Source organism: Cupressus sempervirens, chromosome 3 (assembly GCF_028749045.1).
Source record: "Cupressus sempervirens isolate cs-2001-9-10 chromosome 3, ASM2874904v1, whole genome shotgun sequence".
Taxonomy (NCBI): domain Eukaryota; kingdom Viridiplantae; phylum Streptophyta; class Pinopsida; order Cupressales; family Cupressaceae; genus Cupressus; species Cupressus sempervirens.
The window spans coordinates 75,316,505-75,460,683 of NC_143120.1; the positions used below are offsets into that span (position 1 = coordinate 75,316,505).

At 36.0% G+C, this 144,179-nt stretch overlaps 1 protein-coding gene across 2 annotated transcripts; it reads right to left on the reverse strand.

Moving 5' to 3' along the window:
* Nucleotides 1-1,991: 1,991 nt before the first annotated feature.
* RAD54 (DNA repair/recombination protein) lies at nt 1,992-117,498 on the reverse strand. Of its 2 annotated transcripts, XM_089818419.1 has the most exons (21): nt 116,939-117,446; nt 74,386-74,766; nt 71,159-71,257; nt 70,764-71,004; nt 64,949-65,074; nt 64,738-64,794; nt 64,543-64,629; nt 48,720-48,815; nt 48,472-48,522; nt 47,786-47,860; nt 47,560-47,643; nt 38,283-38,374; nt 38,047-38,179; nt 30,518-30,637; nt 30,309-30,422; nt 30,046-30,129; nt 29,871-29,945; nt 29,726-29,784; nt 3,887-4,085; nt 3,693-3,791; nt 1,992-3,100 (listed from the first exon to the last, which is right to left on the reverse strand). In XM_089818419.1, exons 1-21 carry the CDS (start codon nt 117,169-117,171, stop codon nt 2,660-2,662), a joined length of 2,946 nt encoding a protein of 981 aa, XP_089674545.1. In that variant the 5' UTR covers nt 117,172-117,446; the 3' UTR covers nt 1,992-2,659. The 2 variants fall into 2 exon arrangements, with proteins under 2 accessions (XP_089674545.1, XP_089674546.1); XM_089818420.1 differs by lacking the exon at nt 74,386-74,766 and having other exon boundaries at nt 116,939-117,498.
* Nucleotides 117,499-144,179: the final 26,681 nt, after the last annotated feature.

Sequence of the window (144,179 nt, forward strand, 5' to 3'; positions counted from 1 at the left end):
AGTACGTACTATAGGAATTAAATAAGAAATATGATGAATGCAAATTAGGGTTTTTCTGCATCTGACAATTAAGTCAAGTAGCGAATAGCAGAATGAGAATTGCCTATTAGAATAGGACTTTGGAATTATCAAAAATAGACTAGAATTGGTATAATGGCAATGAGCCAATTTTGGGGTATTACAGAAGGTGGATCTACTAATCATTGTTTAATATGCAATATCTAAAGGGGTCGAAGGATTCAAAATTAGTAGAAGATAACTATTCTATAAAACGGTGAGTATTTACACGGCAGATAATAATCAAAGAAGGATTCCACATAGAACAAGTCTTACCACGTCATATTTTTTTGAATCATCATTGATGGAAGAAGCATGTGTCATTAGGTGTGTGTGAAGGCATAAGTAAAGGTTGTGAATGAAACATACACCCTCAATCCTTGGTTGCACATCATAAACAATGACAGTGGTGATATCTAAGATCCATGTAAGATCACAAAGCATGATTTGATATTTTTCAAGGCACTAAGTTTGCAAGGTTCAAAAGTGTTTTACCTTGTGTGGTTTCATCAAATGTTGAAGTGACTCACTCTGATGATTAAAATCTCACAACATTCTATTTTTATTTTTTTTTTTTTTTCCAATTTTTTTTTTTTTTTTCCAATAATTTTCCAATGCAAGATGCTCCTGCATCAAATGCATTTGTTTTGTGACCTTGGTCCTATGTTCAGTGCATTTCCAAGGCTTCTAGTGGATGAATGATCAATTTTTGGAGGCATTTCCAGAGAGGCTAGAGGTATTTTTTTAACACAATGCAAAAGTATCAGAAGGCAAGTTTTGATGGTGGATAGGCTTGTCTAATTAATTCCATTTATATTCAAGATCACATTTAGAACAATTAAGGACAAAATTTATTTTGGAACAGAAAAAAATTGTCAAGGCCACCATTAGGATTAACTGCAGACAGAAATAACAATTACATACAAATATAACCAATATAAGAAAATAATAAATCACACAAAAGATAACACAATACACAATTTAGCAAACCCAAGATAACTTAACACACTCAATGAAAATGTTATGCATAAATATGTTAGGAAACCAAATGTGTTGTTGGCATCATTTTTTAGCTTAGCTTTTTAGTGGTGGTTTTTCTTTTTGGAAAAATGAAGCAATTAATTATCACATACTTTTGACTTGGTCTAATGATTTTAACAAGAGGTTGCAAGTTCAAAAATTATAGAGATGTTGATGTTATTGATTAGTGAATAAACAAGTTGAGAAGAAGTGTGATTGCATGAAGGGTTGTCAAGCGAATAAAAAATAGAGATGACAATGGATGCTTATTGGTGAATCAGCTCATGAATTGAACATACAAAGTGAGTTGTACTTAACAGATCAAAACCCTTTTGTTACTTTCTAACCATTGTAAACAGTATTTGAAATCCTTTAATCAAGGTTGACCTAACAGCCATAGTGACCTAACTGTCTATGTATATCTTGTTCTTGTCCATAGTCCTAAAAAAGGTAATGGTATTTTTTCTCTGAATAACAGATTTTTGAAAAATGTATGATTTTTATGCAATTCATTTAACTCATATATCTAGCAACTTATAATTCGTTGTCTTAAGTTATAACCGAATCATTAACTTCAGGTAACATAATACTATCATAATAAATTGCTTTAATATTAACACTATTTTTAATTTGAGAACATTAATACTTGGCAACAATAAATATCACTATTTGTTGAAGAATTAGCCTCGTTCACATAAATTGGTTGACAATATAATCAATCTTGATCTGCACATAACATACATGCATACATAACAATATAACTTATCCTATATTAACACATATATTACAATACAGATCAATTATTTTGTCATCCACTAAATTTATAATTTTATCCAAGAATATCATCGATCTGTTCTTACAGATTTATTCATTGACATTTCATGTTATATATTGAACGAATCATGATCATGATATTGAATTTTGTAATTATACTTTATCACTCAGTATTTGAAAATATTGTACCTCACAGAGTTTAACAGAACACTGTTATTTTATATTATAAAAATTCTTGCAGCTGGTAGAACTAGCAAGCACCCTTTTCGTAATGAATTTAACATTTCTTAAATTCCTACGTTGCAGAACTATACGTTACACCCTGAATAGAGAAAAGTTACCAACTAAAATTTACTTATATAGTACAGCATCCAGCCAACTCAATGAATTTTGTATCTTATTATTAGAAATTACAACTCTTCTGAAAGGTGGTGTAGAAATAAAGTAGATAGAGAATAGGACAATAGTAGTAATAATCCATCTTTTGATTTGGTCAACTAATCCTTCCTTCAAATAATTTTTCAGTCAGCTTTTTTTCTTGTCAGAGCTTGCACAGGCAGATTTGTTCTTGTCACAGCTTCCAGATTTATTTAAGAGAAATGTCTCGGCTATAATACAGCTTCAGAAAAGCTGCAACGTGGATCTATGCATAGTGTAACCTCAAGTTCATCTGTTTAATGGCAGCTGCTAGGACATTGTAATCATTATTAATTTGTGACGTTTTCTTCCTCAGCTACTTGCATTGTCCAGTGCAGTGTATTCCTCTTACATTTGCTGTAGCTGTTATTCTTTGTACTCTGGCTCTGATTCAATAAAAAACAAAATCATCATCTAACGATTTTTTCTCCGGAAGCATTCTCTTCAATGGTAATCGAGTCATCTCAGTAGGATTAGTGACTGATCTACTCAATTTATGATCTTGATCTACATGAATCCGGCCTGATAAGCAAGATGCCCTAGTTGAAGATGTGTGTGAATTTGGTCTCATATCAGTGGGCTTCATAGAACCAGAATTTTCCTCAACCGATTCTTTTGAAACCATGGACACTCTTTCTGCTTTAGAATTCTCTCTCTCTTGTTGATGAGTTAGAGCTGTAAAACCTGGCGACTGGGAGGTCTTTCTAACCAAGAACTTTCTAATTGGCATTTGATTTTTTGTTCCGTTTGACATCTGACCTGAAAATTTTCTTACAGAAGACTCAATTGGAGTCAGTTTCCCGTCAACTTGATTCGTAAATACAAAAGTTACCTGCAAAAAAATATCGTTTGATCAAATTACTTTTCAAAATAACAATCCTTACAGGACATTTTTACATTAGACACAGCTTCAAAATTTTCCATTCTTTAGCACTTATGTCCCCTCAATATATTCTGCCTGTGTTAAATTAGAAGGGTACTGATTTATAGATGCTCTCAACAAATAAAAACATCACCGACAATAAATCGATTTCCAAACTCTCAATTTCTCTTAATGCTAACATAAACCAAAAATTTCAGTTTACGGTTATTGCAAGTTAAGCAACAGACCAAAAAGAAAGTGAGAAAGTGTTTTGGTCAGTTTGCAGTAAATAAGAGAAAATGCCATCCGTAGAAGCAAAACAAATAAGAGAAAAAAATTGTTTTTTAATAAGTTCATGGAGAAAATACCAAATGCTGAAACAGGAGATTTGTTCCATCTACAGAACATTTATTACAGTGCTTGAGAAGCTTATAAGTTATAAAGAACGGTGATAACAGAAAAGTCCATCTTTAAATTAGAATAAAGTGACTGCTTACTATTATCAAATTTTTTACTTCGGTCTAAATACACGCAACTATCTTTAAAATACATCAGCACTCACCTCATCACCTGCTGCAGCTTGAAAAATAAGATCTGGAACCGTGACTGGAAACTTGTGATGTCCCCAGCTCTTAAGATCTTCTTCTAATGGTGATCCTAACTAAAAAACATAAACAAGTGAGAAGAATTTCAGCGTTTAAACTTTAGAATAAAAAAGAACTATTATTTAATAGATATAAATTATATTTGTTATACCTGTTTTTCAGGTTGTCTCTGCTTATGTAAGCAGCCAGAAATCTCCGCAAACTTGCCGATATCTGATTTATCAATGTTATCATCTTCATCTGGAATCAATTTTTTCCCTGGATCTGAATCTAGGTCTTCAAACCCTGGAATTTCTACTGATTCATCTAACTTACATCGTTGACAGTCCATATTCTCGTGAATATCGGACCTATTTAAAAAGAAAAAAAAATTCAGATGATGATAAACTGATGAAACTTAATCTGTTAGAATAGGGATAGGGACAAATAACGTTGATTAATCTTTTTTTTATGACCAGAATCACTAGTTATAAATGCACCTTAGTCAATACACTAATGTCTATGCAGTGAATATGCCAAGCGCAACAATCGGTAGTAAGTCAATCCAAGGAATACAACATTTTAAAAAAGCAGGAAAATCGTCAGACGTATTGAAATCCTCATCATCAACCTAGAAGTTCATTTCTTAAAATTCTCGAACTTTATCAATTTGCTTCACAAATGAATGGCAATATACAGTTGGTTGTAAAATTGTGAATATGAAATTCAAAGGAGGTACAGAAAATTAAACAGCATTGTAACAACACCAACATGGATGAGGTTGGAGCTCATGATAACCCTGGAGATCAGTATCCAAAACAGTAAAGAAAAAGTTTCATAGCAATGAATAAATTAATTACTACTAATTGTAATGGATGACGAACTTGGCATCATACATTGCAAGGAATTATCTTGAATGTGTATAACTGGGATTTCCAAGTCTGATTCCAAGTTCGCCAAAAAAAAATTAAGGTACAACAGTCTTTACGTCTAATAATAGTATTACTAATTAGAATAGATAGCCAGGCTAGCATCATATCTTGCAAGCATTTCTCTTCAGATGTGTATAGCACAATTTGCCAAGTCTATTGATTTCAAGCTCGCCAAAAAAAACATATGCACCTAGCCTTTAAGACTAACAATGTCAAATAAGATGACAGGTCCAAAAGAAATTATTAGCTATACACAACACAGCCAATATACTGTAAAGCCATCCAAAATCAATATGTGCAGACTGACAGTGATGCAGAAATTTTCAATTTTTATAAATGTTATCAAGCCACTGCCTTAAACAAAATGTATTACATTTGAATTTCACTTTCCACTTCATCCTGATCCACCAGAACGTATTACCAAACCCTAATCAATCATTTACCAATCCATGTCGGCCTCCAAATGCAACCGCACATTGATTTGATCAAGAACAGTCAAACCTTTTTACTCTTTCCAACATGCTTCCATAGCTTCAAGAAATTAAATCAACATGATTGATGCGAGGTCATCTCACCATTACACGTCATTCTGCCATGAGCCCTGAATCACAAAAGGATTCATCAACACCAACCAAATCAACACCAGTTGAGGATCTAACATCAATTGCTCTAAATATTGTGCCACCTTTCACAGAATGATCTTCTATCCTTTGAAAACATGTCTTCCAGTACTCCAATCACTGCACGACTATAACAACAATCTGATTGCTTAGTCTAGATGATGCAGACTGAACAGCAACACCACAATTGACACAAATTTGATAAACCAATCAATCATTCACCATTTATAACTATTTGTTCTTTTGGTTCCTCTATTAACCTTCAATTGATCATAACTCTCATGACATGTTGTGAGCCTGTGCAGTCCAACATATAGCATCTCGAGACATCTCAAGTCTCCCCCTTGAGACGCACTCTTCAATTTAACTCCAACTCCTGCCACAACACTGCATTCAACTGCTTTAGCAGTTAGCAGCTCATCCAGTACACTATCATCCAACATTTAACGCAATGTTGAAATAATGACAACACAATAATTGATCTCATTTAGCATCAAACTTGTACCTCAGCACTTCTCAACACAATCTGCATCAATTATGCCAACAGGAATCCAACAAAGAAGATTTAAGACATTGTATAAAGCATAGTTCAAAATCTCGTTCTCTGCTAGTTATCGGCGAGGGGAAAAAAAATTTTGCCAAATATCAGAGATAAATCAGTAACTTCTCAAGAAAATATGAGTAATTTTTAAAATAACTTAAATTTAATTTTAAAATATTTTTCTTTGGCAAAATTCAATTAGTAAATGTGTCTAATGAATCAGTAAATAAGTAAACAAACCAAACAAGCTGATCTAGATATATATAAAATTATAAATGAAATAAGTAACAAGATCGCATCCTCGTGTGGAATGTCGATGTAATCAGAAACTCTAAACTCTAAAGCAAACTACAAATAGAAAATTGTCTTTGTAAAAAGATAAGAAACTACAAATGTCAAGTACAATATGAAACTAGTCTACATCCTCCTCTTCCCCTTCCTAGTAGTCGTAGTAAAAACTATGGGAGAGAGATAGGGTCTAGCGGCTCTAGCCCTAGCAGTCCTCTGTCATGTAGATGGTGTTGATGTTGGTGTTGGTGTTGGTGTTGGTGTTGGCATTGGCAATGACTCATCATATGAATCCTCACTATCACTGTTCTCACTATCATTGCCCACCTCTTGAATGTCATCCAATCCCTATGCAAAATCCTCCTCCATAGCCTACCTCTCCAAATCATATATGTCATCCTCTGTGAACAATGGAAGTTGCTTCTGTGTTGTCCAATCACCAAAAGGATCTATGTCATCCAAATCAACTGGTTCAACTAGTGATGACTCTACATTTCTTATGCGCAACTTAAGGTGATATTGCATAAAGACAAGGTCATTTAAGCATTTATGTGGCGACTTGTACCTCTTCTTTGCGTGAATGGATTTGAATAAGCTCCAATTACGCTCACAATTGGATGAGCTACATGGCTGACATAAGATGCAAAGGGCAAGTTGCAGATTCGGGACATTTTCACCCCAATTTTGCCACCAAGCATCTACAAGATAAATATTGAAGAGTTAGAAAGCAAGGTGAGGACAAGTTTTTGAAGTTTAGTATTTATCTACTTATCATGCATGTGAAAGACTCCAAATTCCAAATATTGTACCTGGGGTTTGAGTGTGTTTGCTTCACTTTGCCATGTTTGAGGAGAATAGCTTGCCCATTGATACACTTCCATCTCGGCCACAATGAAGTCTCTCACCTCAATGTCAGGTACCATCCTTTGCATGCAATTCACTAAAGCCCTCCATGACATCTCCATTGGGATCCCCCTACAATGGAGAGAAGCAAAAACGAGGGTTGAGGAAATACCCCATTGCATGAATGGGTTGGTGGAGTTGATTGTTCCGCCTTCTATCAATAATTTCTCATATGGACTCAAATTTTAGGTTGTTCCCCTTCTATCAATTTCTTGCAGCCTCTTTGACCCTGTCCACGGCCTCATAAAGGAAACCCATTGGGGTTTCTTCCCCATCTACCAAGCGGAGAAACTTAACCAAGGGCTTCACCACCTACAATTAAAATGTAGAAAACGATTATTATTATTAGAGAGTGGGTTTATTAATTAACAAAAAACGCAATGCATCAAAGTTCCTGCCAATTGTTAGTGAGGAAGGAAAGTAGACATATAAAGATGAAAATGGAAATAATGAAGAGAGAATTGAAAGAAATAAAATGATACATTGATATGTGATTATATATAATGAGGGGGCAGAGAGAGAATGTTAGGGGGAGAAAGAAATTTTAAAAATAGAGATAGGAAGTGTTATAGCAACAAGCAAAGATATAATGATATAGATAGTTGGAAAAGAATAAAGAAAAACTATCATGGTTTTAAAAAGTGTTGTCTTTCTTATAATATTCAATAATCATAAAGTTGTAGTAATGTTATGTAAGGTAAAATATATCTTTAAAATGTTCACCGACAAATCTAGATAATATTTAGAGACAGAAACGTGCACATAACTCTCCAAATTAGAATTAAAAAAATGGTATATGATATATATTATTAGTATATGATTGAATTTTCCAAGATAATTAATAAAAATCAACAAAATCAGTGTATATGAAACAACACATTTGGAAAAAATAGGCGTAATTTACATTAATAAAAATGTAAATATGTTACAACAAAATGTATGACTAAATTTTACTACTATCAATTTATTTAATTTTCAAAATTAAATCTTACGTAGTGAAATATTAATTATGTTAAAAATATTATTAATAAAATACGATATAACATAAGAAAGAAAATATATAAATATAAATACAAATATTTAATAATCTACAAATTAAATTATTCAACATTTATTAGTTGAATTTTAATTTTAATTCTAATATATTGTCGTATTCAAAATATGTATACAAATAATTAAATCTAATAACTAGATAAAAAATATAAGTTTAATTATGTTAAAAAAGATATTAAAAACTTATTTCATTGTAATAAATTGTAAGAGAATAGGAGATGGAGGCAAAAAAAAATATGTATTAAACTAATTCATCTCATGTCTATATCAATAAAATATTATAATTGTTGGCATGACAAAGATATGTAGTTGTCATACGAAGACAACTACATCACAAGCGCAAATCCAGACAGACCCATAGTCCCCAATAGGGACCCTGCCTGGACCTAGGCAAATCCGAGCAGACCAAAGAGGACTCGCATAGACCTACAGCTGTGGGGCCAAAAAAGTGACAATAAAAACACTAAACAATGAGTTTTTTAATTTTAATTTTTTTTCAACCCTAAAATAAGCCTAAGAAACTTTTCATTCATCTAGTTTCTTGTATGCTTTCTCGTTTTGCACTCTCATTTTGGTGTACCCATTTTGCAAGTTTGAAGAGAAGGTTGTCGAGCTTGTTTATGGAATCTCAAATCCTTCCAATAATCAATGTTGAGCGTTCTAGGTATGCAATTGATCCTTCTCTTTGCTTCTTTGATAGTTTGTTTTTAGTTTTTTTATTGTTCTAAAATTTATCAAGTTTCTGTATAAGTTTTTAAATATTTTTGTTAGGGATTGCAAGAATGAGTAGTCAAAGTTCAATGGGTGGGGAGGGATCCCAAATATTTAAAATTGATAAAAGTTATCTTTTGTGGAAGTATACAACAAGAATTGAACAATGTGTTGGAGGGGTAAGGTATATAACATATATAGAAATGCAATTTTTGTCGAACCAAATATAGAAGCTCATATTATGGAGTTAAACATCATTTCATAAGACCTGCGAGTCAAGGGATTAGCATGTGTGAGGGGCCCCCAGATGGAGGTAAGAAGGGGTTTTTGACTTCTCAAATAGTAGGCATGTTAAAAGAACAATTGTACTCATTATGTGAAAATGACATGTTCTCTAAAGATGGATCATATAGCCATCATATCTCAAGTTAGATTTCTTAATTAAGAATTAGACTTATTGCCTTGATTTAGTAAGGGAAACAAAGGTTATCACCATACGGAAATTGAAATTGGACTTTACCTAGCATTGTGAGGGCCAAAAAAATAGCTCTAAGGTGTATTTGTGATGAAAATAAACCCTACCCATGATAATACTTTAAGTTAGGAGGCTAATAGTGACCCCTAGAGAGCCTAGAAGACCTAGGAGACCCCAAAAAGAATGCATTTTATATTGAATCCGAAAATGGGAGTCATATATAGAGGCATGGCCAAACTAGAAACCCACTTGCCCACCCTCTAACTTTAGAGACATTTAGGGTTTGGAGGAAGAGGATAAGGAGCTCTACTACAATTTTTCATTTGTCATTGCTTGGAGTAAGGTTGGTATCCATGATCCGTGGTGTCTCTTCATTTCATCATAGATTTAATATGGTGTTCTTTCATTGCTTGTAGCTTTGTTATGGAGTAGATGTGGTTGTGAAGAATCTTGTTGTATGTGTGTTGAATGTGAGAAGTTTATGAAATTTCTTTCTTGAATCTCGTTTTTTTGTTCATGTTGATTGTTTGTGTAAAATGGGTGTGAAGCATCACTCACCCTTGGGAAGGAAGGGATGCTTGGGTGAAGAGGTTAGTTGGGCTCACCCATGAAGTTGAGAAAACTCTCCCATGTGAGGAGATGATTTTGAAGTGTTTCAATGGAATATGGTCTTCATGATTACTTGCATTCTTGGGAGGTATAAGGAGATGTATGAAGAAAGAAGACATTGTTAAGCCTTCAAAGGGTATGTGACTTATGAGAATATGTGAATATATGTGATTTATGGATTTGAAATTCTCCTCATGGAGAGAGCCCACCTTCACCCTATATTTTGATTCTATGGTAGAATCTATGTGCAAGCCTTGGGATGGGTTGTATTGAGTTGTGTGGAATTGTGTGGTTATAATTTGCATGATATGTGAATGTGAAAGTGTGCAACTGTTTGTGTTTTGTTTCCCCAAGCTCGGTAGGTGGCCTCCTTGAGGCTTAGCTTGGGAGGTGAGCCTTCATGGTTCTACATTTTGTCTCTTGTTGCAGGTATTTGCTTGAAGTCTTGGACATTTGTAAGTTGAGAGGTCTTACCTATACATACAAGAAGAGAACACTATTGTATTTGTATTGCAATGGTGGACAACTCCATTTTTGTTATGTGAATTTATATTGTATTGTAGGAATGATGTTATTGATTTCATACATATGCCAATAGAGAGATTGTGAATCATCTTGCTTGTAAAGATCCTTCCATTGTGTCTCTTGATATGATGATTTCACCACCCCATTGCTTGCTTGATATTGTGTTGAATGCAAATCTTGAGAGGAACATGAAGGAAAAATTTCATTGTTTTGATGTTGTCATATCATTACATAAATTAGAATGTATTGAAGAAAAGAAATTTGTATTATGATATACATTGGAAGAATAAATAGGATATTATCATTTTGTTATTCTTATCTCCTCAAATTTCATATGAATAATTTAGATGCATTGTTGTTCAATCTTGATTCACACTTAGTTGTAGAATATGCAATTGATAGCTAATGGATTCATAGATAGTTTTAATCATGAAATGGAAATCATTTTAGAATTTGAATACTTGATGTTCATGGGTTTACCAGCAAAAAAAACGGGGTTTCATTTATGTTCATAGAGGAATATCTTACGATTTAGACTTTGTTAGAATTATGTTAGTAACTTTGTGCAATACATTAGATTGCTAGATATAAAAGGTAATATAATGCGTTATACAGTGTTTAATTTTATCAACCTAAGTATGAACAAATTTAGAGAATACATGAAGAAACTAGTCAAAAAAAAATTTAACTTCATAAGTAACCTTTAGGTGCAAATTTGCTTGCTGGAAAATGTATGGCAATCAAAAAAATAACCTCTCCCAAGATACAGTCAATAAAATAATGATATCAGAATAAAATAATCATATTTATCCATTAGCAATATAAAAATATACAAGTCAATTGTCATATTAATAATGGCTACCCAAGAGGAAAACAAAAATATATATAAATATATGATTATATGGTTGCATGGACGTACCCTCTCAGTCAGTAATTAATGAGCATAGCTAAAAACATATATATATATATATATATATATAAAAACACATTTATATTAACCCCCATCCCTTAGAGGTGACTCACTATTAAATTTGTCAGAGGGCCTTTTCAAAAAAAAAAGAAAAAACAAATTGGGGGGAGAAAGGACAAACCTTCCCCCCTACTATCCTAGTGGCCTTACCTTTTTGGGAGGCATTAAATGAGAAGTAGGCGCCTTAGGAAGCACACCTTCCTCCTCCTCCCCTTTCCCACGTGGGAAGAGAGAGGATATGGGGGTGGGGGCGTTGGAAAATGGGAGGGAAGAAGGTTTAGGGGGTAGGGGTAGGTAGGTAGTTAGGAAGTTAGAATTTTTAAAAAGTAGTTTAAAAAAAGGTAAGGTTGGTAATGGTGTATTAAATTTTCTTGTGTTGATGCATGGTTATAAAATTAGGTAAAGGGGTAGCATAGGAAGTGAGGTTGGTTAGGATATTTGAATTTGAATTTTTTTTTTATGAGTTAATTAAAGTTAATGATTTTATTGGGGGTGGTCTGGCAGCATAGACTTAGGAAAAGTTTTTTTTTAAATGTTTTGAGAAAGTTGTACATTAATATTGATTTTGATAGAATGATTTAATATTATATTGTAATATAAAGTATATTTTTCTTTGTATTCATATGCAAACATGAATACAAATCAATTTTTTTTAAGAAGTTGGTATGTGAAAAAATCTTTGTTCCAAGGATCTTTAATAGTGAAGGTGATCTTAGGTCTTTAATATTATAGTGAAAATGTTTAAAGAATTGATTCATTAGTATTTCAAATAAGAAGTTTGAGTCATATTAATTGTCCACAACCCATAATAAATAAATAAATTTAAAAATTAAATAAATAAAGGGATATGTAAGACAAACTATACTTGAGATGAGTGCCCTAGTAAATAATCGACATAATATCAAGACTCTGTACTCAAAATTATAACATGAAAGGATGTAAGTCATATATGACCCTTTATGGCCTCTAAGGAAAAAAATTATGAATGTATCGTAGAGGAACAATAACAAAGACAATAAACATGAAAAGGGTTAACCTTGACACCTAAGACTATGTTGAAGTATCGATGTACCTAGAAGTCACTAGGCTTTACCTCCGACACATAATCGCATTAGTAATACCCTAGTGTACTTCAGAAAACATGAGTTATAGATTTCTATATCTATGTCGTTTGATTAGGTATATCTATTGCACAAGATACATATGTATTAATCTTTGTCGTATCTTTCAAAAAAAAAAAAAACTACTTGTGTTTTTGCCTTGTAGGATTTTCGGCATGACATTCTGGTATTAGAGCTTTTGGTTACAACACTAGGAGCCTAACCCATTACGGCTAACCTATGAACTTTGTGAAGGATGCTCGCAGTCACCTGCAATAGTTGTTGAAGGGCCAAAGGTCCTAGAGCAAACCAAGTAGGCCGAGAGGAGTTAGGGCAGGATGTGGGAGGACCCCCACTGGAGCAACCTCCAAATCTTGATCAAGTTCTGAATGTTATTAATAATTTTATTGGAGTAGTGCAGCAGAGATTACCACCTGTCATTCCACAGCCAAAACAACAAGATGCAGAGGGTCATGGGGTCAATATTAGGGAAAGGAGTAGGAGTCCCCCACCCAAACTTCCAGAGAATCAATGGGAAGAATCAGTTCATCAAATAGAGCCACCCCTTGCATTAGAGTGAGCACTAGTGAGAGCACCCAAAGATATTAGGGATGAGATTAGTGAGTTACTACGACTCAAGCCACCTATATTCACTGGTACCACAGATGGCACACGTGCGAAGGCATGGCTACAAAGTTTGCAGAAGTGCTTTGGATTACGTATCTACGGGAGCAATCTGAAAGCACAACTGGCCATACACCTGTTACAAGAGGATGCCTCCAACTAGTGGCAGCAGGAGGAGGCCGTAGGAAGGGTAGACATAGAGACATTCACATGGGAGTCCTTTGTGGACCGTTTTAGAGATAGATATTTGTCGGAGCACTTTAGACAGAGGCAAGTTGAGCAGTTCCATGACCTTCAACAGAGGGGTCTCATGGTGGCCCAGTATGAGAGCAGGTTCTTAGAGCTACTTCCTTATGTGGAGTACATGAGAGATGAGAAGCTACATATCCATTGGTTCATTAAGTGCCTTAACTTATCTCTCCAAGGATTAGTACAGTTGGCATTTCCTACCACTTTCAGAGAGACAGTTGAGACGGCATTGGTTGCCGAAGATATTCATACTAGATAGGAATCTCGGGATAGGTCCCATAACCGAAACCCCTCCCAGCAGCTAGCACAGCAGAAACCCTCTTGGAAGGGTAATCAAAGCCACTCGACAAGGTCCTCAAAGGCCCCACAGACACAACAGAGAGGGCAACAAGACACTAGACAGAGGTCATCACAGCGTTACCAGGGCTCTAAGCCCAAACAATGGTAGTCACAGGCTCCAAGCGTGACCAGAGGCCACAGACCCAATATACACAGCTACCCAAGACTCAACAGTCCTCTATGGGAGGTTTTAGTGGATCCAGCCTGATCAGGGGTCAGCAGCAGTCCAGACCACAGGGAGTGCAAATTCAAACCCGTGGGCCATGCTATGCATATAGTGGTATGGGTCATATTGCGAGAGAGTGTCCACAAGGACCCACAGCAGGTAGTCAGCGAGGAGCCACCTCAAAGCCTACAGTAGGTGATATGGGCAAATTCCATAGGGTGTTTGCAGCGATTGATAACCACCAAGCCAAAGTGATTGAGGCTGCAAGTATGATTAGACTCCGGAGCTACAGACTCTTTTATATCCTCATTTGTAGTGGAGCGATGCAGGCTAGTAGCAGCTAGACAAGATGTTAACTAGGAGGTTGAGCTAGCTTCAGGGGCGTGGGTGTCAGTTGATTCCTTGATCCATGAGTGTCCAATTCAGATTGGAGACATGTTCACCACATTAGACTTGTGTATTACTCCATTGGGTTCTTATGATGTAGTCCTTGGCATGGATTGGCTTTGTGCCCACAATAGCAAGATGGATTGCAAACAGAAGAGAGTTGAGTGTGTAGATGATCATGGTACACCTAGGGTGATTTCAAGAGTTATGAGGCCAGTATCCCTCCATATGATTTCTACCATATAGCTTAAGCGGTGCATGCGGAAGGGGTGTTAGTTGTTTTCCATCACCATTAGTGATAGGGAGGAGGATGTAGGGGAGGAACCTTCCCTCGATGACTATCCGATATTACAAAAGTTTGCAGATGTGTTTCCATCAGAGCTTCCTGGTACGCCACCACTGAGGGCAGTTGATTTTCATATTGATCTTGTGCCAGGAGCTGAATCGATATCTAGAGCCCCCTATAGGATGACCACACATGAGCTCGATGAGCTTAAGATTCAACTAGAGGAACTTTTGGAGAAGGGACATACCTGACCCAATGTGTCACCTTGGGGAGCATCGATGATCTTTGTAAAGAAGAAGGATGGATCACTCAGATTGTGCATTGATTACCGATAGCTAAATAAGGTTAACTATCAGGAACCAATACCCATTACCCAGGATTGACGACCTATTTGATCAATTACTGGGTACCTGAGTATTCTCCAAAATAGATTTGAAGTCAGAGTACCATCAGTTGCGCATCGTGGAAAGTGACATCCACAAGACTACATTTCGTACAAGATATGGTCACTACGAGTTCACAATGGTACCTTTTGGTCTCACAAATGCCCCAGCTATATTTATGAGCCTCATGAATTGGGTATTCCACACATTCCTAGACAAGTTTGTAGTAGTGTTCCTAGATGATATAATGGTCTATTCTTGCGATGAGAAAGAACACGAAGAGCACCTATAGCAGGTATTGCAGCGGTTAAGGGAGAATCAGCTTTATGGTAGCTTGTTGAAGTGTGCCTTTTTCAAACGGGAAGTGCATTATTTGGATTGTGTGATATCAGGGGATGGGATCTCAGTGGACCCATCCAAGATCTGAGCCATCATGGATTGGCTAGCACCTACCAACGTCACAGAGGTCAAATTTTTATGGGATTAGCAGGATACTATAGGTGGTTTGTGGCAAGTTTCTCTAGGGCAGCTCACCCTATTACCTCTCTTCAGAGAAAGGGAAAGAAGTTCGAGTGGCTAGAAAAGTGTGAGGAGGCCTTTCAAAAGCTTAAGAGGGCACTCACTAGTGCACCCATTTTAGCAATACCCGACCCCTCATTGGACTTTTTAGTATGCACAGATGCTTCCTTAGATGGAATTGGAGTTGTTCTTATGCAAGAGGGTCAAGCCATAGCTTGTGAGTCTAGGAAACTCAAGGCTCATGAGCTCAATTACCGTACTCGTGATCTCGAGCTTGCGGCAGTGGTCCATGCATTAGCACGATGGTGTCATTTCCTTCTAGGGTGACGATTTGAACTTCATTCAGATCACCAGAGCTTGTTGTATATTTTCACACAGCCAAATCTTAATGCTAGGCAAAGGAGATGGATGGAGTTCCTATGTGAGTACGATTTTGAGGTACATTACATTAAGGGTAAGGAGAACATAGTGGCGGATGCCTTGAGTAGACAACGTCATGAGCTCGCCTCCATGGTTACAGGCACAAATTTGAGGGAGTGTATCATGCACCATCTACCAGGGGATGAATTTTATGCAGAGTTTTGCCACATAGCCCACTCCCAGAGACCTCTTAAGTGTAAATTTGCTGATTATTCATTAGATTTTGAGGGATTATTACAACATAAAGGTCGTATCTATGTACCCTCCACAGGGGACTTGCGTAAATTCATTATTCTAGAGGCTCATCGAGCACCTTATACAGCACATCCCGGAGTTAAGAAACTCCATGCCGACTTAAGACAACTATATCATTAGTCGAGTATGAGGATGCAGATTGCTAATATTGTAGCCAGATGTCTAGAGTGTCAGAGGGTTAAGACAGAACATGGACATCCAGGTGGACTCTTGCAACCCCATGAGATACTAGAGTGGAAACGGAAAACTATTTCCATGGATTTCATTGTTGGTCTCCCAATGTCTTCTCGCCGCCACGATGCCATCATGGTGACGGTTGACACCTTGACCAAAGTTGCCCATTTTCACCTGTTCAGACTAGCTTCACCACCCCTGCAATTGCACAGGTGTTCTTGCGAAACATCATCAGACTTCATGGCATTCCTCGTAAGATCAACTCAAATAGAGATTCCTTGTTTACATCATCATTTTGGAGGGAATTACAGGCAACATTGGGCACCAGGCCTAACTTCAGCACCGTTTATCATCCTCAAACAGATGGACAAACAAAGAGGGTTAATCAAATTTTAGAGGATATGTTGTGGATGTATGTGATGGATAACCAAGTTAAGTGGGAGGAATATTTGCATCTTGCAGAGTTTTCCTACAATAATGGGCATTATTCTTCCATTGGTATGCCACCCTACCAAGCCTTGTATGGTATACCCTGCAGGACACCCTTGAATTGGGATAGGATGGAGGACAGAGTATCCGTTGGACTACAATTGGTCAAGGACATGGAAAAACAGGTGACACAGAATAGGCAACGACTCAGAAAGGCCCAGAATAGACAGAAGAAATATGCAGATGCCAAGAGAACACATAGAGAGTACATGGTAGGTGATAGAGTATTCCTGAGGGTGTGACCTCATAAGAGTCCAATCTGTTATGGAAAGGGCTCTAAGTTACCACACCGTTTTGTTGGACCCTTCGAGATTTTGGAGCAGATAGGACCAGTCGCCTACCGTCTATCCCTGCCACCTAGCCTGTCATGTATCTACGATGTATTTCATGCTTTTGTATTGCGAAAGTATATTTATGATGAGTCTGACCTCATAGATTGGGATGCCTTGCAAGTGGATTCAGACGGATAGATAGCCTTGTTGCCCATTTGAATATTGGCTCAGCAGACCCTCTCACTTTGGGGCAGAGAACTGGACCAAGTTAGAGTCCAGTGGGACTGTTATGATGAGGTTACGATGTCATGGGAGGATGCAGCATAGATGAGAGCACAGTACCCCTAACTTTTTTATGAACTCCAAGAGGAAGTTCATCCCTTGGGAGGGAGGATGTGAGGCCTCACCGCGACCCATCATAGCATAGATATTGTATTTCCATTTTGTTACTTGGGACTAGATATTTCGGCATATATATCTGATACTTGATGGACAGTAAATTTTGCTACTTAATCCGATGATATTTACCTTGTGATCTTTCATTATGGTATGTATTAGGACTTAATTGGCTCAGTCGATGAATGGATATTTATTCAGTATTTCACTATTATGATAAGAAATGGAATTATGATGTAATTCAAATGTTTAATTCGATCTTGTTAGGAAAGTTAGTAATATGCAATTTGTTTTTTAGGGTTAATGATTAAATGTTTTATATGTAAATGATGGAGAATAGGAAGTTACTTATGGAATGTGTTGTATGTGAATGGTAGACTAACGAAATTATCATGTACGTTTACTTTCATATGCATTTTATATGTGACTTTTCATTGGACTATTGATGCTCGAGTTTAGTGTGTAGGAAAGGAACCATGGAAACATAATGGGGAAACAAGGTATAAACACATGTTCATATGACAAATGCCAAAGTGAATCTTTAGAAGATTCGTAAACCTCGTTGTGATGTGTTTGCTTTGTAAACGTGAGATGTATGTGTAGTATGTACTTCATGAGTAGATTCAGAACATGTCATGTGTGATGTATAGTGAATTTTGTGCGTCACTTGACACTTGTACTCATTATGTGAAAATGACATGTTCTCTAAAGATGGATCATGTAGCCACCTTATCTCAAGTTAGATTTTTTAATTAAGAATCAGACTTATTGCCTTGATTTAGTAAGAGAAACAAAGGTTATCACCATACGGAAATTGAAATTGGACTTTACCTAGCTTTGCGAGGGCCAAAAAAATAGCTCTAAGGTGTATTTGTGATGAAAATAAACCCTAGCCATGATAATACTTTAAGTTAGAAAGCTAATAGTGACCCCTAGGGTGCCTAGAAGACCTAGGGGACCCCAAAAAGAATGCATTTTATATTGAATCCGAAAATGGGAATCATATATAGAGGCATGGCCAAACTGAAAACCCACTTGCCCACTCTCTAGCTTTAGAGACATTTAGAGTTTGGAGGAAGAGGATAAGGAGCTCTACTACAACGTTCATTTGTCATTGCTTGGAGTAAGGTTGGTATCCATGATCCATGGTGTCTCTTCATTTCATCATAAATTTAATATGGTGTTCTTTCATTGTTTGTAGCTTTGTTATGGAGTAGATGTGGTTGGGAAGAATCTTGTTGTATGTGTGTTGAATGTGAGAAGTTTATGAAATTTCTTTCTTGAATCTCGTTTTTTTGTTCATGTTGATTGTTTGTGTAAAATGGGTGTGAAGCATCACTCACCCTTGGGAGTGAAGAGATGCTTGGATGAAGGGGTTAGTTGGGCTCACCAATGAAGTTGAGAAAACTCTCCCATGTGAGGAGATGATTTTGAGGTGTTTTAATGGAATATGGTCTTCATGATTACTTGCATTCTTGGGAGGTATAAAGAGGTGTATGAAGAAAGAAGACGTTGTTAAGCCTTCAAAGGGTATGTGACTTATGAGAATATGTGAATATATGTGATTTATGGATTTGAAATTCTCATGGAGAGAGCCCACCTTCACCCTATATCTTGATTCTATGGTAGAATTTATGTGCAAGCCTTGGGATGGGTTGTATTGAGTTGTGTGGAATTGTGTGGTTATAATTTGCATGATATGTGAATGTGATAGTGTGCAACCGTTTGTGCTTTGTTTCCCCAAGCTCAGTGGGTGGCCTCCTTGAGGCTTAGGTTGGGAGGTGAGCCTCCATGGTTCTGCATTTTGTCTCTTGTTGCAGGTATTTGCTTGAAGTCTTGGACATTTGGAAGTTGAGAAGTCTTACCTTTACATAGACGAAGAGAACACTATTGTATTTGTATTGCAATGGAGGACAACTCCATTTTTGTTATGTGAATTTATATTGTATTGTAAGAATGATGTTATTGATTTCATACATATGCCAATAGAGAGATTGTGAATCATCTTGCATGTAAAGGTCCTTCCATTGTGTATCTTGATATGATGATTTCACCACCCTATTGCTTGCTTGATATTGTGTTGAATGCAAATCTTGAGAGGAACATGAAGGAAAAATTTCATTGTTTTGATGTTGTCGTATCATTACTTGGATTAGAATGTATTGAAGAAAAGAAATTTGTATTATGATATACATTGGAAGAATGAATAGGATATTATCATTTTGTTATTCTTATCTCCTCAAATTTCATATGGATAATTTAGATGCATTAGTGTTCAATCTTGATTCACACTTCGTTGTAGAATATGCAATTGATAGCTAATGGATTCATAGATAGTTTTAATCACGAAATGGAAATCATTTTAGAATTTGAATACTTGATGTTCATGGGTTTACCAGAAAAAAAAAGGGATTTCATTTATGTTCATAGAGGAATATCTTACGATTTAGACTTTGTTAGAATTATGTTAGTAACTTTGTGCAATACATTAGATTGCTAGATATAATAGGTAATATAATGCATTATACAATATTTAATTTTATCAACCTAAGTATGAACAAATTTAGAGAATGCATGAAGAAACTAGTCAAAAAAAAAAATTTAACTTCATAAGTAACCTGTAGGTGCAAATTTGCTTGCTGGAAAATGTATGGCAATCAAAAAATAACCTCTCCCAAGATACAGTCAATAAAAATAAGGATATCAGAATAAAATAATCATATTTATCCATTAGCAATATAAAAATATAAAAGTCAATTGTCATATTAATGATGGCTACCCAAAAGGAAAACAAAAATATATATATAAATATATGATTATATGGTTGCATTGACGTACCCTCTCAGTCAGTAACTAATGAGCATAGCTTAAAAAAAAAACATTTATATTAACCCCCATCCCTTGGAGGTGACTCGCTATTAAATTTGTCAGAGGGCCTTTTCAAAAAAAAAAATTAAATACAAATTGGGGGAGAAAGGACAAACCTTCCCCCTACTATCCTGGTGGCCTTACCTTTTTGGGAGGCATTAAATGAGAAGTAGGCGCCTTAGGAAGCACGCCTTCCTCCTCCTCTTCCCCACGTGGGAAGAGAGAGGATGGGGGGACGTTGGAAAATGGGAGGAAAGAAGGTTTAGGGGGTAGGGGTAGGTAGGTAGTTAGGAAGTTAGAATAAAAAAAAGTAGTTTAGAAAAAGGTAAGGTTGGTAGTGGTGTATTAAATTTTGGTAGTTAGGAAGTTAGAATTTAAAAAAGTAGTTGAGAAAAAGGTAAGGTTGGTAGTGGTGTATTAAATTGTGTTGATGCATAGTTATAAAATTAGGAAAAGGGGTAGTATAGGAAGTGGGGTTAGTTAGGATATTTTAATTTTAATTTTTTTTTTATGAGTTAATTAAAGTTAATGATTTTATTGGGGCTGATCTGGCAGCATAGACTCAGGAAAAGATTTTTTTTTTTAAATTGAGAAAGTTGTACATTAATATTGATTTTGATAGAATGATTTAATATTATATTGTAATATAAAGTATATTTTTCTCTGTATTCATATGCAAACATGAACACAAACCAATTTTTTTTAAGAAGCTGGTACATGAAGTAATTTTTGTTCTAAGGATCTTTAATAGTGAAGGTGATCTTAGGTCTTTAATATTATAGTGAAAATGTTTAAAGAATTGATTCATTAGCATTTCAAATAAGAAGTTTGAGTCATATTAATTGTCCACACCCCATAATAAATAAATAAATTTAAAAATTAAATAAATAAAGGGATATGTAAGACAACTATACTTGAGATGAGTGCCCTAGTAAATAATCGACATTATATCAAGACTTCGTACTCAAAACTATAACATTAAAGGATGTAAGTCATTTATGACCCTTTATGGCCTCTAAGGGAAAAAAATTATGAATGTATCGTAGAGGAACACTAACAAAGACAATAAACGTGAAAAGGGTTAACCTTGACACCTAAGACTATGTTGAAGTATCAATATACCTAGAAGTCACTAAGCTTTACCTCCAACACATAATCGCATTAGTAACACCCTAGTGTAGTTCAGAAAACATGAGTTATAGATTTCTATATCTATGCCATTTGATTAGGTATATCTATTGCACAAGATACATATGTATTAATCTTTGTCGTATCTTTCAAAAAAAAAAAAAATATTAGTTGTGTTTTTGCCTTGTAGAATTTTGGGCATGACACAAAATACAATGGATGTCATTAGATGGTGGTACTTATATGGGCAAGATTACATGTACCTCCAATCTCTTGCCATTAAGCTCTTGTCAAAAGTAAGTTTTAAGTTTGTTTGTTTTTCATTTTTTTATGGCCACTTAGCTTATAGAATTAGCACGCTTAAATTCTTATTGTATTATAATTTACAATTTCTAATTTTTTTTAATTTTGTTGATTGTCTCTCTAGGTTGTGAGCTCTTCTGCTACAGAGCGGGATTGGAGTACATACTCCTTTATCCACTCAGTGAAGCATCACCAGTTGGTTTTCAAAAAAGCAGAGGACTTGGTATTTATTCACAACAACTAGCGCCTCCTATCACACAAGGATCGAAAATATAAGAGGGGACCAGCAAAGTTGTGGGATGTATTACCCAAGTCTACTGACTTGATATGACCATCCAGGATCTAGCTAGAATTGCCTTGTTAGATGTTGATGAGGATGAGAAGAAGGATGTGACAACATTTGGGGCTAGTGGAACCTATTTGGGTTCCAATGATGAGGATCTAGATATAGTTGCAGCCGAAGATGAAGCCATTGATCCATCATTTTTTGATGACCCATTTGACCCTTGAAGGGCATTTCCATCTTTGATACTATGAGTCAATAATCATTGATAAACCATTAAATGTTTCAAACTTTGTTATCTATCAATCTAATGAGCTAATCTATGATTTGAAATTTCATTTTTCCATTTAGAGATTCAATGTATGATTTTCTTTACAATCATGAACATAGATTAATGAACGAGTATTTAATGTTTATCTTTGTGTTGCCTCACTTTTCATCCTGTACCCATTATGCAAAGTGGAAAATGGTCTTGTGTCTCAATTAGGTTTAGGTATGTTTGAGTCTGTTTCTTCTCCCCAAGTGAAAAGTCTCTCTATCGGATTTTCATCTTCCTCCTTCTCCCGCATTACATAACCGGGTGGGTTTCCTTTGTTGTCATGAGTTTTGTGGGTAGTCTAGGATCCTTTTCGATGGAGATTCTTGGGTCGTATGATGATCTTCACAAAGTCATTTCCAAGAATGAACTTGCTCACGACTCATTATAGTTTACACATAAAGAAAATGAAGTCTACGGAAAACCTAGCATCAACTTCTCCTACGCGGATTTTTCAACTGTGAAGGCGATTTTCCACAAAGGCCAACAAATGAGGTTTACAGGCCAAAACAAAGAAGAAACAACTTATTTTATGGATAGATTGTTCCTATGTTGCAGTATTCTACCTCAAGAATTACTTAGAAATCATTATAATGATCAGAATAGCATCTGGCAGAAAACTCTGAAGTAGCTTCTCCTCGGCAGGTTTTCAAACCCTTTGAAGCGATTTTCCGCATCCATTGAAAAATCACTTCTGCAAACGTGTTGGGCTCATAGATCAATCACAGGATGCTTAAAAAAGATAATGGAAGCCAGTTGATCACATTTGGGAAGGTATCTTGAGCAAAATTTGGCTAGGCGGATTTTTCCCCACGGAGTACTCCATTCTTAATTCTCCGCAACTTGGTGAAAAATGGGAAAGTTAGTCTGTAATAAAGGAAAGTAACCGTTGGGCCAACGGGAACAATGAAATGACATGTAAAAATCCGTTAGAAACCCCCGCATTTACTAATCTAACAGATTTATCCTTTAATTCACTCGTGTGGCACGAATCTTGAAGATTAACGGGTGGATTGGGATTTCTATATTAGAGATGAACATAATGGATTTTCAAACTACCACTTTCTTATTTGAATTGTTATGTTGTTGAATTGAATAGTGATTTCAGAATCCTCCCTGTTGCAAAACTCTACTCTCTGTACTATTTTCAATTTTAAGATTTACAGTTCATCTCTATCTCAGTTAGGATGGCAACAAGATTTGCTAGTTTCGATGGACTGAATGGGATTAAGTCGACATTGCAAAATGTTACAAATACTTCACTCCGCTTCTTCAACATGCAAGATTTCCAAAGAAGGTTGAAGACAGAGCCAATCCATCCCATAACAGAGAAACTCCAAGGAAGCGGGCTGGTGGAAGCAGCCGAGTTTCCAGTAGCAATTCAAGCCCCCGAGTTGATTGTTGAATGCATTAACCATTACAATCCAGATACTAAACAAATTGTGTTGCCAAATCATACAGTTTTGATCTCAATTGACCGGCAAACTGTAGTCAATTGCCTCTGGATTCCAGAGCGGGAAAAAATTTTCGAATTGACCATGGGAGGAGCCATGTCCGAGTTCTCCTTGAAGAAGATGGTGTGGCGGAAGGAAATCATGAGGTCTTGGTTCCAAAAGCCACAAGGACCTAAGAGTAAGGTTCCTAAGACCCTTTTTGGCACTGATCTCAAGCTTGAAATCGTGGACATCCTGGTTCTTTTGCACCAGTTGAAAGGTGAGGTAGAAGCACTCAATTTCATAGAACAATATTTCTTTTTAGTGCAAATCATTTGTTCAAACACACATTATGTTGATTGGGCGTATGAGGTGAGTGAACATTTGTCCAGAGCTCTCAGTGCTACAAAGTTCTACAATACCTTCTACATGTCTTCTTTCTTGATTTATATGTTGCCTTTTTTACAATTGTGGCCGGGCCTTCCCAGAATAGAGGATTTTCCTGATGATGTAAAAAGTTATGAATTTTATCCATGCTTGCAGTTACAAAATAGTTATGCAGAGTATGTCAAGGTTAATGACTCGTTTACAATGAGGATTTGCAAGGAGCTACAAGGATGCCCGGAGAGGAGGTTTAGCCCAGAAGCGATGGCGGCCATCAGTCAGTTTGGTAGCTACTTCATTCAATTCTCATCCTTCTCATATTTGCATCTTGCAGCTTTCGACGGATTTCCTCTGAAGCTGCCCAAATACCCAAGCGACATGATCGTGCTCGTAGAGATCATAAGACAAGCTATCCAAGTGAACGTGTTGAGCGCCAGTCTAAGGAAGAAGGGATATGAGTTCCCCATGAAGGTTGGGGCTTACAGTTGTGATTCTCGATCTGATGCTAAAAACATGCTCAAGGCATTCGAGAATAAGTACAACTTGGAGGAATATGAAGTTGTGAGGCCCATGTTCAACCCAAATGGATATGCAAGGGAGGTGCTTCAAATCGGGAGTGTGATCAAACATGTCACCATTCTAGAGGATTATTGGGCAGATTGCAGAGATGAGTTGGATTTTATTTGGGTCTAGCTCGGTTATCTCTCTACTGTTCTCGGGTTAAGAACATACCCTAAAGTAGTTTAGGAAGAAAACAGAATTCATTGTAAATCTATTTCAAGGAGCTGTACCTACCAATTCAGAGGAAAGCTAAAATATCCATAAAGAGCTTTCCAACTGTTTGTGATCAAATATTGTTCTGAATTGGGCATTAAAGAGTAATAATCTGAAAGAACAAATCTGTTAACCAACACTTTGACATTTGGCATTGATCAATGATAAAGTAATACTATGAAATCACTTAGTGAGTTAGTTTTACAATTATGCATGTTTGTCTTCTTCTTTTTTGTGTATATATATACTCACGAAGCCAAATGGGAAAAAAATTTGCCCAAAACCATGAACTCGAACTTGACCCCGAATCCATCCCCGAACCCATATTGGCAACATAGTTTTAATAGTGCGAATGAAATTCAATTCTCGTATCAATTTAATTTAACTCCTAAAGTCCATCGACCTTTTAGAAATCTTTTTATTTTGTCCTTCCATATTTCTTTCAAAAATTACATGTCCATCGACCAAGATTGTAACCTTCATACGCATGTCTTCGCCACCCTATTTTTCTTCCTACAAGGTAACTCCACCTTTTTCCACTTCTTGCCTACATTGGCCGATCATCCTTCTATTATCTTTCCATTGCAATTGATCATGCTCTTGCTCTCGCAACTTACTAATTACTATTACTAGTCAGCAATTACATGTTGCCTTGGAATATACATTATCAGCTAGCAAAAAAGTAAAACTGTAGTACCAGATAAGAGTTCTCATTTGAGTTATTGATTGGCGGCTTCATTAAGAGATTCACGTTTCAAAGCCCTTATATTAGGTCATTTCTTCTTCTTGTATTGATTTATGTTACTTGCTAATAAGACAAAAGATTATAGTCATAGTTTCATCAAATAGTCTAATCAAGCCATGTTTCATTTTGCTACGTGATATGTACAGGATTGAGAATGTTATACCAGTCATTTTCTGAGCACTTCAGGTTGATAAAGGCCTGTGTGATACAATAGTTTACTTGTGATAACTCAATTTTCAATGTCAAAGGAAATGATGGAACATACTATCTATATTCCAAATTACAATGACATTAATGCATACATCCCTAAGATTATGGAATATTGTAATCAATCTTTCCTTTCATTTCCTTCTTCACAATATGAATACAGCAAAAATTTACCTATCTAGCTGAATATTTATAAAGCAAGCTGAAAGGATTGGATAGACCAAAGATTACCAAGGATAGCCAAGAATGGTTGACATGAGTGGTGTGGCCCATGTGATATGGATAGGTTGATAAACCGCAAGAGGAAGGAGGTTTGGGGTACTCACTTGTCCTCCTTTTGTTAGGGCCTCCTAGATACCTCTCCTTACCTCCCTTAGTTTCTCCAGGGTATTTACATCCAAGTACATGAGTTTTATGGCTTGGGTCCTTGTAATGGCCAAGACTTCCCTCCTTGGTTCTGAGATATCAAGCATGTTTACACTTTTCTATCTGGGACGGCATCCTAATTCATAATGGTTGCCAATCCATATCATTTGCATAGCATCCCTCCACTTTGGCAATAATGAAAAAACAATGGCCGCATTCATTCCATCTTTTGCATTAGATAATTGGGGCATCCCCTACTATCGTACTGGATGCAACTTCAGAGTGTATTAGAATTGCTATTGCTATTACTTCCTCGTCAATTGTTACGACATCCTCCTAGCGATGCCTCCATGTTTGTGTTTCTTGGAGGTGTAGAGGGAGGTGTTTCTTTTTCACCTTGCATGAAGAATACCTAGGCGCTCCTTGCCTTCAGGTTATAAGGGCATTCCTTAATGGAATGTCCTAATATCTGGCATATATCACAGAATGCCTTCTTTGGACAATTGGCTTTTATGTGTCACTCCATCTAGCAGATTGTGCACCAAAGCTCTTTCCCTTGTTTTGTGCCTTCCTTCCAAGCCGTCATCTCCTTCATCTTTCGCATCATGTCCCTCCTTAATGCTTGGATTGTTTTGGATGCTTTTCCACTCTCTCCTTTCATACTATCATTGTCACTTACATGTTTCCTCCCTTTTGAAGTTTTATTTTCACTTTCAATGCCTATGGCACATCTACAAGCATTGGCATAGGATGACAGTGGTACCATTTTCATCTTCTGTCGTACAGATGGGGTTAGCCTTTCGAAAAATCATCTTTTATTCAATCCATTTGCTGGTTTGTTTTCTTTCTTCCATTCTCCTATTGTAGGCTCGTATGGATTCATTTTTGCCCTGTTGGTGTTATATATTTTTGTAACTATCTCATCATTATCTCGTAATAATCTAAATTCTTCTTCAAAGGTTGTTCAGAGGTCTTTCTATGTTGCTTTCTTGCCAACCTCTAACTCTATATACCACTCAATGGCAATCCCCCTCAAGGTGGTCGGGAATGCTTTTAACCATTCATCTTGGTTGTTATCACCATTTGCCTACCATATGATATACGTCTTACAATGGCATGTTAGATCGCTTGACCCGTCACCTATGAATCTAGGGAGTTTTGTTTTTTGCTATTCCAGCCATCCTATTCTCCAGCAATTTCCTTGACTGTCTGCTCCCAGCAAGGTTACTTCTCCCCCTTCTTGTGCTTTTGTGTGATTAGAGCTTTCTTTGTGATTTGGGTGATATTCTCTACATGTTGGTGTTTTCGAGTCTCTCCACTCAACCCTTATTTCTAGTTCTTTTGAGATTGCAAGTTTGTTATTCCTCTTATAATGGTTTCAATTAAGTTTTCTTCTATTTGACTTGGTACCGTTGTTTGACCAACAAGACCTTTCAAACAACAACGCCTTTTGCCCTACTCTCTAGTACGTAAGGCCCGCTATAGAGAAGCTTCCCCTCAATTTCTTCCTCTAGTAATCACCTTGGATATTTGTTTGGGAGTAGGGGCATTAATTATTTTTCTGCCTAGGCATCCTAAATCTTGAAATATCCCTATCCTAATTTTCAAATTGATTTCTTTGGCAAACTATTGGGGGTACTTGTTGCCTCCATTGTTCATGTTGTACTTTGACCCATTCTTGCTCCAATCGTACTATGTTTCTTGCCAATAGTCAAGGTGTCTATCCAAGGAGATTATACATAGTTGATGAGACTGAGAGTTCATCCTATACCATGCTCTCAGGAACTGCTCTCTCTCAAGCTTCCTTTCGCACGTACTGGTTGATTGAAACTTTCCACACCTACACCAAATCCTATGCTACTTGATCCTCTCTTGTTACTTCTTCCTCCTCTACTTCACTGTCTATGACTAGCACTTGTTGTAGTTATAGGTGACCCATTACTCCATTGCCTTTGTTGTCATAAGACCTCCAAATTTGAAAATAGGCAACGGCGCCAAAAATGTAGATGAATGAAGGGTACCAGTAAATATATTTACTTTATTAATGCTCAATACCAGCTACAACATATAGAAGAACCAATACTGTATTAATGTGAAGGAAAACAGTTTCTTATTTCTTAAAGTAGTTCATACAATTTTCATGTTCAAGAGTCCTTAAATATATCCTTGGTTGGTTAAGAGAACCAACCACACATCCCTGCCTAAACCCCTTACTAACCATCCTTAATCATAACTATATTATACTAATGTTTTATTATGACTCTACAATCAATTTTAGTACATTGTCACTTTAGATTTTACTTTTTTACTCCCAGTGATTTGTATCTCTTCCCCATTAATTTACATTAGCTAGGATAGATAAGAAAATAGCTTTCTAATCTTTGATGATGTCTTATAATTGAGGGTCCCACAATTGTAAGATAGTCAATGTCAATGTTCTTTGTAAGGTATGAATATTTTTGTACAAGCATGAGCATCAGAAAGAAAATAATACAAACATATAATGTTAAAGAAAGAAAATACCATGTGCAAAACACAAAATAATAGAGTTTTGTGTTCCAATTCTATTAGCTTTCTTGCAAAATATTTTCCAATCATTATTTTCTAATAATAGTAACATTACTTTCTCATACAACAGATTAGATTCTAATATTTGAGAATGTTGTCCCCAAAATACCCTTGAGGATTGGATCAATAAGTCCATCACTGGGAAGGATTTCCTAATATTCTATATTATGGTTGCTGACATCTTCATCTTCACAATTCACCACTTTACCATCCACAACCGGCTAAGGATCTAAGGCCTTCTTTAAAAGTGATTATGACATGCTACTACTCGTTTTCTTGTGTTAGAAGTAAAGAGTCTGAATAGTTTGATAATGAAGTTAGATATATATTAATGTGCAAAAATCTCGTATAGAGGGAGACTTACAAGCCTCCTCAATAGTGGGACAATCATGGGGTGACAGTAGCATGGTACTTCAAAGATTACTTAGTATTTAGGGATTCCATTTACTATTAAACCTTTTTGAAAGAAAGGTATGGTTGGTTGATGGAAATAATGAGTAGAAAGTAGGGTAAATGGCAGTTGCAAGTCATACATTAGGAAGGCTCTTACATCCTAACGGCTATTATTTTTTCTAAAAAGAAAAACGATCTTAATATTTTGCTTAATTTGCCACTGTAAGCTTATGGATATTGCAACAGAATAGAAACTTTCCCTGAAAAAATTAAAAGGCTAAAAAATTATGTTTGTGTAATTATTTATTTAATTTCATACAATCAATGAATTCGGTATTGAAATTTTAAAAAGGAGATTGTTTCTCTAAAAACTATGTCTCGAGAAAAATGTATTTTTTGAAAACTCAAATTTTAGTGCTGATATTATTCAGCAGGTTGTCACAAAAGTAGCTACAAATATTTTGTGCATCTCATTGTAGTGAAAACTATACCATACTCAAACCCTTATCTCTGTTAATTCCACTCATTTTGTTTCAAGGACAGCAAAATTTAATTACCTTATGTTATCTCGTAGAATAAAAAGATCGCGTAGGTCTTCAATGGAAAATGAATTCACCTGAGTTTTTAAGAAAACACAAGATCAGCTTTTCATTATATTTGTATACTATGATACTCTCTAATAAGAATTCCAAATTGTGGCACCTGAGATTTTGCATCATCTGTCTGTCCTTGTACCACCTTCTGAAGACCTTCTTTAGACATTTGACGCTGATACACCTAGCATGACGGATAAATGTTTTAGTGTTTGAAGAGTTCCAAGGCCAGAAAGTGAGACCTCAAAATATTTTAATGGCTAGGATGGAGAATAATTATTCACCTTTTCTTCAATCGTTCCTGTTGTTAAAAATCTATATATATACACTCTCTTCTTTTGCCCATCTCTCCAGACCCTTGCTGCAGCCTAATATTTTCATAGAGAAAATGGCTTAAAATTCATCATGAAATGGTGTTCCATCTTGCCACATTATAATTAATATAAAAATTTAGATCCTAAATAACTTACCCACTTATTGTTTATTTCCTATACGACCAACAATGATGATTACAAATCAGCCATTTCTCATTTTAGAAAATGCTAACCTGTTTGTCATTGGCTGGATTCCAATCAGGATCAAAGAGCACAAGCCGATTCCCACCTATGAGATTTAACCCACAGCCTCCAGCTTTGCTACTCAAAAGGAAAGCAAATTCATTCTGCAGAAGAATATGATGGTGTTGACCCTTATCAATAGCATGTATATGAATTGAGCCCAAACAACATTGGAATAGAAGTTATATGTGAAGCAAACCTGAGATGGATCATTGAATCTTTGTACCAGTTTCTGTCGTTTGCTAATTGAAGTGGTTCCATCAAGCCTCAGAAATGGATAATTTCTTTCCCGGCATATTTGAGCAAAAAGGTCTAGAGTCTGAACATTACACACGACCAATATTGTTGTAATGCAGAGAACAGATTCAAAAATAATAGCTCATATAATTAGTTCCAATTATAAGGCATCTAATCAAACATAATTGCAGCTGCAAATCAGTATGAAGTAGAAAAGACTTATTTGAAATAATACATAAAATGATACCGCAGATTAATTTTCAAGTTGTCAATGATAAAATGCAGAAGAAATTATAGTTCTAGCTTTAAGGCACGTCAATCAGCATTTTTTATTAAAGCACAATAAAAAGTTTTAATAGAAACATATCCCTTCTCAACAGAATGATAGAATAAAAATGACAGGCATTGGTGGTTGGATGCGTCGTACAAAATATGACATTAAGTAGGTTAATATTAAATTTGAAGTCCTGAAACATGAAAAAATTATAAACCAGTTTGTAAAGATCATATTTAGGCCTTGTGGTAGATAATATTAAATAATAATGCCACGTTGGTCCGGTTCATAAATACGGGAATGAATAGTTCATATCATTGTGTATAAAATAAATGTTAAACCCATCTGGATCAAGCTGCTCTCACTCACAATATACATTTACTGAAAAAATCATTGAATCAAACTGCTTTCATAAATTAAACTGTGACATCTATATTAATGATGCAGATTCCTTTGTCAATTCAAAGTACAACAGAGAATATCATACTTCAATTCCGGCAGGATAGAATGTGCAGAAATACAAACAGTGGGATAAAGTACTAAAACAAAAGATTTTATACAATTTGAAAAATGAAAATAAAATTTGTCATAGTTGGGACCCAAGACATCACTGATGGGTTAAGGAACATTTAACCATCTCCAAACATTGTTGTAAGAAAAAAATGGGGAATGGGCAAACAAGAATATGTATATGCACACTTATTTACTAAAAAGGAAGCCGCATTGATTATGACTTCCATTGCATGAGTTATTTGAATTACAAGACATGATAACTTATGTCTGAAAATCATGTATAAAAAAGGTGAGAAATGTCAATCAGTCATCCAAGGTAGCTTCTCATCCTCAAATGGCAGAAAATTCAGGGAACAATATCCCCAACCCCAAGGACAAGTGTATGTAAAACAATGATGTCAATTAAAGCAGAGTCTATGCCAGTCAAGAAGCATATCCTGAAGAAAGCTTCAAGTTACAACACACGTATCCTTCATTCATACATGTTACAAAACTATTAGCTCAGCGTTTTCTGGGATCAACTTTGACGAACCAAAAGAACAAAAAAAATCAACTTGTACAATGTCTATTAGTCAAATATATCATTGTAGCATCACTATTCCTATTAGTCTAAGAATACAGGGAAGAATCCATTAAGGATGCTTGAATTACCTAAAACATCCATTAAGGACATCTTGCTAACAGATGTTATTCTTCCTGGAACACAAGTTGTTCGGATCCCAGATTATTAATGCCTTCACAAGATAAATACCAAGAGACACCATTTTTTAATGTAATCTACCAATAACAAGACCCAAAACTCTAGTATAACCACAAATCTCTAGGTGGTGCAGGAACATCCAGGTCAACGAGCAATCTTACACCATGCAGAAACAAAATGATGACTGGCTAAGACAATTCTGATTTTCGTGTGTCAATTTCTTCATAAAAGGAATGCTTGGAAGAATCAACCATATCTCAAATCACACCAAATATCACTATTGGTATGCAATATTTTTGGTCATTCATAAAGTTTTTAGTGGCTATGTAACACTTTCCTAGTTATTCTGTAATAGCTCTCAATTGTTGTACATTTGTTCCAAGATCTTCAATTTTCTAATAAGTTTTTTTGGTGGTTGTGTATGATACTAGTAGCTATGCAACCACTCCCATATGCAAAAATATTCTTGGTCACGATCATTCATTTGACATTTCAACGAAACTTGGCACATAAATAATAATGAGTTGGCTTTGGTCACTTCAACCAAAACAACTATCAAAAGGATTTCATTATTTTAGTCTAATGTGTGATGATGGTAGTCTTGCTTCTTTTCTGGGATTTGTCTATCTTCATATTGAGAATGTGATTTTTTGCCCTCAATTTGAGCAATATTATGGTACAGTTTATTATTATTGGCAAATGATAATTATCCATACAATAATGGGCAAACTTCCTTGGTGGCATCTATTCCTATTTCCTATTCTCTTGGAAGGGTGTTTTCTAGTGATGATGTTAGTTAACATTCATGATAAATCGTACCATTTTATCAAGAAATGGAGGGCAATGGTTGGCATATATTGTTGTAAAAAGGGAGGTGTACCTAGTGAGATCATCACCTAGGTCCTAATCACACGTGATACTTCAGTTGCTTAGGGGACACATAGGATTCTTCCCACTTTAATTGGATAATAATCACTTTATGTCTCAAATCATAAGATTAAGATACATGTCAAAATCTCAAGCAATTTTATGTTCACCTTGGCCTATTTTAACCAGGGAGTATCCTTTGCAGTCATTATACTACTCCAGCTTGAGCGTGCTTAACTATGGAGTTTCCTCCATGGTTAAACCCACTTTGCTTGCAACCCCATTTGCAAAACCTTCACCAAGTGTTTTGCCTTATGAACCATTCATTAGAAAGCCCCTTAAGCTCATCAATTGATAAGTAGGAGATTATTTCCATAGTAAGTCAAATTGTGATATTGTTATCAAGATTTAACTAAGTTGTTCTTGAGTCACACTCATTGACCCATATTTCATGAATAGTGACTCTACACAAATCCGTCCCTCATGAGAATAAATGGAACACTTAGCACTCATTGGATCTAGGTGATGCTCATAGAGGTGAAGCACTGGGACTTACCAGGAGGTCACCCATCCTAGTACTACTCCAGCTTGAGCATGCTTAACTACGGAGTTTCCTCCATGGTCAAACTCACTCTGCTTGCAACCCCATTTGCAAAACCTTCACCAAGTGTTGTGCCTTATGAACCATTCATTAGAAAGCCCCTTAAGCTCATCAATTGATAAGTAGGAGATAATTTCCACAGCAAGTCAAATTGTGATATTGCTATCAGGATTTAACTATGTTGTTCTTGTGTCACACTCATTGACCCATATTTCATGAATAGTGACTCTACATGAATCCGTCTCTCATGAGAATAAATGGAACACTTAGCACTCATTGGATCTAGGTGATGCTCATAGAGGTGAAGCACTGGGACTTCCCAGGAGGTCACCCATCCTAGTACTACTTCAGCTTGAAAGCGCTTAACTACGGAGTTTCCTCCATGGTCAAACTCACTCTGCTTGCAACCCCATTTGCAAAACCTTCACCAAGTGTTGTGCCTTAAGAACCGTTCATTAGAAAGCCCCTTAAGCTCATCAATTGATAAGTAGGATATAATTTCCACATCAAGTCAAATTGTGATATTGCTATCAAGATTTAACTGTGTAGTTCTTGAGTCAAACTCATTGACCCATATTTCATGAGTAATGATTCTACACGAATCCATCTCTCATGAGAATAAATGGAACACTTAGCACTCAATGGATCTAGGTGATGCTCATAGAGGTGAAGCATTGGGACTTCCCAAGAGGTCACCCATCCCAGTACTACTCCAGCTTGAGCGCACTTAACTACGGAGTTTGCTCCATTGTTAAACCCGCTCTACTTGCAACCCCATTTACAAAACCTTTACCAAGTGTTGTACCTTTTGAACCATTCATTAGAAAGCCCCTTAAGCTCATCAATTGATAAGTAGGAGATAATTTCCATAGCAAGTCAAATTGTGATATTGCTATTAGGACTTAACTGTGTAGTTCTTGAGTCAAATTCATTGACCCATATTTCATGAGTAGTGATTCTATACAAATTCATCTCTCATTGGAGAACTTCACACTCATTGGATCTAGGTGATGCTCATAGAGGTGACACACTCGAACTTCCCAGGAGATCACCCATCCCAGTACTACTCCAGCTTGAGCGCGCTTAACTACGGAGTTTCCTCCATGGTCAAACTCACTCTGCTTGCAACCCCATTTGCAAAACCTTCACCAAGTGTTGTGCCTTATGAACCATTCATTAGAAAGGCCCTTAAGCTCACCAATTGATAAGTAGGAGATAGTTTCCACATCAAGTCAAATTGTGATATTGCTATTAGGATTTAATTGTGTAGTTCTTGAGTCAAACTCATTGACCCATATTTCATGAGTAGTGATTCTACACGAATCCATCTCTCTAAAGAATACATTTTCCTCAGCATATTAATCTTCTCATTCCATTGTCCTTTCCATTAAGCCTCTAGATATTGGGTTTACATCTCCATAGCCACATTTTAAAACAATTACTATAAAATTTGGAAGGAAAACAAAATCCATTGATCTTCCTATGTAGAATTTGTGAATTAGCAACACAATAGAAATGAGTAAGCTCGAAAATGAGGCCCCCTAGTTATTTGTTGCAAAGAGAGAAATCAAACCAAGGCCAACTATTTTGGAGAGAGAAGAGATAGAGGAAGATCTTTTGATGTAAGTTATATGACCACTTCAACATTCAAAATAGAAAACTTAGTATTCCAAATGAAATGCCAAATTTCCAACTCTCTCTTGAACAAGGATGTCCATATGCTAAGCAATGCATATGAATTGTATGTTCAAATGAGCCAACCTCAAGGTCCCTTCCTATTTTAGATTTTCACTTGATGGTTGTGATGTGATATGTTGGTATCACAAAGGAATTTTTACTAGTTCACTAATGCCTAAAAACATGACTTTGTGAATGATATGGCAATACGAGTGCAAAAGACTACTTCTAACTAACTATGAAACAAAATTCAAGTAGGAAAGAGGGTTCAAGAACCTAAACTAATCTTGTAATGCAAGAGTTTATGAATGTCTTTATGCTTCAACTAGCCTTGATCTTGTCATCAACTCTGCCAAGCTAGTATGATCTTCTAATGTAAGTCAAAGATGTCTCATGCTAGGCGTGCAAAGTAAGATCATAAAATGGCTTCAAGTTTTCTTCTTAATTGTGGACTTCGCTCAATTTTATGATCTGATATGTTGATTATCACATGGGGACTTACATATTCATTAATGGATATCAACTCTTGCACCTCTAAAGATTTGGATTCACAATGTACAATGAAAATTTAACTTCCAACTTCAACTTAAACTTTAACATATCCTACTTCTACTCCTAACTAGGAATGAAAGGAAACATGGATGGACTTGGACTCTACTAGATGCAACTTGGCAGAATCCCCTTTTTAAGGCCTCAATCATTAACTTTGATCCAACTTTGGCCCCTCTAAAGATGGCATACATTTGAGAGTTGGAGGATGACGAAAATCCTCTAATTAGAGTAATTTCGCCACCTACGGCTACAACTTAACTTGTTAACGAAAGAACTTCCCATTTCAATTCATCATTTAAAAGCAACTCTCAACATCCTTTATGTAGAATTGATCTTCAGCACACACTATCAACTCCCAGCAGCAGATTTGAATATTTTCTATGCTCAAAACTTCAACATCAATACCAAACCGGTTTAGTAATGGACTAACCAGACATGGCACAATTCATCCTTTTCAAGAATGACTCAAAGTGCAAGCAAAGACATGGCGTCCAACCATGAAATTTCTTCAAAACCCTCAAGACCAACTTCTCCATAAAATGCAAACTAAAGATATCCAAGAATGATTTCATTTGCAACAAGCTATTGCTTTTATAATAATAAAACAAATCTTCCTTATCACTCCAACAGTTAGCTTCATGAAGACCCTTTTCAATTAAATGTCCTTTTCTTTATACTTAGGCACATATTTAAATAATGTAATTTAATAACTCCATTTGGCTCCAAAAACAACCTTTTCATCAATATCATGATATTTTGACACACAAGGTCATTGTTTCGTGTGCCCAAGATTTAAAAAAATTCAACTCAGTTTAACAAGCTATGACGGTAAGGTGACCAATACAATACCAACAAAAATAGCAACCTTAGAGTATTTGATTAAATAATAATCATAATTCACCTATCTTGCAAAAATGACTGAAGAAGTATTAGAATCAAGAACTAACAACATGTGAATGATCCTGATGAAGAAAGACGATGAATGACCTTGACGGTGTGACTTACTAAAAATAGATGCTCCCTCCAAGATTCTTGGAGCCCAAACTAGAAAGCCAAAAATAAAATTTGAGAGCATCATTCAACTCCTCCAACTCATCTGAGTTAATTGGAACCATCCATTGACTTACTAGAAATAGTAAGTCCTACAAAACGAAGACATAACCTTAAACAAGATCAATCACCAGTATTAGCCTACAAGGACCCAGTAAAATGCTAAATCCATCCACTATCACAATCATGCTACAAAGGGGACTTACAGATAACTGCTCTATTGATTGGTAAATTAAGTTTTATATCTAACAAAGGCTATTGTCAATCTAAAATATATTATAATGTTTTGTTAATTATCCTTCTAAATGTTATATTACAGATTCTGATATGCTGGTACTTAAAAGTGAAAATTAGTAATTTGTGAGGTACCATTCCCAATTTTCAGTAATGCTCCTCCCAAATGTGCTTGATAAGGAAAGAAAATAAAATATGTGGTATATGGCCCAAAGGCAGTACTGGGACATGAAAAGAACAGTAAATTTGAAACTATGTTTGACTTGCTCTATCATTTATCTTAGATGCAAAAAAAATTATTATATACACCATTAACCACAAGCCTTTACTCATATTAAAGGTAGAAAAGCAATACATTTGTGAGCTCTGATAATAATTCAACATGTTTTTCTTATAAACCTATTATGTTATCACAAATTAGACAAACAATACCAACGACGATATTATGGCTATCATTGGTAACCAACACTTTTAGTTTGTTATGCCATTTTTGAAAACATAATCTTCTAATAGCATCAAGATTAAAGAAGAGAAAAATATAAGATTCAAGCAGTGTAACACCAGCAGTTGGGTACATCGGGACGAGTTTATAGGATGGGGGGACACAGCCTCAATTTCGAGACAACATGGGATAGGGAAGAAAGGGAGGGTGGAGGGTGTTGTTTATTATACATATAGAACTTGAAATGCTAGTTATGAAATGATGTTTCAGTATAACATACCAAATTATAATACTTGAACATAGAAAAATTGCAATACAAACCAGAACCATTGAACATTCAACATAGTCATGTAGTACATACACAATAGTATTATTCAAAATTCAAACAGCATGCTTGTAGAATGGTGGAAGTGAGGGTACTTTGAGTACATAGTACGGAGGCGTACAGGGGATGAGTATTTTTAGGCCTTTCTTATGCTTCTGGCTTTTTCTCTTCTTATTTTATCCCCAGGGGGGCAGGGGATGCAAGTCCCCAAGTTTCACTGGATTGAAGTGTGTGAAAACAAATTGTAAGTTCATACCTGAGTATAGTTTGAAACAAGCACAATGCGATCATCAGTCTTTTGATAAAGATGTGCTAGAAGTCTAGTCAAAACATTCATCTTTCCAGATAACTCAACCCAACTTCCATCACCACCTGTCCATGATCCTGACCTATAAAGAAACCATTAAAAAAGCCATAGACAGATGAATCAACAAAAACATATTAATACCCAAATCATCAATACTATAGGATGTCAATCATAGGCATAAATACCTTCCAGAAAACATTTCCTGTGGAAAAAAATCAATACAATTTTCGAATCCCGCTGTTTCAGTGCTACCAGATCGAATGGTATCATAGATTAGCTGAGATTATAGCAAATTTCAAGATTAAAATAGCACAAAAATTTCTCCGATTAACAAATATACTGCTCTTAATCATAACAAAACCAGCTCCATCTTGTAAACCTTATGTTTAAGAAACTAAACTGAAATACGAAACACACAAACACACATTAATAGAAACAAGACATTCTCCTTTAGTTGATACAATTACCTATAAATTTTTACCAAAAAAACAGCTCCCATGATCTTCTTACCTATTAAACTATTATTCCATTGGCTGTAATTGACTAATTTCTTCTAAACTGATAACTAATGCTATAGAGCATATTCAACAAATGAATTTGCATATTAATACGAACAATTATTTTCTAATAAACATAAGCAAAGAAAACTATAAGGGTTTGAGTTCTGTTATGAGATCAATGATTTTAGCACACATTCTCTTCACAGACATCAATTTGTAAATTAAATATGTTTCTAAATTATGAATGAAGTGTACGAATCGAACCTAGCAAAAACAGCTTAGATTTGTAGTACATATAGGAACAAATCTCAACATGTTCAAGCTAAAGATTTACTTGTCAAGCATTTTAACTTTTACTGAGGCTTGACACATCAAATAAATTTAACAAACTTTTGTTCAAACTTAATCATAGCAATAATGAGAAAGTCAAATATCACTGAAATACTCCTGTATTGATTTACAGGTCCATATTACAAGTAGACTCAAACAAGGTAAACCATTACTGTCATGACCAATCAGCACCATCACAGAAGAATTTAGAATTCTACAATATGCTAAACTATCAAAAGCTCATGATATTTGTAAATGCAACTTTCTACAATCCACACTTTTCCCAAGATGAAAACGTTAAAACGAGACTTGATTATGAAGCATCAAGGTAATAAGAAAATCCTGACAACTCTCAATTAACTTTTCAAAATAAATTTTACTAGCAGAAATAATTTACTTATCAAGTTGCTGAAATTTAAATTTGCCTCATTACAAAGTATATGATATTCCCACTAGCTTAAAACTCCATCAATAATGTTGACCTGGAACTTTCAAGTTCGATAAACAAATTAGTTTCATTGTGTTGTCAATTTGTTGTCAAATATATTTGTATCATAATTAAAACAAAACGTATTTTCCAATTTTAATTCAATGCGTTGAGGCGTCAGCCTAGGTGAAGGAAATACCAATACAGGGATCCTACAGTTTTCATTTCTAGTGAGTCTCCAAGTACGGATGGACAGGCAATCTTTGTCTAGCCTCAACACCAAAACTATAGAGTTAGATACATTAAGAGGATTAAAACACATACCTCATACTGAAGCTAAGTTGTTCAAGAACTCGTGCAATAGTCTCCACTTGCAAGGATAGACTCTTGGATTGAAAATTTTGGTTTGACTAAAAATGTTTGCCATCGCTTTTATGTTTTTGCCAATAGGCTGAAGTAATTCTCAATAACAATATTTTTATAGTGCACCAGTAGCTACTTGCAAAACCTACCTAAGTGCTATTGAGAGTTTTAGATGTAAGGAAACCAACTTAACCTTTCCTCTACTATCCAAGGAAGTTTGTCCTTGCCAATAAATTTGTGCATATGCAGCTACAGTAGCAGGTTTTGCAATGCAAAATCAATTGTAATAATGAGTTGATGTTTAAACATTTGTATTAGTATTGGATTCTCCTATACATCCACCTTAGGATTGCAAAATCAATTGTGAAACTAACAAATTACTAAAACAGTTTCAGAGATTTGTTAACTACTTTCTTATGTTATCCAAATCACCTTGTTTGGCCATTTAAGACTAGATACTATCCAGATCTCCTTTCTTGGCCATTTCAAACTTCGAAGTTTGTATATTTTCATACAACAGAAGCATCTTCTCATCCAAAGAAGACAAATAATTTCAAGTCCAACCTGATACAAACTCAAGTCCACCTTACTTTTAATAGGAATTTCCAAGCATGTATGAAGCCTTGCACCAACCTTCAATTTGTGACTTGTTGAGGTTTTATAGTGCAAAATCTCGCCTTTGACCCAATTTTGGCCAAATGATTTCAAGCTAGGATCAGCCTTGATTACAGAAATTAAAAGAAGTGACTACCAATTTGTTTTTGAGTGTTTTCCTAAAATTTCAGCCTCAACAGAAAATTTATGAAAACAACTAATGTAATGTCCTCATTTTTTCTAGCATCAGAGTTTGAGGGATTAACCTATTATTGTGATCCTTGTAGGCTAATTATTGTGGATAGAAGGTGTTCTAAGGCAGAGGCTTGGTTATGGAGGGTCTTGTCTTCTTCTCAATTCAGTATGTTCTAGTTTGGTCTTCGTTTGACTCAGATTGAACTTTGTTTGGGCTTAGTTTCATGCACCGACTATTGATGTCAAGTCTGGCGATGGTTGAGAGGGACCATTTCTATTTTAGGAAAGTCCATTTGGTCACATGGGGGAATAATAGATGTGACTCCTGTTCCAGACAGCATATTTAAGTGATAAGTATTTTGGGAGTTGTAATTATTTTTGTGGCCAAATTATCATTAAATAGCTTATTATAAAGTTATAGTTTCACTTAAGTCAAGGGTTGATCATCATTGGGAGGAGTCATTTATTTAATTAATTCATGGAAGCCTATGTCAAAGAATTAATTAAAGTTTTGGGAAGAAATGATTATCATTTTCTATTATTACAAATTCAAATATGCAACAAAAAGTAAAGTTTGCATTTAAGTGAAAAGTGTAAGCAAGAAGCTATTAGCCGTTGGTGTGTTGAAGAAGATTTTGGCTTTAATTGTTATAAAAGAAAGTCGCTAGCTTTAATTTATGGATCTCTTATCATTTACATTTTATGACTCTGAATTTTATGAGGGTTTCAACATTGGCTGAAGAAGAGATAGATTCCTCCATTTTCTTGGCACTTTGAGCTGTTGAAATACACAATGAATTGTGCTCTAAGTCTGAGAATTAATTCTTCATATTGGGTTTGACAAATTGGTGTTGAAGTATACCAATTTGATCACATTGTTTTCTTTGATTTGCTACTGGTTTGGACACCCCTTTCTAGCCTTCATTTTTGTTCAAAATATTGTTACTTCGAAGGTGTTTATGAGCTGCAATTTGGCGTTTTGATCTGCTATTGGATTCTACACTGAGTGGTGAGTTTTGAGAATTACCATGGGGTTTGTAAGGAGCAGCGATTTTTTTAATAGAGCTGCGAATGGGTTTTCTACAGCAGCAACATTGCATCTGCCAGCAATGTCTATACCATTGGCTGCCATATATTTGAATTTGGTGTGGAGATTTATTTGTTCCTGCTGCTATATATCAGACACCAACAACATTTACAGGTTCTCTATTTAATAAGTCAGATTGCCTGTCAATTGTTTGTAAAAATGTCTATTGGCTGTAGATGCATATTTAACACATAAGAAAACATATTTATGCATTCCAATGGTTAAAAAGGATTGCATTTGTATTCCAATTTTTTACCTGTATTTCCTAGTAATCATTTGCAAGTATTTAAACTTCATTTAAAATCATTCACGCAAGCAAATACAGTCTGGAAAAAAAAGACAAGATAAAGATTTTATGCAAAGTGTTTGACAAAATGTCAAACATCTAAAAGGTAAAGTAATTTGGTGTTTCTCAAGTTAGAACCAGCAAGGGTTTTTGTAGTGGTGTCAAAGAGGTTTCCTTCCATCCTATGCGATGGGGAAATGAAAATTATCATGCAAATATCGGAATTATGGCCACTAACCAAAAACAATGGGATCGTATTGTAAACAATTGAATGTCTTAGTGAATGAGTTGAATCAAAACCACAAACGGATGACGAAACTGATTTCAAATCCAGAATTTGAGCAAAATACGATATCATTTTTTCAAAGGAAGAAAGAAAATGATTTGCGTCTAAACTCTTAGTCTGATTTTTATATCAGCAGTGACCTACGTGAGATTACAATTGCACCTATTGTCATAGCAAAGTCAAAAAATGTTGTGGATAGAGTAATGGATGATAGTGCACATGTTATTGATGATATTGAGGACGATAAATCATAACATGGATATTGATAGTCACATTAGTTCTGATTTGCATGACAGAAGTGAGGATTTTTGGCATCATGATGATATTGTAGTAGCTACAGATGTGCAAGACACTCCGTTTGAGTTACCATGTGCTATTGCTTAGGTGTTGGACAAATTGGATGTGAAGTGTGATTGGAATTCATATCAAGTTGAGTCTCATGATGTAGTTGTTGGCATGTGTTCCCAGGATCATGCATTTGATGGCGATGCAATGAGAGTAGGAGTAAGAGTGTGCAATGAACGGTCATATCAGCAACTATTTTCATGTTGGATGAGCCATCTAGTGAGGTGCCTAACAGCAATACCTTAGAAGTTCAAATGTGTGATGATGATAACACGCATGACGCTACACTTAATGAGGTGAGTGATGTAGGGACGTCATATTATAGTACAAATCAACATAGTGTTGAGGTTCACTTTGTGGACAATACTTTGTTCAAGATGGATGCAACATTGTCTTATGAAAATCAACTTTTTGAGGTTGAAGTTGATCACTCGCCTAAGTGGAGCTGGGCACAGTTTAGACCATCTGCAGATACAATCCCATTTCCTATAGCAGCAGTTGGTGATGTTCCTATATCCACAAATAATGATGAGGATGTGGCTACATCCATTGCAATTACACATGTTTCCAATATAGTAGAGCAACAGAGAACAGCATGTTGCACCAGGTTCTCTTGTAGCTACATCTTCTGCAGGGGTTGTTGGTGATGAGTCAGATAACAAAGGTTCTCATACTGTGACAGTCAGTGTTTCACTGAGGTGGGATCCTTTTATCGAGACTGCATAGGGAGTACTCATCACTACTACTCTGATCCACACACAGAGGTTTTGGTGAGGCATCAGTGTGGAAAAGGTTCCGAGGTTGTACCATCCTTTGTGGGATGAGTATTTGCCATCTACAATAGATGTGATTAGTGATTGCAACATGGATTTCATGTAGAGATAGCACATCCTTGGAAGCCCTATAGAGGATAGAGATAGTGGTCGCATTATAGACACCTCCAGATGTTTTTATTTCCATAATAGGGATGGTTGTGAGTTTAGTGTGCTTTGGGTCCCTAGTGCTGACATGGTTAGTAATGATGTTTGGTTGGGTCTCATTGAGTGGCTTCACCATCTTGGGCTTGGTGAAGTTGAGTTCAGGGTTGAGCAACAAATGTTGGAGGATGTTCTTCTTGGCAGGATTTTGTTCATGTTTGGGATCCTCATAGTGCATCAAGGTTACATACAGGGCTCGCAGAGGAATTCTGGGATGTGTACTTAATGCCGAGTACATACGGTTTTACTTTAACTCTCATGTGCACGATGTTTTCAGGTGCATAGTTCAGTTGCACATGGGCCAGATAATGTGTATGGCAGATTACTTTGCGCAATTCAAAGAAGCAAGCTTTGTTAGCTTTCTAAGTTGCTTCCCTATGAGATATTCACGCCTACAACCTCTGTAGTCATATTCATCTCAGTTTAGTAGATTTTTTCAGTTAGATTGGTGATGATGATATAGGAGCTAATTCGAGATCACAGGGACATTACATGATTCTACCCTTGGGACCCAGGTGGACTAATGTGTTATTTGTTTATGAGATTGCTTGGGGGCAAACAATTTTAGGGAGGGCAGACTGTAATATCCCCATTTTTACTAGCATCAGAGTTTGAGTGATTAGCCTATTATTGTGATCCTCGTAGGCTAATTATTATGGATAAAGGATCTTTTGAGGCAGAGACTCTGTTATGGGAGGGTCTTGTCTTATTCACATTTCATTATGTTCTAGTTTGGTCTTTGTTTGGCAGTTTCATGCACCTGCTATCTATGGCAAGTCTATTGATGGTTCTGAGGGACCCTTTCTATTTTAGAAAAGTGCATTTGGTCTCATGGGAAAATAATAAGTATGATTCCTATTTCAGATGACATATTTAAGTTAAAAGTATTTTGGGAGTTATTATTATTTTAGTGGCTAGATTATTATTAAATCATTAAATGGCTTAATCTAAAGTTATAATTTAAGTTTATAATTTCACTTCAGGGTTGAGTCATGATTGGAAGAGGCCACTTATTTAATTAATTCATGGAAGCCTATGCCAAGGAATTAATTAAAGGTTTGGGAGGAAATGGTTATCATTTTATTTTATTACAAATTCAAATATGCAACCAAAAGTAAATTTTGCATTTAAGTGAAAAGAGTATGGAAGAAGCTAGTGGTCGCTGGTGTGTTGAAGAAGATTTTGGCTTTATTTGTTATTAAAACAAGTCTCTAGCTTTAATTTATGGATCTCTTATCATTTGCATTTTATGACTTTGTGAAATTCATGAGGGTTTCAATATTGGCTGAAGAAAAGGACTGATTCCTCCATTTTGTTGGCACTTGGAATTGTTGAAATGCCCAGCGAATTATGTATTGAGTTTGAGAATTAATTTTGCATATTAGGTTTGACAAATTGGTGCTACAGTATACCAATTTGATCACATTATTTGCTCCAATTTGCTATTGGTTTTGACGCCCCTTTCTGGCATTCATTTCTGTTCACAATACTGTTATTTTGAAGGTGTTTATGAGCTGCAATTTGGTGTTTTGATCTGCTATTGGATTCTACATTGAGCGGTGACTTCTGAGAAGTTTCATGAGGTTTGTGAGGAGCAGCAATTTCCTTAATAGACTTGTGTTTGGGTTTTCTACAGCAGCAACGTTGCATCTGCTAGCAACATCTATACCATTGGCTGCCATATATTGAAGTTCAGCATGGAGACTTAATTGTTCCTGCTGCTATATATTGGGCGCCAACAACATTTACTGGTTATCTATTTAATTAAGTTAGATTGCATGCCAATTGTTTGTAAAAATGTCTATTGGCTATTAATGCATATTTAACATGTAAAAAACATATTTATGCATTCAAATGATTAACAAGGATTGCATTTGTATTCCAATTCTTTACTTGGATTTCCTACTAATCATTTGGAAGCATTTATACTTCATTTAAAAATCATTGCAAGCAAGAAAATACAATCTGAAAATAAAGGACAACGAGATAAAGATTCCATGCAAAGTGCTTGACAAAATGTCAAACATCTAAAAAGGTAAAGCAATTTGGTACTTCTTGAGTTAGAACCAGCAGGGGTTCTTACAGCTAAATTTACCAACAAATCACTCAAAATTTTAATTACAAAATGCTGAAAACTGGATTGTGGCTGCTTTGAAGGAATATGCAACTTCCCTAGAAAAATGCACAAAAAATAACAACCATTGGCAACATATACACAATTCTTCAAAATCGGAATTTCATCCAATGTTGCCCAAATCAAAGCTATGAAAGCATTCTTAATGAAATTAATATATCACTGGATTAGAGGCAAAATTATGGAGATGGAGCAGAATATTGAGTATATGTTATATAATCAAGCCAGTTCAAGAAGACAACTCCACAAATTTGTAGCAAGATGATATGAGACAGCCTTGCTTATCCATATTTATGGACATAATTAGCTAGTGTCACATCCTATCATTTTATAAATGTAAAGTGTGTCATAAGTTGGCCCACATATATACCAATACACACTACAAGCGAAGGGCGTAACAAACCATAACAGATTGCATCCTGGTTCCTTATGTATATTATTGCGCTTTTCACACATATCTTGTTCAACTTGTATGTTTATTTTATATTGCAATGTGCTTGACATGAAGTTAGATAATTATCCAGTAGCATATGGAGAGCAGATATTTAGTTCAATGTTTATTATTTACACAATGAACATTATCTCGCTCCACAATTACTTGAGAAATTTTGGAGACGGAATTTTTATACTTGAGATTCATCTATAAGAACATGCAAAGTAAGTTGGCAACAACAAAACTAGAAACTGAAATATTTAATTGTTGTAGGGAATTGCTGGAGATGAGAAGAGTTTTTAACGTTATAGATAAGATGAAGTTTTCTTTGTTTGAGAAAACGAACTTACCTTCATTTACAGATTTTCATGTCATGTCGGCAAATTTAGGAAAACCGGTCAGTTTTTGGCAGAAACCAGATAATAGTATGACAAAAAGTATTTAAAATTTAAATTATTAAATTGTATGGACTATACTTAGATAAGCTGGCTGTTTCTCTCAAAAAATGCATCTAGTCAGGAAACCATTATCATTCCAATTAAGGATCTCATAGGAGGCTGTTAAACAATCTTACGAATCCTAAGGGGATATGCTGGACACTTACCAAAAGTCTCCCCCTCAACATTACCCAAGCGGATTGAGCCCTTGACCCATCTAATACCAATTATGGGGAGTTCAGCTGGTTGTTTCTCCCAAAAGATGCATCTAAGGATCTTATAGGATGTTGTTAAACCATGTCGAATCCCAAGGGGAATGTGCTGGACACTTAACAACAAAGACAATATGCAAGTCAGTCCGATCGAACCGTAGTAACAAGACTTGCCACGAGTCGGGCAAGTCGTCCGAGTCAGCGAATCAAGTTACCTCAGCCGGGTCAAAATGACCTATGACCCTAGCTCGGCAAGTCAACTCGGCTGACTCGGCTGACTCGGATGCGTGACTCGGCTGACTCGCCTAGGTGACTCGGCTGACTCGCCTAGGTGACTCGGCTGACTCATCTAACTCGGCTGATTTTTAATTTTTTTGCCTTTGTAGTTACGTAATCGATGTATGTTACATATGTGATCAAATTACCTTCTAATTTTATGATGTTATTGTGTCTTTAATCTTTATTCAAGAATTGGTGTGTGGAATTAATTTAAATCCAAAAGAATCTCTAAATTTCAAGGGTTTTATCACTTTTCCGAGTCACTGCCAAGTCCGAGCCGGGTCACGAGTCAAGTAACCCTTGCCGAGTCCAAGCCGGGTCCAAGTCTCGTTACTTTGTATCGAACATTTATAATATTAAGCCCTTTCATAATGTGGTTGACATTCTATCTCACTAACATGTTTAAAGCTCATCCCTTTTTATACCCATGCCTCTTGGCTTGCTGCATCTCAATATGATATTGCAATCTCAAAACTCAAAATTACATGATATTGCGATCTCCAGACTCGAAAAATCCATAATGTAACACTCATTTCAACATAATATTGCAATCTCATTTAAAAATAGTGTGACTTACTTTAGGATGGTTGCAAAGCTTTTTAAGGGCTGTGATTGATGCTAAGACTTTGGAATGTTTTTGGTCCTCAAGAGCTTTCTTAACCTGAAAATATTTACGAAACGTTTGTAAGATGCTAAGTTGCTGAAAAGGATCAACTAAAAGAGTTGCCCTTAAAATATGTAAGCAAAAAAATATTTAAATTTAATTTATGTAAATAAAAACAGCTGATATAAAACATACATACATTCTTAGACTGAATAAAATGCCGGTACAAATTAGCTTGAAGATCAGTCATCCTGCAACAAACCACCTCCACAATCTGAAAAATAGTTATCCACACAGAGTCAAGAAATGAGACAAACCACTCATACAAAAGAAGACCACCAAAGAAATAGAAAACAACTCTGAAGTATTGATTATAATCAAATTTATCAAGGCTTTCTGTCAGGAAGGAGCATTGGAGCAGCTTCAAGAATATAAAATTAAGAAGACCGTATACATTCAAATCCCATCGTGCCCGATGTATACAACCATTCAAGATAGAACTTCTTTGTTTCCACTTACAAATCCTACAAATGTTCACATCTTCCTACTGTAATTGAGTAAAAGATGCTAAATATGAAATAGAAAATTCATAGTTCTCAGAATTATGATGTTCCTCTCTATACAGGGGGCTTATGAGCCGATGCATCAGGTTCATTTAGCCAATATTGTAATTCAGGTGGAAAACCTTAGTAAAATTGTAAAAAATAGCCATTAGCGTATTTATTGTTGAGAGAATTGAAGTACCTTACAATATACAATCAAACGTTATGGCATATTGAATATATGAATTCTCACCTATTAGGATAAATTTGGAGTTCTTTATAAGTTACCCACAAACAAAGCCGTAAATAAATATCTACAAGAACTTCTAAAAATAGTAATTACCTTTGGTGGTAGATGATTTGATAGTAATGCATTGGTTCGGCGCAAAATAAACTGCAAAATAAAAAATGACTTTAACAAAATCTGTGGCAAGCTTGTGTATGTTTTTTAACTAAAACATTTAAAATTCTTAGTCCATTAGGCATGTTACAATCTAGATGCTGATCAATCTGTATACAAGAGACAATTTGAATGCTACATATACTATGCAAGAGAAAATCACCATCAAACACAATGAACAACACTTTTACCTGATTAACTTTTTCACTAAGCTCAGCTGACCTCTCCCCACCTAGTATCCTCTCTTTCTCACTTGCAGTAGGCTCTCGTCCACGAAGAATTGGTGTCTTAACTCATCGCCAAAGAGCCCAAAATTAAACAATATTAGATAAAAGGTAATCTTGTCCTGCACTTTTAATGTGCCCTAAATCTGTATTTGGAATAATTAATGCATATAAAACAGCTACCTGATTCCAATCTTCAGTACACAGCATGGGGCATAACTTATAAGAGTTCCCTTATAAAATAAGACTAGGACAAAGCTATTCCAACAGGTAACTCAGGTAAGAATTATAGATGAAGGATGAATACTTTGAAAAACATACAATCATTCATGAATATGAATGGGTGCATGTGTTTAATGGCATATGCATTTAATTGTTGATATACACTATCAAAGTAATTAAATAATGGCAACAATAGTTTGATGTACTTTTGTTTTGTTAGCACATTTTTGCATGTGGATTGTCTAGTTGTGAGGTTTCTCCTCAATTGTGAGTGTCGTAGTTTAATTCCTTGGACTTATATGTAACTTTAATGCCACATCCAATAAGGCTAATATGGTATCAAAGCAAGAAAGAATGATTCAAAAGAACCTCTGATGCTGTGAAGGTTAGAGTGAAGAGTTCTTGCAAATCTGCAGGTGGGCAGAAAATGTGTTTGATGGTGGAAATAAGAAGGGTACAGGAATCGTTTATTTTAGATACTTGAGGGATATGTCCAGGCCAAAGGTCACCAAGAGATGGGGGTACTTGGAGAATAGGAGACAAACAAAATCTCAACTGTTTTTGTGTCAAAGAGTCAAAGAGTTTGTAATGTCCCCTACTTAATGTGACCATTAGGGTCAATAGATTAGACTATGACAGGAGCTTCCATAGGCTAATGAAGTGATTAGGGAGCTCATTTGGCAATATTTTCAAGAGTTACTATTTTTAGTAAGTCAGTGGGAGTCAAGTGATATGAAAATTTCCAGTGTTCGGCTTGGTGGATTTGGTTGAGCTCTTTTCGACGAGCTATCATACATGGTATTTTGAGTTCGACTCTTATATGATTTTAATGCCGAAGTTAATTTACTTTATTATAAAGTGATAATTAAATAAAAGTTGTTTTAAAAAGGTGTTTCCCATTTATCCCACATATGAAGTCAACTTCTTGGATTCTTGGATGACTTTATATTCTCTTGGCTGGAATGAGTTGGCGTATGCTTAGATGATATTACTATTATGCTATTAGATTTATGGGAAATCTAATTGTTGAGGTTGGAGGACAAAATCCCTCTTTGCTAGCATTCTCTTCATTGTTGAAAGACACTATCAGGAGGATTACCGGGTGTTTTCATTCAAAAAACATCATGGGATTTATTAGTGAGTTTGCACATAGTTTAAGAGAGCTCTAAAGTTCAAGTCAGATGTTCCTTGCAGCCATGAATAGTGTTTTGCTACAATGTGCGTGAATAGTGATTTTGCTACAGTACATGTGAATAGTGCTTTTGCTAGAGTGCGCATGAATAGTGTTTTTGCTATAGTAGGCGAACAGTGTTGCATTGAGTTTCTTGTTCACTCTCGCTGGTTAAAAATTGGGAGGTTGTCATTTCATCTACAAATCACTACAGGATCTACTTCCAAGTTCTTTCCATCATACTATTCATTTTAGGCATTGTAATTGTTAAATACCAGTCTGAATATTTGTTGCAGCCTATAAGGCATTTGTATGTAACGATTTCTATTGCAAAATCAATATTTTATCAGCAAATAAGAAGGTCGAGACTTTGCTTATTTATTGTTGTATGTTTGCTAAGTGTTTGTCAAAATGTCATGTTGAAAATAGCACTCTAATTGATAATACTTAGTAGTCTGCAAGTCTCCTCAAAAACAAAAGAAGGGTGGTTATTATAGTGGTATCAGAACCTAGTTTTCTTGCCATCCTATGGAGGCATTACAAGAAATTTAGAACAGCGAGGGAGAGGAAAAAGTGTTTGATGAAATGTCAAAACACTAAAATCAGAATAAAATAGGTTAAGAAAGTATGTTTGAGCATGCGACAAGGGCCTTATAACTTATGTAATACCAGAGTAAGACAAAATAGGATTTCGGACTTGCAAAGCAAACAGTCTAGTTCATCCGTGCAAGTGGACATAGAATCCATTCATATGGATTCTTTGATCAGGACAACAATATGGGTGACCGAGATGATAGGAATACATGACTAGGCAGAGGCAGGAATACAGGTCCATATCGGGAAGGTGATATTCAAACAATTACTGGATACATTAGAATAGGGGCAACGTATGCAACAGGAGCAGAATAGACAAATGGACATGATGTTGCAGCTTAAGGCTAGACAAATGGGCCTCAACATTAATCCAAGTGATGCCAACAATGGAAACAATAACAATGGGGGCAATGATAATAATGGAGACCGAGGCAACAACAATGATCGTGAGAATAACATTAATGGTAATAACAATGGACATGGCAACAATGGGAATGAGGTTGATAACTTTAAACATGTTGCACACCCAGCTTGGATAGCAAGCTCGAAACCTCTTCTACCCACCTTCCCACCCACAGATCCGGGTCAACCAGTAAATGAACCACAGATTACCGAGTTTCAAGATCAATTCATGAGGGACCGAGAGGCTAGTGGACCAGAGTTTCAGGCGGATATTTCCCTCAAAGATTATATGGACTTGAGGATGAGGCACATGCCTAGAGTGGGAGGGAGAAAGAAGTTGGAAAACTTTCTTTACCTTATTATGATGCTTCAGGGAAGATGATTGCACGAGCTTGGGTGCAGACGGTAGATACATACTTGCAGCTGAATCCTATGCCTAAGGAGGAGACTATCAAGTTTCAGCTATTCATTTGGATGGTCCAGCGTATGAGTTGTGGCACCATGGCATGGTAACCTTGGGGCGTAATCAAATCACATTTTACGAGGAGTTCACTGAGAAACTCATAGAGAGATTTGATACCAAAGATCCCGATATACAGTTGAAAGGGATGCCACAGCTCAAGCAATGGAGATCAACTGAGACATATATCAGTGAATTTCAGAGGTTAGTTGTGTTGGTCAAATATTTCAAAGAGGAGATTAGTAGTGTTGGACAAACTCTCAGATCCCTTGGGGGGTTAGGTCAAGGGCATGACCCAGCTACATTATAGGAGGCCACTAAGAAGGCTCATGACTCAACACCTTCTTCTTTTAGGAGCAGATTTCAGCATAGGGATTCACATATGAAGAAGGATAAGGAGAAGGACAAAAAACCTTTTCACAAGGATGCTCAGCCAAAAAGAGATAATAAGTTTGACAATGACACCTTGAATGAGTTGAGGAGGAAGAAGCTATGTTTTCGTTGAAGAGAGCCTTGGAACTTATCTCATAAATGCCCTCTCAAGGCTAAGGCAAATAAAATGGAGCATTTCTCAACAAAGGAGTCATAATCAGAGAAGGAGAATCAGCACTCCGATTCGGATGAGGGTAGCACTACAAAGGAGAGCAGCATTCCTAAGGATGAGAGGTCGTTGGCATGTTTAACAAGGCTCAAAAAGCAATCACATTTAAGGTCAGGGGCACTATCCAGGGGCAGAAAGTGATCTCACTCATTGACACTAGGGCTACACATAATTTTATAGATGCACAATTGGTAGCCAAGAGATGTTTACAAACTAGGGAGCATGTTGGGTTTAGAGTCATGGTGGCTAAGAGTGACAAATTATTATGCACTCAGAAGATATCTAATCTTCACATTAGGTTTGGAGATGGCTATGAGTTGGAGGATGAGTTCTATGTAGTAAACATGGGAGATTATGATGTCATCCTTGGCATGACATGGATGGCCTCGCTAGTTGAGTTTACACTCAACCTAGCAAAATTGGAGATGGGGTTCCAACATGAGAGCAGAATTGTTGTACTTAAGGACTTTTAGATGGGGATTGTAGAGTAATCTCCTTGAGAAGAATGCAAAGACTTTTTCGGTATGATGACAAAGCGTGGGTGGCAGAATGTTTCACTATGTCGGCTTCATGAGAGCTACAGGTGAAAAGTCATCCACCAAATATCTAGGAGATACTTAACAGGCACGCTAAAGTATTTGGCGAGATTCCGCATGGGGTTCCTCCTGACAAGGGGATAAAGCATGTTATTGAGCTCGAGAAGGGAGCCAAACTAGTTATGATTACTCCTTATCGTCATCCTAAGAAACACAAGGGTGAGATAGAGAAGGCAATTAAGGAGTTGTTGGAGATGGGGCACATTAGGCCTAGCAAAAGCCCTTTTGCTTCAGCAATAGTTTTGGTAAAGAAGAAGGCTAGGACGATGCGCATGTGCATCGATTACAGGGCACTGAATAAGAAAACAATTAAAAACAAGTATCCTATTACTAGGATTGATGAGTTGATTGATGAGCTGCATGGGGCATGCTTCTTCACCATAATTGATTTACGATCTGGAAACCATTAGATTCGGATGAGAGTAGAGGAAATCGAGAAGATAGCCTTTGGATGTCACTATGGCCACTTTGAGTTTATGGTTATGCCGTTTGGGCTAATCAATGCACCCACTACATTTCAGAGTTGTATGAACTAGGTATTCAGGAGGCAATTGAGGAGACTCATCTTGATTTTCTTTGATGACATCTTGGTCTTCAGTATGACCTGGGAGGAGCACTTACAACATCTGGAGGAGGTGTTATCTATTCTGGAGAGAGAGTCATCGTGTGCCAAGGAATCTGAATGCAAGTTTGGCATGACTGAGCTCCTTTACCTTTGGCATATCATTAGTGCAGATGGTGTTCGGGTTGATCTTGAAAAGATTAGAGCTATTGTGGATTGGCCTACTCCCACAAACCTCACATAGCTCAAGGGGTTTTTTGGTTTATGTGGTTTTTACAAGAGGTTTGTTAGGGGATTCTCACAGATTGCCACACCTTTGACGAATCTCACAAAGAAGGGGGCCTTCACATGTACAGAGGCAGCACAGAGATGTTTCGACCACTTCAAACAAGTGATGTCATCTTGTCTGGTTCTAGCTATACCTGATTTTATGAAACCATTTGAGCTTCAGTGTGATGCTTCAGGAGATCGGATAGGGGCAGTATTAATGCAGGAGAGACACCCCATTGCATTCACGAGTAGGAAGCTCTGAGGAGTTGAGAGGAGCTATTCTACCTACGACAAGGAAATGTTGGCCATAATGCATGTGTTGGACAAATTTCGATCTTATTTGGTAGGTGGGCATTTTATGATCAAGACTGATCACAACAATATTAAATACTTCATGGGCCAGCATGATCTTAATGACCGGCAGCAAAAATGGGTTACCAAATTGCAAACTTATGACTTTGACATAGAGTTTGTAAAAGGTAAGAAAAATGTGGTGGCTGACGCTTTATCTCGAAGACCTCACTTGTGTGCTCTAGCAAAAATTTCAAGAGATTGGAGAGATCAGATTGCAACGAAGAATTGAGGAGATGATTGGGCTTCTGGGATAGTTGCAAGCACCATTGAAGATTACAGGTATGTGGTGTTGGATGGATTGATCAAATTTCAGGAGAGGATTTATTTGATTCCTACATCACAGTTTAGAGACGAGATCTTGAGGGCATCTCATAATGTGCCTATAGCTAGACATCCTGGGGTGTTCAAAACTTATAAGCAAATCCGTGAGAGATTCACCTAGAGGGGACTCAAGGATGACATGCATAGATATGTGAGAGAGTGTGTGGTGTGTCAGCAAAATAAGGGAGAGCACACTTTTCCCGCAAGATTGCTTCAGCCCTTGCCCATTCCCGAGAGGAAATGGGAAAGTATTTCAATGGATTTCATCACCGGGTTACCACGAGTGTAAGGGGGAGATTGCATCTATGTGGTGGTAGACCACTTGAAGAAATTCCCTCACTTCTTTGATATTCCATCCACTTACACAACAGCACAAGTGGCAGATCTTTTTTTCAAAGAGATATTCAAGTTACATGGGCTGCCTAGATTCATAGTCAGTGACCGAGATAGTAAATTTATGCGTGTTTTTTGGCAGGAATTGTTTAGGTTGTATGGTACAGATCTTACACCCAACACTAGTTACCATCCGCAAACAAATGGGCAGACGAAGATTGTGAGTAAATGGGTGGAGGGATATTTGAGAAACTATGTGAGTGCACAACAGAGAGCGCGGGTCAGATGGCTGCATATGGGAGAGCATTGTTATAATACCACTTATCATATGTCCATCAAGATGACTCCTTTCATGGCACTATATGGTTATGAAGCAACTAGCTTCATCGTTTTAGTTTTGGGGGACAGCAAAGTGCCCAAAGCCAAAGACTTTTGCAGGATAGTCAGGATATCCTGAGAGTGCTCAGGGAGAACATACAACAAGCTCAGAATCAGCAAAAGTTGTATGCTGATCAGCACAAGCTAGAGAGCAGTTTTGAGGTAGGGGATATGGTTTACTTAAGGCTACAAACATACAGACAGTCATCGCTCAAGAAGAGTGGAACCGAGAAGCTGAAGCCTAGGTTTTATGGCCCCTACAGAGTGATTTGCAGAGTGGGTGATGTCACCTATGAGATTGAGCTTTCGAAGGGCAATCGAGTACATAATGTGTTTCATGTGTCGAGACTTAAGAAAGCCATTGGTCAACGAATTGTGCCTTCTGCAGATTTGCCACCGTTGGATGAGCAGGGTAAGCTTGTGTTGGTCCCTAAAACTATTATGGATACCAAAGAGAGAACTCTTAGGAACAGGGTAGTTAAGGAGTACTTGGTTAAGTGGAGAAACATACCAGAGGAGGATGCTACTTAGGAAAAAAAAGCAAGTATTGCAGCATCTAAAACTGAGATTGCTTGAGGACAAGCAATTTCAAGGGGGGCGGACTGTAATGTCCCTTACTTAATGTGACCATCAAGGTCAATAGATTAGCCTATGATAGGAGCTTCCATAAGCTAATGAAGTGATTAGGGAGCTCATTTGGTAGTATTTTCAGTATTTTTAGTAAGTCAGTGGGAGTCAAGTGATATGGAAATTTCTAGTGTTCGGCTTAGCGGATTTGGTTGAGTTCTTTCTGACGAGCTATCATACATGTTATTCTGAGTTCGACTCTTATATGATTTTAATGCCGAAGTTAATTTACTTTATTATAAAGTGATAATTAAATAAAAGACTTATCAATTAAGAAAGGTGTTTCCCATTTATCCCACATTGCTTATGCAAATGAAGTCGACTTCTTGGAGGACTTTATATTCTCTTGGCTAGAATGAGTTGGGGTATACTTGGATGATATTACTATTATGCTATTGGATTTCTGGGAAATCTAATTGCTGAGCTTGGAGGATGAAATCCCTCTTTACTAGCATTCTCTTCGTTGTTGAATGACACAGTCAGGAGGATTATCGAGTGTTTTCATTCAGGAAACACGATGGGATTTATTGGTGAGTTCGCACATAGTTTAAGAGAGCTCTAAAGTTCAAGTCAGAAGTTCCTTGCAGCCATGAATAGTGTTTTGCTACAATGCGCATGAATAGTGATTTTGCTACAGTGTGCATAAATAGTGTTTTGCTACAATGCGCATGAATAATGATTTTGCTACAGTGTGCGTAAATAGTGTTTTGCTACAGTATGCGAACAGTGTTGCATTGATTTTCTTATTCACTCTCACTAGTTAAAGATTGGGAGGTTGCCATTTCATTTGCAGATCACTACGGCATCTATTTCCAAGTTCCTTCTATCATACTGTTCATTTTAGGCATTGTAATTGTTAAATGCCAATCTGAATATTTGCTGCAGCCTATAAGGCATTTGTATGTAAACATTTCTATTGTAAAATCAATATTTTATCAGCAAATAAGGAGGTCAAAACTTTGCTTATTTATTGTTGTATGTTTGCTAAGTGTTTGTCAAAATGCCATGTTGAAAATAGCACTCTAATTGATAATACTTAGTAGGCTGCAAGTCTCCTCAACAAGAAAAGAAGGGCGGTTATTACAGAGTTCAAAACAAACACTACATATTTCATATTAGATATCATTACAGATTGAAACTCTAAAACATTGATGGTTTGGGGCTGATTTGCAAAAAAAACAAAAATCAGAAATCTATCTACTCTTCAACATTTTGATCATGCATCAAGGTCCTTAGCTATGATGTTCTCTAGACAGCTATCACTCTCAAACTCAAAGTCCTCTAGTGGCAGTAGAGCTAAGGGTGATTCATTAAAGACGTCTGGTTCAATCGCTTCATCAAACACGGCTGCTGAATGAGGGAAAACAATGTTTTTTATTTTGATTTTCACCTTTTCACATACCTTTCGTCAAAGGAGAGGCATGGGAAATGGCCAAAAACCTAGCAGAAGAAGAGGAAATGGCATAAGATGGGATGTGAAGTCTCCAAACGAAAATGAAGTCTCAAGGAGCACAAAAAGTCTCTAAGACGTGTCTTGAGATGGGGCGGGGACACATCTCCAGATTACACACGACTTCAAGCATAAGCCACCATGATATTGTAGCAAAGCAAGAAGTAAAATATCCACTCGAAGGCATAGAAGGGAAAGGGTAAAGAAATAAATCATTGTATGATAAGTGCACCAGCAAAAATTTCACAGAAAAGCACAACCCAAGGAATAAACATATAAACAAATACACAACCTAATCATGAGCTTGAACAACGAAACAAACCTAATGATAAGAGAAGGCATAACGTGTCTGAGAAAGTTGCACACATAGGAATCCAAATATTGCTTTTGCCTAACCCCTAAAAGTTGAATGAAAAGAATTATTATATTATAGCCTATGAAATCCAAAGACACTCATCATTTCTAAGTATCATATCCATGATAAAATTGAGTTGGAGGGAAGATGTAATGAAATCTAAAGAACTCTGATAAAGGCATAATGAAGCTTTATTGTGTCTAAGATTGTTTGTCATACATCAACTGATTTTAGACCTTTCAAGTTCTAGTAAACACTAAAGGAAAATCTAAAAACTAAATATTAGGTAGCAAGAGTCAGGCAAGCTTTGTATTTGACAAATATTTAGTTTTCCTCTAAGCTTGTGAAGGAGGATATGTGTTTACCTTTTGTGTTTGAAGGATCTACATGACAAATTAGCGGCAAATGAAAAGAAGATAAGTGATTAAGATTTGATTGTTTTAGGAATGTACTAATTTCCATCAACAGTTGACTTCATTCTTGAGTCCTGTTGTGAAGTTTTCACACCATCGCCCCATTGCAAATGGGGACCCCTCTTTTTGCTTCGCCAATAGGTTTAGATGGTTTTAGGAGTCATGGGCAGCAGCAATTTCCAAGTCATATTGAGGGTGTGAGATCAAAATTCAGTCAAGTCCTTGACTTTGAGTTTAGTCTTGACAATCACAACAAGGCAAAATATCCCAAGTTCAGGGCGTGCAAGTAAATGGGTGTTAAGCAAAGTCTTGAGAGGGCATTTTGGAGTTGGCGGAAAATCCAAGAAGTTGACTAGAGGAACCCTTTTGTCCCCTCAATCATGAAAATTCTGCTCCTTAGGCAAGACCAATTGGAAATTTATCTTAGGAAAGACTAAGGTTAAGTGAAAGTAAATGAGGTTGTTCCCCTCTCAGCTTGGTATAAAATACAGATTTTAAGTATAGGATGATGATGATTGCATGATGTTGAATGTCATACAAGGGAAAATCCTCCCTCTAACTTGAATTTCACCTTGATGATTAGTCAGGTTGAGAGCAGCACTTAGTTGTCTTAGTTTGGAGAAGTCTATGGCCAGCTGAAACCTGTTGAATTTATGAGCCAGAAATATATAATTGCAGCCAAAGAGATGCAATAATTTTGAATAAAAAGAAAAATCCTTTATTTGAATTGCGAACAAATTACAAGACTTCTGCTCCCTTTCAATGTCTCCAATACTCAATGATCACTCATGATGAGAGATAATAATGAACAACAGAGTATCGCTGCTAAGAAAACCTGATACACAGATACATAAAAATGTAGCACTACTAAACATGCACAAAACATAGGAGCATGATAGCTGCTCATACACAGAGCTGTGAAAATGTTTAAAATACACTTATTATTTTTTAGTTACAGGAAAAATTCTTAACTTTCTCCACATCACTGTATTACACATGTAGTGAACAAAGTTCACTTGCAAACATCCAATACAACCAACATCGATCACAAGTGAATAAGGAACAACGATGACACTAAAAATTAACCAAGCAAATAAAAAGGATGACTGAAGCAATCAGAGAAAAACCAGGAAAACTGATCTCTATTGCAGCTACCAAACATCAACAAAACCAACAATAATCTGAGACGAAGAAAGCAACAAAACCAACGATAATCTGAGACAAAGAAAGCAACAAACACTTAGGTGCAACCAAATTTATCATCTATGAAGAACGTAATCCACTCTGCCAAGAGGATTTTGTCCTCTTCATGTTGAGATTTCTGACCTTCAAGAGTTAGAAATTACAAACTTGCACAAGGTGAGGGCAATAGAGGATCAATCAAGTCAGTTTTAGTGAGGTAAAAGACCAGGTTTGAATTGACGTGATGATTCATCAACAAAGGGTAGAATCTACCCTCTCATGAGGATAAAATCTTCTAAAGACTTAGGATTCTGCCCAGCTGAGAGAAATATCCTCAACCATATCTAATATCCACCTGCAATGAAGTAAGAAATAGTCCTCTCCAAATGGGGTGGTGAGCAAGCAAATAAGTTAGCACCTTTCAGCGAATTTTAGAACAACAAATAGAGGGAATAAGGGAGGCGATAAAATTTGATAGAAAAATTATCCTAAAAAACAAATAGAAAAGTGAACATTAAAAACGCCAAACTTCCTTGACAAGTCGACATGTGGCAGAAAATGATTTAATCCAAACAAATTCTAATTGGCTATAGGCCAAAGATGGCACCCTTCGAATCATGTTCCCTTTTAATTGTTTTCATTTTAACACTAAGGCAGAGTGAATTTGCTTTTGCTGGAGGTCAATGATCTTCCCATCAGCTGCAAGGAAGTGAATTTGTTCATAAGTGGCAACTATGATCAAAGACTTCGAAACACAAAGACACCATTGACTTAATCAAGTTTCAAATGGGTGGGTATGAGGAAGCATCACTTGAGGGTGCCAAGGGTAGTGAATTTGTTCACAAGTGGCAACTATGATCAAAGACTTAGAAACTCAAAGATGCCATTGACTTAATCAAGTTTCAAATGGGTTGGTATGAGGAAGCATCGCCCGAGGGTGGCAAGGATTGCTTTGATCTTTCAAGTTGGCCATCAAATGAAGATGGCACTTGTCATTCAAGTTGGGAACCAAAGGATTAAGAAGGAAATAAGTTACAACAAGGTAGCATGGTCGAGCTTCATGACCAAATGGAGGATTACCTTTCATGCATTACATCACAAGGAAAAGTTGACAAGAAAATCAAGGGATCTATAGAATTCACCCAAAGGAAGGGAAAAGGTAGCAAATGGAGAGAGACATTCAGAAACACTCAAGCAACCAAATGAGAATCATTGTAAGTTTGAAGAATTAACCCTCAATGAATTTTTTGTCGTGTTACAAAGTCAAATTCTTGAAGGTGAATTGCGAGGAATTTCAAGTATTCCTAGAGACGAAGACAGCCAAGTGAATGACTTGTCTCTTGAGCCTAAGGGTTTGGTTTACCTTAAGTTGTTTGACTCAATATCTTAAGTGGCTCTGTTAGTTATTTAGTATGATTTGGGGAGTAAGTTTGTGGTTATGCCTTAAGTTGTTGTTTGTTGTTTAGTTTGAGAGATCTCAATTTGTGAGAAGGGCGAGGTGTTATATCACACTCCAATATTCTTCCCAAAGGATTTGTTTGGTTTAGTTCTTGGGTATCTCTCTGTGAGGTTTTCACGAATCGGAGATTTGATTCCTAATAGTCATATCTTTCAAAAAGAATTTGTCCTAAAATTGGATTGGATCATAGTTGTGTTTTGAGTTTTGGAGTCTTTGATTACAACATTTCACTTGCACTTAATGGTGAATAATGCCACTTGCAGTAACTTGCTCATCTCGAAATGCCTTGGGCAATGACTCAATTTGTAGCTCTTTCGTAGGATCATTCAACAACGCCCAAAGAACTTACCATCTAAACTAGGGTATTCCTCACCATCCCAATCCTCATCCATAGTGTATTATGCCTCATAATTGTTACTTTCTCCCTTATTGATGTAGAGGCTCTTGTGAATTCGAGTTTTCTCTCCTTCAATGCTTTGATCCCTCCAAGGGTATCTACTCCTAGACCTTCCCAAGGTCTCTAAAGACGAGGCTTCATCATCCCAAAATGTCTTCCAACCCAATCTAACTTGCACTTCCCCAAGTTCCTTAGGCTAGGCAAATTCATACACTCACCAATCTCAACTCACAAGGTCTCTACCATGAGGATTACACCTTCTAAGGTGTCATTGGAGTCTTTTTCCATTGCTTATCACTCCTTTGAAATGAATTAGTTTTGAGCTCGCATTAGTTTGACAAGTTTCAACTTGCTTTACTAGTTAGGCCTAAGAGACCTAATAGAACTAGGCCTCCTTTCTTGGTTTTTCAAACTTCTTTCCAAATTCAACTGAACAAGGACTTGACCTATCAACCATTTCTGACACTCATTTGGATAATCTAAACAATTTCGCAGAATTGCATCTAGGTTCTTCCAATAACCCACCCTTCCACAAAACCCTTTTTTCTAGGCTCGTAGGCTTCTTTGAGTAGGGTTAGGGGAACTTGTCTTCAAAATCAACATAGAGCATTCAACCCATCAAACTAACCACTAATCCAAGTCTCCCAGGCATCAAACAACACCAAAACATGAGTTCATCCATTTGTTCAATCCATACAACCCACTTTCTTGGGTGTTCGCTTTGTCCTCTTGGCTCACCAATAAACAATGATCAATCTAGGGCTTCTAAGTAAAAGTAGCAAATCAATCCAAACCATTCTAACTCTACCAAAAATGAGATCTATATAGTGTACCATAACATTCCACCAAGCCATGGGAGTTTTCAACTGTGGAATGTCAAGCAAATCTCCGTTATACAGTCAAAGCCCTGGTTTGTGAGGGTTTAAAACCTACTTGCATGGAAAATCCATCAATGACCATGTAGAGACCTCAAAGAAGTTGCAAAAGAAAGCTAATTCAAAACTCTAACTACCACCAAAGATTTGATCAATCACTAATCAAGTATAGTATGGAAAATGTACGGCCAAACATAGGAAAATCAATAAAACTTGTAGAATGCTTGTTTAGATTACTTGCCAACTGGCCAAATATAGTTTTCCAAGGCTCTTATAAGCTCTTGGGACAATTAGAGTGCGCACCAACTAATTTCCTGACCATAGGTGGCAAATCCTCAAAGTTATCAAAAAGTTGCACAAATTTGTCAAGTTGCAACTTTGCAACTTTTGAGCAACATTGACAATTTTGTTGCAACTCAATCAAAACCTTGCTCTAATGACTCCAACACTTCCCATTGGACATCTAGACATCAAATATGACTTTTGGCATATTCTCACGTGCTTTGACAATCCTTTGACCATGTTGACCCAAGTTGACCTCCTAGTTACACTATGCCAACTTTGGGACTTTTCACAACAAAATTGCCCTCCTTTGGTTCATTCTTACCAGACTTGTTGCCAACAGGATTTATTCCATATTAATATTCAAACACAACAAATTTGAACTTCTTCAAGGTGCTCCTGCACCACTTATCTACTGCATCCTCAAAATCCTTTTCCAAGTTTCTCTTTGACAACATTGGGATGTCCTTGTAGATAATCAAATCTTTTGAATCACACTCTCGCCTAACCATTTCTTATTGCACAGCCTCAGAGATGGAGGCATTTGTAAGATCTTCCTCCAAAGCCTTTAGAGTTTTCTAGATCTGGCTCAAGTCCACCTTATTGTTAGTATTCCAATCCAAAAAGATATCATTATGAGGTGTGGCATTCTTAGTCAACACTTGTCTGGGAAAAGCGGTTATCTTAGGAGTATCAGACTTTAAGATTTCCTCCCTATCTGTATTAAAAGGATCCAGTGAATCCAAGACATTTGCAAAAAGGGGGATCATCTCAAATTTGGTTGGACGAACCAATGAGTGAAGTTTCTGCAAAGGTTTTGTGGTGTGAATCAACCACATCGGTTGTTTCATATTGGAGGACCTCCCCGTGTGGGAGTTTGTTGACCTTTTCATTGCCCTTATAGCACCATTCCATCTATAGATCATCTAGACATCTTAAACGGTCATCCTGCTTCCACAGCATGTGACCTCTATTTTTAACATCCATTGTTTGGATAAAGTCGTGAACTTCTCTCTAGGCCTCCCCTTCCTTTTTAGCAATGAGCTTCTATAAGATTTCACTTTGTATTCCCTTACCTCTTGACTTTATTGGGAATTCTCCAACTTGATGTACACGGCCATTACAAGGCTGACAGGACTTCATCAATTCTTCAACCTCCACAAGTTGTCTCCAGATTCCATCTCTTGTAATGAGTTCGACCATCTCTAATAATGGGTGCACAAATTGCCATAGAATACAAATCCTTGTGTACTTGTTGTAATCTTTTGTTTCAATGGCCTTATCCACTTTCACAATTTTTGCTCCCCCAATGAGTGTCAAACAAATCTCTAGGTTTTTTTAAGGTTAGCCATAGCCTGCTCTATTTTATGAAAAAGACCTTAGCTCATTCACTAAGATAATCCAGTCATTATTTTCAATCAACACCTTAACTACTGTTGAGTGTATAACATTTGGGCTTACCTCACACGGTTGACCAGTAGGACGCTAAGTTTTCGGACGCTAAAACTTTTCTCCGAACTTTTGAAAAGGATGGGTTTTTGCAGTCTCATATTTGCATACCCCCATTGATTTCGTTGTTGCCCAGCATCCAAGCCATTTGCACACTATTTAGCTTCCACATCAGATTTCGCTGTGCTTTGCCATTTTTTGAAAAACAAGCCATTTTCATCTAAGTGCTTGTGGGGATCGTTAGAAACCACCCTTTGCCTTTCAGACCCAGAATGAAAGCGTTTGTTGAAAGGCCATTCCCTGGTTGCTGTCCCACTATATTTCCTACGATCATATCTGTGGAAGCCCCTCCACAAGCATCTCTAGCGCTTTGCCATTTTCTAATAATATTTTAATTTTACTATTATATTAAAATAAATTAAATATTATGTCATCATTTGCATATTTATTTATTTTTGATAGCTTAATAAAATCAATTTAATTGATTGTAACTTTAAAAGTTGGGGACTTACAATATCTACAAGCTGAGGTGGTTTTATTGCAATAAATTTGGTAGCAATCAGGGCAGCAAATTTCACATAAAAACATTCCCCCAAAAGTTACATAGACAGATGTACAGATATAATCAGTTCTTCTCATAAAATAGTGAACCTATTGTACCTAGGAAATTAGGCCACACAAAACTCTACTTGATAGTTCAATTAGTACATTTCACAAATTAGGTGAATATTGCCTGTTTGACGATATTGCTGAGGTGGTTTAATTGCAACAAATTCCCCAAAAATTACAGATACAACATAGCCGGATTTACAGATATAATCAGTTCTTCTCATAAAATAGTAAACCTTTGCACCTAGGAAATTAGGCCACACAAACTTGATAGTTCAATGATTATTTTAACTTTATGACTGTGTACATTTAGACCTCCTATGCCTTTAATTTTATATGGATTATGTGGTAAATGAAATAAATTTGCATGTGCATATGTGCTCATTCTGACTTAAAGCAAGTAGTTCAATAAAGAAGAGTATACTCACTTCATAGTGGCGACGAAATGTCCATGCATTGCCTAAAATGCCAGGGTTTGTGAAATTAACCATGGCGTAAAACTCCTCAAGGTCATTCTGCATACATAAGGATCTAGGAGGACTTAGAAGCGATAACAACAAAAATGAGCCATTATAAATATAATTATGAAACTTTAACATCGCGCTTCAAAGGTAGCAACTTTCCTGCATGGGTGTTCCTGACAGCAAAATTCTCCTACGACATTGCAGACTGGCTAAAGCCTGTTCTATAAACATTACAACACCAGATACATTAAACATTAAAATTTGTAGACAAATACAATCAACATGAAAATTTGTAGACAATATATCTAAGCATTCGTATTCAGTCAATATAGTTTGAACTGTTTCAAGACATCAACCCAAACAAACTTACCCGATTTGTAATTGTACTGTCATTCTTAAGCCTATGAGCTTCATCACAAATGAGAAGACAACAACTACCCTCTTTCTCAAACTTGGATGAATGCATTCGAAATGTCTCGTAAGAAATTATCAGAACCTATAAAAGAAATAAAATCTTAAATCAACCTCTACAGAGAAATTCAATCATCTATTATGACAAGAAAGCAACTTGTTCATATAATTGATCTGCATCAATTGAATATATATACAATGGAAAACACAAAAAACATGTCAAATGTTAGATTTTGAAATATTTAAAAAACCAGGAACATAAAAATGGAAACTAACATAGGTACTTAAATACATCTATTCTATTAAAAAAACAGAATTATGTTATTTACCGCAGAATAGCTCTGCAGTCCACTTCTTGTTGTTAGTATAGCTATGAGATTTTATACCAAGCATATACTCAGTCACAAGGCTTATTTTATTCAAGCAATTTTAATTTGTTATTTTCAATTTGTACTCACAGGCTGCTAGCAGAGTCACACATTTGTTGGATTACTCAGAATTGATTCGACTTTTCATTCCCAAACCCAGCCTGGATTGGTTTCCTATAACTACTCCACATTCTTTAGTCGTAATTGTTAAGGACACCGCAACTCCAGTTTGATATGTTTTGGTTGCTTCTTGCCTCCAATGACCAACAACATAACCTTTAGTTTTATATTTTCATTTATGTCAAATGGCACTGCTTTTAATTTAATTCTATTCAATTTAATAGGGTAAATCCTTTAATTTAAAATTTCAGTTATGAATATAGACAAGATTTGAAATTTACAAAGATATGAAGTTTGATGACAAGAATCACATTGTCACTATTTAACTGTCACATGACATTATAAACAAATTAGTTGAAATTTTATAATGTTGATTTTCATAGTATTAGATTTAAGATCCAAAACTTCTTTTTTTTTTAAAAAAAAAAGAGGGGTAAACGCTTTGACCTGGAGCTATGAACCATTGAGGTCACAAACAGGGGACCTCATCCCCATTAGATTTGAACCTTGATGGCAAGGATAACAACTCAACAACTTAACCATCACAACATGCCACTATTGGCAAGATCCAAAACTTACTTATATTTAAATAATTTCAAATTTATTATTTTGTATAGTGAAAATTGTTGAAATATAGTATCAGTCGGATCTGATTAAGGAAATATTTATATATATATATATATAGAGAGAGAGAGAGAGAGATCAAATTCTGATCAGACACGATAAACTACATAATGATTCATTGCCTTGCCCAGATCAGGCATCTATCCGTGTGCTTTGTCTGATCTAAGATCTCCAAGATTACATAACTGTGATCATACAGATGGTGATCATTATTTATGTATCAATATAGATATTACTCTGAGATCGGGTTTGCATATTATGCGCCCAGAAATGATTACTATGGAAAGTTATATTGCTCTGAGGTTATCAGGCTATTAAACCATAATCATATTGTGTTATCAAGCACCATGCCCATGTAGGGACATGACCCTACGTGGCACATGCCACGTAGAGTCATGTCTCTATGTAAACATGACTTCTCCTTTTCATATTTATATTGATTCGATTGATTGAGAGAAAGCATCAATACAATCCATGTTATTATCTCAAGCATCTGCGATCTCAATATAGGTGTATTCCATTACCATTAACCGTCTCCTGGTTATATATCTGTACTATAGACCGCAGTCTTGCACAGGCATATAATCTTGTTATTAATTATTCTCATACATCTGTTGACAGCACCATTTATTGAAAGAGCATTGATAATCTGCACAATCATCTCAGAGATATATCAGTCACTATCTTACTCAAGTAAAGTCAGATTGTCAAAACAAATATCTGAGAATAAGCAAATAAGAATACTCTACCTAAAGACCTTACATTCCTCAACAAAAATCCTAAATTTATTTTAGTCAAACTTTGAATTCAAATTTTATCTTTACCAACTCAAACACTAACATAAACTTGAGACATAATGTATACTGTAATGTTTTCAAATTTATCATAAAGTAGTTGGATACTCCTGTCTGTCCTTGGGCGCACGTATCCCAATATCCAATTTGGATACATATCTGATACGGCCCAGATACACGTCAGATAGCATACCCATGCCTGCCCAAAAAAACTATGATTTCCTAACTGTGTTGAATACTATGTGATTTTATTTTTATTTTTAAATTGACGTAAATAACCCCAAATTCAATTTTTAAAAACTTTCATTATGCAGTTTTTTTAGATTTTTGTGGGTATAAATAAAACCTACACCAAATGAGAAAGACAACTGAAATGTTTTTCTATTTCAAAGACCCATTTTTGGGGGTTATCTTTCAATACAGCTCTACTTTTTTTAATATTCTGAAGTGTTAACTTAACTTAAGATTATGTAGCATTTATGTGTCTATATTGTTTTTGAAGTAATGAAACTCTCCTCTAATAACTTAGAAAATTGTTTTAAATATAGTGTTGAATATATGTGAATATATTTTTCATTAATGTTGTATCCAACTGTATCCTTATCTGAGGTCTCAAAAAGTGGTCATATCCATATCCGTATTTGTATTTGCATTTGCATGTGTCCACGAAAATTTGTTATGCAGTATTCAAACTTAATATAATATTATTTTATTTTTATAATTTTTATTACTTTAGATTCTTAAAAGTATAACATTTTAGGGAGAAAATTTAGCTCCATGGCCTTCATAGTCACATGTAAACAAACTTGATTCAAAGTGCACATGATGAGTGTGCAAGGGTAAAAAAGAAGAAATCTGAAACAAATTGTTTCTTCCAGTTAATACTTCATTTAATGAAGAATGCAAAAAGACATGGAGAGATTGAAAGAGTCAAAGAAAAATACATCTAAACTTACAAAGAAATTTTAAGAAAGTAAAAACTTGATTTCATGGTCACAACGAAGGCAGAGTTAATCTTCCTTTTTGTCAAAATAATCCCAAGACATTTTTGGAAAAAGCTGCAACCGAGAAAAATGGAAATGGTAAATAATATTACAGCTTCTCAGTAGTTTAATTATGCAAGGCAATTTGGATTCTAAGGTTGACCATCCGATCTACTAAGAATTTCCCCTATGCAAGAGGTTGAGATGGGTATCAAGAAGTTAAGTGTTGGAAAGAGACTGAGTTCATCTTCAAGCAGAGTATCTAAAGTGGGGCATGAATACATTGGCAACTCACATTTCAAAAAATTTCAACATTATTCAGCAAGGGTTTCCTTTAGATTGGACAACTAACCTTTCCATTCCTCTTTCCAAGAGTGGTGACCTTAATAATCCCTCCAATTATAAGACCTTTGTCATAAATCCACAGTTGCATGGCGACGGGGGTACAGGGGTACTTTGTGTACGGGTATGACAATTTTTCAAAATAGGGGACAGGGGTACGGGTACGTCAATTTTTTAATTATAATTTAAATATGTTATAGCAAACCTGAAAATATGAGTCATGACATTGAGTTTTCAAGAACAGTGATATGTTTGCAGATGTGTATGTTATCACTGTTTCAGTTTCAAATTTGCAATATGTTTGAAAGAATATATATGCTTATTGAAAATCAAAAAATTGGAAATCCTATATGTTTTGAATCTCAATGCATAACAGCGAAGGAAGACTTTAAATATGAACAGGAAGATTATAAATCATTTAACAACATATTGTAAATGGTAAATATTAAATTTCTAACCAGAATAGTGATAAAGTTTAGCAGTTTACTCTTCACTGTTAATCAATTGAAAATATTGTATCATAGTTAAAACTCATTACATATTAATTTATGCTTCATAAACAGCAAGCTGTTACACAAACAAAAAACAGCAAGATGAAACTGTTTTGCCCCTGAAAAAATTATCAAGTGCTGACGTGGCATTTTCCCTTGCAGGTTACGTACCCCAGGAAGTACCTGGTACAGGAAACATCTCCCAGTATCCGGTACACGTCCAGTGGTCTGGGTAGGCGTACCCATGCAACTATGCATAAATCCTTTGTTTGCAAAGTTGTTTGGAAGTATGCTAGAAAATAGAATTAGCAAGCAGGCAGATGAAAGAGATCGCAGTATAACCTTAAGGCACATCATTGAAATGGTTTGGGAAAAAAAGAGGAATCATTTCGCTTCCTTGTAGATTTCAAAAAAGCTTTTGACACAGTGCCTAGAGATAAGTTTTGGCACTGGATAAAGAACTTAGGGTACCTACTCATCTTAGAGCGGTCATTCATAGGCTGTATGAGGAGATTAGAATTAGAATCAGAACTTCATCTGGCGTCTCCAGAAGATTTAGGAGTGAAACCGGCATCAAGCAAGACTGCCCCTTGGCCCCTCACTTTTGGTTTATAAATTTGGTAAACCTGAATAGTGGCAGAACTTACAAGGTGGCAGAACTTACAAAACTGATTATTTTCTCTAACAAAAGAAAACATAACCAACATAAGTTTTACTTTGAAGGTAGTACTCTTGAAGAAGTGACAAATTACAAATCCCTTATAATTGACTTCAACAAAAAATTAAGTTGAGAAGGTTGCAGAGAGAATCCTACTTTGGAAGGTCGGAAAGCGTTTTGTGCTTTCCAAAACAGATGTAATGAAGCAGAGCTAAAGGATTGGAAAACTACCCAAACTCTTCTCAACTTGTTAGTGCTTTCAGTTGTATTCTGGTTGTCAATTGTGGGCCAGCAATACCTCTGATTTACAGTGGAAGGAAATTGAGAATTATATTAGGTTAAGTGGGGGCTGCTCCTCTACAGACAATTGTTGTGGTGCAACTCATTAAGATACTTAAAAAGAATAAAGCAAGTGGAAGAGGGCAGACGGCCTAAGGTGGTCTTCAATAACATATTGTACAAAGGAAAGAAGACTTGGATGTGGCAAAACAAAAATTATTTTAGTAAATGGTATATTGACTTGAACATGTGCTCTATGAATGATAAAGAGATAAAGGTCTTATTTTTTGTTGAGTTCCACAAGCACTCTTGAGACAAAAAGCTAAGTAGAAAAACAAGTATTACATTGAAGAGTGTAACACCTCGTAATCATTATCAAAAATGTACATAGGGGCAAATATCTCTTTCAAAGGAAAAATTCTTATTGCTCAGTAAAGAACTAACAAAAATCAACTTTATTGCAAAACCAGAAGTTGAAAAAGACCAAAAGAAGCCTGGGAAATGATAGAGTGAATTTTTTGCATTTCCAAAAAAGTGAAAACAGAAAAGAATTTCATTTTAGAGTGTGATGCCTTCAAGGAAGCAGGGTTAGTTATGTAAATATGTTGATAGCTAACTCTTGGATTGTTTTTCTTTCAAAAAGGGAACAGTTGACCAGTTGAGGTCTCTCGTCATCAAGTTGTATAAGAAAATAGTCGAAACGCAGAAATCAGCTTGTGAGGCAGTCTAATCCATAGGCTATCTTTAGCCTCCTGGATTTTAAATGATTTCTTCCTTTCTTTCTTTCACTTTATTGTTGTCCAAAAAAACACAAACTTAACCTTGCATGTTGTAATGTTACTCTATGAATTAGAGTTTTCATACAAAATATCATGATTCTATATGACAGACCATACTCATGAATAAAGATATGAAGTCGGTTCCCCAGCTTCATGAATTAGCAGAAATATTCAACTGAAACTTTGGCAACTTGTGGTTTTACAGATGCAAGAAAAGAAAAGAACGCCATTTTTTTCCCACTTGAAAGACTTTTGCTACCATGCATGAGAATGTAGCATATGACAAAATTGAAAAAGCAATGCTTGAGAAAATAAGTTAAAAAAGAAAGCTCCTACCTGGTATTGACTACGAGGGTCCAAAAAATTGTTAATTCCTGATAAAACATCTGAACGGCTTGTCTCGCACATTGCAATGACATGGACTCGTCCTTCAAGCCATTTCTTTATTTCTGATTCCCAGTTGCTTACAAGGCTTGTTGGAGTAACAATTATCACTCTTCTGGCCATCGGTTTTCCATCAAAGCCTTGATGGAGCATGGTGTATAAAAGTGTAATTGACTGTAATGTCTTCCCCAAACTGCAAGTTTTTTTATTTTAATGCATTTCAATAAATAAAGTTTGGCAAAGAGCTTACTAGTTTTATATAAAAGGGCACTGTACATCTAATAACTTCTCCTATACATGACAATTGATAAAGCACAAATCAGATAAAGAATAGGCTAGACTTTCACCCCATGTCATCTGCTAGAATGCAGCCAGCATGATTCTTATCAACCCTTGAGAAATCTCGCAAGCCTGCCACGCATTCAAACATAAATTGTACACCTTCCCTGCACTTATAGCAACAGAATTTTGTGAACTTGTCTCTAAACTTCTTAACCAATCAGTAACATGAACTACAATAAAAGAAAGGCTTAACAATTTGACTGCCCAAGAGAGCACCATACCCTCATTCCAATAAGCTTAACGAAATACTGTAGAGCCAACAAGCTACAGCTATCAACATTATACCATACATAGATTAAAATCCATGCAAACATTGATTACAGGAAGACAGGATATCTGTTATGATTTTGATAGCTGCAAGGGATCTCATTCATAGCTGTGTTGATGTTCTATTCATTTCTGGTATCTCAGTTGTGAACTATCCGGAGCTACATCAGATCTTTCAGATAGTATTTACCATGTTTCGGTCCTTTCAAGTAGAGGCTTTGTATTTTTTCTGAAGATGAACCATCTCTTCCTGTAACTGGTATTATAGTGTTATTGTGCTCGACTTCGAGCTGTTTATTCCACTCATATGATACCATCTTCATGTTGCCCGTTTTCTTTCTTTGAGCAGTTACAAGTATTGCTATGTCATGTCCCCTTCTCCGCACTAGTGCTATGGTGCCGGGTTAATCTATCTCCACATCTGGATAGATTAACGGCATCAACAATCAGGATGCTTACCAGTCACACAAGAAATTTATCTTAAGTGCATCATTTATTAAATTAAAAGTTCTTTGATAAAGTTACTTTATGTTTATAAACTTTAAAGTCATTTACTTTATAAAGTGACTTAAGTGACTACAGGACGAAATTGTTGTTTTATCCCACATCTCTTATTCCAATGCTTTTCCCTCACTTCGAGGTTATAAATAAGAGACTTAGCCTTGGGATTTGAACACATGAATTTATGAAATCAATACATTGACATGTTCTGGTTGCTTTAATGTGACTGGTCAGAAACTCTGAGGATGAAATCCCTTGAGTTTAGTTTTCCGAGGAATTTGGATGGCACCCCAATCTTTCCTCTTTAAAGCTATACACAATCCAGGTAGAAATCGGCAAATATGAATGTGATCATAGATGCTCCTAGTTGGAAGTAAGCACAGTCGAGGATACATAGCAGAATATGATTTTGAATGCATTGTTTAATCTCCATTCGAAGGACAGTTAGTTTGCCAGCTAAAGAAATAGTGTTCGGATTTGAGAAGAATATATGAGATTGGGCACATGAATCCTGCCAACGGTTTGGAGGGCAATATACAATCAAGTCAGAACACAGCATCTCAACTACAGGAGGAGCCATTAGCAGCTCTTCTCACCCTCAGTCGGCAACCTTCTTCTCAGTACCGTGGACGCCAATGAAGTGATATCCTTACGGGTCAGTGACTGCAAATATGGGGTGCTGCGGGCTGCATCAGAACTCACAATATCAGACGTTATCCATGGTGGTCAACCCAACTCCACGCTCAGCAGGGAAGTCACAGCTGTGACAGAATAGCCCAGGCCGTCTTACATTCACCGTCCACCAGCTCGGTTTATACCAAAACTGACTTCAGGTTTCTTCTTTTTATCTCTGTCTGATGCATTGTAATAACATTTGGAATAAGTGTTATCAAATCCCAACTCCTCCCAGGTGCCGTACTGCAATGGTATTTTGTTTCCTATTCATTATTAAATCTGATAAATATTGATGTTATAGTACTGGAGTTTCAAGGTTATTCAATTTTATTCAGATTTTGAAACTGGTGATAGTATAGTTAGAATTGCAGTGGCTACACAGTACAAATATCAGAGAATGTACACTAAGTGTTTGACCAAATTCTTTCAGCAAATATTTAAGATTTCTGTCCAGGTTAGTCAGAGTTTATTACATGCTATGTGCTTATTATTCAAAGAAGGGTATGAGGTGACTTGGTGTCATGTCTGAGGTGGCTCCTATTATGTATCATGTGGATTTGCTCGCTTCTCAATGATTGGCAGTTAGGGTAATGAAACATGCTCATTTGTACTCTACAAGGAGGAGTCTATGCGCTTCTTGGTATGAATTGGTTGTATAATCAAAGTATTTTGTTTTGTATTCCCTTGGGTTGGAGATGACACGGCATCAGGACTTCTTGATGTTTGTGGTGGCTCAAATTACAAATGAGGTGTCTTACCTGGTGCCTGGACAATTAACGGCTCATTGTCATGGAATGGTATGGTCTTTCTGTATTCCACTTTAGAATCTATTCTTTCCGACATGGCCAGATTTTTCAATGGGAGGTCTATGGCAGAGATGAGAAGCATGTTCATTCTCAGATTTCCGATCTTTGAGTATGCAGTTGGCATTTTTGAAGCACTCATCAATTTTTTATAATAAGGGATGGTAACTGCCGAAGTCACAAGATGATGTGTCGGGTTTTGTCTTATGGTGATGGAAAGTTGCTAAGGGCAAGAAAAGGGTTGTACATGGATTCAATATATGACCAGCTATATGATCTTTGCACAGCGTATTGAAGGTGATATTTATGATAACAGAGTTCAGCATGTTCTGTGTGTGAAGAGAATTCTACATTAGTCTTTCTGAATTGTTTCAGAGATTCTTGTCTCTTTATTCTGAACTCATCGTGTGGTAAACCCTTGTGAGTGATTTAAGTATCTCACTAAAGGCTTTCATTATATTGTAAAGAACTTCCTTATCTGTAAATGTCTGTTGTGTGATCAGTCTGAGTGAAGAAGACATTCATTTGGCTTAGCTTGTGAAGCATTATTCTTAGTATTCAATAAAAGATCTAATTTTCTGGTGTGGCTGGATTTTTCCCTCAAGTGGAGGCTTTTCCCAGGATAAATATTGTGCAATCTGTTTATTTGTGTTTTGAGTTTTAGTTTGTTGCAATTCTAGGTATTCTGGTCCGAAAATTTAAAATTCTCTACATTACTTTCCACATTGTTGTGTATTTCATGGGTTTAAAAACGTGATGTTGCTATCATTATAAATAGTTAGACAGTGCCATTGCTGCAGCAAATAGTTTTCAGTAAGATTAATAAATTTCTGTCTATTATCTAGTATTTCAATGAGAACAGCTATTTAACATCCAAGAACTACATAGATTCCATGTGAAGTTGCTTCCATAAACAGCAAGGAGTGAGAAAAAATTAATTAAAAAGCAATGCTGGGGTGACATAGGAAAAGGTTCTATATTTGTACCTTTGATGTGGACGAAGAAAACGAGCAAGGATGGGATCCACTATAATTGGATCAGACTCTACTCCAGCATCATCTGTGTATTCTGGATGCCACAAGACAAGAGGCTCAATGCCAGGAGGAAGACATGGCTCCTCCTCCTCAAACTCTTTGGCAGTGAGCTTTGAAACCAATGGCAAATTAGTGATCGGAACCAAGACTGGCTTCTGCCCACCCCATGGGACAAATCTTTTCCGCGCAAAAAGGCGCCGGGTAAGTTCTTCATTCTTGTCAGCCTGACCATTAGGACAGGGAGATTTGAAAGGCTTTCTTGCAATGGCAGCACCATCAGAAACTGAAAGTACTCTAGGAAGTAGTGCTTGCCTTCTCACAACAAGATTACCACTGTTGCGCAATAACAGTCAAGTTCAGAAAGCAAAATTAAAAGAACAGTCCACAATATTCACTTCCATTCTGCATATAAAAAAAGTACTTAGGCTTGCACAATATGCTACTTGTAAGATAAATTCTTGATAATCAATCACTCACAAGAAGCATTTATAATAGGACTACTCTCTAAAATAGATCAAGATCAGGGTCATTTTATAAATTACAATTATATTATAGACAAAAAAATACTGATTTCCAGCACAACTCTGTTGAAGAAATCTTATTTTGTTTTATTGAGCTAGCTGAAATGTATTTGACTGGAAAAATAATTTGTGTTTGCAGATCTCTTAAGTGCCTCAAGATTCACTATATGAAACCTAACTTTGCTTTATTCTGAACTCTGAACCTCCTGAAACAAAATCACCATATATTAGTTTACTCCAATGGACAGCAAGTTATAAATGATCTTTATCAGATAAAAATTTATAATAATCTAACTAGGATATGCACTAACATAGAATAAAAATAGATGTTGAAGAATGTAGTATAGTAGTAGAATTCAAAAGCAATGTATCTTAAAGCTTGGCCCTATCACCGTTCTGCTTTTGGAAAGGATTTGAAAAGGGAAACCAAAAGGTGACAGTGATTAATGGACTTGAAAATGATACACAAGGTAGACAGAGCACTCATTCGAAGAAGCTTAGACTGAGATGTGTTGATGTCAGTTTTGTACCACTGCATTACATATTAGCAATTGAATATTTGATACGAAGTATCAAACACACAATTCCTCTCTTGAAAAGTTAATAGTCATGGGACATGAGAATAACTCCAATGTTCCTTACACTTGTGGATACTAACTCAGTATATCGATGTGATTTGCTGGTAATCACGTAGGCAGGCTTACGTCATTCCTTCAAGGACAACTTGGATTTTGGGATGATGGTAATGGTGATTCGGTACAAGGGCCAGATGATGTTGATGTTGATGGTGATGAAGGGTGAGTGTTCAAATGGCTTATGCTTTCTTAACCTTCTTCTTCAAAACCTCGACTAATCAACTACTCGCTATTATACTCCTACTCCTATGAATGGAAAGATTAGCAAATGGACGGGGATCGAATCTAATGAAAGTTTACCAGCAGCTCCACCCTCATAGATGCAATGATTCAAAGGAAAAAGAACTAGTTTACCACACAAGGCTTACCAACAAGCCGCTAGGATGCTAGTGGCCTAGTTATAGATCCCTATCAAACTTCTACTAATATCACCATACAATTAGCCATCTACTTCTACTCTAGCAACATGAAATGAAATCCTACTTTTAATTGGAGAGATGAGAAGAACCATGCAATACACCAAAATGATCATATATATCCACCATGCAAGCCACAACAATGAATAGAGAACAATTTTGATAGTATTTTGGCAACAATTCTCCAACATAACTCCTTCACAAATGAGAGCAAAATGGCCTTATATAGAGGCTCCAAATTACAATGAATGGCCGAGATTAAAAGGAAAAATCAAGGGCCAAGATTATATCTTACAAACCCTAGTTAGGGTTGCCATTATTCAACCAATTAAATGAAGGCACCAACTTTGTGGGCCAATGAGAAAATTACAATAATTTGTAAACCAATGAGAACATAGGACACTTGGCATGATTTGATTGCATGCACATGAAAGTGCCACCTCACCAACCTTATCTTATAAATCTATTTAATCCTTGAGATAAGGTGAAGCCTTAGATGCTTGAGTTTGTCCTCAAAAACTTTCTCATCACCGTACTTGCTTGTACTTGATGTCATAACCCTGACAAGATGAGGTCTTCATGCACTTGGGGTAATCTTGTCTTGGCCTCGGTGGCTTCCCTGGATGCGAACTTGCAACTTGAGAGCCTTGCTCTTGGCCACTACCTTGAAATCGAACTTAATCCCTCCCATTATCCTTGCCTTCCTGGTCTTCCAACCTTCCCATTTGAATTCAACCAAGCTAGCTTGCACGAATAGCCAAGCCTTGCCTAGCCTCAAATATTTTCAAATCTCTTCTACTAATCCACTCTTTCTTGAAATTGTGGGTCTTCCTGAATCTCAATCTTCAATCAAATTCGCCCTTCACCCGATTTCATTCTTCACCAAAGCTCACACTTCAACCTTTGTCAACTTGCAATCAAATAGAAGGGCTAGGACCCCATGTGGAATGGCTTCTAGTTTTGCACTGCCCTAAGTTGTAATTCTAGATTTTCACTTATAATTCTAGCCCAATCAAATTAGCCCTTACCATTTACAATTTCATCAATAAAGAAGTACATCTAGTTTGCAAATTGCATACCTTGAGCTAAGCCCATGATTCGGCTAAGAAGCACCATGAGATTGCCATATTCTGATTTGAAGTCTGCCACTGTGACTCCTTTCTTTCCTTCGTACAGCCAAGTCTGCTTTTGTAGATCTTTGCCATGGGTAATTGTTCTTCCTTTAGTCTATCCTTTACCTATATCATATTTACTGTACCGACATTGGTATCGAAATTTCACCTCATTTTTTAGAAGAAGGTGGTTTTGGGCATCATATCCTCTTTGTCTTTCTTAGTATTTGTTCCTTTAGGGTTCTTGCTTGCACTAACATCTACCATCCTAAACACTTATTTCTGTCCCTTCGTTCTAAGTGTTATGGACTACCCTTATCGATCTCCAACCTTCTTTCGATCGATGGATTTTACACTTATTTCTACCTTGCCAAATCCTATCACTACACTTATCAATCTCCAATCTTCAACCTAGGGGTGGGCCTACCACTTATTTTTATCTCTTCGTTACCCTAGGATGGACTACACTTATATCTCCCAACTTCAACCTAGGGTGGTCTAGCTTATTTTTGCCTCGCTAAATGCTCTATCATGAATTCTACACTTATCAATCTCTAATCTTCAACCTAGGATGGGATGATGAAGTGGTGGATGATGAATGCAAGAAGAACCAAGAGAAGCAAAACTAGACAAGAACAAAAGAGCGAAATCCGCTTAAAGACCACTTTCAACTCTAAATGAATTGATCTTACCTTTTATTAATGGTCGGGTCTTCTTTTGAATTTTGGATCAGAAATAAGAATTTCAAGCCCTTTACAAATATTGATGCCCTAGCTGAAGAAATCAAAATTCTGCCCACTTGAAATTGCCCATGCATGTGCCAAAAAATCAAACTTTAATCACCTATTTCCTTTGCCAAATAATACTGTCCAGATCTGATGCAAAATCGCAGCTCCTCAAAAAAATCAGACTTCCACAAATTTCGGCTCCACAAAATTCGCAGCTCTCTATGGAAATCAGACATTAATCAAGAATCATCTAGGGCAAGGAAAATCAGATCTGTCTTATAAAAATCGCCAAGAACTGCCCTATAAAAAAACGCCAAGGAAGAAGAGCTGCTCCAATATGCAAATCTGCTCTTTGCCAAAAATCATCCAAGGAGGAAGAGCTACTCCAAGCATGGAAGAGGAAGATGGAAGAATGAAGAGACAAGGGCAAGGAGAGTCTTCTTATACCCAATTCACTTGCCTTCCCTAGTTGGCCGATTTGCACCTAGGAGAGGAAAAAAACAAAAAACATTAATTAGTGCACAATCTAGTCCCAATTAAATGATAAGCCAAAAATTAATTTTGCCACAATGAGATTTGCATTATTAAATTGCCAGTTAGACCAAAATTGCAAAAATAAAATTAATAAAGCCTTGGAGATGCTAAACATTTTCATTTAATGACAATTTAGTAATTAATATATCATTAAAAATCAAATTTGGCAAGCCAAAATTGATTTTTTCAATTTCAAATTACTAATTTCTTTAAAGACTTTAAAATCTTCAAGGCAAATTTAATCCATCTAATGTTAATTTTTGCAATTTAATCCAAAATCAATTTTGCCATGCTATTTTAATTTATTTATTTTTTAACAAAAATAAATCATTTTTTCCTTGCATCCAAAATCGATTTCAATTCAATTTCACCATTACAAAATCAATTTTCACCAAAAATTTAAAATTTTCCAAAGCAAATAAATTTTAAAAATAATTTTGAAAATGCTAAAGATTATATAATTATATCCAATTTTCAAAATAAAATCGTCTAAGTTCCCAAAATTTTGTAATTTTATCCTGCCAAGTATAGTTCTTTGAAATTTGTTCGGCCTAAGGATAAAATTACTTGTTCTGGAAAACCAAGCTTAAAATCGGGTGAAAAAACAAACCTAAACCTCCTCCCTCCTAGCCTAAAGGTGTCCAAGACATAAAATTTTCTAAAATTGGAAATTTTTTGGACTTCAAAAAATTATTTATTGCCAAAGCAATCGTTCCACATATTGTCAACACTCCAACAGTATTTTTCTTGATATAGGACCACTGAAAGTTCATCGCACCATGATATTCATATTCCAAATTTTCAGTACTCATTTCCGGTTGTTGAACTCGAATGACTCTCCAATTTTGTTTATACTTCTTAAAAAACAGTCTCATTGCACTTAACAGATACTTTATCTTACTAGCCATCACTCTATGTAACTGAACAATAGGATGCTTTATCAACCGCACAGTAGATATTCCTTGCTCTTCTGATCAATCATCTTGTTCTGAAGCACATTGTATTTGTCGAACATTTTAATGGAAACACCTTCACCACTCTCCATACACTTGGCAAATCTGACCTTGCACATCCCAATTCATATTTGCCCACACGAGTATTCACCTGCTACATCTGCATTTCCCATTTGTGACACTACTGCAGATAATACTTTCGCTACAAAACTATGGTACAAATATATATCAAATGAAATATTCATATTCTTACTGTGAATAAGAATAGATGAAGTAAATGTTGTACATAATGTCTTCAACTGTAGCTATTTTGAATCTGATATATGAGACTCTGATTGGTGTGCTGGTTGATCTGTACAACTGTAATTCAATGTTGTTCCATGATGTTCAATATTTAACTTCTCAAAACAATATCATTGCCTTTTGGTTGTTCATGATAATGTCGAACATTAGCATCCAGCTCTGTTTTGTACTAAATTAATACAACAGCAGATATTGATGACATCCTTATACATAACATGTGCTTTAATGGAACTTGATAATATGCTGACATGTTGTCTCTCCATTCACTAATCCCCTTTTATTCTAACATTAATGCTGATAATAACAGTAACTTTTCCTCTTTAGCATGATATTTGGGACTCTAAAATTTTGCCAAAATTTAGAGTTCCATCAGTGGCTCTTTCTGAGGACGTATGCCCCTTGTGGACATAGCAAGATCTTCAGCTATCTCTGGAAGAGTAGACCATGTACCCATGCTTAGCATGATGCACATGAAATTGGGTGGCCCTAAGCCCCCCTCCAAAAAAAATGAACATTTACTCTTCCCTCAGTCAAACATCTGATTTTGATTCCATAATAATTCATTGCTTCTAATCATGGCATTAAATCTCGGCTTTGCCTAATTAGCTATTCTAGCGAAATTCAAACCACTGCATAATCTATCATCATCCTTCATCACTTGTTTTGGATTAGAATTTATCTTTGTCTTATCAACAAGATCAATAGAAAAGAAATAAATTTCATTATCATTTAATCCAAATATCATATCTCTTGCTTCACTTACTTGATCACTATGCATAAAAGAAAAATCCCCAAAAAAAATGTGACAAAAATTTAGAAGTATTTCCTTAAGCATATTATTAATAAATATTATTATAGAGTCTTTAGGAATACTTACCTTATGCCTCTTATACTCCGTACCTGTATCAAATGTGTCACAATCATGAGCAATACTTACTATCTCTGCTTCATGAATGCAATCCTTGGTATTTGACTTTTGTTTTGCTGCCGAGAAGTCATTAAGTATGTTGTGATCTTTGCTGACTAGAGGATCCCCATGCAGTTGATTTGTTATACCAATATCTAGATCAACTTTCTCTGCTTGGATTTCTTCTAGCACACAATTTGCTCGATCTTCATACTCCAAATGCTGATTTTCTTCACAAAAAGATTTTGAAAATACTATACTTTCAGGAAATACAAGTTTTCTTTGATCAAGACTTTGAGTGGATACGACACTTGAAAAATTCTCAAAACTATTTTCGCATGATTATATTTCTTGCTCATAGGATGGATTGGAAGATGTATCATCTTCTAAATGCATATCATGAATTGTGTCAGCTTCAACATCATATTTAGGTGTTATCTTCATCAGAGTGCTGATATATTTGATTGCATAAAATACCTTCTTCAAACATTGGTCTAAACATTGAATGCTTGGGCATATCTCTATGAGATAAAATTTCCTTGTGCTCATATGCCACATGTTGTTCTACTTCATCTCCACAAAATACTCTGTCATGCTTCTCTATTATTTCACCGCATAAAAGATTTGAAGTGATTTTGTAATCCTTCCTGGATGCATTTTCTTCTTCATGTATGCTCATATTGTCCTCAAGAAATATATAAGAGCTATGTTCTTCATTACCTTCTAATAATTCATCATATATGGAATCTGAAAATTCTTTGAAATTGTATCCAAATAGATTTCTTTCTATACTTAAACCATAATGCACATCTTCAACCAACATGTCATCCTTCTGAGAAATTTATGCCCCTTTTGGTTCATAGTTTTCCTCCTCATGAAAGTGATATAGATTTGTAAAGATGAACAGATTTTCTTGTTCATTAAATGTTTCATAGGACACATCAATTTGTTTCTCCTTGATCTGATTTTCTTTGAGTACGGGAAGAAAAATTTGACCACCCTTTTCGACATACTTTTGATATTCCATGTCTAACAAGGTCGAAATCTCATCCACACTGAGAAAACCCTCTTCATCATTTCCATTTTCTTCACAATCTAATTCCTTACCGGTCTCATCATGATTGGATTCTTCTTCAATTTCTTCTACATTTGGATCTGAAACATTATTATATTCTTGTTTTACTTTGGCATCCTTTTCTTCATCTTTAATAGCTTCATCACAAATCTAAAGAAGAAATTTTACATCAGGGTCCTTTGGCGAGATTCTCAACTTGACAATTTTGTTCAGAAATTCCTTGTAAGGAGGTTTGAGGTTTGATGGAATCTCATGGTAAGCGTTTAGCATCCTCAAAAACAAATGTGTTGAAGTCTCGCCTTCATATCTTTCTATATTGAAAAAGGCATCAAGTAGAGACAAGTCGGGATCCTCTTCCATGTTGCAGCTTTGATTTTCATCTTGTTTATAACACACGTCATCTTCCTCATTTGTATCATGAAATTCACATAGGAACCAATGTTCAAATTGTTTCTAGGATGAGATGCATTGTGTGGGTAATGATTCATATGTGTGTCTTGCATTGTCCTTCAAAGTCCTAGCAAACAATTTCATTACCTAATCTTCGGAACAAATCTCATAATCTTCTATAAATATGTAGAATGCAACCAAATGTTGAATTGCCGATTCATCCCATTCTCCATGGAACTTTGATACAGGTTGTGAAAGCTTTGGAGATAACTTGCTAGGTTCATATTCAAAATTGTTGAAATCCAATGGCCTGATGCCACCTGGAACAAAAGGCTTTCTTTCAAATGATCGATACATTTGAAAAACCATTTACCATTTCCTTCTGCGTCTACTCCCTCAATAGAGTCGCTGATGATCCGGACACTCCTTTTGTTAAAGTACCAATCAAAATACAATAGAATCGTAACCTCCAAATAAAGGAAATAAATTGTCTTCAAGAACCTGAGTTCTTCCTTCCAACAGAGTATACCTCACCAAAGATCGAATCTGCAAAAAAAGCTTAAAGAAAAACATACAATGCTTCTACATGACCAAATCTTTATAAAGCAATTTAAAAATAATTACAAGAGATTGAAATCTTTAAGGAAATTAAATGCACTATAAAAAAACTTATCAATCTAGAATTTTAAATACATCAAAATGTTTTAACAAATTAAATAGAACCTAACTCTTACTAGTCTACAATCAGAAACTCTTAGGGTTTGTTTTGCAACTCTCCCCAATAGAGTTGCCAATCAATTGGTTCCCAAAACCACATATTGGAATCCTACGAGCCTTGCCTGCTCGATACTAGGATATTCAAACGGTTAAGGCCAACTTGACGGAATTGATTGATGCGATCCAAATCCCCTGCACTTTTGGCTCTACAAAACCAAGGTGAGTGTACCTGATCCTGGACAAAACACTTAAATCTAAGATCCTTACAGCAAATCAATTAGAATGTGAATGCGATGAAACTCTTCCTAAAGGCAAGAATTATAGAAAAACTTTAAACCTTGCAATTTATGAGAATAAAAGTAAATGACTGTATAAATGTTTTTGAAATAAGGATAAGTACGAATTAAAGCAACAAATGAATATATTAACTCTTCTGAGGAAAAGATATGAAATAATTGCCAACATATGGACTACAAATTATGGAAAATATAAAGACCAGTGCCGAAGGGCGATAGAGTCAGTATTATAAGTTTAAAACATACAACTTTATAAAATTCTACGCACATCAATTATAAACAATTTAGTAATCAAGATATGACGGATCAAATATACGAATGCAATTTTAAAATAGTCTAGAATGTATTTTAACTCCTGTAGTTCGGAGACAAACCAGACATAGATTCAAAAACAATTAAATATTTCTCAATATCTATGATGTTCAATTTTAAAATGTTATGATTGACCCTGTTCACTTATCTATCATATAAATTATTTATAAAATTAAAATAATAATTATAAAGGACGAAACTATATAATATCTTTAAAGCTTCAAGCAAATAAAATAAATATTTCTTACTAATCATGTTGGAAATAAAATTGCATTGGAGACACTCCTTATAGATGATCCATCCACTGTAATTTGATTCCAGAATCGCATAAGAATTCATTCAGTAACCCACAATCCACGGGCTTAGTTCAAAAATCATTTCTTTACCAATGAAGGAATAAAATATATCACAGTGCATATATATAACTTGGGAATAAAAAAATTTAGGAATATGAAAAATGTATATCTATTGTTTTGATTTTCATCATACATTTATAGACAAGCAAAAGGTGTCGGTTGCTTTCCCAAGCATCACACCTCTCTATAACAAATAACTAAACACTGTTAAACTTTTAATGTAACTCTGAAAAAAAAAAATCGATGGTTTGACAATTTTATCTCATCTTGTTTTCAACAATAATTAAGATCGGTTTCAAAGTTCTTGTTCAAATATATGAATAGGCCCCGATCTATGTAATCCAAATTTGCATGGATCTCTCCTCCAGAAAGAGTCTCCTGCAAACAAAAGAATATTATTAGATATGAACCGCTAAATGAAACATGAATAGATAAGTGACAATCGATGATGAGAAATCCCCATCATTCTAGACGCAATGGGTTTGATTATTTTAAGATTATCGGGCTCCCTTGTTTTAAACATTTATTGGCATCTTTTACTAACACCGGTGAAAACTTTCCTCCTCCCATGAGTGCATTTCCAAACGCAACAACATTAGGAAATGGTTTCTGAATTTCCTGTGGTTCATAAGAGATAGATTTTGTGAATCTTTGTGGTGTGGCAAACAACCATCTGACCCTCTTCATCGTTCCACATATTGTCAACACTCCAACTGTATTTTCTTGATATAGGACCACTGAAAGTTCATCCCACCATGATATTCATATTCCAAATTTTCAGTGCTTATTTCCAGATGTTGAACTCTCGTGACTCTCCAGTTTTGTTTATACTTCTTAAAAAACAATCTCATTGCACTTAACAGATACTTTATCTTACTGACCATGACTCTATGTAACTGAACATTAGGATGCTTTATCAACCGCACAATAGATATTCCTTGCTTTTTTGATCAATCATCTTGTTCTGAAGCACCTTGTATTTGTCGAGCATTTTAATGGAAACACCTTCATCACTCTCCATACACTTGGCAAATCTGACGTTGCACGTCCCAATTCATATTTGCCCACACAAGTCCTCACCTGCTGCATCAGCATTTCCCATTTGTAACACTACTGCAGATAATACTTTTGCTACAGCATAATGATACAGATATATATCAAATGAAATATTCATATTCTTACCGTGAATAAGAATAGATGAAGTAAATGTTGTATATAATGTCTTCCAACTGTAGCTATTTTGAATCTGATATATGAGACTCTGATTGGTATGCTGGTTGATCTGTATAACTGTAGTTAAATGTTGTTCCATGATGTTCAATATTTAACTTCTCAAAACAATATCATTGCCTTTTGGCTGTTCATGATAATGCCGATCATTAGCATCAAACTCTGTTTTGTACTAAATTAATACAACAGTGGATATCGATGACCTCCTTATACATGACATGTGCTTTAATAGAACTTGATAATATGCTGACATGTTGTCTCTCCATTCACTAATCCCCTTTTATTCTGACATTAATGCTGATAATAACAGTAACTTTTCCTCGGTAGCATGATATTTGGGACTCTAAAAATTTTGCCAAAATTTAGAGTTCCATCAGGCTCCACAAGCTATTCGGAAGAGTAGATGACAACACATTCGATGCTCAACAATGAGGCTGCCCTCCCTATTTATTCTTTTCCTCCAATAGATGGACCTCCTTCTAGAAGAAATAAAATAATATTTAATTCCCCCTTCTAGAAGATTCTTTGAATTTATTTAATTAGCTTTAGTCACTTTTAAATTAATTAATTAAATATAAAGTCACCTTTTAATTTTAATTTATTTAATGACTTTATAAGAAATTAATTTAATCAATTTCTCCTTATTTCTCCACTTAGCCTTTGGAGAATGAAAAGCTAAGAACTCCATTAAGAGGCTAAAAGATGGGGAACATTACATTTGATTTAATCATTCAACCTGATTTTAACCATGCTTTTTGGCAATTTTACTGGAAAGTAATCTTTTTTCCAATAGAATCACAATTGTTTGGTCCAAATACATTAAGAGTTCCTGGGTTCCTTCTGATTTATGTGGTAGCTTTTTCAAATTTGTCCCTAATCCTAACCATAATTTTCTTAACCTTTTACCAATTTTTGTATTGAATTCATCCGTGTGTTTTCATTTTCCAGTTTTTCCCAAAGCGTTCTTTTTGCAACTATAGATTTATGTTCTTTTTGGGGAGAAGGAGACGGAAGAAGTAATATAATTTCCAGTACACAGCACCTACTGCAAAACACTATATGAGAAAGTCATGATCTCGGTTAGAGCAAATATAAGGTTTATTATAATACATAACAAGATGTGTTGAAAATAGGCAAAAAAGCATGGGTTTCAGTCAAGTTTTACATAAAAATATTATAATTAAATCATTTGAATATTTTTTAGAATACTTGAAGAGCTATTAACCATATGCGTCATAACAGAGCTGTGCATTGCCTATGAGCAATCCTATTGGCCATTTTCTTGTTATTCATATATTCAGCTCTTTCACAGATACTTCAATTGGCTGGGCTTTGAACTGTGGGCTTTCAAAGGGTTTAGTTGTTAGAAATGCAGATAAAATTCCAGCAGTTAGTTGTGTGGGAAACCCTAGCAAGGGATCTCTTCTTTTTTGACCCTATCAAGTTTCCTTTAGATGCAATTCCTGCAGCTAGGGCTGCTACTTGTTTTCATCCCTCTTTTCCTGTTATGTCAGAGGATTTCCTCAATATTGTGTTTGCTCGAGTTGCAGCAGTTCAAAGCAGCTTAGGTGCATGGGTTTGCTGCATCTTACATATGTTTTTCATTTATTTGATGAATAAATCTTTATAGTGGAGTTAGTGTATGTTTCCTTAAGTTCTTAGTTGTCGCTGTTAATGCTCTGGTAGCTGCAGAAGAAATTGTCTCTTACCTGCAAGGATCCTTCAGTTTTCTCGGAGTATGTTAGCTATGCTGGACTGTCGTCTTCACTTCTTGGGTCAGTCACTTGTATGGATGTTTATATTTTTCTTGGTTCTCTGCTATGTATCTTTGGGAGCTGCTTCTCATCTCAACAGAGACTCTTCCGTGACGTTCTTTATTCCAGATGCTATGTAATCTTCTGAAAGTGAATCAACGTCTTTCGTGTTTTATCACCACCCAACTTTATGGTAAAGGTGTGCTATTATTATCAGGCTATTTATGATCATCAGTTCTTCGCCAGCAATATCCATTTATTGTCAACGTTTTATGTATGTCCTTCCTTAGCTCCATCATCGGATGACATGGCTTCAGACCTTTTTCATTCTATCAGTGATATGGCTTATTTGGTGGCTCATGTTAAGTCTTGTGTGGAGGGTGGTTATTAAGAGTCATGTTACATCTGGCATCCTAACGGTAGATGGCTCTTTGCTTAGCAACTACTGTCAGTCTGCATTCCATCAAACAGACTATTCAATTATGAAGATGCATTTAATGAGGACTATGAGAAATTATCATGTGCGGTTTTTATAAGTATTGTATGAGACCATGTGTATGTTCTACAGTATATTGGTTTATTGCTTCAGAATTGGAAAAGACAGCAGAGTGTGTGAATTCTTTCTGTTGATTCTTGTGTCCAAAATTACAGTGATATATTTCTGTTGTGTGCATGATATATGTGTTGTTCATTTTTCACACATGATCCAATGAAGTAAAATACATGCTTATTACTTTTGAAGTAATTTTCAGAAAATACATCAAAGAGAAGTATTCTATTCATTTTGAAATAATGTTCAGTATTTGCATAATGAAGCAAATCATAATAGAAATTAAATGCTGAAAGTAAAATTCTCTCACACATCTGACTGTGAGAGTAGTCTCTACATGCTGACATACATCTATACCCTACTGAAATCAATAAAATAGAAGAGTAAAAGGAGGAAGGGGTTCAGATTTGGAGAAGAAGTGCTTACGTGATTCCCATCCTTAGCATTTTTTTTGGTTTTTCTGATCCATATGCAGATGTACTATTTTTTTAGGCCTTTGCTCGAAATAAAAGTTTTCCTTGGGACCAAATTTGGAGTTAACAGATTATGTTGTATGCGTGGAGGTGATTGATATTATTCAAATTGTGTTTTTCATAATAGACCTGTCTGAATAATGTTTTATCTTGTATATTCTTTATTCGAAATAGCTGTTCATAGGTTTTGAGTCGTGTTTTTCGTTATCGATATATTCGATTGTGAATCAATTTTCCTTTCGTATATTTTCAAGTTATAAACCTTCTCTTAAATTATTGATATGAATCAGCAGATCTTCAAAAAAAAGGGGTTTCTTGTGATTGTCTTATCAAAGCGTTCATTGTGTCTGAGGTATAGCAGTGATTTGTGTCATCATCTTGGTATATCACCTTAGTTCTTTAAGTTTTCCGTGTTTAGATTATTTTTCTCCCCTTTTCCTCTGAAAGTTGATTTTTTCCATTAAAGTAAGTAAGGTATCAGATACATCATATAGGAACCGGCCTAGAATCCGGAGGTTCAATCAAGTTACCAGTTACCCACAACTTTTGGCTGATCCCATGTTTCTCCAAAATCGCTGCAAGTTTTAGGACTTAAGGCAATTTTTCTGGGCGCAGATTTTGGCGATAACAGTTTTTGGCACGCCCGGTGGGACCCTCGCCTTATTTTTTAAGGAAGTTGCTGCTGTTTTTGATGTGCAAACAGCAGAGTTACAATTTTTTCTGCATATCTGGCGACTCTGTGGGAAAGAAAGGTACAGATCAGTGCTATTAATGAGAAAGATACAAACCAGAAGTTCAAATACATTTGAATATTTACAGCTTGAAACACCCAAAAGGCGTGGCAGAACCCTTGTTAGGACAAAACCAGCAAAGAGAAATCAGAAATCAGCACAAGGTACTCGAGTTTATCAAAGAAAAACTCGTAGCACGTTTTCAGTAAGTCCCAACTGGAGAACCGAGTCTTTGGAATCAAAATTTTCTACAATTTTTGCAGACACAACAGCAAGCTCGAGTTCGGCTGCGAATTTATTTTCTAAACCAGCTGTACCCTTAATACATCAAAAACAGATAAGTTATCAGCTACCAGTAATGGCTCAGCCAAGAAATTTTTCTTTTGTTCCCTTTGATCAAGGAAGTCCTCTGAATCTCCAGCAGCATAATGACATCCCTTTAGCAGCTTTGAAAGGAGTGCCATATTTTACTGGAGAAAGCCGAACTACAGCTTTTGATCATGTTAGGGATATAGCAACTTTATGCAACGTTCATCATGTGACACAAGAAAATGTAGCAATCAGGTTACTGGCTGCTTCATTCAAGGGGAAAGCATCGGAATGGTTCAGAAGTTTACCAGTGGCTTCGATAGGCACATGGGATGAATTGGGTGATGCATTCACCAAATTTTTTGAAGACAAATCTGATCATTTGTCATTGGTAGAACAGCTGACAACCATAAAAAGGGCTCCACAAGAACAGATGACTGATTTCAACACACGTTTTCAAAGGACATGGAATAGGATACCTGTTGCTGTTAGACCAAGCGCTGATCATGCATTTTTATACTATCTTAAAAGTTTGAATAGCGACATTTCTGTCATGATTCAGTCTATGGGAGGTAATACGCTGCCACAAGCATTTTCTATATCAGTAAGGGCAGAAAATAGCCTCATACAGGCAGGTAAAATTGCTCCTAGACCTCCTTTGCCCATTTTTCCGAATATACAACCGGATATACCGTTGCAAATACCACCTTTCAGCCCATTACCAACTGTTTCCAGCCAAGAGATAGCGGTTACAGCACCTTCTCAGGAGCTGCAAGAAATTAAGCAAGGTCAACAAAAAATTGAAAGCTTAATGCAAACCTTTGGGAATGAATTGGTTAATCTCAAGAAGCAGCAGTTCCAGTCAAGGCAACCTTTTCAGTCTCAAAATTTCGCTGCAAATCAAGGTTACCAGCAGCAGAATAATCAGGGATATCAGCAACAAAACCAAGGACAGCCCCAAAATAGGCCAACTTTTCAAGGGTACAATGCTGGAAATAAACAGAGTATAAATCAGAGGCCTTTTAGGCCTTATAATCCAGCTCCCCTGAATGCTGCAAATCCGGTAAGAGATATAGTACCCGTACCTATGCAAAATAATATGGCTGCTGAATATGAGTGGTGTTTTCCATGTAATCAACCTCATAATCAGTCCACTTGTTCGAATGGTGTTATTCATCAAGCTTTGATGGTACAAAACGCTACGTGTATGCAGCATGCACCTGAGGCTGAAATAGAACAGCAGCAAGATGTACCCTCTGCTGATGCTTCTTTCCTAAATTGGCAGGTAGACGATTTTTGTGGTATAAATGGTACTGATCCTAATATTGCTGTTTATTCCAGAAATAAAAAGAGAGCTTTAGATGACCAAAAAGTCAGTAACAACAGCAATACTAACAATACAGCCACTGCTGGATCCGCTAAGCCAACCAATCAGCAGGTCCCATCAGCAGGTCTTCCACATGCCAACACCGAACAGCAAGTACACCCTACTGTTGCAAAATTGCAGTCTAAGGTACATTCGTCAATTTCATTTAACGTTGTTGAAAATATGAAGAAGATGAATGTATCTATCAATATGTGGGATTCTTTGGCGATACCTGGTCAAGTTGATATATTGCAGTCTGAGCTATCAAAAAGAGGTAATGCTGGTGAAAACATTTCAAGTGTTGTATTTGCTAATAATGATGAAAGTAACAGCAAATCAGCAGCTCCAACTATCAAGCCTCCTCCTTTTTACGTGTCTTTGATCATAGGCAATAATTTGGTTCATAATTGTATGATAGATAGTGGAGCCACTAGTTCAGTCATGCCTAAAAAGATAGCAGATCAGTTAGGACTGAAATATCAGCCTCTCAAGAAAGGTGTAGTGCAGTTAGATGGATCAGCTGTCAACACAATAGGTGTCATTAAGGATGCTAGTCTCACCTTGCATGCATGCCCAAATTTTTCAATACCGCAAGATGTTTACGTCATAGATCTTCCGCCATATTTTGCATTATGCTTATCTAGAGATTTCACTGCAAAGATTGGTGGCTATTTTTCATCAGATTGGTCTCATATGCTCTTTAGGTCAAGATATGGTACAAAGATCACTATCAAATCTGAAAAATTAGCAAAAGACCATATAGAGCCTTACGTCCCTGCTGCTATAAATGCAAATCTGATGTCATTTGATAGTAATGAACCTGAAGTAATAGATTCCAGCACACCTATCAGTGGCGTACCGGATATTTTACTTGATGAATGGGCTGCTGAAAATGCTTCTAACTGTCAAGGCAGCGTTGTTCATGAGGTTGGTTTTGGAAACTACATGATTTTAGATCAAACTGCAGGAATTCCAAATTTGGTAAAAGATATAAGTCAATTCAGCAAACAAGAAAATCAGGTTTGGAAGATGTATTTTGATGGCTCACGAAGTAAGAATGGTGCTGGTGGGGGAGTTATGCTGATATCACCTCAGGAGGATAAGTATTTTGCTGCTTTTCGTTTTTCATTTGCATGTTCTAACAATGTGGCTGAATATGAAGGACTAGTGCAAGGTTTGGAATGGGCAAGGAAGAGAAACGTAACCTGCTTGCAAGTTTTTGGGGACAGCGAACTCATTGTAAATCAGGTTAAAGGTGTGATTTCTGTTAAAAATAATACCTTAAAGCTGTACAAAAACAGAGTTTGGGATATTATAGAAGAATTTGAAGCTTTTAACATAATATCTATACCTAGAGCGAAGAATCGGTTTGTTGATAGGCTAGCGGCAGTGGGTGCACAGTTTGGTATTGTTGATAACGTCACAAAAAAGAATGATCAACATCATGTAAAAATAGTAGTCAGGCCTTCAATACCAGATAACAATATTAATTGGCAAGTTTTTGACTCAGACGAGCAGATTTTAAGCTTTTTGTTACAAGAAGACGTGTTTTCAGCTGCTAACCAAGACAGGTTCAATCAGCAATTCGGTGATCAGGTGATTCAGCTCAAGTCAAACAAGCTTCCTAAAGGTTTGGTTTCTTTAGAGACTATTTTTGATCCTGATGATCAGGTAAAAAAGGAAAAACTAGTCTGCTGGTGAAAGAGGAACATTATGAAGAGCTGGAAATTGCTGAAGGAAAGAAGCTGAAAGTTGGTAAGGTCAATTCACCACAAGAAAAACAATTGTTTGTTGAATTATTTCAGGAGTTTCATGATGTTTTTGCGTGGGATTATTCTGATTTAAAAGGTTTTGATCCTAAATTAACCCAGCATACTATTGAGCTTGAGCCTAACAGCAAACCCATAAGGCAAAAGCAAAGACCAGTCAATCCTAAGTTAGAGCCTTTAATGCTTAAGGAGTTAAACAAACTTCTAGAAGGAGGGATTGTTTTTCCTATCAAACACACCTCTTGGGTCTCTAATCTAGTACCTGTAAGAAAGAAGAATGGTGAAATACGTTTGTGCATAGATTTCAGAGATTTAAACAGAGCTTCCTTAAAGGATAGACATCCTTTACCATCTATGGAACAAATTTTACAATATGTTTCAGGTTCTGAAAGGTTTTCTTTGTTAGATGGTTTTTCTGGTTACAATCAGGTGTTGGTGAAAGATGAAGACCAATTTAAAACAGCATTCACCACGAAATGGGGAACCATGGCATATAAAAGAATGCCTTTTGGACTGGCAAATGCTGGAGCTACGTTTCAAAAAGCTATGGATATGGCTTTTCGAAATTTGATGTACAAGATAGTGCTAGTATATCTAGATGACATTACTGTTTTCAGCAAGGAGGCTAAGGATCACATTTTTCATCTTAGACAGGTGTTGGAGAGATGCAAGGAGTTCGGTATTTCTCTTAATCCAAAGAAATCTGTTTTTGCTGTTCATGAAGGTAAACTTCTCGGTTACATTGTTTCAAAGCATGGTACTACTATAGATCCCGAGAGAGTTCAAGCGATTTTAGAGTTACCATTACCCAACCACAAGAAGGGTCTACAAAGTTTTCTTGGTAGAATAAATTTTGTAAGACGTTTCATACCGGATGTTGCTAATCTTTTGAAACCTTTAACAGCAATGTTAAAGAAAAATACAGTTTTCAGCTGGACAAAGGAGGGGAAACGTTGTTTTGAAGTTATTAAGGAGGCCTTGTCCGCTGCCCCTGCTTTGATTAATCCAGATTTTACTAAAGATTTTATATTGTATGCCTATGGTAGTTTTGACGCCATTTCAGCAATGCTGGTGCAAAAAAATGATGAAGGTTTGGAGCAACCTGTTGCGTTTTTCAGCAAAGGTTTGCAAGATTTTGAACAAAGGTATAGCTTTGTTGAAAAGCATGTTTTTGCTGTAATTAAAAGTCTTAAAAAATTCAAACCCTTGGTTTCCAACAGCAAAATTCATCTAATGGTTTCTCATCCAAGTGTAAAAGAATTTTTGTTAAGTAAAGATTTGAATGAAAAAAGAGCAGGCTGGATTACTCGTGTGATGGAGTATGATGTTGATATCCATATCACCAAACTGGTTAGGGGCAAGGGATTATGTGAACAGTTGGCAGATAACAGCTTTCAAAAGGTAGAAATCAACCAAAATTTGTTGCTGGTTGATAATAATCAAGCTGAAGGTAATCAATCAGACTGCTGGTTGACTGAAATGACACATTTTCTGCAAACAGGGGAATGTCCTTTGAGGTTTGATAGAGCGAAACGCAGGTATTTCAGACTTCAATCAATTCCTTATGTCTTGGTTCATGATTTTTTATTTAGAAAGGACCATAGTGGCATGTTACTACGTTGTATAAGTGTTGATCAGACCAGCAAGATCCTGGAACAGTTTCATGATGAAGGGGGTCACTTTTCCCCAAAGACGACAGCTTATAAAGTGCTGAGGGCAAGATTCTATTGGCCTGATCTGTTCAAAGACGCCCATAGTTGGTCAAGAAAATGTCAAAAATGTGCATTATTTGCTGGCAAAGAAAGGCTGGCAGCCTTACCTTTGAAACCAATTTTGGTTGAGCAGCCATTCGTGAAGTGGGGTATTGATTTCATAGGCCCAATTAATCCAAGCTCTAGTTCAGGTCACAAGTGGATTATTACAGCTACAGATTATTTTACAAGATGGACCGAAGCAGTAGCATTAAGAGAGGCGAATGAATCAGCGGTACTTAATTTTTATGATGATTTGACTACAAGGTTTGGTGTTCCTGATTCAATCATTTCTGATAACGCATTAGCCTTTGTGGGAGCTAGAGTGACTGAATGGGCGCTAAAGAAAGGTATATATCTGAATACCTCATCAAATTATTACCCTCAAGGTAATGGTTTGGCTGAAAGTACAAATAAGAACCTTTTAAGGATTATTAAAAAAACGTTAGAAGAGAATAAGAGAGATTGGCATGCAAAGTTGAAATCTGCCTTATGGTTGGATAGGATTACTCCTAAGCGAATTATTGGAACATCTCCTTATGTTCTAGTATACGGGAACGAGGCCAAGTTACCTATTACTACTGAATTTCCTGCGTTACAGCTTGCTGATCAGTTGATATTGTTTGAAGAACAAGATCCTCTTAAGTTAAGGTTCGCTAAACTAATGGAGTTGGAGGAGAAAAGGAGCAAGGCACTGCAGGAAATGGAGTACCAGCAGCTACAGGTGAAGAGAACATTTGATAAGAAGGCAAGAGTTTGTCATTTCAGAGAAGGAGATATGGTGCTAAAGTGGAACGTACTTAAGACAAGACCAGGGCAGCACGCTAAGTTTGATCACTTTTGGGAAGGCCCTTTTCAGATTGTTGAGTGCAAGGAACACAATGCATTCCAACTTGCCACTCTTCAAGGAGACGTTCTACCGATTCCTGTTAACGGGATTTACCTCAAGGCTTGCTTTGAGGTATGATTCTATGATTCTAGGTTTCACGCTTTCAATAAATGCATCTGCATACTAGTTTAGGTTTTCACTAAGTGCTGTCCAAGCACATGTCAGTTTTAGTTTCCTTTCCAGGAGTAGTTTCCTGTTTTGTTCCTTAGGTTTTAGGGGTGTCAAGTTGCTGGTCTGGTTGTTTCATATCATACTCACTCATCTCAGTCATGCACACTAATGCATGGATTGAACGCATACATATAGGTTAGTACACGCATGCATATGCATACGCCTAGGGCTGCATTTTCCATGTCATTTTCAATCTCACTTCCATACATACCTGGCAGCCATAACCATACACACACGCACACATATACTAATCACCTGCATCCATCCAATTCACACATTTTTATGCATGATTAAGATGGATAAATATGAATTCGACTTCTAAAGTTGATTCTACAATCTGATCATGCATAAAAATCAGTCTAATGATAACCTGTCAGTTATCAATAGACTCATTTGCATGCATCCCAGCTCATACCAGCAACTTTAGGGGTCGTGTCAGGTCTGGTTTAAGTCCAGGGAATTCATATTTTCAAACTCTAATGCCCAATGGATGACAGAAAACAACTGATCAAGGGTCTAGCAGGCAGACAGTCAGCAAAGGTCGCCAAAAATGTTGTTCATTTTTCACACATGATCCAATGAAGTAAAATACATGCTTATTACTTTTGAAGTAATTTTCAGAAAATACATCAAAGAGAAGTATTCTATTCATTTTGAAATAATGTTCAGTATTTGCATAATGAAGCAAATCATAATAGAAATTAAATGCTGAAAGTAAAATTCTCTCACACATCTGACTGTGAGAGTAGTCTCTACATGCTGACATACATCTATACCCTACTGAAATCAATAAAATAGAAGAGTAAAAGGAGGAAGGGGTTCAGATTTGGAGAAGAAGTGCTTACGTGATTCCCATCCTTAGCATTTTTTTTGGTTTTTCTGATCCATATGCAGATGTACTGTTTTTTAGGCCTTTGCTCGAAATAAAAGTTTTCCTTGGGACCAAATTTGGAGTTAACAGATTAAGTTGTATGCGTGGAGGTGATTGATATTATTCAAATTGTGTTTTTCATAATAGACCTGTCTGAATAATGTTTTATCTTGTATATTCTTTATTCGAAATAGCTGTTCATAGGTTTTGAGTCGTGTTTTTCGTTATCGATATATTCGATTGTGAATCAATTTTCCTTTCGTATATTTTCAAGTTATAAACCTTCTCTTAAATTATTGATATGAATCAGCAGATCTTCAAAAAAAAGGGGTTTCTTGTGATTGTCTTATCAAAGCGTTCATTGTGTCTGAGGTATAGCAGTGATTTGTGTCATCATCTTGGTATATCACCTTAGTTCTTTAAGTTTTCCGTGTTTAGATTATTTTTCTCCCCTTTTCCTCTGAAAGTTGATTTTTTCCATTAAAGTAAGTAAGGTATCAGATACATCATATAGGAACCGGCCTAGAATCCGGAGGTTCAGTCAAGTTACCAGTTACCCACAACTTTTGGCTGATCCCATGTTTCTCCAAAATCGCTGCAAGTTTTAGGACTTAAGGCAATTTTTTTGGGCGCAGATTTTGGCGATAACAATATGCAAAAAGGATCCTTCTGTATATGATCGTGTGACATGTCTGATCATAAATGTGACAAGGACTCTTGTTGTAAAAGTATAGCTTTTGATTTTTGTGTTCACACAGCTAAAGTGATCAAAATGAAAAAAGGGCTTACTGATTGACTGATAAGAGCTATGAATCTTAAGTATGAGAATATTGTAATTGTGTTGTGCATACAATACACTGATACAGGACCTATATTTTTGTGGGGTTGGGTTTTTTACCCCCATGTACAGGGTTTTCCTAGGATAGTTTTGTGTTCTCTATTATTGTGTTATTTTGTATATTGCTTTACTGTATTCTAGTTAGAAAAATTCAACTTGGTACCAAAGCAGGTCTAAGGAAACAATCCAGAACCAGAATTTTTAAGTTTTAAATTATTCTTTGCTCTACTTTCAGTTTGCTTATTTCAGCTTCCTACAATGGTGAATGGACTAAAAGTTGAAAACAGATTGGATGGAGCATACAGTTTCATTTCATGGAAATTCAGAGTCATAATTGCATTTGTGGCGAATGATCTTGTTAACTACATGACGTCTGATATAGCTGAACCTTTTGATAATACTGAAAAAGCACAATGGAGAAAGAACAACATCGTGGCAAGAAAGATTCCAATTGATTATGTTAAGGATCATCCGGTACCTGTTATATCCAAATTGAATTCAGCCAAGGAGGCGTTTGGATGTCTTCAAAGTTGGTATGAATTCAACAACACTAGCAGAGCTCTAGCCTTGAGACATCAATGTCTACACATTAAAATGGCCAGAGGAGACTCGGTTGTTTTTTTCTCTATGGAGATTCCAGAATTAAAGGATCAACTCAATGTTAGTGGAGATTCCATTAAGGACAAATATCTAGTTATGTTGGCCATGAATGGCCTCCCTCACTCCTGGGAATTTTTCACTCAAGGAATTAATGGAAGAGATGAACTAACCAAATTTGATCGGTTGGGAGTTGATTGCATTCAAGAAGAATGCAGATTAAGGCTAGAGGAATGCAGATTGGAGGCTAGAGAAAATTGGCATAAATCTCACCATGAAGAAGATCATGTCCTTGCTACACATACTTCTAAAGGGGAAGGAAAGAAAGTTAACTTCAAGAGGTACAAAGATAGGAATTTTAATTCATCCCTTGAACCTAAGAAGAAGGATCTTTCTATGATTTAATCCTTGAGATGTGACAGGTATGGTCATTTTTCTATAACTGTACAACAAGACACAAGCATCAAGTTGTTGCTACAAATGTCGAAAATACTTCCCAAATAGAGAGGCAAGTGAAAGTTCAGAGAGTTTTTAATTTATTTCTTCTCTTTCAAGCAATGTTCCTACTGATAGTGATACTTGGCTAATCAACAATGGAGATTCTCACCATATTATAGGTTATCTCTCTAAACTGATAGAAAAAGATACTCATTTACAAGTTATTATTGGTGTTGATGCTTGGTATTCTATAAAGGGTGTTGAAACTACATCTTTTCATTTAGATTCAGGAATTCCTCTTCATCTGAGTGATCTGTTGTTTGTTTCTAGAATCAAGTAAAATCTGGTTTCTATTTCAGCATTAAAAGATAAAGGATACCATGTAGCATTTGTTGAAGGAAAAGTTCTTGCATGGAAGAAAAACATTAGCATTAAGACAGCTCATGAAATTGATGTTCATCAAGAGAACCTATATAGACTTTCAGCTTGTGCTATTCTAGCCTTAGCACATGATTCCATGAGTACCTCTGAACATCATGCTGAGATGACAATATCACGTTGAGAGAATCCGTGATAAGGTTTCATTATTGACACATTGTGTTTGTCATGTTGAAAGACACCATGAAATATTAAATAATCACTCCTTTGCTAAAAAGGAGTGTTAATGTTTTGGTAGCTACAAGAGAAATCATCTCATACCTACAATGATCCTTCAATTTTCTCAAAGTATGATCGTTATGATAGACTGTGGTCCTCACTCCTTGGTAGGTCACATGTATCACTGTTTATCTATTTTTATTGGTTCTCTGCTATGTATGTTAGAAAGTTGCTTCTCATCTTAATGGAGACTCTTTTGTGTCAATGTATCTGTATGTCGTTCTTTATTCCAAATGCTATGTATTCTTCTGAAAGTGAAGTAACGTCTTTCATGTTTTATCACCTCCCAGCTTTATGGTAATGGCGTGCTAGTCTTATCAGGTTGTTCATTATTATCAGTTTTTTGCCAGCAGCATTCACTTATCATCAACATTTTATGTATTCCATTCCTTAGCTCCATTGTTAGATGACATGGCTTCAAATGTTTTTTATATATGGATGATGTGGATTATATGGTATCTCGTGTGGAGGGTGGTTATTAAGTGTCGTGTTACATTTGGCATCCTAATGGTAGACAGCTATTTGCTTAGTAACGGTTGCCATTCTAAATTCCATCAAAAAGACTATTCAATTCTAAAGATGCATCTATTGAAGGTTATTAAAGATTTGCTAGAATACATAGTCCAATGATATAATTGAGAGTGGGCGGGCGGGGTGGGGGGGGGGGGGGGGGCGTTGAATCAGTTATCCAACTAATATCACAATTATCAAACTTAAACAATCTTTAACCATATGAGTAATATAAACTGAAACCACAACAAAATACTCATACACAATAACACCAGATATATTAACTAGGAAAACCCTTGATCAAAATGAAAACCCCAGTGGGGATGGTACCCACAAGATGATGTACTAATATAAATATTCCTTGTTAGAGAATAGACCTTGTTAGGAGTTTGTTACAACATTCAGTACATATAAGTCCCTATTAGGACACGTTGAATATCTGTTAGGAGATTTCAACCCTGTTAGGAATTGTGGAAGACAGTTGGACCCACTGCCCAAACAGCTTCAAGGGCAAGACCAATAAGCCACTATCCAAATGATCTCTATATTATTCCTTGCAGAATAATAGAATGGTATTGTACCATTTCTTCCTCTTTCTCTGTCATGTCAACCAGACCTCTGCTCCTCCTGATCTTGTAACCAGATCACGAATCTCGCATCCAATAATCCCTTGGATTGCTTACATGCATTCAGTAAGCACTCTGCTCCTTTTCGCACTTCGCACTTCTTGCAACAATAGATACTTGAATACACACACCATCCATGTTACAATCAAGGAAAACATCTTTCTTTTATACCATATCTTCATAATAATTCATTGAGTCGGCCTTGAGGCTTTCCCAATTAATTATAATGAGATAATTAATTAATTACAATTACAATAGCACTATCGGCTCACGGTTTATACAAAACTTCACACATGCGATACTAGGGCTTGCACACTCGCTGATGTCATCAGCAGATTGTCCTTTGTAACTGCCTGATTGCGCATCTCTTCATTACATCTCAAATGTAAGATAGCCAACAACCATCAAGAACTGCTTTCCCAATACTCTGTCTCTGAACTATCTGTAAATCAAGTACAACTTCTGTATGTCTTTGACTCAGACTCTGCCCACTTGACCACATCATCAAGACACTGTGTCAAACATGTCCATAAATGTGCATTACCAGACAATCAAACCATTGTTCATATCATCAAGATCTTTGTCTACTGCTCAGCCAATCTTTACAGAAACCATGCTATGTTGACATCAATGACAAACACAGTCATGAATGCAACATGTTAATACTCTTCAATGCTTAGGATACTCCCCAAAGAAGTATCATCAGCATTCATGCTAACAATCTCACCCTTTGGCATTGATGGCAACATAGATGAAAAACATCTAAGTTCCAAGAATACCAAGTAATACTTTGCTGCTACTTTTGTTCTCATCTACTCAAATTCTCTCCATCAAGCAAGTTTGAAATCCTCTAGATTTTGAGACCGGCATCACTTGTCCAGACACTGAAAAGAATCAATTGTTTACTTCACACTAAACAATTCACAATACATCAGGTGCACACTCCTGCTTTCTTTCATGAATCTTTTTAAATCTCTCTGAAAAGATCTCTCCCCATACTTAGGAGATGCTCTCCCCCATACCTTAGGAGATGTTTTTCATGCATATTCTCCCCCATTGACATCAATATCAAAGGCCTCAAACAAATACAAAAGTACCAATTGTTATAACTACTTTGTCAACTCTTCAATCAGCTCGAGTCTCCAAAGACACTATTTAATACCAAATATCGAGAGTCCTCAATGACTCAGTACATACCAGATACTCCCCATACAGGAAGCATCAACATTCAATCCAAGCTTAACAATAGTGCTCTGTACCACTGGACTGATACACTCTCTACATCATCTACTCAGAAGCAAGCAAGGGTATAACCCCAAGCATACCTCTTAAGTACTCAAAAGTATCTTTTTCGTAAAGATATTTGCAATCTGATCTTTAGTACTTACATACTCCAATCTTATTTCCTTTTCTGTTGCTTTCTCTCTCAGCACACGATACTTAATAGATATATACTTAGTCTAAGAATGCAATACAAGATTCTTAGACATACTCATTGTACTTGTGTTATCACAGTAAATGATAACAGGTTCTTCAAACTCAATTCTGATAATCTTCAACATTTGCTTCATCCACATAACTTGATTACAGTTCCTGTTGCAACATACTCTGCCTCAACAGTGCTCTGCGAAATACAATCTTGCTTCTTGCTTAACCAAGAAACCAATCTTCCTCCAAGAAAGAAAGCTCCACCACTGGTGCTCTTTCTGTCATCCATATTGCCAGCCCAATCCATATCAATATATGCACATAGAGTGAAATCACTCGATCTGTCATACCAAATTCCATAGTCAGATGTACCTTTTAGATATCTGAATATTCTCTTTATTGCTACAAAATGATATTCCTTAGGATCAGCTTGAAATCTAGCTACAATCCCAATTGCATTTTCTATATCTGGTCTGGTGTGAGTCAAATACTGCAAACCTCCAATCATGGATCTGTACCTCTTCTGCTCTACTGCAGGTGTCTCATCTTTGTTGGATAACTTGTGACCAGTTATCATAGGTGTACCAATGGGTTTACAACTTTCTAAACCAAACCTTTTCAACAAGTCTTTCAAGTACTTGCTTGTGAAATGAAAATACCATCACTATTCTGTACAATCTGCAATCCTAGGAAAAACTTCATTTCTCCTATCATGCTCATTTCAAATTGATTCTTCATCTCTTCAGCAAACTTATCACTTGCTTCATCATTACCTCCAAAAATGATGTCATCAACAAATATTACAATAATCAACAAATCATTTTCAACTTCTTTCAAATACAAGTTACTGTCTGTTGTACCTTTAGCAAATCCAAGCTTTGCCAAATAACTGTCCAACCTCAAATACCAGGTTCTAGGTGCTTGCTTCAAACCATATAGAGCTTTCTTTAATCTGCATACCATGTCTTTATCTTCTAATAAAGGAAAACCTTCAGGCTGCTCAATATGTACCTCTTCTTCAAGTTCTCCATTCGGAAAGGTTGATTTAACATCCATTTGATAAACCTTGAACTTCTTATTTGTTGTATAAGCTAGGAACATCTTTACTGCTTCCATTCTGGCTGCACGTGCATATGTCTCCTCATAGTCTATGCCTTCTTGCTGTGAATATCCCTTGCATACAAGTCTAGCCTTGTTCCTCACAACTTCATCTTACTCATTTATCTTATTCCTGAATACCCACTGGGTTCCTATCACATTCTTGTCTTTAGGTCTAGGAACTAACTCCCATGTATCATTCTTTACTGTCTGATCCAATTCTTCCTTCATTGCTTGAATCCAATGATCATCTTTAATTGCTTCATCTGCGCTCTTAGGTTAAACTTGAGATATCAGACATATCTCCTCATTCACTCTATTCCTTATCATAACTCCTTTGTCTTTGCTTCCAATTATCTGCTCAAGAGGGTGATTCTTTGTCAAATTTCTATTAGAGGTAGAAGTTGACATCTCAACTCTTATCTCATCTCTCGGTTCAGATCTTTGTTCTCCTCTTTGTTCAATAGTTAGCACATCATTCTACAAATCATTGTTAGTCTCAATGAAAACTTCAGGATTCTGTCTAACAATTCCAAGATTATCTTCTTCTCCATCTGTATTATAATCTACCATCTTTTCTTTAGTTCCAAATTTTTCATCAATCCTTACATTTGCGCATTCAACTATTGTCTTAGTTCTATAGTTGAAACATTTGTAAGCCTTACTTTTCAATGAATAGCCAAGAAACAGACCTTCATCACTTCTTGGATCAAACTTACCAATGTCATCATCTCTCTTAGTGTAACATCTGCTCCCAAGAATTCTCAAATACTTAACTGATGGTGAATGACCGAATCATAGTTCACAAGGTGTCTTGTCCATACCTTTTCTAATTTGTACTATGTTCAAAGTATATACTGTTGTATTGACTGCTTCTCTCCAAAATGTCTTAGGAACATCATCCTCAAACAGCATTGCTCTTGCTGCTTCTACTACAGATTTATTCCTTCTCTCAGCAATCCCATTTTTCTCAGGTATTCTAAGTGCAGATAGTTGCCTTTTGATTCCATTCTCATTACAAAATATGTTAAAACTCTCTAGAAGTGAATTCTCCTCTTCTATCAAATCTTAAACACTTTATCTTAACACCAGATTCATTATCAACTCTATTCTTAAATATCTTAAACTTCTCAAAAGCTTCAAATTTCTCTTTAAGAAATGCTAACCACATCATTCTAGCGAAATCATCAACAAAAATCATAAAATAACTTTCACCGTAAAATCCTCTTGTTCTAGAAGGACCACTCAAATCTATGTGAACGATCTCCAACTTCTCTGTGGTAGTGAACTTCTTGCTAGGGAATGATAATTTCTTCTGCTTAGCCAAAATACATTCCTTACGCACAACAGTAGTAGGCTTTGTAATTTTAGGCAAGTCTCTGACTGCAAAAGTGCTACTAACCTTCACAGTATTATCAAAGTTTATGTGACAAAATTTTCTATGCCACAACCAACTGTTATCCACTTTAGCTACCAAACATGTCATTTCAGTAGGATTCAAGTGAAATACATTACCTCTAGATCTAGTGCCAATTCCAATCATCTTACCATCTTTGTCTTTGATAATGCAGGTCTTCTCAGTGAACTGCAATAGATAACCCTTGTCCACCAACTGTCCAACACTCGACAAGTTATGCTTCAATCCATCAACAAAATAGACATAATCAGTGTTAGTTTTACCATCAACAGTAATGGATCCAATTCCTCTTATATGACAGGATGCATTGTTACCAACTCTAACAACACCTCCATCATGATTCTTGAACTTAACAAACTTATTCATATCACCAGTCCTGTGATGTGAACAACCACTGCCAATTATCCAATCAGACTTCTTTTCCACTTGGGTAACTAGGGCTCTTTCTTCTCTAATTTCTCTAGAGAAGATCATCTTCCTTGATATCCACAAATCCTTATCCATCATCACTTTTACTTTGACCTTTCTCATTAGATTCTTCATCTTCATTTTCACACAAACAGTTTCTATTTCTATCTCTTCTAGAGTTAAACTTTCATTTATACTTTTTCTCTCTTTTAGGACATTTAGATGCATAATAACCAAATTCATTACAAGTCCAACATTTAAAGATTTTCTTACCATCTTTTTCTCTTCTCACCAGAAGGGTCATTCCTTCCTCAATCTCCTTATCTTCATCAACTCTGCTGCTCCTAACGAAATCTCCACAAGTACTTGCACTCCTTGTCAAATTAGGTCTACGAATACCCTCTAATTACGCCCAAATCGCGAAACAATCATGGCAAAGGAAATGTTTGAGCATTTCAATGAAAAGTCCACTCGATTGAAGAAGGTAGTCAAGAATATCCAAAAAGGGATCTCTAACACAATTGCATCATTGTTATCACTAAGATTGTTTGAGAATGAAAATACTATATACAACCTAAAAGGAAAATTAGAAGAGTTGTTTCAGTTGAATTACTTCACTAAGGACAACTTCAAAACTTTTCCATTTCTTAAATGTCTCGCACAAAACCCAAGACTTGTTGCCGGATTGGGAGAGTAATTTGAACAAGTATGAGCAAGAGACAACAGTCTTGGAATTCAAATAGGAATCGTTGTCAAGTGTCAATATGGATGAGTTGTAGACCGTGTTGACCAAATTCCGTGCATTCAAAGGGCAAGATCAAGCATAAGTTATTCTGGATGTAGGTTCCTTTAATGCATATTGGGCATTCACATGCACCCTACTCTCCTACTGAATGGACATGCATAGTAGGCATTTATTACCTCACTGAGGAAGTGGCTCTCTCCTAATTGGTCCATGTGGATCCCCTATTAAATGTACATTCTCTCTTCTTGCCCTAACCCTAATTAGGGTTGAGGTGGGGCAATTTGGGTCTCTGCTTTTATTTCAATTTGTATCACTCTATTGCAATTTCTTTCAACAACTCCCACATCCAGTACCATCTATAATTTACTTGAGCAATGGAAAATAAGGCCCCTCATTAATAAACAGCATATCACATTTACCATTGAGCTTATCCACAATTAAGAAATGACATTTATGGAACCTTAAAGTCTATTGTGAAATCTTTCGCAATCTTAGCATACAAACGATTTTGATCAAGAGAAGATAAGATAGCTCAATATTTTTTTCTACTATAGGTAGGTTATAAAATTTACAAAAACACTACTCAAGACACGAGACCTTAATCTCAACAATATGAAAGCAAAATGAAATGTGGAACTTCAAGGCTAAATACTCAACTCCCTTCTTATCTAACCACTATCAAAACTACCACACACAGTGCATGTGATATTCAAATGAAACCACAATAATTAAGATGCGGATCACTTTGTATCACTCCAACTTCATGTCAACTAACAAATATACTAGGTAATTGTTGTAGTACACACATTCTAGGAATGAATCTAGATCATCTATGTATATTTTTTATAACTATATTCGCATGTTGGTCTAGAGTAACATTAATGCATTTGCAAGTCAACTACAACAATTACCCTTTGCATATAATAGGCCAATTCTAATAGCCCATATGTAACACCAAATGAAGGAACATGTTATGCATTACACAATCTAGACACATTTGGCCCCAGCGGTCATCCACCTACTAACTCAATACGGCCTACATTACAATTCTTGGGCACATCAATCACGAACATCAACCTAGATTGTTAGTCACCAATTTGTCACTTCAAACCTTTTGTTTGTCAAAGCTCAGTCATCAACTTTTACCTCAAGGGGCATTACCACTTACGATTGTATTTGATGATTGTTGACACAAAAGTTTGCACCTTTGCTTGAGGTATGGTCCTTAAGTGATCTCATGTAACATGGAAACAACCTCCAAGAGTGGGACTTGTGCTTTGAGGTTGAATCTCCAGAGAAGGCCAGCTTCCGTACAATCAGGATGCATCTAAACTATTGCTTGAAAGGAAAAGGGAGGAGAATGCATGAAAGTAAATGTTGAAATTGAAAAGGGGTGATGCACCAAATGCACGAAAGTAAATGTTGAAATTGAAAAGGGGTGATGCACCAAATTGAACTATGGTTACAATCTCTGCCTATGAATGCACAAAGCATGAATAAAGCTCCCAAATACACAAATCTCGACTCCAATCTATCTTCCAAGGGATCACATGCAGCCTAAACTAATAGAATGTGGAAAGAAAACAAGTTCACAATACAACATTCAACAACAGATCAAACACAACACATGAATGTGAAAGAACGGAAAGGAAATAATCCAAGCGGCTGCACAATATACCAGATTAGCAAGATAAGGCAAAACTAAAATTTCTATTCATGAAAGGCAAAATAGTACATTTGTGAAGCATAAAACTACTGAAAGTGAAAACAGAGAACCCAAAAAACTAATTACAAGCTTGCCTTTATAGATCAAGAATAACTCAGATTTCATGAAGTTCAAACCCCAACAAGACTGGAGTTAAGAGTTGCGGAGAGAACAATAATAAAATATCAGTATGAAATTTGATCTTACGATGCAACTTGCCCATGAAGTGACAGGAAGAGACCAAAAGAATGCATCTAGCTGTAAGAAAGATCTGCTCAAAAGATTTGATCATTACAAACCATAAAGAGGCATGGAGATGCATTGGCGTCGAGGAACAAGGCCCAAGAAGTCGTTAAGAAATAAAGAATTGGCCTTGGAAGAGTGTAGTGGCCGCAAGAAATCAAATCACACCGCTGTCAAAATGCAAGATGGGATAACACACAGAGTTAACCCAACTACATAACCTGTAGAGTTGACCCACATGGAAAATATCTTATCTGCACAAAAAGAGGTGAACCATCGATGTAGATCTTCCATTGAAACGGAAAGCCCAAATGCTACAAAAATATCCCAATGAATGATTAAAACACAACCGTTGATGAAGGAACCTTAGAAATCTTATGGTTGGCACATTTTCCTAATGAATGGTGGAAAAAGCAACAAAGGATTCTACTATTTTGTAGGCTGCCAAGAATGACCCTATGAAATAGCAAAATGGGTTAACCTTCCGCCACATGGCACAACCCGCCGGTCCAATAGAAAGGGAACACGTGGAACATTCAAAAGGAATTGATGTCACTATTTCGCCAAGACAAGGAAGGAAACTTTGCAAAATAGTGAACTTTGTTATTTCACAAAGGGTATGAAAGTGGCACTTTGAAATAGCTAACACAGACAACACAAAATGTTAACCTTAATTTTGTGGTGTGTTAACCCACTGTAAGAATATAGCCCATTAATTTTTTCTCAAATTGGTTATCAATGATGGGCTAAATTGTTAGCATGAATGCTGATGGTATTCCTTTGGGGAGTATCCTAAGCATTGGAAAGCACATGGCATAGTTGACATGTTGCATTTATGATTGTGTTTGTCATTGATGACAGTATAGTATGGTTTTTGTGAAGACTAGCAGAGTAGCAAACAGAGATCATGGTCGTACGGGCAGACGTTTGATGTTCAAGAGAACCACAATTAAGGATATGTTCTACACTATGTCCTAATAACAAGGTTAAGTACGCATGACGTAAGTCAAAGATGTACAAAAGTTATGTTTGATTTACAAAAAGTAGTACAGAGACAAATTACCTAATAAATAGTTTCTGATGATTGGATTGTATCTCCTAACAAAGATAGAATCGAGATATGCAAAGTTATACAGTGACAGAGGACAGTTTGATGTTGACGTTAGCGAGTGTGCAAATCCTGGAGTTGCACGTGTAAGAAGTTGTAAAGACTGTGAGCTGACAATGTTGTGTGATGGTGAAATAATTAATTATCTTTATGAGGTCCTATTATAATTAATTGGGAAAGCCTCAAGGCCAACTTAAGGAATTGAATTGAGGACTTGGTATAAAGGAAAGTATTTTCCTTGATTGTAAGTATGCGATGTGATTCAAGGAGTGTGAACAAGAGCAGAGTATTTGGTAAATGCGAGTAAGCAATCCATGGGATTATAGGATGCGAAGTTGGTGATTTGGTATCGAGATCAAAAGGAGCAGAAGTCTGGTTGACAAGACAGAGGAAGAGGAAGGAAAAGTATAGTTTATTTCTATTATCCTGCAAAGAATAACATAGAGATCATTTGGACAGTGGGATCATTGGTCTTGCACCTGAAGCTGTTTGGACAGTGTGTCCATCTGCCTTCTACAATTCCTAGCAGGGTTGTAATCTCCTAACAGGGATTCAAAGTCTCCTAACAAGGACTGATATGTACTGAAGGTTTTCATTGACTCCTAATGGGGTCCATCCTCTAACAAGAATTATTTGTATTAGTACATCATTTTGTGGGTACCATCTCCACCGGGGTTTTCCCTCTAATCAAGTATCTCCCTAGTTAACATATTTGGTGTTATTGTGTATGAGTATCTTATTATAGTTGTTGATTATATTGTTCATATAGTTAAGGATTAATAAAGTTGAGAATTGTTGTAATAGTTGGATAACTGATTCACCCTCCCCCCCCCCCCCCCCCCAAGTTATATTGGTGGACTTTATATTCTAAGAATTGGTATCAAAGCTTCAGGTCCTTGAAGAGAAAGCTTAACAGCTTTGGGAGATCAATGGCGAGTCACTTCATAAAAGATAGCCCTAAGTTTGATGGGGTTAACTATGACAGCTGGAAAGAAAAGATGAAGACTCATTTGCTATGTATAGGTCCAAGACATTGGCTTTTGACAAAGAATGATAAAGATATTATAAAAGAAGAGAAGCTTGAAGAATGCAGTGAAGCACAAAGAGATTGTTTATGTGCAATATGAGAGCCAGAGAAGCCTTACTAATAGCTATTTCTGAAAATGAATACAGTCAAGTAAAGTCACTAGTAACATCTCATAAAATTTGGAAAGCTTTAGAATCTACTTTTGAAGGAGATAAACATACACAAAGAGTAAGATTACAGAATTGGATATGTTTGTTTCAAGATGCTAAAATGTTGGAAGATGAATTTGTGAGAAGCTATGTTGATAGAATATCTGAGATTGTTGTAGGAATCAAATCATGTGGTGGACCCAAGAAAGAAGATGAGATTATGTGGAAGATTTTGAAAACTTTAACACCGCCATTCAAGCAAGTAGCATAGATGATTGAACTATTTATACCCTGTACTGAGAAGTTTACCAGGGAAGCTTTGCTAGGAAGATTGGAAGCAACAAAAGCAAGTTTGAGACAATCTGGTGAGAGTGGAGATAGCTTTCAGTGTTTTCAGTGCTTTAAGTGTTCGTCCATGCTTATCCAAAAGTGCAAGCACCCATGGAGATTATGCTAGCAGCAGTAGAACCAGATCTGAAGAGGACAAAGAGATGAAGAAGGTATAGCCTTGCTTGTAAGAAGAGAACCAGATGGTAAGAAGATTTTCAAATGTTGGAATTGTAATGAATTTGGTCATTATGCATCTAAGTGTCCTAAAAGAGAGAAAAGGTATAAGAGAAATTTCAAGCCTAGAAGACCTAGAGATTGTTTGTATGCTAATGAAGATGATGAATCTAAAGAAAGAGCTCAGAGTGAAAGTGATGATGAGCTAGGATTTGTCGTCATAAAGGAAGATGATCTTGATAAAGAAATTAGAGAAAAAAAGGCTTTAGTTTCTCAAGCTGAAAAGAAGTCTGATTGGATTATAGACAATGGACGTTCACATCATATGACTAGTGATATGAACAAGTTTGTTAAATTCAGAAATCATGTTGGAGGTATTGTTAGAGTTGGTAACAATGCGGCCTGTCACATCATAGGGATAGGATCTATTACTCTTGATGGAAAGACTAACACTGATGATGTTTACTTTGTTGATGGTCTAACGCATAACTTGTTGAGTGTTGGATAGTTGATGGATAAAGGTTATCAGTTGCAATTCACAGAAAAGACTTGTATCATCAAAGACAAGGATGGTAAGCTACTTGGAATAGGTACAAGATCTAGAGGTAATGCATTTGAATTGAATCCTACTAAAATGACATGCGTGGTTGCAAAAGTGGATAACAGTTGTTTATAGCATAGAAGGTTTTGTCATAAACTTTGATAACATTGTGAAAGTTAGTTGCACATTTGTTGTTAGAGATTTGTCCAAGATCATGAAGCCTACTAATGTTGTTTGCAAAGAGTGTATCATGGCTAAGCAGAAGAAGGTATCATTTCCTAGCAAAAAGTTTACAATTACAAAAAAGCTAGAGATTGTTCATACAGGTTTGAGTGGACCTACCAAAGCAAGAGGATTCTATGGAGAAAAATACTTTATGATTTTTGTTGCTGATTTCACTAGAATGATGTGGGTAGCATTTCTTAAAGAAAAATCTGAAGCATTTAAGAAGTTCAAAATATTTAAGAATAGAGTTGAGAATGAATCTGATATTAAGATTAAAAGTTTGAGATCAGATAGAGGTGGAGAGTTTACTTCTAGAGAGTTTAACATGTTCTGTGAAGAAAATGGAATCAAGAGACAGTTATCATCAACTAAGACTTCTAAACAAAATGGAATAGCAGAAAAAAGAAACAGATCAATATCAGAGGCAGCAAGAGCAATGTTGTTTGAAAATGATGTATCCAAGACATTTTGGAGAGAAGCGGTTAATACAGCAATATACACCATGAATAGAGTACAAATCAAAAAAGGTACAAATAAGACTCTCTATGAATTTTGGTTTGGTCATACACCTTTAGTAAGTATTTCAGAATCTTTGGAAGTAGGTGTTACATAAAGAGAGATGATGATATTGGTAAGTTTGATCCAAGAAGCGATGAAGATATGTTCCTTAGTTATTCATTAAAAAATAAAGTTTACAAATGTTTTAATCATAGAACTAAGACAATTGTTAAGTGTGCAAATGTGAAAGTTGATGAAAAGTTTGGAATTAAGGAGAAAATGAAGGATTACAATTCTAATGAGAAAGAAGAAAAACCTAGAATTGTTAGAGAAACTGTGGAAGTATTCTTTAAGACTAACAATGACTTGCAGATTGATGTACAAATTGTTGAGCAAAGAGGTGAACAGAGATCTAAGCCAAGAGAAGAGATAAGATTTGAGATATCAACTCCCACACCTAATAAGAACCTGACAAAGAATCACCCTCTAGAGCAGATCATTGAAAGCAAAGACAAAGGAGTGATGACAAGATACAAGGTAAATAAGGAACTATGTTTGATTTCTCAAGTACAACCTAAGAGTGTTGATAAGGCATGCAAAGATGATCATTGGATTCAAACAATGAAGGAGGAACTAGATCAGACTATAAAGAATGAGAAATGGGAATTGGTTCCTAGAGCTAAAGACAAAAATGTTATAGGAACTAAATGGGTATTCAAAAACAAGATGAATGAAGAAGGTAAACTTGTGAGAAATAAAAATAGACTGGTATACAAAGGTTATTCAAAGCAAGAAGGAATAAATTATGAGGAGACATATACACTATAGCCAAAATGGAAGTAGTGAGAATGTTCTTGACATATGCAACAAACAAGAAGCTCAAAGTGTATCAATTGGATGTCAAATCAGCCTTTCTGAATGGAGAACTTGAAGAAGAGGTTTATATTGAGCACCCTAAAGGATTTCCTTTGACTAAAGAAAAAGATATGGTATGCAGATTGAAGAGAGCTTTGTATGGTCTAAAACAAGCACCTAGAACCTGTTATGCAAGGTTGGACAAGTATTTAGCAAAACTTGGATTTGCTAAAGGTACGGTACTGTAGATAGTAACTTGCATTTGAAAGAAATTGAGAATGGTTTTTTGATAATAGTGATATTTGTTGATGACATAATCTTTGGAGGTAATGATGAGGCAAGTGATAAGTTTGCTAAAGAAATATAGAATGAGTTTGAGATGAGCATGATTGGTGAGATGAAGTTCTTTCTAAGTATGCAGATTGTGCAAAACAGTGATGGTATTTTCATATCAGAAACCAAGTAGTTGAAAGACTTGTTAAAAAGATTTGGATTGGAAAGTTGTAAGCCTGTTGTTACACCAATGGTAACTGGTCAGAAGTTATCTAGCAAAGATGAGACACTTATAGTAGAGCAGAAGAAGTACAGATCAATGATTGGAGGTTTGCAATATCTAACTCACACCAGACCAGATATAGAAAATGCAGTTGGGATTGAAACTCGATTTCAACCTGATGCTGCAGTAAAAAGGATATTCAGATATTTGAAGGGAACATCTGATTATGGGACATGGTATGACAGATCAAGTGATTTCACTTTATGTGCTTATATTGATGCAGATTGGGCAGGCAGTATGGATGACAAAAAAACACCAATGGTGGAGCATTTTTCTTAGGAGGAAGATTGGTTTCTTGGCTAAGTAAAAAACAAGATTGTATTTCACAGAGTACAGTTGAAGCAGAGTATGTAGCAACAGCAAATAATTGTAATCAGGTTATGTGGATGAAGCAGATACTGAAGGATATTGGGATAGAATTTTTAGAACCTGTTGTTATACATTGTGACAACACAAGTACAGTAAGTATGTCTAAGAATCATGTATTGCATTCTAAGACTAAGCATATATCTATTAAGTATCATGTTTTGAGAGAAAAAGTTGCAAAAAAAGAAATCAGATTGGAGTATGTCAGTACTAAAGATTAGATTGTAGATATCTTTACGAACCCTTGCCTAAAGATACATTTGAGTACTTGAGAGGTATGCTTGGGCTTATGCCCCTGCCTACTTCAAAGTAGATGATGCAGAGATTGCACCAGTCCAATGGTACAAAGCACTATTGATTGACTGGACTAAATGTTGATGCTTCCTGTATGAGGGAGTATCTAAGATGAGCAGAGTCATCAAGGACTCTTCGTAGCTAGTTTTGAATAGTGTCTTTGGACACTTGAGCTGGTTGAAAATTTGGAGCAGATGATTGACATAATGAAGCCTTTTCCATTGATGTCAATGGGGGAGAGAAGTGTGCATGGAGGAAATGGGGGAAATTGATCTAATGGATGAGAAATTGATGTATGCGGGAGAGATTGAGATCTCCTATGTATAAGAAAAAACTATTATTGATGTTAATAGGGAGTAACATTGAATGGAGGAGGAAGTTGAGAGTTGTTTAGTGTGTGAACAACTGATGCGAGTAAAAAGAGTTGCAGAACAGAGTAGTATTCTAGTGAGTTTCAAATTTGATTGATGAAGAGGATTTGAAAAGACGAGAGCAGCAGCAACAGGGTGTTGTCATGGTATTCTTGGAACTTAGATGTTGTTCATCTATGCTGCCATCAATGCCAAAGGGGGAGATTATTAGCATGAATGCTAATGGTATTCCTTTAGGGGAGTATCCTAAGCATTGGAAAGCGTGTAGCATAATTGACATGTTGCATTCATGATTGTGTTTGTCATTGATGACAACATAGTATGGTTTCTACGAAGACTAGCAGAGTAGCAAACAGAGATCATGGTCGTACGAACATACATTTGATGTTCAAGTGAAGCGCAGTTAAGGACATGTTCTACATTGTGTCCTAATGATGAGGTTAAGTACGCATGACGTAAGTTGAAGACGTATAGAAGTTATGTTTGATTTACAAAGAGTAGTACAGAGACAAATTACCTGATAAGCAGTTTCTAATGATTGGATCATATCTCCTAACAGAGATAGAATCGGGATATGGGAAGCCATACAATGACAGAGGACAGTCTGATGTTAACGTCAGGGAATGCGCAAATCCTGGAGTCGCACATGTAAGAAGTTGTAAAGACTGTAAGCCAACAGTGTTGTGTGATTGCGAAATAATTAATTATCTTAATGAGGTCCTATTATAATTAATTGGGAAAGCCTCAAGGCCAACTCAAAGAATTGTTTTGAAGACTTGGTATAAAGGAAAGTATTTTCCTTGATTGTATGTATGCGACGTGATTGAAGGAGTGCGAACAAGAGCAAAGTATTTGGTAGATGTGAGTAAGCAATCGAAAGGATTATTGGATGCGAAGTTGGTGATTTAGTATCGAGATCAAAAGGAGCAAAAGTCCAATTGATAGTACAGAAGAAGACGAAGGAAAAGTACAGTTCATTTCTATCATTCTGCAAAGAATAATATTGAGATCATTTGGACAATGGGTTCATTGGTCTTGCCCTTGAAGCTGTTTGGACAGTGTGTCCATCTGCCTTCTAGAACTCCTAAAAGGGTTGGCACAACTCCTAACAAGGTTGGAATCTTCTAACAGGGATTCAAAGTCTCCTAACCAGGACTGATATGTACTAAATGTTTTCACTGACTCCTAACAGGCTCCATCCTCTAACAAGGAATTTATATATTAGTACATCATTTTGTGGGTACCATCCCCACTAGGGTTTTTCCACTAATCAAGAGTTTCCCTAGTTAACCTATCTGGTGTTATTGTGTATAAGTATCTTGTTATGGTTGCTGATTATATTGCTCATATGTTTAAGGATTAATAAGGTTGATAATTGTTGTAATAGTTGGATAACTGATTCACCCCCCCCCCCTCAATTATATTGGTGGACTTTATATTCTAACATGAATGAGCGCAAAAATAGCTAACAATGATCAATTCATGAAGATGTTTGATGATCCTCCTATCGATTTTAAAGGCATCTTGCTAGATAAGATTCCACATGAACTTTTGCAAGATGTTACTAAAGAAGAATCAATTGCCCATATCATGTCAAATGATGAAACTTAAAACACTCATTGAGAGAATATGCAAGATCATGAACAAGTTCCTCTCATGGAAGATGAGAATGAAGAGCAATTTAGGTTGGTGCTACAATTGGACTTTGCATTTGAAAAGAGACTAAATGAAATGTTTGAAGATCAACTCATCAAGGAATACCTCGATTTTTAGGACATGCTGACTAAGAGACATGAGGATGTGAGGTTCATGTGGTAAGGTTTCAACATATGATGGATGGAAAGGGCATGCCAATGGGTTTCATTTATGACGCCATGAATATGACAAAAAGGGCCATTTCAAATTACTATGGCAGAAATTAAAATATATATGAAATACTTTGGCACGTCATTGATAATAGATGGACAAACCAACTCCACTAGCCAATACATGCATTGACCTACTTCTTGGACCCAAAATTTTAGTTCTTGGATTCATTTAGGGCTGATGAGGAGGTTATGACAATGTTGTTGCATGCATTGATAAGATGGCACCTACCCATGAGTTGAGAGAAAAGGTTCTTGATGAGTTAGAGGTGGGATTTGGTGCATCTTATTTATGAATTTGTGGCAGGTGTTGTTGCATGCATTGTTAAGAGGGATTCTAATCCTAAGTTTCTTGAGAGAAAAGGTTCTTGATGAGTTGGAAGGGGCATTTGTTATATCTTATTTATAATTTGGAAATATTCATTGTTGAGCTTGACTATCTAGAAACATCCTTTCCACATACATAGTAACTAATTTCTATATCTAATTTATCATTGAATATTAATTTATTTATTTTAAGTCATTTAAAGTCTACAAGGGGGAAGAGGAGAGACTCATCTTCACAGAAAGCAACTGACAGCAAAGAAAAACGATGAGGTAAAACTTTAGTTCAGTACTACAAGAAAAAAATTACAAACTTGATTGTTAACATTTTTTACTCAATTCTTATATTTCTAAATGCTTTTTTGTATAACTATGGTGTTAGCACACCAATCCTCAAAAGAAAGTCCCTCCTATTTTATCCCAGCCATTCAGTGCATCTAAGTGTGAACGCAATTGAAAATTATTTGAGAATATTTACAGAAATATGCTGACCCAATAGCACCTTGATGATCTTGTCTTCATTTGGTACAACCTTCACATTCGAACTAGAAAAGTGGAGGGCAGCTCACATGAAGCAATTGACTTGGATGATATTGATATGTTTGGTGAATGGACCGTCAATGAACAAAATGATGGTCATGATGTCCTCCTTATCGAAGAAGATCTTGCAAAATTAGTGAGAGAAGCAGCAATAATCGATAAAATAGAGTGGGCTGAAGAGGAGGACTTTGATCTTGAAGAAGAAGAATCTACTCATTATTTAAATACCATAGCACCTACTAGTGCAAGGACTGAAAAATTGAGTTACATTAGGTGAGGAAAGAGGAAGATGTAGACTTTAGTTAGTTATTTTTCTCATTTGGACATACCATTATGTATACTTTTGTAAACATTTTTAAAATTATGCTACTGTTCTGCAATTTATGTTTGAAACTATGAGTATGGAAAATGAAATTTCAAATATTAAGTGTTTGGAGATCATATAACATGTGTAAAATTTCAATTAGGCTCTTATACTTTCTAAATGCATTAATTTCCTTTTGTTCTTTTGTAAAACTACAGTTTGTCTTCTTTGCCAAGTCCTTGCCAAAGTTTTCCACCAGATTCTGAGTCCAAATCCTATTTTGGGCTGCGACGTCCGAGTTTTCAAACTATGCAATATCACAGATATTTGCTCCAACTTGACTAGGAACATATTAATTTCACTCAAAGCGGCACTTGATAAATTGCGGATGTTGTAACACTGAAAAATCGATAATGAATAAGAACTGTTATAAGGAAAGTTGTCGCCTTGAATTTCAGTTCCAAAAAATTACAGATGTAAGTATTTCAAAGCATGCAAAATCCTGGTTTAACACAGCGGGTAATTTTATTATGAAAATACGGACCTGCATAAATGCTGTAACATCAAGAAGCATAAGTATATGAGGCTGCCTCAAACATTTGGGGAAAGATTCAATGTTCTAGAACTGGAAGTCAAAGAAAAGGAAAAAAATAAATTAACTCAACTACAACTGCAAACGATGTACCAATAGTGATAGGAAACGGAATGAGAGTCACGGTGACAGACATGATAAAGCAACGAGAAGGTCAGGAAAAGAAAATGAATAAAACCATCTGAGAGACAAGGAAAGGCCGAAGGCTTCCCTACTAAGCATATGTTAATTCCAATCCCCGTGAAACATGATAAGGTGTTGAGATCGGACTAAACTAGTGTAAGTTTAATCTCACAAAGCGCCATTAATTACTGAATTGGAAAAATCTATGTTAAAATAGGATTAGTAGTGCAGATTTAATCTCATAAAACATGGTGAAGTAATGAAACTAAATAAATTCTCATGAAACAAGATTAAGTATTGTAATCGGATAAAGAAATCGCATGGCTAAAGGATATCCGCATACTAAGGGCAGGTTCTTCCCCCAGGGAAATTTCCGTCCCTTCAATTTTTTCTAAATACACACAATTTAAGAAGTTTGAGCAGGAGTTTGTTACCTCAACAATGCCGCAACATTTTTCTTCTTCCTGTCTCGGTCCGAATTGCAACAATCCTCATCATTTCCTTCATCTTTGTCATTGTTTTCTTCTTCATCGTCCTCTGTATTGTCGTCGTCCTCGTCATCGTCATTATAACTATCATCATTATCAGAAGTCTCTTCTTCTTCCTTTTCTTCATCCTCATCATCTTCTACGGTTAAAATTTCCTCGCTGTCTTGGTTAACAGCCATTGAAGGGGCAAAATAATAGCTTGCTTTACACCAGATTTGAAAGGAACCCCTCTAAATTGAAATTCTCGCCAAATCTGGATAGTTCTACTGAAAATGGTGGTGACGAAAATTGTTAAGAGTAAAATGCACTGGTTTATTCTCAGGAGGTGCGTTCTAATTCCCTCCAAATTATTGGCCCCTCTGCGAAATTTGAATATGAAATGCACATTTGTAGGTCGGTCCCATGAACGGCTGCTTTGAGACGACACCCTAAAGACGCGAAGGCTTTTGTATTTGCGAAGATGCCACGCAATCTTCAAGCACAAGACATTCGATTTCTTTGAAGAGAAACATATAAATCTCACCTAAATTAGCTTTTATATATATATATATTATATGTCTCGAGTCATTTTCTTCGAGGCATCTCTTTTAATTCAAATTTTATGATTTTTATGGATAGGATAAAAACTAGTATAGATATATTAAATAAATCCATCTAAGGAAATGCTCATAGATATCTACTACAAAATAATTATAATTTGATTTACTACATCTAAAATTATTTATATTTCATTTATCTCCATTTATTTAGTTTTTACTAATTTAAGCTTTTTATTTTTATTTCTTAAAAAATTGATGATTTATATCTACAAATATTATTTTAAATTGATATTTTATGTTTTATTTATTAAATTATTTTTAAAAGTATATTATATTTATAATAAGATTTAAACTTTTGGCATGTAGATGGTTGTCAAATTTAATCTAGAAGAATAAAAGTTAATATTAACACGCTCACACCATCCCACCATCCCACTCCCTCATTTTGTCATTGTAGAATGCCTATCGACATTAATTAAAATAGGTGCTTCGAGAAGGATGAGGCATATATATATGCTAGTAGCAACCGCCACACACCATAGAAGACATTTTTTAAGAACTCTGGATGGTTTTTGTTAGGAGCAAGCAATATAGTATTTTAAATTTAAATTATTTTTAATTTGAATAAATTTGGATGATAGTGTTTTTATTTTATATATATATATATATATATATATATATATATATATATATATATATAAATAATTTTTAATTATAGTTTTATAAAGTTACTATAAAATTATTCTTTAATGTTTTATATTTGAATTCTATATATGGTGTTTAATTTGCATAACTCTAATTTGTTTTTATTTAAGGATATTGTTATGAAACATGTTACAGTCAGGAGTAGAGTTATGGTTAGGGTTAGAGTTAAGGTTAGGGTTAGGATTAGGGTTTGGGTTAGGGTTAGGATTAGAGTTAGAGATAGAGTTAGAATTAGGATTAGGGTTAGCATTAGAATTCAAGATAGAGTTAGAGTTAGAGTTAGGGTTAGGGTTAGGGTTAAGGTCAAGATTAGAGTTAGAGTTAGAGTTAGGGTTAGAGTTAGAATTAGAATTAAGGTTAGCGTTAAGGATAAAATTAGGGTTATGGATAGAATTAGGGTTAGGATTAGGGTTAGAATTAGAAATAGAGTTAGGGTTTGAGTTAGAGTTAGAGTTAGAATTAGGGTAAGAGTTGGAGTTAGAAATAGAATTAGAGTTAGGGTTAGAATCAAAGCTAGGGTTACAGTTAGAGTTAGGGTGAGAGTTAAGGTTAGAATTAGGGTTAGGGTTAGGGTTAGGGTTAGGGTTAGGGTTAGGATTAGAGTTAGAATTAGAATAAGGATTAGGGTTAGGGTTAGGGTTAGGGTTAGGATTAAGGTTAGGGTTAGAGTTAGGGTTAGGGTTAGAGTTAGAATAGAGATAGAGTTAGGATTAGGGTTAGGGTTACGATAAGAGTTAGAGTTAGAGTTAGCGTTAGGGTTAGAATTAGGGTTAGGGTTATAAATTAGGGTTTGAGTTAGAGCTAGAGCTAGAGTTAGAATTAGAGATAGAACATTAGGGTTAGAATTAGAGTTAGGGTTAAAGTTAGGGTTAGAATAAAGGTTAGGGTTAGAGTTAGCGTTAGCATTACGACTATAGTTAAAGTTTGGGTTAGAATTAGTGTTAGGGTTACAATTAGAGTTAGAGTTAGAGCTAGAGTTGTAGTTAGAGTTAGGGTTAGAATTAGGGTTAGGGTTAGGATTAGGGTTATCATTAGAGTTAGGGTTAGGGTTTGAGTTAGAGATAGAGATAAGGTTAGAGTTAGGGTTAGGCTTAAGGTTAGGGTTAGGATTAGGATTAGGATTAGAATTAGGGTTAGAGTAAGGGTTATATATGGGGTTAGGGTTAGACTTAGGGTTAGGGTTAGGTTAGAGTTAGAGTTAGAGCTAGAGATAGACTTAGGGTTAGGGTTAGGGTTAGAGATAGAGTTAGGGTTAGGGTGAGGGTAAGGGTTAAGGTTAGGATTAGAGTTAGGGTTGGGGTTAGGGATAGAATTAGCATTACAATTAGGGTTATGATTAGAATTAGAATTAGGGATAGGGTTAGAATCAGAATTAGAGTTAGGGTTAAGGTTTGAGTTAGAATTAGAAATAGAGTTAGAGTTAGAAATAGAATTAGAGTTAGAGTTAGAGTTAGAGTTAGAGTTAGAGCTAGAGCTAGAGCTAGAGCTAGAGTTAGAGTTAAGAGTTAGAGTTAGGGTGAGAGGTAAGGTTAGAATTAGGGTTAGGGTTAGGGTTAGGGTTAGGATTAAAAATTACAAAAACAATAAATATGTGTATAAATCGTTGAATACCCTAACTTCATGCTTGTCAAGAATCTTTATAGTTCAAACTCTTGAAGGATTCCATACAAGATTCTTCTTCAATTGTTAGGTACTCATTATTCCATCATGAATGAATTATAAGGAACTAATGTGATTATATTGGTATTTCCCAAAAGACAATGAAGTGACTGCTATTTAGAATGGGGTTTTTCAATTGTATTGGAGTGAGGAGCCTAGGGTATTTGAAAATTTGTAATCTCTTTATACTTTTTTGAATTATTGGAACTTAACATCTCTAAAAGAAAGTAGTGGAAGTGATATACTCACTCGATGCTAACATTTTTAAAAATAATGATGTATCTAAAATATATAAAATCTCTTAAGATCTTATGTATTTTTATGATCTTCTACAATTGTTTGAACACCTTGACACAGTTAAGTGGAAATGTATTGTGAATATAATGTCCTCATAGCTATACAAGTCTCCTATGAACTATTTTACAATAGTTTGAAAGCCTTCATTGTATAGAGAATATCTCATTTGACATGTAATATATAATACCTTTGTGTTCTAATATAGCATAGTAAATGATTTGAGAGTAATTTTTTACAAAAATTTGAACATCTCCACATATATAAGAATATTTCATTTGAAATACTTCAATTTAATTAAACATCTATAGTGGTAACTCTAAAACTAAGTTGTAGTTATTGTTACTGTCTTCTCTACTTTAAATATTCTTAATGATTTACTTTATAGATGACCTTGTTGAATGTAGTAAGGGTTTATGCTAACCATGCAAGGCAACTTGTTGATGTAGTTTTTTTGTCGTCCTCGACTACCAACAACATCTTTTCATCTTTTCCTTCATCGTCACTCTGAATCCCATCCTAGATTGAGGTACATATACATTTCCTTTTATTAGTTTAATTATGCTAATCATTCAATACATGATAGATTATGAATTATTTTTTCCCTTGCATTACAAATCCATTGGCCAAAAAGAAGCCAAATCATAGAGTGAGCTTCAAAGGAGCAGATGTGATTTGGAGTCAATAATGAAGGAAGTGAAAGTTGCCTTGGAGGATTTGCAAGTTGCTTTGTATGCTCAGCCAAAACTCTACCAAAATGGATTTGGTAGTTTGTCAAAATGAGTTCCAAGATCCACTAATAGAGGAGAAACAAATAAGAGTGACCATAAATGTAAAATATGGTGCAAGAGCACCCTTTCAAGGCTCCCACCATATCAAATTTTGGTGTGATGAACTTCTTCTAAGAAGTATGTAGATAGAATAAGAGTTTCTAACTCATTTGGTGTGTTTTGCTCTAGTTTAGACTCTTGGTCTAGGGGATTGACAATGTATCGTCATGTTTTGATTTCTAGTGCATAGGGTGTTCCTAAAACATTGGAATGGTTTATTGGGGGAAGTTTGAAGCCCAAGAGTTCCTTGAGAAGACCCAAAAATGGTCTTGGTGACGGAATTGCAAAAAGAAAAAAAAAGAACTAAAAATTGCTAAGTTGTTGGTCACTTATGTAAAAGTGTTGAGCAACTTGTGTTAGAAAGCAAGTTAACTTGTTTAAGTGGCTAAAAATGCCCTAACTCAACCCATACACCAGGGGATAGCCTATTTAAGGTTGGGAAAACATGAACCAAGGGTTGGAAGTCTTTTTTGTGTATTTCATTATGCTGCTACAGCAAACTATGACTGGTTTTTAATACATTTTTACTGGTTTTTGGTGTTGTTTGGCAACAAATCATATTTTTACTGTCATTTTTTTTGCATTTTCTAGTTTTTATCTTGTACATTCTCCATTATCCATGCATTATATTAGATTTGTAAACATGTTATCTTGGTGGACTATTGTTTCTAACAATTGGTATCAGAGCATCAAGTCCTTGAAGGATAAGCTTAACAACTTTGGGAGCCCAATGGTGAGCAAAGATAGTCCTAAGTCAGATAGTGGAAATTTCGACATAGAAGCTCTTGATGAGTTATCCAAAGAAGACATGAAGATTAAGGAAGGTATTGATCTGGTTAGGAAAAGAGAAAAAGAAGGTATTTATATTGGATCTTGCCAAAATCAGAGAAGATAATCATTGAAGAAAAGGAGTTGGAAAGTTGCTCCAAAGCAGAAAGAGATCTTTTCATGTGTGACATGAGAGCTAGAGAAACACTGCACTTCCTGAAATTGAGTACAATTAGATAAAATCACTTGCTACTTCACATTTGATTTGGAAAGCTTTGGAAAATAGTTTTGAAGGTGATGCACATTCTAAGAAGTTGAGGCTACAAAGTTGGATTTGTGCATTTCAAGATGCTAAGATGATGGAAGATGAATCTGTAAGAACATATATAGGTAGGATATTAGAAATTAATATAGGTATTAAAGCCCAAGGAGGAAATAAAGAAGATGATGAGCTTATATGGAAGATATTGAAGACTCTAACACCACCATTCAAGTCAGCAGTTCAGATGATACAGTTCTTGATATCATGTACCAAAGATTTCACAAAGGAGACATTGCTTGGAAGACTTGAAGCAGTTGAGAATGAACTTATACAGTCCAGAGAATTGACCAAAATAGAGACACCTTTCAGTGCCTTGAACATTCGACCTAAACTATCAAGGAGCACAAGTGCTAGAGGATATTTTGCTAGCATTAGCAGATTTGAGGAAGACAAGAAGATTGATGAAGAAGTAGTCCTTCTAGTAAGAAATTTTTTTAATGTTGGACTTGTGATTAATATGGTCATTATGCATTTAAGTGTCCTAAAAGGGAGAAAAAGTACAAGGGAAATCATAAACGTAGAAAAGGTAGAGATTGTTTGTATGCAAATGAGGATAATTATTTTGATGAACAAGCATTGAGTGCTAGTGATGATGAAATTTGATTTGTGGCAATCAAAGAAGAAATTCCAAAGAAGGTAGCTTTGGTATCATAGGTTGAGAAGAAATCTAATTGGATAATTGATAGTTTGTTGATTTCAAAAGTCAGGGTGAAGGAATTATCAGAGTTGGAAACAATGTATCATGTCAAGTAAAAGGTATTAGATATATAACTCTTGATGGTAAAACTAATACTAAGGATGTATAATTTGTTGATGGTTTAAAGCACAATCCTTTGAGTGTTGGAAAACTAGTAGAAAAAGGTTATCGGTTGCAGTTCATAGAAAATACTTGCATAATCAAAGATAAAGCTGGAAAGGTAATTGGAACAAGAACCAAATCAAGAGGTAATGTATTTCAGTTGAATCCTATTGAAATGACATGTTTGGTTGCAAAGGTAGATGGTAGTTGGTTGTGGCATAAGAGATTTTTTCATATAAACTTTGATAGTATTGTGAGGACTAGTAAAATGTTTGTTGTCAAAGATTGTAAAGCCTACTAACACAATTTGCAAGGAGTGTGTTTTGGCAAGGAATAACAAAACTTCTTTTCCTAGCAAGAAGTTTGTTACTACAGTGAAGTTGGAGATTGTACACATAGATCTTAGTAGTCCTAAAAAGACAAGAGGATTCTATGGTGAAAGGTATTTTATGATTCTAGTTGATGATTTTTCTAGAATGATGTGGGTTGCATTTCTTAAGGACGAATCTGAGGCATTTGACAAGTTTAAGATATTCAAGAATAGAGTTGAAAGTGAATCTGATGTAAAGATTAAATGTTTGAGATTAGATAGAGGAGGATAATTTACTTCAAATGAGTTTAACATGTTTTGTGAGGAAAATGAAATTAAGAGACAACTCTCAGCTTCGAGAACCCCTGAACAGAATGGTGTTGTAGAGAGAAGGAACAAGTCTATTACAAAAGTAGCTAGAGATATGTTAATAGAGAACAATGTATCCAAGACATTTTGGAGAGAAGTTATGAATATAATAGTCTACACTATGAACATAGTACAAGTTAGGAAGGACACAAACAAGACACCCTATGAACTATGGTTTGGTCACTCACCTATAAATGAAGGAGAGCAAAGGCAGGAACAAAGCTCAAAACCTTTAGTAGAGCCAAGAGTTGAGATAGCAACTCCTACTTCAAGAAAGAACATGATAAAGAATCACCCATCAGAATAGATCATTGGAAGCAAAGACAAAGTTGTGATGACAAGAAGCAAAGTTAATGAAGTACTATGCTTGATATCTCAAGTTGAGCCAAAGAATGCAGATGAAGCATGTAAAGATGATTATTGGAAACAAGCTATAAAAGAGGAATTGGATCAGATAGTAAAGAATGAGACATGGGAATTGGTCCCCAGATCAGTAGATAAAAATGTGATTGGAACCAAATGGGTATTCAGGAACAAGATGAATGAGCAAGGAGAAGTTGTAAGAAAAAAAGCAAGATTGGTATGTAAAGATTACTCACAACAAGAAGGAATAGATTATGAGGAGACTTATGCTCCAATGTCTAGAATAGAAGCTATAAGATTATTCTTATAATATGCAGCACATAAGAAATTCAAAGTATATCAGATGGATGTCAAGTCAGCATTTCTGAATGGAGAACTTGAAGAAGAGGTATACAGTGAGCAGCCTAAAGGATGTCTTGATAGATGACAAGGACATAGTATGTAGACTGAGGAAAGCATTGTACAGATTGAAGCAAGCACTCAAAACTTGGTATGCAAGGTTGGAAAAGCATTTGACAAAGCTTGGATATAGCAAAGGTATGGTAGATAGTAATCTATATTGGAAAGAAACTAATGATGGTTTGATGATTTTGGTAATTTTTTTTGATGATATCATATTTGGAGGAAATGATGAAGAAAGTAGGAAGTTTGCAGAAGAGATGAAGAAATAATTTGAAATGAGTAATGATAGGAGAGACGAAATATTTCCTAGGATTGTAGATAGTACATAATAAAGAAGGAATCTTTATTTCTTAGACTAAGTACTTGAAGGATTTACTAAAAAGGTTTGGCTTGGAAATATGTAAACCTATTGGAACACCTATGGTAACTAGACACAAGTTATCTACTAAGGATGAGACACCTACTGTTGAACAGAAGAAGTACAAATCCATGATTGGAGGATTGCAATATCTAACTCACACAAGGCCAGATATAAAAAATACAGTTGGAATTGTTGCAAGATTCTAGGCTGATCCCAGAGAAGCACATTATGCAGTAGTGAAAAGGATATTCAAATATCTAAAAGAAACTTTAGAATTTGGATTATGGTATGAGATCTAATGATTTTACTCTAAGTGTTTATACTAATGTAGATAATGTAGGTAGTATGGATGATAGAAAGAGTAGTAGTGGAGGAGTTTTTGTTCTTGGAGGAAGATTGGTTTCTTGGTTAAGAAAGAAGCAAGATTGTACATCTCAAAGTACAATAGAAGCAGAGTATGTTGCAGCAGCAAATAATTTTAATCAAGTGATTTGGATGAAGTAGATGCTAAAGGATACAAGGATAGAGATCAATGAACTTGTTGTTATACATTGTGACAAAACAAGCATGGTAAACATGTCTAAGAGTCTAGTGTTGCATTCAAAGACTAAGCACATTTCTATTAAGTATCATATGTTGAGAGAAAAAGTTGTTGGTAAAGAAATCAGATTGGAGTATGTAAGCACTAAAGAGTAGATTGCAGATATATTCAATAAGTCTCTTCCCAAAGAGACTTTTGAGTATTTGCGAGGTATGCTTGGGGTTATGCCCCTTCCTACATCAGAGTAGAAGATGCAAGAGTGCATCAATCCAGGGTAATAGAGCACCATTGTTTGTTTGGATTGGATGCTGATGCTTCCTATATGGGGGAGTATCTATGATAGATAGAATCATTTAGGACTCTTGTTGATGCTATTTTGAAAAATGCCTTTTGACACTCAAGCTGAGTAAGTATCAGTTGTTGTAGAATTTTGATGCAGAGATGTTGGTTGCAGAAACCTTTGACATCAATGTCAATGGAGGAGAGATTGGCATGAAAAACATTATGCTAAAAAGATGTTTAGCACGAGTATGGGGGAGAGTTTGGCGTGAATTTGTAATAACAGTTTGGTACAAAGTACATTGAGGTATATCAATGGGGGAGTATGATTGATTTGAAGGCAGTTTATCTTTTGTTGGTATTCTTGGAACTAGATGGTTTTTCATCTATGTTGCCATTAATGCCAAAGGGGGAGATTGTTGGAATATTGGCAAGATTGTTTGAAGATTGGTTTGATGATATGTTACATTCATGACTGAGTTTGTCATTGATGTCAACATAGCATATTTGATGTCTTTTGTGGTATCTAACAGAAGAACAATGGAAAGATTAAGTTGGTACATATAACTAGTTGAGCATGATAACCACTTAAGGTTACAGAGGGTACTTTGGAGTATTTGGTATACATAGTTAATGTCAGAAGCAAAAATGATAAGTCTAGAAGAAATTATGAAAGTTTTGGTGATGTTTGTTCTGAGATAGAGTTTACAGAGGCATGTTCTGGTAAACTTGTTATATCTCTTAGCAGAGTTGATATCTTGAGAATCGAGGTTGAGGACATGAAGAAGACATATTGAGGATGATGTGTCTAAGCTTTCTTGTAATAATATTACATGTACAAAATGTTATTCAAGTTTCAAGGAAAAAGATTTGTGTTATCGCTAAGTGTAAGGTGTTCTTAAAGTGGTCCTATAATAATTAATTGAGAAGGACTAACAACCAACTCAAGAATTTTTTTTATGGACTTAGTATAAAGGAAGGAAATTTTCCTTTATCATGTGGTGTGTGGATATGGACGAATGGAAATTGTGAATGTATGGAAAGCAATAGAGAGTGCAGAATGCAAAATTGAGTAGAGTAGTGTGGAAGTGAAGGAAACTTCATTGACGAAGTTTTGTTGAGTGATCTGAGGTTTGGTATTTGGATCCAAGGTTTGTGACCTAGTCTACAAGATCTAAAAGTGATTGGTCTAGTTGATAGGATAGAGGAAAGTGTAGAGGAAAGAAGAAGATACTAGTAAATTACTTGTTTGAGTAGTGAGCTCTTCTTGTAGTTGAAATTGCATGTTTGGGTAGTGGGCTCTTCTTGCATACATTATACCACAACTCCTAATAGGGTTGAAATCTCATAATAGGGATTCAAATTCTCCTAATAGGAACTCATTATACTGAATGTTGTAATAGACTTCTAATAGGGTCCATCCTCTAACAAGGAATATTTATATTAATACATCATCTTGTGGGCATCATTCCCACTGGGGTTTTCCCTCTGATCAAGGGTTTCCCTAGTCAACATATCTAGTGTAATTGTCTATGTGCACTTTATTATGTTTGTTGTTTACTTTGGTTGAATGGTTAAGTTTTTTTAATGAAGATAATTGTTATAATTGTTTGATAATTGATTCACCTCCCCCCCCCCCCCACTCAGTTATCTTGGTAGACTATTATTTCTAACAAGATCTCCCCTGCTAATCCACTTACCCAAAATTGGCCTTAAAGATGCCTCATTATACATTAACTCATTCCAAATCTCCACTTGTTATACATTACTCATCTATTGACGCGTAGTGTCCAAAGTATAATACAATATGTGTTTGTTACAAGGGCAAGTGCACAAAATTTGGACTGACTGGATATACAAAAGATATTATTGACCTACAAAGAACCGTATGGAAACATAGTATTAGGAAAGTAGTTCCTATTGTGTGATTGCTGCAGTTCATCACAAATATAATGAAAAGTTGTGCAATTAACTAGAGATAGTATACTGGTTGGTGATGATGTTAGAGAGTACACATGTACGAAAGTCACACGAATAAAAGTCTGCTTATGACTGTGAGCCAACAACATTAATTAAATGTGTATTCATTTAATTGATGTATTATAATTAAATGGGAAGTTGACTCAAGGATTTATTATTGGACATGGTATAAAGGAAAGATGTTTTTTCGTGTTTCAGGTATAGAGAGCATATGAGACTTGCAAAATATTGAGCAAGCAGAGCACTAAAGAAGAATAGTGATTTACCTATGCATGTAAGTGACCTTAAGGGTTATTATTATTGAGAACTAAGTTCCAAATCTGATTGCATGGTCTAAAGGAGAAGAAGTCTAACGTATTGGATAGAGGAAGAAGTAGAAGCTTGTTTCACATCTATTATTATGAAAGGAATAGTATCGAGGTCAATTAGATAGTGGGTTCATTGATCTGATCTTGAAGCTGTTTGAACAGTGGGTTCAACTATCTTCCACAACTCCTAACAGGGTTGCTACAACTCTTAACAAGGTTTGAATGTCCTAACAGGGATTTGAAGTCTCCTAACAGGGACTCATTGTACTAAATGTTGTAATAGACTCCTAATAGGGTCCATCCTCTAACAAGGAATATTTATATTAATACATCATCTTGTGGGCATCATTCCCAACAGGGTTTTCCCTCTAATCAAGGGTTTCCCTAGTCAACATATTCAGTGTAATTGTTTATGTGCATCTTTGTATGGTTGCTATTTACTTTGGTTGAATGGTTAAGTTTTTTTAAAGAGGATAAATGTTTTAACTGTTGGATAACTAATTCACTCCCCCCCCCTTCTCAGTTATCTTGGTGGACTATTGTTTCTAATAATTGGTATTAGAGCATCAAGTCCTTGAAGGATAAGCTTAACAACTTTGGGAGATCAATGGTGAGCAAAGATAGTCCTAAGTCAGATAGTGGAAATTTTGACACAGAAGCTCTTGGTGAGTTATCCAAAGAAGACATGAAGATCAAGGAAGGTATTGATCTAGTTATGAAAAGAGAAAAAGAAGGTATGGAAATTTTTTCTTGTTGGATATGTAATGAGTTTAGTCATTATGCATTTACATGCCCTAAGAGAATAAGGAAATCTAGAACGAGTTTGATTTATGATGAAGATAAAGAATTTAAAGCAAGTATGGAAAGATTCTTGAATGATTGTGATAAAGATAATAAGCTTGAATTGGTTAAGGAAAAGGAAGTATTAGAAGAGATATCTTTGGTAATTATTGTTGATCCAAAGGCAAACCATGAAAATGTGGAAGTTATCATTAACAATGATTTGTAGCATGGGAATCAGATTGAAGAGCAAAGATTTGATCTTAGAGCAGAAGAAAGACTTGAGTTGAAGACTCTTGAACAGAATGGCCTTGCAGAGAGAAGGAAAAATTCTATTACAGAAGCATCTAGAGCTATGTTAGTAGAGAATGATGTATCCAACGCATTTTGGGGAGAATCAGTGAATATAAAAATCTACACTATGAACAGAGTTCAAGTCAGGAAGGATACAAACAAGACACCTTATGAACTGTGGTTTGGTTGCTCACCTATAGTTAAGTACTTTAAAATATTTAGAAGTAAGTATTACATTAAGAGAGATGATGACATTGGTAAGTTTGATGCTAGAAGTGATGAAGATATGTTTCTTGGCTATTCATTGAAAAATAAGGCTTATAGATGTTATAATCAGATAACTAAGACTATTATATAAAGTGCTAATGTGAGAATTCATGAGAAGTTTAGAGTACAAAAGAGAATAATTGATTACAATTTAGATGATGATGTTGTTGTTACTAAGCCAAGGAATGATGAGGTATTTTTTGAGACTAATCACTTGAAGGAATTGCTGAAAAGGTTTGGTTTGGAAACATGTAAACTTGTTGGAACACCTATGGTAACTAGACACAAGTTATCTATTAAGGATGAGACACCTACTATTGAACAAAAGAAGTACAGATCTATGATTGAAGGATTACAGTATCTAATTCATAGCAGACCAGATATAGCTAATGTAGTTGGAATTGTGGCAATATTTCAAGTTGATCCTAAAGAATATCACTACGCAACAATAAAAAGGATATTCAGATATCTGAAAGAGACATCTGATTATGGCATTTGGTATGACAGAGGTAATGATTTTACTCTTTGCACTTATACTGATGCTGATTGGGTAGGAGATATGGATGATAGAAAAAGAACCAATGGAGGGGCATCCTTTCTTGGTTGAAGACTAGTTTCTTGGCTCAACAAGAAACAAGATTGCAGTTCACAGAGTACTATAGAGGCAAAACATGTTGCAACAGCAAACAACTGTAATCAAGTTATATGGATGAAGTAGATGATGAAGGATATTGGAATTACATTCAAAGAACTTGTTATCATTGACTATGATAACACAAATATAGTAAGCATGTCTAAGAATCCTATTTTGCATTCTAAGACTAAGCACATCTCTATAAAGTATCATGTGTTGAGAGAGAAAGTTGCTGACAAAGAAATCATACTAGAGTATGTTAACACTAAGGAACAAATTGTAGACATTTTCACAAAGGCCTTACCAAAGGACACATTTGAGTACCTAAGAGGTATGCTTGGGGTTATGCCCTTGCCTAATTCAAAGTAGAAGATACAAAAGTGCATCAGTCCAGGGTACATAAAACCATTGTTAGATTGGACTAAATGTTGATGCTTCCTCAATGGGGGAGTATCTGTGATGAACAGAGTCAGAAAAGGACTCTTGGTAATTGGTAATTGGTATGCAACAATGTCTCTAGGCACTTGAGTTGTTTATGGATTTACATACAAAAGTTGTAAAGCAACAGACTGAATTGTGGTTGCGCTGATAGATTATTGTATCTTTGAGCAATCGAACTATTTGTTTATTACACCTTAACCTTTGAAATTGATGTCAATGGGGGAGAAAGTGACATGAAAAACATTCCATGTAGTATAATTGGGAAGAAATGAGAACATGATGTATGATGTTTGTTTGAGGAAAATGAAGCAAGATTTGATTGATCTATATACTTGGTATTCTTGGAGCTTAGCTTGTTTTCATCTATGTTGCCATCAATGCCAAAGGGTGAGATTGTTAGCATGAATGCTAATGCTACCACTATGGGGGAGCATTGCAGAACATTGATATGATGTATTCATGATTGTGTTTGTCATTAATGACAACATAGTAGTAAGTTTGTAAAGACTGACAAAGTAGTAGACTGTGATCTTTGTATTAATAACAATATATTACTCATCTATTGATGTACAATGTCCAAAGTATACTACAATATGTGTTTGTTACAAAGGTAAGTGTGTAGAACTTGAATTGATAGTATATGGAAGCTATTATTGATCTATACAGAACCGTATGGAAATAGAGTATTAGGAAAGCAGTTCCTATTGTGTGATTGTTGTAGTTCATCACAAATATAATGAAAGGTTGCACAGTTAACTAGAGATAGTATACTGGTCGGTGATGATGTTAGAGAGTGCACATGTATGGAAGTCACACGAATAAAAGTGTGCTTATGACTGTAAGTTGACAAAATTAATTAAATGTGTATTCATTTAATTGACGTATTATAATTAAGTGGGAAGCCGACTCAAGGATTTATTATTGGGCATGGTATAAAGGAAAGATGTTTTATGTGTTTAAGGTATAGAGAGCATATGAGACTTGCAAACTATTGAGCAAGTAGAGTGCTAAAGAAGTAAAGTGATTTACCTATGCATGTAAGAAACCTTAAGGGTTATTATTATTGAGAACTGAGTTCTAGATCTAATTACATGGTTTGAAGGAGAAGAAGTCTGATGCACTGGATAGAGGAAGAAGTAGAAGCTTGTTTCACATCTATTATTCTAAAAGGAATAGTACTGAGGTCAATTGGACAGTGGGTTCATTGATTTGATCTTGAAGCTATTTGAACAATGGGTTTAGCTATTTTCCACAACTCTTAATAAGGTTGGCACAACTCCTAACAGTGTTGGGATCTCCTAATAGGGATTCAAAGTCTCGTAATAGGAACTCATTGTACTAAATGTTACAATAGACTCCTAACAAGGTCCATCCTCTAACAAGGAATATTTATATTAGTACATCATCTTGTGGGCATCATTCCCACTGGGGTTTTCCCTCTTATCAAGGGTTTCCCTAGTCAACATATCTAGTGTAAATGTTTATTTGCATCTTTGTATGGTTGTTGTTTACTTTGGTTAAATGTTTAAGTTTGTTTAAAGAGGATAAATGTTTTAACTATTGGATAACTGATTCATCTCCCCCTCTCAGTTATCTTGGTGGACTGTTGTTTCTAACATGTATCTCTAATACTGTCTTCATGCTTGATGTGAAATTGTACATGCATTGCACGTAGTTTTGTCTTTTCATCTTCTAACTCCTGAGCTATGTAGAGTTGGGTTCTTGTAGGGTGTCAGGAATTTCTATAATTGGGAGAGTATTGAAGGGCAATATTGGAGGATGAGGGGGATAAGTAATCCTGAGCCTACTAGATTGTCCTCTATATCCTATCATTTTATTTTCAAATTCAATCCTCTTCTAGACTTCTTTATTATAGGCTACTAGGACTTGTTCATATTTTTCCTGCAACTCTAGTATACACCTTTTCTCTTTCCTAGTAGTAGCTAAAGTGAGAGTAGTTGTTTCAACATTTAACTCTATTACCTCTTCATTTGGAGTTGTATACACTAAAAATTGTCCTGAATGACTTTATTAATTTAATTAATAATGGTCACATTCTTCTACTTATTTAATTAAAATTATTTTAATTAAATAGGTTCATTTTTGGCCTAAGTATTTAAATTTAATTTAAATACTTCCTAGCCTTAATGTGTTAAATTTAATTTAACACATGATTCTCCATTTATTCTTTTTTTTTTTTAAAATAAATTTTATTTATTTAAATCCTCCATATCCTATTAATTTCTTCTAGACCTAAATTAAATTAAATTTCATTTAATTTAATTTTTATCCTAATTTATAAACCTAAGAGTATGTGTACTCTTATGAGTTGTCATCATAAGGGTTTGCATTTCTTTTTAAGCACGTGGTGTCTACAACTTGAGAACTTTCTACACACATGTGCCACCTCATCATTTTATCCTTCCAACTAAAGATATGAGATAAGGTGCTTAATTGTTAATCCTTATCCTTATCTTTTAGACACCCTCTAGATGTTTCCTGAGAGTCTTTAAATAGAAACCTTGTCTCAAGCATTGCATATAGAGGATTATTGGATTGCATTGACACTCCGTCGCTTTGAGTCTAGAATCACCACATTGAGAGCTTGCATTATAGCTACATTTCCATATGGAGTTCATAGGCTGCATATTAGTGATTTGATAGTTGGTAAGATTTACATTTTGTATTGCATCTTAGTTTTGTTGTGCATTTATATTTAGTTTACATTCTAGTTTTAGTTTTCATTCTAGTTATTAGCTTGCATTCATAGATAATTTTCATCATTTCATGTTTATTGCATCATAGAGTACCTTTGAGTGTGATTTCCTCCATAGTCATATCTTGAATGTATTCTTCTTTTCATATAGTCTAGGATCATATTGCACTTTCACTTTGCACTCACACTCACATTCGCACTTCCACACAAGGGATTTACTTATTGTTGTGTTTGTGAGAGCATACCAAACACACCCTCCATCAAAGATACACCAACAATGGCTACACATAGCTGCCCTTGTTGAGTAGTAGAGGTGGTTGGAATTTTGGTTTGTTGGTTGCTTTTGTGAATTTCTTTTAAACTAGCTTGATTCCTTAGGCTTCCAACAATTTGTACATTTTTTCAGGACACATTTTGGCACGCCCGATGGGACCCACGTTCCTAATCTCGCTTCAGTAGTCTGCTAATAAAGCTTTATGCAGTTCGAATTAGCATTTTGTCATCTCTGATAGTCACAGTGTCGTCTGCGTTGCGCGTCTACGCATATCAGTGTCTCCGTAGATCAGCGTCTCCGAGAACAAGCGTCTGCGCCACCGCCAAAAAAATCAGGTTCTATTTTTTTGTGTCTCTGTCTAATTTATTCTGTCATCTACTTTAGGGTTTTGTCGTCTGCACTGATTTCAATGTCGTTTGTGCACTGTGATCTGTCATCTATGATTTGAAATTGGCATCTCCGATTGGTATTTTGGTGTCTGTGCTCTATATTTTGGCATCTGCGCTCTGCATTTTGGCGTCTGCGCTCTGCATCTTGGCGTCTGCGCTCTGCACTTTTGTGTCTGCGCTCTGTGCTTTGTTGTCTTCGAATTTTAGCGTCTTCGAATATTAGCGTCTGCGACTGTTGAGATTTAAACTAACGGTTAACTATTTTTTAAGCATTTTGTGAGCTTGCAAGTCGAGGATTTATGTTAAAGGACGAACTGGAGTGTAAAAGGCTTGGTCACATTTCAAATTGGAGGGTTTTAAACAGGTACATTTAGTATAGAGCACATTTGGATTTGGGCCTTAAAATGAAATCACATCTAAAGCCATAAGAAAAATTAACTTCATTCCAGCTTGTTCATTTCAACATTTTCATTTTCAGCATTTTCTTTTAGTATTTTATTTTCTGCTATTTAAAGTTGGAAAGAACCTTGTATGCTCTAAACACACGTGTCTTCAATTAGAGTAGCAAACTTAAATTTTTGTGGATAACGAACAAGTGTCTTTTAAACCCCAAGTCCACTTACGTATTCTCTCCCCTCGCGCCTTTGGGCGACCTTGGGTGCACAAAAAATAAGTGGATTTGTTTTTCATTTTATTAGGAGGCCTGCTTGGGGATTTTATCACCCCTTGGGATGACCTCAACTCCAGCGTTCTGGCGGAGTATAAGAATCAGGAGGTGAATCGAAAGACACCTCTCTTGGAAATGTAAATATTGTCACTCTTGGCTAAGCCCCAAAGAACTTTATACCTTTGGGAAGTGAAGGAGGAGATTTGGGTTACCGTCTCCCCCCGGCTGTGTGGCAGTATTTCCTTTCATCTACAGAATTGGGCCTCACGTACCTAGTGTATATCGAGGATGCCCTTTAGCTAAGCCTTGTACAGCCTAGTATCAGCCTTATTAGGATTGTTGTTGTGTTTGGTGTGTTTGTTCAAATAGTCAAAAAAAAAAACAAAAAACAAAAAAAAACTTCAAACAAGCCAAAAAACGAGTGAAATTGTGAGGGAACCTTTGCAGTAATATAGGTTAGGTGAGGTCTCTTTGACTCACAGTCATCTTTTGGAAGTTTTTGCATTAGAGTCACGTTTTGAGTTTTGGTTGAGTTTATTTTTGATGTCAAATCTTTGAGTCTTGTTTTGTTCTTGCCATGACCAAAAAAGTCAACCAAACTAAGCATAAGAAAGTGAAACTGTCCAAACCCCCTATCTACAAAGAAAGGAAGAGACTAACCCACGGTGACAAACAATTCAGCTACGCGATCAAGGACATTCAAAAAGAGGAAGCTAGGCAAGAACTCTACGATAGGATCACCTATAACGAAAAACTTCAGAACTGGTCTGCTTTCCCAGGTGTAAACCCAAGGTTCTTATTTCTCGTAAACGAAAATTGAATCAACCGTATAAGTGGCCATCATAAATTCGTCTTTCTTATTCATTTTCATTTCTTCCATCTTCAAACTTTCTTCTAAGAGAGCTAAAAACCTAAAAACATCTTTTTATCATGACATTAGACCTTACATTCATAAGCAAGCACCATATCCTAATCACACTCTCTTATTTGGGACCACAAGTTAGTCTCCAAATTGCAAGCAATCCATTTAGTGTCCTATCTTGCCTATAAGATCATATTTGACTATCTTTGGTAAGAGAAAGATACTCAAGTCTGACTTATTTGGGATCACAAGTCAATCTCCAAATAGTAAGCAGTCCACTCAATACCTTACCTTGCTTATTTGGGACCACAAGTCAGTCTCCAAATAGTAAGTGATCCATTTGGTGTCTTATCTTTCCTACAAGATCATATTTGACTATCTTTGGTAAGAAAATGATACTATTATCTTTCAATATCATTTTGTTTGCTAAACTAAGGTCTCTTGTTCAAATTTGGGTAGTTGACCCACTGGTCATCTAAGGTTAAGAGCTCTCATTTTTATTTTCTCTCATAAGCTTTCATTCATCGTTTGGCCATTCTTGTATGGTAAACACACGATCAGGAAGGTTTACATTCAATCCCAAAACACATTTGTGGGAATCAACAAAGCAATCAAAAATGGAGAATCTTCCTCCCTCAGCTGCAACTTCATTAGGGGATGTGCTTCCCTCTAATCCGAATTTTGGTATGCCTAATATCCAAGAGCCGCAACAACCTTTTCATAATAGCAATGCAGGTGATAATGATGAAGAAGTATACCAAGATGAAGACCCTATTGATTTCAGTGATATTTCTAGTGAGGTTAAGACCATCCTTGCAAACCCTTACAATGTAGAGATGATGGAGAAATCCATTAAGGCAAACAAGACCGACATATTCTTAAATCTGATCAAGGATGGTGTTAACGTTCCTACAAGTTTTGATGAGAACATCCTATTTACTCAAGTCAAGAAAGGTGGTGCTCCCTTAGCACCTAGTTCAAGTGCAATGCCAACATCAAGCAAAGGAAAAGGTCCTACGGTGACAACTAGTGCAATGCCCACATCTAGCACTTTACCACAACCGACACTTCAAACCAACCCTGAAATCTTTCAACAATTCATCAATGCTCTATCAAATCTTGCCACATATGCTAACGCTCCACAAAACATCTCAACAACTTCAAATGTAGGAGGACTTGGTATTAGTCAAGCACCAACTCAACCAATGGTTATTTCTACACAGCCTACACCTTCACCTCAGTTGCATGTGCCTACGACCATGGTAACAACATCGACGCCAAACGTAATGAGTGCATATCGACAGGGTGGTTCAAATGGAGCAACTCCACCACCCCAGCAGTCACAAGCACAAAGAAACTCTGAAGTAACACATCTCACTCAAATGTTTCATGAACTACGAAATGATGTGCGCAACACAAACAATAAAGGGGTAAAACACTTGTCTCTTGATGAGATTTTTCCTTTTGATAAATCTGTTCTTGTTACTCCATTCCCGGTTGGTTTTGAGATTCCAAAGTTTGACAAATATATGGGAAAAACATGCCCTGTCGCACATGTAAGGGAGTTCTATATTTTGTGTCAAGAGGTGGCATACAGTGATGATTACCTTAAGAGACTCTTTCCACGAAGTCTCGGAGGCCCTGCATTTGAGTGGTTCATAAATCTACCTAAGGATTCTCATACTACCTTCAATGAATTGGCAAATAAGTTCATAGCACAATACTCTTACAACACGGACAATCAGGTTTCATTAAGTGACTTGTGTAATACTAAGCAACGAAATGGAGAAACTTTTGCCAATTTCTTGCAAAGATGGAGACATCTTGCTAGTCGTATGCCATACGAAATTGAGGACTCTCATCTTGTAGATATGTTCATCAAAAATTTGATACCCGAAATGTCCTTTCATTTGAAAATGGCGAGTCCTGAGGACTTTCCTACTCTAATAAAAAAGGGTAAAAACATTGAAAGTGGACTTTTAGAAAAAGGCACCATCAAACATTATAGTTCTTCATCTTCCCATAATGAATCGAACAATGATAACAAGTCTAGATCATGGTCTAAGAATAGGGGTGTTACGCACGATGGTGTTACGGATGTCAAAAGCCTTCAAGGAAGTAGCAACAATAATTACCGCAACCGTAACAACAATAACTCAAATCAAGACAACCAAGGTAATCAGCAAACTCGATTCTTTCCGCGTAACAATTACAATCGTGATTATGATTGAAATAGGACATTCACCAACTTTCGTGGACCATTGGAAGCCATCTTTCAAAAGGTGGTAGATCATAATTTGATGGTGTTTCCTAATACACGTCCTTTTGATGAAAATCAACCAGAACCTAGGTGGTATCAAGAAAATGAATATTGCAAATATCATCGCGTCAAAGGACATGATACCAATAAGTGTTTCAAACTCAAAGTGTTTATCCAAAACGTTGTTGATAATGGAGAAATTGAAGTAGAAGGAGGTCCTTCCTCTAAGAATGCTAAGTTGAAAATATTTCAAAAGCCATTTCTCAATCACAATGATGGTAACAATAATACGAATCAAGCCTCCACATCAAACACTGTACCTTATGATTACTCTACTAACCACATATCAGGGTTTGACTCCTTGTGTGGTAAAATAGATACCAACGATATATGTGGTTTTGACTCCTTGTGTGGTCACATCGAAAGGGTAGACACTCATGTGAATACCCTTGTCTTATAAGCAGCTGATTGTGATGCAACCACTCGACGTGGAAGACTCACTTTGCAAGTAGCTACTCCTAATAATAGTAATTCACCAGCTCCACACGTGCCTGTTGTGTCATCCACTCCACAAAGGCCCGCTTCACGCTATGATGTATTATCCCAACTAGGTAAGACTCCTGTACAAATATCCATCCTTGAGATTCTTACCACCTCGCTTGTACATAAGGAAATCTTGGAAAAGGCTCTTTTAGAGTCTTGTGTCCCTGATAATATTAATGCCGCCCAATTCACTGCCATGATTGGAAACCTTGCCGCTCAACAACATTTGGTCTTCACAGAAAAAGATTTCCAAGCTCCCAATCCCAACCATAATATGTCGCTCCATATTGAAGTCCTTATACAATGACATAAAATAAAAAGAGTCCTCATAGACAATGGATCCGGTCTAAATCTTTGTACATTAAAGATGATTCGTTTCCTAGGACTTTCAGAGGATCTCCTTGATTCTAGCAAAAGAATTACTATAAAGGCATATGATGAAAGAGAAAGGGAATCAAAAGGAGTTATTATGTTGCCTCTCAAAGTTGGACCAGCCATTATCAATACTAAATGTCATGGCCTACATTTAGATTTGCCATATAACATCTTGCTTGGTAGACCATGGATACACACTCTCAAAGCAGTGCCTTCCACATACCACCAATGTTTGAAATTCTTGCACCAAGGATGAGAAGTTACAATTCCAGGGGATCCTACACCTTTTGAATTTTGTAGAAGATTGGAAGGTACTCCGGCAAATCTTTGTCCCATAAGTGAGTTTTCTGCAGTCATACCTAAGCCTCTTGTCATTAAAGAAAAATCTGCCCTTACGGTACCAGAAACTGCCCGTGAGAGTTCAAATTCCTGTAAAGGAAAAGAGAAAGTTGAGGATGCTAAAGTTAGCACTATAGGGAAAAAGACCACCTTTACTGACTTGGGAATGGCAGAATATAAGTTCAAAAATGCCTTGTGTATTGGACAATTACCACTCTCCCCTCGTTCCCTTGGAAAGCCTTCACAATTGCCATTCTCTACTAATAAGGAAACCATGCAAGTTAACAAAACGACATTTGAACATTGGGGTTCCCTTAGTGATGAACACATGGAAGATAATATTTTGGATTGGTTATATTATGATGGCAAAGACGAACCTGTGGAGTTTCCTAAGGACAAATATGTCAAAGCACTTCCCATTTTTGAAAGCATGGGATATCATGGTATTGGTCTTGGCCCAAATGAAAATGGAATTAGACAACCCCTAGAAGCTAATAGCTATCCTAAAAGATGTGGTTTGGGTTCCCTCAAACCTAAGGTTACCTTTGCTAATAGCTATTTGGCCGAACCTGAATCTGAGACTGACGAGGAGGAATTTTTTGAAGTGCCTTTCCAATACGTCGAAGATGACCTAAATAATTGTGTCCATACCATTACCGTAAATGACCTTTCATCCATTGATCTACCTCTCACTAACCCTGACATGATAGACTGGGACCTTCAAGATACGCCACCAAGTTTGGACATTTGTAAGTCTGATGAGGCAGTGATGGCACTCTTTGGCCTTAAGAATCTTCGAGATTACGAGCATGAGATCCAATATGATGAAAAAGCCTACTTTGGTAGCCAAATCAACTCTCTTAGTCGCAAAAATGAAAAGGAAAACAAAAATAAAAAAATCAAAGAAACATCCTCTAGTGAAAACCCTTCTAGGGCGCTTTTGGATGAGGAAAAAGATAAAATAAAGGACGCATCTTCTGGTGAAAACCTCGTAGAGGCACCAGAAGAGGGAGAGTTGAATTTATCATTCAGATCCTTGCCGCAAAAAAAGTCATCCATTATGAATGAAGACACTATTGCAATAAACTTGGGAACAGAAGATAATCCACAGATTACCTACATTGCTGCCACCTTGAGTCCTGAAGAACAAAAAGCTATGACAATATTCTTGAAAAAAGGAAAGATCAACTTTGCTTGGACCTATAAGGATATGCCTGGATTGGATATAGATTTAGTGGTACATCATTTGACAGTTGATCCCAAAATCAAGCCAGTAAAACAAAAGTTGCGTAAAATGCATCCTAAGGTAGCACTTCTAGTCAAGGCAGAATTACAAAAGAAGCTAGAAGCAAAGTTCATTCAACCCATTGACTATCCTGAGTGGATCTCTAATATTGTTTCTGTAGGAAAAGTGTCTGGGGGCATTCGTGTTTGTTCTAATTTTTTAGACTTGAATCTCGCATGTCCTAAGGATGATTTTGCACTACCCAACATAGACATCATAGTGGATCTGACAGCTAGACATGAGATGTTGTCTTTGATGGATGGATTTTTCGGTTATAACCAAATCAAGATTGCAGAAGAGGATCAACATAAGACGGCATTTATCATGCCTTGGGGAACCTTTTGTTATCAAGTCATGCCCTTTGGTTTGAAAAATGCTGGTGCCACATATCAACGCGCGATGACTACCATATTCCATGATCTTCTACACATCATAATGGAGGACTATGTTGATGACATCTTAGGAAAATCCAAGACTAGAGAAGCCCACATTGATGTCCTTACTACTATTTTTGAAAGATTGGAGAAGTACAAAGTGCGCCTTAATCCAAAAAAGTGTGTATTCGGGGTCAAATCTGGTAAATTATTAGGTTACATTGTATCTAGAAGAGGAATTGAAGTAGACCCTGCAAAAGTAAAGGCCATCATGGATATGCCTCCTCCTTCCACATTAAGAGAGCTTTGCAGTTTTCAAGGAAGATTACAATGAATCAGAAGATTTGTGTCACAGCTAGCTGATAAAGTTCATACCCTTTAGCATTTGCTTCGTAAAGGAAATCAGTTTCAATGGGATTGCTTGTGCCAAAAGGCATTTGAACAAATCAAGGCATATTTGACTAATCCTCCAGTCTTAGTCCCTCCAGTAGCAGGACGACCATTGATCTTGTACATTTCAGCTACTTCAGTTGCCTTAGGAGCACTCCTGGCACAATTAAATGATAATGGAAATGAACAAGCCATATATTACCTCAGTCAAACACTAGTTGGTTATGAGTTGAATTACACTCCTATTGAAAAAGCATGTTTGGCCGTGGTCTTTTGTACACAGAAACTACACCATTATATGCTTAATCATACTACATTTCTCATTGCCAAAATTGATCCACTCAAATACCTATTGTCAAGAGCCGCCCTCACTGGTCGAGCAACAAAGTGGGTCTTAATCCTAAGTGAATTCGACATTGTGTATAAGGAGCGCAAAGCTATTAAGGGACAAGTCATTGTAGATCAGTTAGCTGAAGCACCTCTTCCAGGAAGTCACCCTATTGTGGCAGACTTTCCAGATGATACCATTATGACTATAGCCCCTAGTATATCATGGAAACTATTTTTTGATGGATCCTTCACACAAAAGGGATCAGGGGCAGGAGTTTTGTTTGTAACGCCACAAGGGGATTTAATTCCTAAGTCCTACAAAATTTCATTCCCTTGCACAAATAACATAGCTAAGTATGAAGCATTAGTGACAGGAATGCGTCAAGCCATTAAATGGAATATTAAAAATCTTCTTGTCTTTGGAGACTCACAACTGGTTATCAAACAAGTGACTGATGAATATCACACCAAAGATGAGAAATTGTTGCCCTACCGCCGAATAGTTGAGAATCTTAAGCAACACTTTACATAAATTGTCTTTCAACAAGTTCCAAGGGCTAACAATAAAGTAGCAGATGCCATGGCCACTATTGCTTCTATGATTGCCATGCCAAAATATAGTCCAAAATGTGAGTTTCTTGTTGAGAATCTTATTACTCCTGCTTATGAGCAGAATGATTCTGAAGTGGTGTGCGAGATCGTTGGTCCTGAGTCTCCCTGGTATGCCGACATTTTTACCTATCTACATCATAAAACTATTCCCATAACCCTCGCTCCAAACCAAAGTAAGACCTTTATTCGTTGAACCGCTCGCTATACCATTATAGGTGATACCCTTTTCCGAAAACACTTTGATGGAACCCTCCTCCGATGTCTTAATTCAGATGAAGCCAAAACGACGTTAGAGGAGGTTCACCAAGGGATTTGTGGTGCCCACTCTAGTGGCTTTACGTTAGTGAAAAAGCTTCTTAGGACAGGTTATTATTGGCCCACTATGGAAGCAGATGCATATCATTTTGTGAAAGGATGTATCCCTTGTCAGCAGCATGGCGATTTGATACACGCTCCCGCCCAAGACTTGCAACCTACCATCACACCATAGCCCTTTTCCCGCCGGAGATTTGATCTTGTTGGTCAAGTGTATCCTAATTCTGCTAATGGCCATAAGTATATTATTGCCGCAACTGAGTATTTCACGAAATGGGTTGAAGCCATTCCCTTAACCTACATCTCCGGCAAGAAAATTTCTAAATTTATCCTAAACTATATTATTTGCCGCTTTGGTATACCTCAAGATATTATCACTGATAATGGAACCCCATTTAAAAACCAAGAGGTAGCCACGTTATGCCAAAAATTTGGAATAACCCATCATTTCTCCACAAGATATTACCCTCAAGGCAATGGCCAAGTTGAAGCCACAAATAAAACCCTCCTGAAAATCCTAAAGAAAACTGTTGATGCAGCTGGCTGTAATTGGCATCTCCAGATTGCTCCCGCACTTTGGGCCTATCAAACCTCCATTCACACCCCCACAGGAGCCACTCTATTCTCCCTCATCTATGGTTCTGAAGCCATTTTACCCATTGAGATTGAGTTGCCCTCCCTTAGAGTCTCTCTACAAAACCTCATATCCGATGAAGAATACCGAGTTGCTCGCTTGCAAGAATTGGCACTCCTTGATGATAGATGCCTCCGCGCCCTTAACCACCTCCGCGTGTATCAACATCACCTCCAACTAAAATATAATAAGAGGGTCCAGCCGAGAGAATTTGAAGTGGGTGATCTAGTGCTACAACATAATATGAGGAATCTCCAGAACCGTGAAAAGAAAGGAAAATTTGAGGCAAATTGGCTAGGTCCATTCGTTGTTACAACCAAATATGGTTCTAGGGCATATTAGATTGCTACACCTGAGGGGGATCCACTCCTTGAACTTGTAAATATTTAGCATCTCGAGCGCTTTTATGTTGAGCATTTGTAGATCTTGTATAGTCTTTAAAAGTCCTGAAAAAAAAAAAAAAAAAAAAAAAAAAGCCAATCCATTGTCTATCCAAACCATTCCTTTCATATCCTACCATTATTCCTTTTTTCCATTTGTGCAGAGTAGTACTTAGTCTTTCGCTTGTTGCTAAATCCAACAAAAGACCTCTTGTCTGCGAGGCCTCATTTTCATTTCCATTCTTGCATGCTTCCTATCAAATGGTTGTTTAATCGCATTTTGTTGCACACTCTTACGATAGTGACCACACTTGGATACATATAAAATCACCTTTTGGAGGCTTAATGATTCGGGAAGTTCGTTCGTTTCACAAACCCCTGCCGGAATCACAGAATCATATTATCACAAAACATTTGATTCAACATTTCCCCGTAGGTTGAGTCCTTCCTGTAGGCAATATGGGGACTTTCACTTTTTCAGACTTAAGGCTTTTGGCAGGAATTGTGAGATAAATGACTACTTGGTCATGAAGTCTCTTTTGTTTGGTTTGTCATATTTTCTTTATGTCTTTTATAATTTTACTGTGTGTCTGTCTCGGATATTAATGCCTAATTACGCAAAGGAGATTTAACATTTATGCTTCTATAGCATATAATGTATACACTCTTTTGCAAAATAAAAATCATGGTGTGCTCTCCACATAAACACAATAGAATCCCTTGATTTCACTTAGTTAGGGTCCATGTAGTATAGGGTTTCATTCGAGTCGTGCTTGAGACAAGGTTCTATTTATGTCCTCCTCCTATGCTATGCTCCTGGATCTTTATGGGTGATGATTTTGACAGATATTCATTAGGTTGCATCTTTAGGTGGAGCGTTCATTTTTCAACCTTTTAAGTTACATTAATTGTTCAATATAGATTGCATTAGTTTACTCGTCAAATTACATTTCTTAGTGCTCATTAGATAGTCTAGTTCATTTTAGCATTAGCATTACATTTAGGGGCACATACATATCATAATGAATAAGTCTCATAAATCGCTAGCCAATCTGCATCACACATGTTAAGCATCATATAATATATAGAAAAGATACATCACATCCTGCATCATAAACGTCAGTCTCATAAGCATCACCTAAAATCCATACATATGCATCATAAACACTCATACACATATAGAATCATCAACTCATG

Excerpts from the sequence above, each read along its gene's own strand:
- RAD54 (XM_089818419.1), bottom strand. The coding sequence starts at position 117,171 with ATGGCTGTTAACCAAGACAGCGAGGAAATTTTAACCGTAGAAGATGAT. Across the intron at positions 71,258-74,385 it reads TTTCTTCGTCCACATCAAAG|GGAAGGTGTACAATTTATGT; the intron begins GTACAAATATAG and ends CTATAAGTGCAG. Across the intron at positions 3,101-3,692 it reads AAGCTGCAGCAGGTGATGAG|GTAACTTTTGTATTTACGAA; the intron begins GTGAGTGCTGAT and ends ATTTTTTTGCAG.